The following is a 144,179-nucleotide window of genomic DNA, read 5'->3' as shown; positions in this document are numbered from 1 at the left end:
TTTCTCCTTTAAGAAAGACTAGAAATTAGAGATTCTCAGATCCAGAAGGTAACAATGGAGAGCCAAGCAGATATTTATCGAAGGCGTGCTAAATGCCCAAACCTGCAATGCACTTTGGGTATAACCATGTTTGAAAAACACAGATATTCGTTCTAGAACCAAAACAATATTTACCATTCAACCTATCTTTCCTGAATAACCAATGAGATGGGACAGGGGAAAAAGTACAAAATACAGTACTTGCCTTTCAAGAGCTTATAATCTGGTGGAAGAAATCAAAGTAGTTCGCTAGAGAAAAATTAAGTGCTAAACTGTGTAGTACAAACTCTAAGAGCAAGAGGAGCATAGAAAAGACTACAACCAGCATGGGCTTGACTAATTTGAAAATTGCGGAGGTGAGAGAACCTAAACTGAACCTTGAGAGATGGTAGGTACAACCTGGTTAGGTGCAGGTAAGGGAGAGGGGCAAGGAAGAGACAGAACGAACAGAAACACAAATGTGAGAACAAGCACAGCATGTAGAAGCAGGCATCAGTATGGTTTGTGCTAAGAAGAAAGGAACCTAACTGGAACAGAGAATTCCCTTGTTGACTGAAACAGTATCAGACAAGAAGTGTGATAAGGAGCATGTTATGTTGAAAGGCTTGAAACCAAGGGGTGGGGGTGGGGGGCGTAAGAGGGGGCTGCATGTTTTGCTTGTGTGTGTGCGTTTAACAGAGAAGTGACTTGAGGAAATCCACATTTTAGCCTATTAGGGCTGCAGCAAACACAGTGGATTACATTACAAACGGGAGAGGCAGGTAGACTAGCTTAGGATGGTGCAAAGTACAGCAGACAAAGATGCTTGTTGGCACTGAGGTTAGAGATAGACTTCCCCAATGAAGACACAAAGAACTCGATGATGTAGGGAATGAAGACGAGGGAAGAGTTCATGATAACATTAAGCATCTCTAGCCTGGGGGGGAAACAACAACAACAAGGAATCACTGACAGGAAACTATAAATGTCCCTGCTGTTATCTTGTCTGAGAAACTAATTCATGTTGATAACAGCTGTCATGCCAATCAAGTAACTGAACTGCATTTTAATAGATGCCTTCAATGCCTTGACCTCAGGAGTGACAGGGGGTAGAAACCGAAGGGGAGCATCTTTCAACAGCATCCCTCACACTAATACAATGGAGGTGTTTGCTTACTCCGCTTACAATCACGGCCGCCGTTGCAAACTTCACCCTTAGAAAAATTAGGATTATTCCGGGAAAGATACCCATTCACCCTCTGGGTAGCAGGATCTTGCCAGTTCCTCAGCTGTCAGAGCGAGCTCGTGGAGAGAAGGGAGGCGCCTGAAGGAGGCGGCCTCCCAGGGGGGTCGAGGAAGCAGGGTTCAATCGAAGAAGTAAAACCACCGATGCCAGAAGAGTGAAAGACAGGGAAGGGACTCAGCTGAGGGGAGAGAGAGACCAGAGGACCGTTAAGCCCTTCCCAGGCCGGGAACCAGGCCAGCCCGGCCCCACGCGGCCTGGCGCGGCCCAGCCCCGCTCCCCAGCCTGGAAGTCCAGGAGCTCCCCCTCACCTGCTCGGGCTCATCGGACGACTGGGAAGCTGAGGCTTCCACAGTCGGAAACGCCACTGCAGCGCCAACCCGGAAGCATTGAAATCAACGGAAGTAACCAAGGCGTTGCTTCGGCAACGGCGGCGCAACCATTTCAACTCCGCCCCTTCCCAACCTGAAAACAAAGGCGCGAAATAAAAGGCGGAAGCGGCAGGCGTCTAAAGGCGAGGGTCAGAACCATTGTGGGCGCAGAGGCCTAGATGGGCAACTGGACTTGCGGGAGGTGGAGGCAGGGCACCTAAGGCGTGAGAATTTGGCAGCTTCCCCAGTTAACGTGCTCGCCGGAGAGGAAAGAGGTGTCGCCTCGTCACCGCCAAACCCACCCACCTAGCGCGTGGAAGGACTAGAAAAGGAAGGGGCCTCTCCCCGGTATCAGGGCTTGCGGAGTTGGGCAAGGGGAGTGGTGGGCGTGGTGCCCTGCGAGCGCAGTAGGAAAAAGGCGGCAACGTGGAGCGGCTGGGGCAAAGGCTTCAAAACAAAAGCAGGAAAATGAGACATATGGGTGAGCCGAATTTAGTGAGGTGCCTGGGCTCAATAAGAAAATAAAGGTCAAGGCCAGGCGCGGTGGCTCACGCCTGTAATCCCAACACTTTGAGGGTCCGGGCGCATCACTTGATGCCAGGAGTTTGAGACCAGCCTCACCAACATGATGAAATCCCGTCTCTACTAAAAATGCAAAAAAAAAATAGCTGGGTGTGGTGGCACGCACCTGTGGTCCCAGCTACTCGGGAGGCTGAGGCAGGAGAATCACTTGAACCCCGGAGGTGGAGGTTGCAGTGAGCTGAGATCATGCCACTGCACTCTAGCCTGGGTGACAGAGCAAGACTCCATCAAAGAAAGGAGAGAAAGAGAGAGAGAGAAAGGAAGGGGGAGAGAGAGAGAGAGAAAGGGAGGGAGAGGAAGGAGGGAGGGAGAGGAAGGAGGGAGAGAGAGGAAGGGAGGGAGAATGAACGCGAAAGCACCTACTGGACGTCAGACATTAACGAGTGAAAAGTTACGGTCAGGCCCCTTACTTGAAGCTCTTGCTTTAATCAGAAACTTCACTTAAGAAAGAGCAAGTTGGATACCAAAAAGGGGACCATAAAAAGCTAAACGGATAAGGCAGAAAAACACCAACAGGGGAAATCCCAGTTAATCCAAACCTCATAATCTGCCAGCAGATGACAAGAGTCCAACCCCCAGCTTCCGACTCTGGCCCCTATGGCTGCTGGAAGGGGACACCGCAAAGCCCCCTGGGTGATTCAGTTAGCCAACGGGCTATGACGTCCGATTTTTGAGCCCCTTAACAACGTTCCCTAATCACGTGAGAGTACGCAATAGTAGGGTTTATTGCTTCTGTGCTATAAGGAAAAGTCAGTGCAAGGCATTTGGCCCTATATAGTTATTTGTTGAATGAATAAATATTTGGAACTGTGTTCTTCCAAAAGGATATTTCTCATTTTAGTTCACCTTGTTTTATTTTGCTGCGTTTTTTTGTTTGTTTCTTTTTGGACAGAGTGGCACTCTGTGGTCCAGGCTGGAGTGCAGTGGTGCGATCTCGGCTCACTGCAACCTCCGCCTCCCAGGTTCAAGCGATTCTCCTGCCTCAACCTCCTGAGTAGCTGAGATGACAGGTGCCTGCTACCACACCCAGCTAAATTTTGTATTTTTAGTAGAGATGGGGTTTCGCCATGTTGGCCATGCTGATCGCAAACTCCTGGCCTCAGGTGATCCACCCGCCTTGGTCCCTCAAAGTGCTGGGATTACAGGCGTGAGCCACCGAGCCCGGCCTATGTTTTTGTTTGTTTTGTTTTCCATTTAAAAATTTCTTCAGGCAGCACACATGATCATAATATTAGCTGACATTGTGGAGTACCTACCATGTACCAAGGGTGGTGCCAAGAGCTTTTTGTGTTCCTAACTACCAGGTAAGACAGGTACTATTATTTTCCCCCTTTGACGGTTGAGAACACTGAGGCCATAAAAGGTTAGGAGAGTAATTTAGTAAATGACAGAGCTGGAATTGCTCTTAAGCACTATGCTATATTGCTCTCATCTATACTATAGTTGGGAAGCCGAGGCAGGAACATCGCTTGAGCCCAGGAGGTCGAGACCAGCCTGGGCAATATAAGGAAACACCCGCCTCTACCAAAAATTTAAAAATTAGCCATGACTGTAATCCCAGTTACTCCGGAGGATGAAGAGAATCACTTGAGACCGAGAGGTCGAGGCTGCAGTGAGCCGTGATTGCGCCACTGTGCTCCAGCCTCAAATTTTTTTTGGTGGGGTGCGGTAGCTCACACCTGTAATTCCAGCACTTTGGGAGGCTGAGACGGGTGGATCACCTGAGGTCATGAGTTTGAGACCAGCCTGGCCAACATGGTAAAACCCCGTCTCTACTAAATATACAAAAATTAGCCAGGCGTGGTGGCACATGCCTGTGATCCCAGCTACTCGGGAAGCTGAGGCAGGAGAATCACTTGAACCTGGGAGGCCGAGGTTGCAGTGAGCGAGACTGAGCCGTTGCACTCCAGCCTAGGCAACAAGTGCGAAACTCCGTCTCAAAAAAAAAAAAAGTATATATATGTATAATTTTTTATTTTTTAATAAAAAAATTTAAAAACATACACATACCACACTTTGGTTAACATGTTAGCAATTTAACTGCTTACTTATGGTTTTTCCAACATTCTCCAAAACTATAACATAAAAAATATAATCCTTATTATCAAAGTTGGTCATATTCCTTATAAATTGCCTCCTATTTGTAGTCTCTACCATAAAGACCAGTATTTGACTATACTGTCTCTTATGTTATGCTTGAATTCTGATCTCTCCAAGAGATAAGCTATTCAAGAGTATAGAATCATGTAATCTGATGGTTGGAGGGAAACTTAGAGGTCCCTTCTATAGTAGTCATTATAGACAGCTGTCCAGTCTCTGCTGGAATACTTCTAGGGTAAGCATACAACATAAGTCAGCCCATTACATTATTGGATAACTCTTAGAAAGTTCCCATATATATTAACCACAGTGCACTTTCCATTTTCTACTCTCCCCAGAGAAACAGCTGGTCTTAAAGAATGAAAAGAGCACTGTAGTTGAAGCTAGAAAACCGTTTTTTATTAATTGAGGCGAAGTTCACATGATGTTAAATTAGCCATTTAAAGTGAACAATTTAGTGGTGTTTAATACATTGACACTATTGTGCAACCATTTTCATCACCTAACATTTTCAAACCCCACATCCATTAAGCACTTGCTCGCCATTCCTCCCTCCCCAGATCCCCTGGCAACCACCAATCTGCTTTCTTTCTCTATGAACTTACCTATTCAGAAAATTTCATATTAATGGAATCATACAATATGTGACCTTTTGCATCTGGCTTTTTCACTTAACATAAGTTTTTGAGGTTCATTCAAGTTGTAGTGTCAGTACTTCATTCCTTTTTATAGCTAAGTAATATTCCACTCTAGGTATACACTACAATTTTGTATCCATTCACTCACTGGTAAATATTTGAGATGTTTCCAACTTTTGGATATTGTGAATAATGCTGCTATAAATATGTGTGTAAAAGTATTTGAGTATCAGTGTTCAATTCTTTGGGGTATATGCCTAGGAGTGAAATTGCCAGAAGATCTTCTTGAGGTCAGACTCTGTCATTTTCTATCTCTGGTGACTCTGGGTAAATTACTTAATTTTTCTGAGCTTCAGTTTCCTTATCCAAAGATTAAATATTCTAATACTCCTAGCACAGAGTCAGGCACTTAGTACATGCTTAACAAGTGTTAATTGCCTTTCTTTCTTTGTTCTCCCCTTAATAGTCCTCTGATGTATCAGCAACCCCAGCAGTGTTTTCTTCCACAAGCTTAACATCCCCTCAATCAGTTTTCCTAAGGCATGCTTTCCAGACCTCCCACCATATTAATTATCCTACTCCTGGAAGATGTCAGGAGAGAAAAACTTTTCCTCTAACCTCTTAGGGTCAGTGCCTGCAGGCTGTAAATTAAACTAAAAACAGATGAACAGGAGAAAAGGCACGCACTTTTTATGAATATTTATGTGCACAGTTCACAGAAAAGAAGTGAAACTCAAAGTGGATAGACTCAGAGGCTTATATACCTTTTTAACAAAGCAAAGGGGGTTTTGGCTTCCAGAGATGATAAATTTTGGAGAAGTAACTAGGAAATATATGAGAGAAGAATAGAAGATAAGGCCTAATGGAAGATAAGGGCTATTTTAGTAAGGTCTGTTTATGCCAGTTCATTTTGGCTTCATCTTCCCATCTCCAATGACAAGTAAGAGTTGCTCTTTTCTCCCTAGTATAGGGGGACACCTTCCTCAAAGGGAAATTTATGTCCTGCTTTTAGACTGATAAGGAGAGGACAGAGAACTCTTCCTGCCCCTGCAGATGCACAATTATGTTTAGCTCAAAATAATCCTTATGCCAAAGTGACATATATTAGGGTGGCATATTCTGATCCCCTTCAAAGACAAATAAAGGTAAATTCATAAATAGTTAGCATTGCCTATTTGGTGGGGAAGGAGAGCATCTGTTAGATGTTAGGGATTGGAAACTACACCTAAGATGTGTTTTTTGAATTTAAAATTGGGAAAATTTTTGTTTTCATTAGAAGTCACCATTAAGGGCCGGGTGCAGTGGCTCATGCCTGTAATCCCAGCACTTTGGGAGGCCGAGGCAGGTAGATCATGAGGTCAGGAGTTCGAGACCATCCTGGCTAACACGGTGAAACTCCATCTCTACTAAAAATACAAAAAATTAGCCGGGCATGGTGGCACGCGCCTGTAGTCCCAGCTACTCAGGAGGCTGCGTCAGGAAGGAGAATCGCTTGAACCCAGGAGACAGAGGTTGCATTGAGCTGATATTGTGCCACTGCACTCCAGCCTGGGCGACAAGAGTGAGACTCCGTTCCCCGTCCCCCAAAAAAGAAGTCACCATTAAGAAGAGTGAAAAGGCAAGCCCCACAATGGTAGATTTTTAATCCATGTATCCTACAAAATTAAAATCACAATACACACCCACCAGCGTGGCCAAAGTTAAAAGGACTGAGGGTTGGCAAGGATGTAAAGTATTTCAAATTCTCACATACTGCTAGTAGGAGTGTGTGTTAATTTTCTATTGCTGCATTAAAAATTTGCCACAAATTCAGCAGCTTAGAACAACACACATGTACTGTCTCACAGTTTCTGTAGCTCAAGAGTCCAGGCATGACTTCACTGGGTCCTGTGCTCTGGGATCTCACAAGGCTGCAATCAAGGCGTCGGCCAGACTTATATATTTAAGACTTGACTGAGTGAAAATCCACTTCCACACTCACCCAGATTGTTGCAGAATTTATTTCCTTGTACCTGTAGCACTGAGGGCTTCAGTTTCTTTCTGGCTATTGACCAGAGGCCACTCTCAGCTGCTGAGGCTGCCCCCATTTTCCTGAAACGTGACTCTTTCCACAGACAGTTCACAATATGGCCACTGCTTCTTCCAGGCCAGTAGGAGAATGAGAGCCTAAGATGTGATTTTATCAGTGCAGTGTACAGTGGGACTATTACTTTCTTTGGTGAAGACTATACATAGTTTTCAAAATTACAATAGCTTTATTATTTTTTCTGATTATAAAAAATGCATAGTTATTATAAAACACTAAAATATACACAAAAGTGGAAGGAAGGTAGCAATCACCTGAAATCCAAACATCCACTGCTACTCTTGATAGTCAAGAGCCTCCTCCTAGTCCTCACCATGCATACACACATGCTTATCCTATAATTCTTGAGATAGATGTGTTCATGTCATGTGCTTCTGGAGAGTGGCCTTATGTCCTTGTGTACTGGAGTCAGTGGCCTGGCTATTCCTAACTTATGGTCCTCCTACATCAGGAAGCAGATTTTCTGCTTTTGTTTTCATAACAAGTAATACTCCCTCGCCTGGCCCCAATTTTAAAGTGATGCATCTTCATGGAGGGGAAAGGAAAACACAAAAGAAAATTTTCAAACACACACAAAAAAGATAAAAACACAAAAGAGGTTGGGCGCAGTAGCTCACACCTGTAATCCTAGCACTTTGGGAGGCTGAGGCGGGTCTGAGGTCAGGAGTTTGAGACCAGCCTGACTAACATGGTGAAACCCCGTCTCTACTTTAAAATACAAAAAACAGTCAGGCGTGGTGGTGCACGCCTGTGAGCCCAATGACTCAGGAGGCTAAGGCAGGAAAATTGCTTGAACCCCGGAGGCGGCAGTTGCAGTGAGCCAAGATCAAGCCACTGCACTCCAGTCTGGGCAACAGAGTGAGACTCCATCTCAAAAAAACTAGCAATACACACACACACACACACACACACACACACACACACATAAAAGTAAAATGTAAGCGTCATCCCCACTACCCAGATACCAGCATTAACATTTTTCCATCTTTCATATATTCATATAAATGCTGCATAAACCTAGTCTTACCTGTGCCTTCTTGCAGACCTCACTCACTCCTCCTTGCTGTCCTGGAGAGCCACCTTCCCTCTCCATTTATCTTTCCTATCAGCTTCACATTCTTCCTAGGTTACCACAAAAAGAAAATCTTCTAACCCTGTGTCACCCTCTAGATTCTGCTTGATCTCCTTCCATTAATAGCCCTTTAAACTTTTTTTTTTTTTTTTTTTTTTTTGAGATAGGGTCTATCTCTGTCACCCAGGCTGGAGAGCAATGGCACTATCATAGCTCACTGCAGCATCAACCTCCTGGGTCCAAGTAATTCTCTACCTCAGCCTCCTGAGTGGCTGAGACCATAGCCATGCACTACCACACTTGACTGGGTTTTTATTTTTTATTTTGTAGAAAGGGTTCCTCCCTATGTTGCCCAGGCTGGTCTCAAACTTCTGGGCTCAAGGGGTCCCAATATTAATATTCTTTGGCTCACGCCTATAATCCCAAAACTTTGGGAGGCCAAGATGGGCAGATCACTTGAAGTTAGTAGTTCGAGACCAGCCTGGCCAACATTGTGAAAACCCATCTCTACTAAAATTTTTTAAAAATTAGCTGGGTGTGGTAGTGGGCACCTGTAATCCCAGCTACTTGGAAGGCTGAGGCAGGAGAATCGCTTGAACCCGGGAGGCAAAGTTTGCAGTGAGCCAAGATCATGCCACTGAGCTGCAGCCCAGGTGACAGAGCAAGACTCCCCCTCAAAAATAAAATAGATACATATATATATGAAATATCTATATTCTGTATATTGTATTTAGCTCAATACATCTAAAAATATCATTTCAGCATGTTATCAATATAAAAATTACTAATTAAATATTTTAGTTTGTTTCCATACTAAGTTTTTGTGTATTTTACACTCACAGCACATCTCAATTTGGACTAGCCACATTTCAAATGCTCAATAACCACATGTGGTGAGTGGTTCCCGCAGTAGGCCGCAGAGATCTATCTCATTGCTCCATCTGATGAATTATCACGTAGCTTCTCCAGCATCCCACTAAGGAATTATCTAGCCTCCTGCTACTCAAGTGTGCTCCACTGGCAACATCAATATAACCTGGAGCTTGCTAAAAATGTAGACTCTCAGGCCTCAGCCAGAATCTATTTAAATAAGAATCTGCATTTTAACACTATGTCCAGATGATTTGTTTGCATATGAAACTTTAAGAAGTCTGTTCTGCCCCTGTTAAACGCTTCCAGTAGCAGGGAGCTCACTATTCCACCCCCAAAGAAGCTCATTCTATAGTTAAATGGTTCTAAATTATTAGAAAAACATTTATCTTTCCTTTACTGAGTATTCCCTATGATCCTGGCACTGTGCTAAGCACCTCACGCAAATTATCTCATTCAAGCCTGGCAGTCTATGAGATAGAGGCTAATTTTGGCTCCTTTTGTTATCGTTATGGTTTTTTTTTTTAATTTTTCATTTTTTTGAGACAGAGTCTCACTCTATTGCCCAGGCTGGAGCCCAGTGGCGTGATCTCAGCTCACTGTAACTTCTGCCTCCCAGGTTCAAGTGATTCTCCTGCCTCAGCCTCCTGAGTAGCTGGGATTACAAGCGTGTGCCATCACGCCCGGCTAATTTTTGTATTTTCAGTAGAGACAGGATTTCACAATGTTGGCCAGGCTGGCCTCAAACTCCTGACCTCAGGTGATCCGTCTTCCTCAGCCTCCTAAAGTGCTGGGATTACAGGCATGAGCCACCGCGCCTGGCCCGTTGTTGTTTTACTGTAGAAAAATGTACATTACAGCCAGGAGCAGTGGCTCATATCTGTAATCCCAGCACTTTGAGAGGCCAAGGCGGGTGGATCACTTGAGGTCAGGAGTTCAAGACCAGCCTGACCAACATGGTGAAACCCCGTCTTTACTAAAAATACAAAATTAGCCAGGCATGGTGGTGCACGTCTGTAGTTCCAGCTACTCGGAAGGCTGAGGCAGGAGAATCACTTGAACCTGGGAGGCGGAGGTTGCAGTGAGCCAAGATCATGCCACTGTACTTCAGTCTGGACAACAGAGTGAGACCCCGACTCAAAAAAAAAAAAAAAAGGACATTACATTAAACTTACCATTTTAACCATTTTTAAGCAGACAATTTTATGGTATTAAGTACATTCCCAATATTGTGTAACCATCACCACTGTCTATTTCCAGAAATGTTTCATCTTCCCAAACAGAAGCCTATTAATCACTTCCCCTCTCCCCTCTCCCAGCCCCTGGTCACTACTATTCTACTTTCTCCATGAATTTGCCTATTCTTGGTACCTGATATAAGGGAAATCATACAACATTTGTCCTTTTGTGTCTGGCCTATTTCGATTAACATAATGTTTTCAAGGTTCATCTACATTAGGCCCTGTATCAGAATTTCCTTATTAAGGCCGATTCATATTCCATTGTATGTACAGAGCACGTTTTGTTTATCCATTCTTCTATAGATGAATATTAGGGTAGTTTCCACATTTTGGCTATTATACATGTTATGAACACTGGTGTACAAGAATCTGTTTGAGTCCTTGCTTTCACTTTTTGGGGTATATACCTAGGAGAGGAATTGCTGGATCATATGGTAATTCTATGTTCAACTTTTTAAAGAACTGCCAAACTGTTTTCCACAGTGACAGCATTGTTTCATCACAGCCCTTAAAAATACAGCAGTTATTGTGGCTACTTTTATGATCAGAAAAATGTTTAAACATGCTGTTTTATGAAAACTGAAATATAGACAATTTTTTTTCCTTTATTAGAAATATTTATTTAACAACAACAACAAAAAAAAAAAACAGAATACAAAGAGTGGTCCTAACAAACTAGTGGTCTTTAATTTTTAGTGGCAATCCATATTTCTAGTGATGCTTTTAGAAAACAATGTAACAAACATTTAAAAGTCATGCTAATATTACTAATATTTACACCTTTCATCGCAGTTGGGTAAGTATCCAATTGGATACATATCCTAGTAAATTTTTAGCTACCAAACAAAAATTGAACTGATATTCATAACATAATGGTTTATTTTCCTATTTTTCCTGGCTATCACGTGCCTTATATTTTTATAATGAAAAAGGGTACCAATTGTTTAAATGTCTTTAAAAACTACCCATCTACCTATATAGCAAGTTTTAACATGATTCTTCGAGTCATCCCTTACCCAAGAAATTCATCTGATTCTCTACCTTGTAATGTATACTTCATATAAACTTCTATAATCCTTTATTCATCACCTTCTATAATGTTATCAGTAACCTCACTGGCCTCACTTTGGTGTTTTCTTCTTTAAATCTGCTACTCTAAAACAAAGGTCAGCCATTTTTTTTCTTTTAAATGGCAAGATATTAAATATTTTAGGCTGTACCTGTCACTTGATCTGCGCAACTACTCAAAGTTGCCACTGTAGCACCAATGCAACCACAGATCACATGTAATAAGTGAACATGGTTGTGTTCCAATAAAATTTCGGGCCAGATATGTTACCAACCCGTGCTCTAAAGAAATCCTAAACTAGTATTGTTTAGGCAGAACTAGCAGTTGAGACTAGAATAAAATAGGATATAATTAAATATCAGAAAATTAAATGGTCCTACTTGCAGACCATAATGTATGATTTAAATATTATACTTCAAAATTTACAAGAATGTGTGAACTGAACTGATAAGCTAAAAAATTCCTAGGTTAAAAAAAAATCAAATGTGCACGCCTATTCAATGAAAAATTGTCTTACTCTGCGGAAGAGCTTGGGACAACGATCAGATTCCACCACCTGCTTGCAACCAAGCCCATGCAATTACTAGAAAATGTTGGATACTGGCCAGGCGCAGTGGCTCACACCTGTAATCCCAGCACTTTGGGAGTCCAAGGCGGGCAGATCACCTGAGGTCGGGAGTTCAATACCAGCCTGGACAACATGACAAAATCCTATATCTACTAAAAGTACAAAAATTAGCTAGGCAGTGGCATGCACCTGTAATCCCAGCTACTCGAGAGGCTGAGGCAGGAGAATGGCTTGAACACTGGAAGCAGAGGCTGTGGTGAGTTGAGATCAAGCCACTGTACTCCAGCCTGGGTGACTGAGACAGACTCTCTAGAAAAAAAAAAAAACTGAAAATGTTGGGTATAAATGATTCAACAAAGGAGAATTTCTCAGAAATTTTCTGTTTGTCTCCTTGGATTTAAACTCAAAATGGTGGCATAAGTAGGCCTAATTAATTCAAGTTGAGGGGTAATACTGCAAAAAGACATAAAGAAAAGCTAGAAGAGAATTTATCAGTAAATCCCCTTCCTCTCTGCTCTTATTTTATAAAAAGTAAATAGTAAACCCTCAGAAATGAGAGCATTCTAATCTTAAAGTCGAAAAAAAGATCCCAAAGGAAAAAAAAAAGGTAATAAATCAAAATCAACCTCGCATAGCCTTTTCCTAAAAAATGAAAGCAACAAACATAGAAAGACAGGCTAAATAAATCTATATTACATTGAAAAATTACAGATTATATCTTTATTACATTTTCCTTGGCATCAGATTCCTTGCTGTTCCAATACGGTTTTATCTCAGTTAAGAATGCCTGTCTCAGTTCAGCCTGGAAATTCACCACAGGCGCTTGCTGCTGCTGAGAAGGCCTCGGGTATAACTGACATTCTTGGTTCTCAGTGAGGTGGTCCTTTTGCGTTTAACTTGGACTTCCATCTCTTGCGCATGCTGGTCTGTAGTCCATCTCAGGTGTTAGTGATCCCTCGCTCGCTCCAGCGCGTCACTGACAGCTCCTCGGGCATCAGAGACCTCTAGTGGCCAGCCGCTCTGCTCTGCCAACAAAGATTTAAACACACACACACACACACACACACTCCCATTGCCCAGTGAAACACACGTTAATGCGTTAATGCAATCTTTCTGGGATTTCTTTTTATGACAATTGTTTCTTCAAATAAACGTTTTGTTCGTTCCCATGGAATTCTAAACATGCTTTTAAAGGAATAATATTTTAGAAATGTACTTACCTTGAAATATACAATTTTCCAAATAATATGCAGCCATCAGAAATTATGTTTATGGGAACCATGTAATAATAATTAATAAACCCTACCATCTATAGACTGCCTACTATATTCCAGAAACTTTACGTACACCAACTCTAATCCTTACAACAACACTGTGTAGCCTTTAGCCTCTGACAGACCAGGTTTCGCTAGCTGTGTGGTCTTGCATAAGTACCCAACCACCCTGTCTTCAAGTTTCCTCACCTGTGAAAACAAGGATCTACCAGACTTATCTCTGGACTTACTGAACATTCAAATGAGCTGATTCATATAAGGCACCTGGAACAGAGCCTGACACATCGTAAGCACTCAATATATGTCTATTATCACCAACAAGGGGCGTGCCTTAAAATTTAAACATGACAGAATAAAATCAAACCATGACAGTACCAGAAGAAGATGTAGGTGAACAGTATTATAACTCTGGGGTGAGGAAGACCTTTCTAAGCACACTACAAAAGGTAGAGACAATAAAAGCAAAGGATTAATAAAACTGACCACTCAATGAAAATAACTTCTGAACAGCAGAAAACACTACCAAGTTAGAAGAAAAGCAATAAATTGGAGGAAAAAAAGGCAGGGCACGGTGGCTCACGTCTGTAATCCTAGCACTTTGGGAGGCTGAGGCAGGCAGATCACCTGAGGTCAGGAGTTTGAGACCAGTCTGGCCAACATGGCAAAACCCTGTCTCTACTAAAAATACAAAATTTAGCTGGGCGTGATGGTGCACACCTGTAATCCCAGCTACTCGGGCAGAAGGGAAGGAGAATCACTTGATCCCAGGAAGCGGAGGTTCTGTGAGCTGAGATCACATCACTGTACTCCAGCCTGGGTGACAGAGCAAGATTCTGTCTCCAAAAAAAAAAAAAAAAAAAAATGATGACATATTTGATGGACGAAAGGTTATTGTCTTTAATATACAGTGAGCTTTACAAGTTAAAAGAAACCTGTAAATATTTTTAAAAAGAAACTTGTAAAGCTCACAGTACATTAAAGGGGAGGAGAAGGTAGTGAGAGATGAGGTCAGGGAGGTACCAGGGGTGGGGAGATCAAATGGGGCTCTGTGTATCATGCCAAGGACTTTGGATTCTATTCTAAGTGTACAAACACTCAAAAGTATTTTCCTTTAAAAAAAGGCAAAGAACATAAACAGCAGAGCAGGACCGTTTGATGTGGCCATTTTATCCACAGAGACATTTTGATAAGCCCTGCTGACACTGCTATCCCTAACCTCCAGTCCAGTAGACTTTTCACTTTTTACTTTACTCCTTTCTGCATCATTTAAATTTTCTTCTATAAATGTGTGACTTGTCATCAGGGAAAAGGAAAGAAAGAAAAAACTTATTAGACAAGGGTAGCCTCTAAGAGGAAACCAAAACATCTTTATAAAATAAATTTTATGATATTAAATATAACATTTGAAACTTAAGTCCTGAGAGAAAAGTTAAGAATTTAGTTTAGTATTTCCTCTACAGCCTAGAGCTGAAAATAAAATATCTTACTGAGTTCCAAATACCCTCCTTCTTCCCCTCCACCTACTGTCTATCTATATCCAATTCATTCATTCATTAGGCTCTTATTGAGCCCCAGTTTTGTGCCAGGCATGGTGCTAGGCCTCAGGACCTCCCAGAGAAGCAGAAACAGTCCCTGCCCCCATGGTGCAGACAGTCTCATTGGGAGTTGGAGGAGGAGCAGGTAAAAAATAATTACATATTCAGGTTAATGATATATTGTCAGGTGTGAAGAAAGGGCGCAGAGAATTGCAGGGGCAGCTGTTTTAGCTACAGTGGCCAGGAGGCCTCCAATGGAGTGATCTTTGAGGAGAGGCATGCAGGAGATGAGGGGACATTGATGAGGATTTCTAAGAACACTCCAGGCAAAGACCTGAAGCAGGCAGGGGCCTGGTGTGTGTGAGAAACCTCAAGGTCACCAGCACGGCTGGAGCAGAGCCATGAAGGGGGAGGGCAGTGGGAGATGAAGGCGGGGAGGTACCGAGGGTGGTGAGATCAGGTGGGGCTCTGTGTATCATGCTAAGGACTTTGGATTCTGTTCCAAGAGCTGGAAAGGTTGATGTGATCGGGGGAAAGCAAGCCCACACAAAGCAGAGGTGTCTAGTCTTTATATTTTTAAATGAAAAAAAGAGTAACTTCCATTAAAACAAGTGACTCCTGGTTTTGTGTAATTGCAGACCATATGGTGCCCAATCCCTAACCATCCCGTACTCCCACATCTAACCTGTACCTCAAAGTGGCAGTGGTTAGCAGTAGAGAAATCTTCTGTTTGGCTGTTGTGAAGAAGGCATTAACACAGCATGTTTGGTGGCTTACTCCTTGCATGTCTCCAAGTCACTCCTTGGGAATGTAGCCTTCAGCATGTTCTTTAGGTCACTGATGGATTGACTATTTTGCTCTGTACACCTGGAGTAATACACCATGCCATAGCACCTTGTTAGAGTTGCTTTGCCCAAACATCAAGATTGATGTATGTGAACCTGGTTTCGTTGCTGGGGTCCTGACCACGATCAATGGCACAATCTTGGCTCACTGCAACCTCTGCGTCCTGGGCTCAAGTGATTCTCTGCCTCAGCCTCCTGAGCAGCTGGGATTACAGGCGCACGCCAACATGCCTGGCTAATTTTTGTATTTTTAGCACAGACAGGGTTTCACTATGTTGACCAGGCTGGTCTCAAACCCCTGACCTCAAGTGATCTGCCAGCCTCAGCCTCCGAAAGTGCTGGGATTACAGGCAAGAGCCAGCACACCCTGCCTCCTGAGCTTCGATTGCCATGGCCAGTTGCTAGCAGGATGTGCATATAAGACTAAGTCTTCCATCACAGCCTCAGACCTTGAGACTTGAAACAGTCTTCACTGGGCACAGATATTCCACACATGTCCCTGAAGTTCACTGCTATAAGAAATTGAAAGGGGAACTATAAAGTATTGTAAACTAAAAGAAAAATGAAAACGCAACATAATTAAAGCTGGGGGATGCAGCTCAAGCAGTACTCAGAAGGGTATTCAAATCACTAAATCCCTATACTAGGAAAGCTGAAAGCCCTCAAATCAGTGACCTCAAGTTGGATCTTAAGAAACAAACAAAAAACAAAAAAACAAAAAACAATAACAAATTTAACTCAAAGTAAGCAGAAGAAAGGAAATAATAATGGTAAGGGGAAAACATCAGTAAAATAGGAAATAGGAAAAAACAGAGATAAATCAATTACATCAAAAGTTGGTTATTTGAAAAGACCAATAAAATGTACAAATCTGTATCCAGACGGATCAGGAGAAAGAAAGAAGATGCAAATTACCAATATCAGAAATAAGAGAGGAGATATCACCATGGATCCTCCAGACATAAAAAGGATAATAAGGGAATATTATAAACAATAAACAAAAAAGAAAAAATACATAAGTTAAACTTTATCAATTTTTTAAAATGGACCTCAAAGAACACCACCAAGAAAGTGAAAAAACAACTCACAGAATGGGAGGGAATATTTGCAAATTATATATCTGATAATGGTTTAGTATCTTGAATACATAAAGAACTCTTAAAGGACCCACCTCTCAATACTGCCAAGTTGGGGATTAAATTTTAACATCAGTTTTGGGGGAGGACAAATATTCAAATCATAGAAACAACTTTATGCCAATAAATTTGACGATGTTGGTGAAATTGACAAATGTACACATTTCTTAAAATACAAAAAGTGCCAAAGTTCATTCAAGAAGAAATCAATAACAATAGTCAAATATTAATTTGTAGTTTAAAAACCTTCTCACAAAGAAAACTTTGGTCCCAGACTTCACTGGCAAATTTTCCCAAACATTTAATGAAGACATAATTACAATTCTATATGAAATCTTCCAGAAAATAGAATAAAATAGAATATTTCCCAAATCATTCTATGAGGTCAGAATACCCTGACACCAAAATCAGATAAAGACATTACAAGAAAGAAAACTAAAGACTAATACTGTTCAAAAAGACTCAAAAATTCTTAAAATTTTAGCAAATTGAATCTAACACTATATAAAAAAGACAATTTATCATAACTACATGGGGTTTATCTGAGGAATGTAAAGTAGATTTAACAATCAAAAATAAATCACTGTAATTCACTATATGAATAAAAGAATAAATAAAAAACATATAATCATTTTTATAAACACAGAGAAGACATTTCACAAAAATGCATCATTCATTCCTGATTAAATCACTAAGCAAACTAAGAATAGAATACCCTAAAGAAGGGTAACTACAAAAGACCTGTAGCTAGTATCACACTTACTGATGAGAGACTGAATGCTTTTCTCCTAACATCAGTAATAAGGCAAAGCTGTCCATTCATCCTGCTTCTATTCAGTATGATACTGAATAGAAGAAATTCTAGTCAATGAAATAAGGCAAGAAAAAAAAGGCATTCAGATTGGAAAGGGAAAACAATGAACTCTCATTATTCATGGATAACATGTTGTCCAAATAGAAAATCTTCTAGAATGTTGTACAAATAATCTACAACTAATAAGTGGGCTTAGTAAGGTCACAGAATATAAAGTCCATACACAAGAATCAATTGTACTTTTATATATTAGCTGTGAATAACTGGACATTTTAAATTTTAAAAATATTTAAAACAGCATCAGACATATAGAATATTTAGGGATAAATGTGATGCTAAATGTGCAAGATCTGCACATTGAAAACTATAAAAAATTACTAAGAGAAATTAAAGAAAACTTAAATAGGAAGATATACTATACTCACGGTTTGGAAGACTCAATAGTATGAAAATGTCAGTTCTCCTCAAACTGATCAATAGATTCAACACAATACCAACCAAAATCCCAGGAGGCTTCCTTATAAAATTGATAAGTGGATTCTAAAATTCTTAGTTGATATGCAAAGGATCTGAAATACACAAAAAATTTTGAAAAAGAATGACAAAGTTAAAAGAATTACACTACTTGATTCAAGATTTATTACAAAGGTAATCAAGACAGAGTATCATTGACAGAAGGACAAATACATAGATCAATGGAGTAGAATAAATGGTCCAGAAATTGACTCACAAATATGGTCAACTTATTTTTAACTGAGATGACAAGGCAATTCAATGAGAGAAATAATATTTTCAACAAATAATGTTGTCAAAATTCAATAACCTTGTCAGGCACATTGACATACACCTGTAGTCCCAGCTACTTGGGAGGCTGAGGTGGGAGGATTGCTCAGGAATTTGAGGCAAGCCTGGGCAACAGAGAGAGACCCTTATCTCTAAAAAATAAATACACACAAAAAATTTTGAATAATCTCATGCAAAAAACCACAAAAGTTAGACCTGTATTTTATGCCATATAAAAAATAAAATCTCAATGAATCATAGACCTAAAGGTTAAGAGTTTAAAAACTATTTCTTGAGACTGTTATGTAGCAAACTAAATTCCTAACTGATATAGAAGAATTCCATGGTGTAAAAAATATATGAAGAAGTATATTCCTTTTGTAAATGTTTATAATTTGCAATAACCTATTAAAACTCAGAAATCCAACAAATAAATTTAATTTTGTTTAACCCAGTAATACACAAGTATATTTGGCCATGAAGCTCTTTATTTGCATATTAGTAAGTCTGTGAAACACAATTTGAAAACCATGATCTTGTTCAAGACTTTTGCTCTAAATATGAGAACTCTAATGCCTAGAAAGAGTAATTCACTTGAGAGAAATAGGAGATGTCGCCAACCATAAATCCTCTGCTTTTTGCATTACACAACAGATTATCATTTTCAGTGGCATGGAATATGCGTTGAAGGTTTCATAAGTAAGTGTTGCTTCTACTTCTGTGCTTCTACTACCTCCTAGGCCATCCCTATTATAGCGCTAATCATCCTACAGTACAATAATCTGTCTTTTTCATGAGACTGAGCACTCCTTCTGCCCAGGGAATGATAATGGATCATTTTTCTTTTGCCCAATTAGTGCCAGTGACTAGAATATAGTGGAATTTCAGTAAATGTTTCATGAATAAAATATAAAGGTGGGGAGGATTTCCATGCGAACAGCTGATATGGTTTGGCTGTGTCTCCACCCAAATTTCATCTTGAATTGTAGTTCCCGTAATCCCCATGTGTCATGGGAGGGACCTGGTGGGAGGTAATTGAATCATGGGGGCAGTTACCCCCATGCTGCTGTTCTCATGATAGTGAGTGAGTTCTCACAAGATCTTACGGTTTTATAAGGGGCTTTCCCCGGTTTTGCTCAGCACTTCTCTTTGCTGCCGCCATGTAAAGAACGTGTTTCCTTCCCCTTCTGTCATGATTGTAAGTTTCCTGAGGCTTCCCCAGCCATGCTGAACTGTGAGTAAATTAAACCTCTTTCCTTTATAATTTACCCAGTCCCAGGTATGTCTTTATTAGCAGCCTGAGACTGTTATTAGCAGCATGAGAGCGGACTGATACAACAGCCCAAGAACAAGAGTACAGACATCCAACAGTCAGAGTACAAGACTCCAAGTTAGGAAGAGAGGAAACATTATCTAAGGGAAGAAGTCATGGTTGGTGGGAAATTAAAAATAATATATGCATGACAAGGAAACAGGAAAGTAAGCACAATGAGATGCAGCATTAAAATCAGTACAGAAAGATTTTTGGTTCAAGACAACTGGTATATAATTGCATAATCACTAAATAATTGCCTGCACTACACACCAAGAATATGCTGTGTTTCGTGCAAAAAAATCAGCACATTATTGCATACTAACCACTTTAAAATCATTATTGCAATTAGACAGCACTGGATATATACAGGTTTAAATATCAGTTCAATATGTTGAAAGAAATAATTTCAAGCTTGCTATTCTCAAAATAAAAATGTTAGAATATATGACAACAAAAGTACGTTACAAAAGAAGCTAACTTTTTAAAATTTATTTTTTTTTCTATAATAGGTTCAAATTCAAGAAGAAGCTAACCATTATATATCACACTAAACTCTTGACTTATTTAGGTCTCATAACTACCCTGTCAGGTAGATTTCTCCTAAACCTCCCATCTTTTAAACAGATTTCAGGAAATTAAGCATCCTCTCTCTAACAATCTGCATTCAGTCACAAGAATCTAGGTTGCCCCAATTTTCCCCTAATAATTTCCAAATCTCAAGATTTTTTAATGCAGTGAACTTTTCCAATGACTCCAATTTTACAAATAGAATTTAATTTTCCTGATGTACAGAACCTCTTGTTGAACACTTAAAAATGATAACACGGAAGCTGAGGCAATAACAGGAACTGCATGAGCTCAGGAGTTCAAGGCTACAATGAGCCACGATTGTGACACTGCACTCCAGCTTGGGCAACAGAGCAAGACCTCTCTTTAAAAAATGACAACAGGTTCATCATCTTGTTCAGGAAAGACACACTCTAGAAATTCAAAACAGGTGCCTCTCCAAGGGAAAACCTAAGACTTGTAAGAGTTCCCAGCATGGTTTTGACTTGAAATTGATTTGTAATTTTTCACAGAACTGTAACCAAGTCCAGACTCATTTTGTTCACCACACGACAGCTCAATATGCCAAGAGACAAGAAGTTAGAGCAAGAACAGTGACTTTATTTTGAAGACCCAGTAAACAGAGAAGATGGCAGACCAATGTTCTTATTCTTGTTCTCTTTCTTTCTTTCTTTCTTTCTTTCTTTCTTTCTTTCTTTCTTTCTTTCTTTTTGAGACAGAGTCTCACTCTGTCGCCCAGGTTGGAGTGCAGTGGCATGGCCTCAGCTCACTGCAACCTCCGCCTCCTGGGTTCAAGCGATTCTCCTGCCTCAGCTTCCCAAGTAGCTGGGATTACAGGGGTGCACCATCACGCCCGACTAAGTTTTGTATTTTTAGTAGAGATGGGGTTTCACCATGTTGGCCAGGCTGCTCTTGAACTCCTGACCTCAAGTGATCCACCAGACCCAGCCTCCCACAGTGCTAGGTTTATAGGTGTGAGCCACCGCACCCGGCCTGGACTACTATTCTTAATAACTTAAGAACCATCTTAACTCAGTAAAAATTTCAGCTCCTTTTATGTTAAGGGCAGGGGAAAGAGCAAGGGGTTGGAATCAAGAAGTGAGCAATGGCTGCAGATATCTGGGCACCAGTGAGGGTCCAAGGAGGTTGGGAGCTGTTTTTTCCTTGGCCAGGTCACAATACTCCTATAAATCTTTAACAAAACATAGTTTGTTGTTTATATACTTCCCCTTTAATGCCAGAGTTAGTTTCAAAAACTATATGATTGCCATTTTTGCATTTTATCTCAGTGCTCTAAAATTATCCTAACTACATGCAGGAATGGGTAAAGGCCCCTTAAACAAAAATGGAGTTAGTTATGTTAGTTCTTCTGCTATTTTACTGTTACATAACCAGAAGTAAAAAGAAAACAAACATGTATACAGTACGTAATAAATTATACAGATATTATGCTAAACACTTTTTAAAGTGTCCTCCATTTAATTCTCACATCTTCCTTATGAGATAAAATGGACCTTGCTTCTGGAATGTTTACTAAACATTGTGAGTTTTTACATTTTCAACAAAGGTGCCAAGAACATACATTGGAGAAAGAACAATCTTTTCAATAAGTGATACTGGGGAAAACTGGATATTTATCTGCAAAACAATGAAACTAGACCCTCACCACATACAAAAATAACTCAAAAATAACTCAAAATTGAAGACTTAACTGTTAGACCTGAAACTGAAACTGCTTTAAGAGAACATTGGGAAAATGCTTCAGCACACTGGTCTGAGCAAAGATTTGGGGTAAGACCACAAAAGCACAAGCAATAAAAACAAAAATAAACAAATGGAATTATATCAAGCTAAACAATTTCTGCACAGCAAAGGAAACAATCAACAGAGTGAAGAGACAACCTACAGAATGGAAGAAAATATTTGCAAACTATCCATCTGAAAAGGGATTAATAACAACAATACATAAATAACTCAACTCAATAGCAATAAATAAATAAATAAACACCCAAATAATCCCATTTATAAATGATTTGAATAGGTATTTTCAAAAGAAGACATACAAATGGCCAACAGGTATATAAAAACATGCTCAACATCATTAATCAGCAGAAAAATGCAAATCAAAGCCACAATGAGGTCATCTCACCCAGGTTAAAATGGCTGTTATCAGAAAAATAAGAAATAACAGATGGTGGTGAGGGCACAGAGGAGGAGGAACTCTCATACACTGTCAGTAGGAGTGTAAATTAGCACAACCATTATGGAAAACAGAATGGAGGTTCCTCAAAAACTAAAAATAGAACAACCATACGATCCAGCAATTCCACTAGTGGGTATATATCCAAAAGAAAGAAAATCAGTATATTGAAAAGATATCTGCACTCCCATGTTGATTGCAGCATTATTCTCAATAGCCAAGATGTGTAACCAACCTAAGTGCCCATCAACGGATGAATAGATAATGAAAATGTGGTATATGTTATATACACAATTGAATGTCATTCAGTCATAAAAAAGAAAAAAATGAAATTCTGTCATTTGAAGCAACATGAATGAATCTGGACCTTCACTCTAAGACTTGTAAGAGTTCCCAGCATGGTTTTGAATCAAAATTGATTTGTAACTTTTCACAGAACTGTAACCAAGTCCAAATCCATTTTGTTCACTGCACGACAGCTCATATGCCAAGAGACAAGAAGTTAGAGCAAGAACAGTGACGACCCAGTAAACAGAGAAGATGGCAGACTAGTGTGAAATAAGCCAGGCACAGAAAGACAAATATTGCATGTTCTCATGCATATGTGGGAGTTAAATAAATTAATCTCACGGTGGTAGAAGGTAGAATAGTGATTATCAGAGTCTGAGAATGGGAGAGGGGAAGGGGGATGAAGAGAGATTGGTTAATGGATACAAAAATGCAGTTAGAAGGCACAAGTCCAAATGTTTGATAGCACAGTAGAGTGACTACAGTTATCAATAATGTATTGTATATTTCAAAATGTTTAAAAAAGATTTGAAATAAATGTTCTCAACATAAGGAAATGATAAATATTTGAGGTGATGGATACCCCAACTACCCTGATTGACATATTGCATGCATGTGTCAAAATATCACATGCATCCCATAAATATGTACAATTATTATGTATCAGTTTAAAAATTCTGGCAACTACTCTAGGAAATAAAAGAAAAAATTGTGAGTTTTTAAAAGGTAGAAAAACAAAGTACATAAATAGGATAAATGTTTAACAATGGAGTAGGTTATAAATAAACAGAAAGTGTATTAGTCCATTTTCACGCTGCTGATAAAGACATAACCCAAGACTGGGAAGAAAAAGAGGTTTAATGGACTTACAGTTCCACGTGGTTGAGGAGGCCTCATAATCATGGTGGAAAGGAGGAGCAAAATCACATCTTACATGGATGGCAGTAGGCAAAAAGAGAGCTTGTGCAGGGAAATTCCCCCTTATATAAACATCAGATCTCATAAGACTTATTCACTTTCACAAGAAGAGCATGGGAAAGACATGCTCCCATGATTCAATTACCTCCCACCAGGTCCCTCCTACAACTCGTGGGAGTTCAAGATGAGATTTGGGTGGGGACACAGCCAAACCATATCATTCCGCCCCTGGCCCCTCCAAATCTCAAATGTCCTCACATTTCAAAACCAATCATGCCTTCCTAACAGTTTCCCAAAGTCTTAAGTCATTTCAGTATTAACTCAAAAGTCCACAGTCCAAAGTCTCACCTGAGAAAAGGCAAGTCCCTTCTACCTATGAGCCTTAAAAATAAAAAGCAAGTTAGTTACTTCCTAGATACAATGGGGGTATAGGCATTGGGTAGATATAGCTATTCCAAATGGGAGAAGTTGGCCAAAACAAAGGGGTTACAGGGCCCATGCAGGTCCAAAATTCAGTAGGGCAGTCAAATCTTAAAGCTCCAAAATGATCTCCTTTGATTCCATGTCTCACATCCAGGTCACGCTGATGCAAGAGGTGGGTTCCCATGGTCTTGGGCAGTTCTGCCCCTGTAGCTTTGCAGGGTACAGACTCCCTCCCAGCTGCTTTCATGGGCTGACATTGAGTGTCTGCAGCTTTTCCAGGCACACGGTGCAAGCTGTCAGTGGATCTACCATTCTGGGGTCTGGAGGACGGTGGCCCTCTTCTCACAGCTCCACTAGGCAGTGCCACAGTAGCAACTCAGTATGGGACTTCCAACCCCATATTTCCCTTCTGCACTGCCCTAGCAGAGGTTCTCCATGAGGATCCTACCCCTGCAGCAAACTTCTGCCTGGGCATCCAGGTGTTTCCATACATCCTCTGAAATCTAGGCAGAGGTTCCCAAACCCCAATTCTTGACTTCTGTGCACTTGCAGGCTCAACACCACTTGGAAGCTGCCAAAGCTTGCAGCTTGCACCCTCTGAAGCCTCTCAAGTGCAATAGAGAAGACGAGACAATTAAATTTCAGTTCTGTTCAATTCGGGGATGAAAGTAAGGATTTCTCCAATGATAGCCAGTCAGTTTTGGGGTCACTGGATGTGGTAAATATCTATAAGACTCAGGCAGAAGAGACACTGCTAAGAAAGAAGGCAAGGCACATCCAAAGTAATAAATCGAAGGAAGTAGCCACCATCTGAGGGCAATAGCATGTCAAGAAGAGCTATTGGAACTTAGAGTTGGATTCCATGGAAAATATGGAAATATTTCTTTACCAAAAGAGTTGTCCAGCAGGGGAAAGCAATTGTATCTTGAGGGTGGGGGTTTCCATGATGTTGCCAATGGCTAAGCCAAGACCCTGAGGTAGCCACCCCAGTATTCACCTCTCTTTTCTTGTTGGCCGCATCCATGTCCTTTACTGTCACATCCCCGCTCTAGCTTGTCCCTGAAACTATAATTCTAAAATAAGCAAATTAGCATAATTCATATTTAAATCAATCAGCATAGTCCCATTCCCTGCCATTGGTTGATTTTGTCAGGGCTTTGGGAATAGTTTTCCTTTCATATTCGGGAGGAATTTCAAAGGCAACCCCCTCTTCATGCACTCAAAGAAACAAGGAGACTTGGAGCTGTGGGCAGCCATATCTCAGCCACAAGGAGAACCAAGTTGAAATAAAGCAGACATCAAGAAAACATAGGCAGAAAGAAATCTAACTTTGGTGCCATTTTTGAGTCTCTGAATCAAATAGGTTCTAAACCCAGGTCTACTTTTATTGATTAGGCCAGAGGAATTTGACTTTTCTCTTACTTGTGATTTAGTATTTCTAACTGATACAAGCCCATTGGTCATTTTTGGTAACAAAGACCCAAGTAGGAAATGAACAGAAGGATTAGATAACTTTTTTTTTTTTTTTTCTGAGATGGAGTTTCAGAAAACTGGAGTTCGCCCAGGCTGGAGTGGAGTGGTGCTATCTCAGCTAACTGCAACCTCTGGCCCCCCGGGTTCAAGTGATTCTCCTGCCTCAGCCTCCTGAGTAGCTGGGACTGCAGGTACATGCCACCATGCTCGGCTAAATTCATTTTATTTTATTTTATTTTATTTTATTTTATTTTTGTATTTTTAGTAGTAACGGGGTTTCGCCATGTTGGCCAGGCTGGTCTCAAACGCCAGATCTCAGGTGGTCCGCCCGCCTCGGCCTCCCAAAGTGCTAGGATTACAGGCATGAGCCACTGTGCCTGGCCAGGATTAGATCACGTTTAAGGCCTCATCCCAGTGGTAAGATTCCACAGCTCAGTGGCAGAGCTATAGGGAAATCCTGAGAAAACGAGGAGAAATGTAATCTAACCTGATTCATGCCTATTTTTAAGAATAATGGAAAGCCAGCTTCTTACCCTTCCCATACATACTGACTCAGAGGAAGAAGTAGCCATCTGCCCAAATCCTCAGTCATGACAGCTCCTGTAGTGGGACTGACTGGTGAAAAAAATTATTTTTTTTGAGGCAGGGATTCACTGTGTTCCCCAAGCTGGAGTGTAGTGGCACAATCACAGCTCACTGCAGCCTCAACCTCATGGACTAAAGAGGTCCTCCCTCCTCAGCTTCCTGAGTAGCTGGGACTGAAATGCATGCCACTATGCTCAGCTAAATTTTTATACTTTTTGTGGAGACAGGGTTTCACTACATTTCCAAGGCTGGTCTTGAATTCCTGGCCTCAAGCGATTCTCTTCCCTCAGCCTCCCAAAGTGCTGGGATTACATGCATGAGCTACTGTGCCTAGCTGTGAAATTTTTCATGTCTATTATTGCCCAGAATATTTTATACTTCCTTTTTTCTTATTAGACTGTGAATTCCTTGAAGATTGGGGCTGCCAGGCATCTTTCTACATAATTCAGCTAATAAGTTAGACACTCAAAAAATGGGAGCTGGAATGAAATTTATCAATCATTTGACATTATAACAAGGCATTTTTTTTTCATGCTCTAATGGGGCCTTTGCACGTGCTCCTCCTCCTCCTCCTCCTCCTCTTCCTCTTCCTCTTCCTCTTCTTCTTCTTCTTCTTCTTCTTATTCTTTTACTTTTTTAACAGAGTTTCGCTCTCGTCACCCAGGCTAGAGTGCAATGGTGTGATCTCGGCTCACTGCAACCTCCATCTCCCGGGTTCAAGCGATTCTCCTGCCTCAGCCTCCCAAGTAGCTGGGATTACATGCGCCTGCCACCACGCCCAGCAAATTTTTGTATTTTTAGTAGAGAGAGGGTTTCACCATGTTAGCCAGCCTGGTCTCGAACTCCTGACCTCAGGTGATCCACCCGCCTTAGCCTCCCAAAGTTCTGAAATAACAGGCATGAGCCACCACACCCGGCCACATATGCCCTTTTCAATGAGAAAATATTATTCCCACCAGTGTATTTCCTATAATATCTCTGTCCACTTGGGACTAGAAGGAACAATATGAATGAAAAATTAGTTTAATAACAATCAAACCCTTCAGGTAATCACATACCAATCACAGCTGAACTCTCATTATTCTCCTCTAACAGCTGGCAAGAATTTCCCACTTCTGGGGGTTCCTGGCAGAAAATTTGTTTACATTTACTCTTTTAACATTGGTAGATACAAAGATTTCCCTAAACCTTGCTGGTATTCTTGTTTATTTTTATTAAGGTGAAATTCACCTAACATGCAATTCACCATTTACAAGGGTTCAATTCAGCGACATCTACTACTTTCACAGCGCTGTGCAACCACCACCTCAAATCCTTTCATCATCAAAGAATAACACTATGTACCCAGTAAGGAATAAGAAAATGAGGAGACAGCTCACAGAATGGGAGAAAATATTTGAAAATGATATATTTCATGTGGTTCTAGTATTCAGAATATAGAAATAACATCCCCAACTCAACAACAAAAAGATAAACAGCCTAGTTTAAAAATGGACAAAAGACTTGAACAGATACTACTGCAAAAAGGATATCAAATGTCCTATAAACACATGAAAAGATGCTAAACATCATTCTAATGCAAATCAAAACCACATGAAATACCACTTCACACCTACTATTATGGCTATTCAAAAAAAAGGAGAAAATAACATGTGTTGGGGAGAACGTAAAGAAATTGGAACCCTTGTGCCTTACTGGTGGGGGAGTAAAATAGTGTAGCTGCTGTGGAAAACAGCTTGGCAGTTTCTCAAGTCAAATGTATAATTACCACATGATCTACCAATTTCATTTCTGGATATTTACCCAAAAGTATTGATAGCAGGGACTCAAACAGGTATTTTTATACCCATAGTTATAACAGTGGTTATTCGCAATAACCAAAAGGTGGAAGCAACCTAAGTACCCATTGATAGATTAATGGATCAACAAAATGTGGCACAATGAAATATTACTTGGCTTTAAAAAGGAATGGAATAGGCCGGGTGCGGTGGCTCACGCCTGTAATCCCAGCACTTTGGGAGGCCGAGGTGGGCGGATCACCTGAGGTCAGGAATTCGAGACCAGCCTGGCCAACATGGTGAAACCCCGTCTCCACTAAAAGTAAACAAATCAGCCAGGCACGGTGCAGGCGCCTGTAATCCCAGCTACTCGGGAAGTTGAGGCAGGAGAATCGCTTAAACCCAGGAGAAGGAGGTTGCAGTGAGCCAAGATCGTGCCATTGCACTCCAGCCTGGGCAACAAGAGTGAAACTCCATAAAAAAAAAAAAATGAAATACTGATACATACTATAGCATAGATGACCCTTGAAAACATTATGCTAAGTGAAATAAGCCAGACACAAAAAGGCAAATATTGTATGATTCCATTTATATGAGGTATCCATTATAAACAAATTTATATATAGGGAAAGTATAATAGAGGTTACTAGGTGCCAGACGACAAGGGTAATGGGGAGCTCAATAGTTACACTTTCTGTTTGGGGAGATGAAAAAGTTACGAAATCAATAGTGGTGATGGTTATACTACAATGGGAATGCATTTAATATCACTCAGTTGTAACTCTTAAAATTGTTATGATGTAAAATTTGCAATTTTTATATTACACATATTTTGTCACAAGTTGTTTTTTAAAAATAATATAATATAAAAAAACCATTGCACTGTGCTCTTTAAATGGATTATTTGTATTGTTTGTGAATTATATTTCAATAAGGCTGTTTAAAAATCCATTACCAGCCCAAAAAAGTAGCATCAAAAAGGATAAAAATATTAGAGAACCTATTTAACCAAGAAAATGAAAGACTCATACACCGTAAAATACAAGCTATTCTTGAACAAAATTTTAGAAGACCTAAATAAGTGGGAAACCAATCTAGTTTCATGAACTAGAAAGCTAATATTTTTGAGATGGCGATTCTCCCCAAATTGATCTGCAATTTGAATGCATGACCTACCAAAACACCACCTGCCTTTTTTGCAGAAATAGATAAGTCTGTCCTAAAATTCACATGTAATTCCAAAAATCGTCAAATAGCCAAAACAATTTTGGAAAAGAACAATGGGGAAGAACCCACACTACTGAATTAAACAACTTACTACAAAGCTGCAGAAATCAAAACAGTGTAGGTCTGTCATAAAAAAGAAATATACAGCAATGGGATAGAACAAGAGCCTAGAGATAAACCTATAAATCTATGGTCAATTGATTTTCAGCAAAGGTACTATTCTGATTCAATGGGAAACAACAGTGTTTTCAACAAATAGTTCTGTTGCAACTGGATATTCATGTGAAAAATAATGTATTTGGTCTCTATCCCATACCATAGACCAAAAAAAAAAAAAAATCATTCAAAATGGATCAAAGACCTAAATATAGCCTAAAGCTATGAAACTGTAAAAGAAAACACACACTAAATCTTTATGACCTTGAAATAGGCAATGGTTTCTTAATTATGATACCGAAAGTACAGGTATGAAAATAAAAAGTAGATGAATTGGGCTTCATTCAAATTAACAATGTTTGTACCTCGAAGGACACTATCAAGAAAGTTGACCAGACAGTCCACAGAAAGGGAGAAAATATTTGCAAATAATATAACTCATAAGAAGGTGGTATCCAGAATATATAAAGGATTCTCTCATAAAGCCCACTTTAAAAATAGACAAAGAATTTGAACAGACATTCTCCCAAAGATACACAAAATAAATATGCAAATGAAAAGATAGCCAACTCATAAGTCATTATAGAAATGCTCATCAAAATCATGAGATATTACTTCACATCCACTGGATAGCTACATTTTTTTTTAAGTTAAAAAAAAAAAGTATTAGGAAAAATGCAGACAAATTGAAACCATCATACATTGTGGATGGGAATCTAAAATGGATCAGTCCCTGGGGAAAACAGTTCTGCAGTTCCTCACAAAGCTAAACATGGAGTTACCATATGACCAAACAATCCACTTCTAGGTGTCTACCCAAAAGAATTGAAAACATGCTTACACAATACTTGCACAAATTTTCATGAATGTTCAGCATTATTAATAACAGACAAAAGTAGAAAAACCCAAATGTCTATCAACTGATGAATTCTAAACAAAATGAGATATATCCACACAATGGAATACTATATAGCCTAAAAAAGGAGACATATGTTATCACATAGACAAACACTGAAAACATTATGCTAAGTAAAGAAATCACACACGGCCGGGCGCGGTGGCTCACGCCCGAAATCCCAGCACTGTGGGAGGCTGAGACAGGCAGATCATTTGAGGTCGGGAGTTTGAGACCAGCCTGACAAACATGGAGAAACCCCGTCTCTACTAAAAATACAAAATTAGCCGGGCATGGTGGCCAGGCGTGGTGGCGCATGCCTGTAATCCCAGCTACTCGGGAGGCTGAGGCAGGAGAATCGCTTGAACCCAGGAGGCAGAGGTTGTGGTGAGCCGAGACCGCGCCATTGCACTCTAGCCTGGGCAACAAGAGTGAAACTCCGTCTCAAAAAAAAATAAAATAAAATAAAAAGTCACAAAGACAACTTATAGAATTCTATGAGTCCATTTATATGCAGAAAACGCAAATTTAACAGAGAGCAAGTAGACTAGTGGGTGTTCATGATTAAAGGTTATGTAGGATAGAAAAATGATGACTAAAGACTACAGAATTTCTGACTGAGGCAATGAAAATATGTCATAATCAACTGTGGTGATGGTGCACATATCTGTGAATATACTAAAAACCATTGAATTGCACGGTTTAAACGGGTGAATTTTCAAACAAAGCTATTTGAAAAACAGTTGTATTCCTATATACTAGCATAAACAACCAAAAGTAAAACTAAGAAAAGAATTGTATTTCAAACATAATCAAAGCTAATAAAACACTTAGGAATAAATTTCACCAAGGAATTGTGAAACTTATACACTAAAAACTACAAAATGTTGAAATAAATTTAAAAAGATATAAATAAATGGAGCACCATCCCAGTTTCATGGTCTAGAGAATGTAATATTATTAAGATGGCAAACTCCCCAAATTCATTTACAGATAGAATACAAGGCCTATCAAATCTGCCTTTTCTCCCCAACATAGATGAACTCATCCTAAAATTCATATGAAACTGAAGAGTACCCTAAAGAGCAAAAACAGTGTTGAGAAAGAACAGTGTAAAAGAACACAGTCTTCTTAATTTCAAAATTCATTACAGGCTGGGTGTGGTAGCTCACGCCTGTAATCCCAGCGCTTTGGGAGGCCAAGGTGGGCGGATCATTTGAGGCCAGGAGTTCAAGACCAGCCTGGTCAACATGGCAAAACCACATCACTACTTAAAAAAAAAAAAGAAAGAAAGAAAGAAAGAAAGAAAGACAAAAAACTAACAACAAATAAAAATTAGCCAGACGTGGTGGTGCACGCCTGTGATCACAGCTACTCGGGAAGCTGAGGCATGAGAATCGCTTGAACCCGGGAGGCGGAGATTGCGGTGAGCTGAGACTGTGCCACGGCACTCCAGCCTGGGCGACAGAGCAAGACTTCATCTCAAAAAAAAAAAAAAAAAATAGACTGGGCGCGGTGGCTCACGCCTGTAATCCCAGCACTTTGGGAGGCCAAGGCGGGTGGATCACGAGGACAGGAGTTCAAGACCAACCTGGCCAAGATGGTGAAACCCCGTCTCTTCTAAAAATACAAAAAATTAGCCAGGTACGGTGGCAGGTGCCTGTAATCCCAGCTACTCGGGAGGCTGAGGAAGGAGAATCGCTTGAACTTGGAGGGTGGAGGGTGCAGTGAGCCGAGATTGCGCCACTGCACTCCAGCCTCGGCAAAAGAGAAGAAAACCCTCACCAAAAAAAAAAAAAAAAAAAAAAAAAAAAAGCTTATTACAAAGCATAGGATAGGAACACAGAGAAATGGAATACAATGAGAATCCAGATATAAACCCACACATCGATGGTCAAATGATTTTTTTTTTTTTTTTTTTTTTTTGAGATGCAGTCTCACTCTCTTGCCCAGGCTAGAGTGCAATGGTACAATCTCAGCTCACTGCAACCTCCACCTCCCTGGTTCACGCAATTCTCCTGCCTCAGCCTCCTGGATAGCTGGGATTACAGGCATGTGCCACCATGCCCAGTTAATTTCTGTATTTTCAGTAGAGATGGGTTTCACTAAGTTGCCCAGGCTGGTCTTGAACTCCTGACCTCAAGTGATCTGCCTGCTTCAGCCTCCCAAAGTGCTGGGATTACAGGTGTGAGCCACTGCACCCGGCCTATGGTCAACTGATTTTTGATGAGGGTGTCATAACCACTCAATGAGGGAAAAAAATCTTTTCAACAAATGGCTCTGGGAGAAATGGATATTCAAAGCAAAAGGAGAATTTTGTCCCTTACCTCATACCATAATCAAAAATTAACATAAAGAGGATTCAATATCTAACAATAAGACTTAAAACTCTAGAAATTTTAAAAGGAAATATAGATGTAAATCGTTGTGACCTTGGATAAGGCAATGGTTTCTTTTTTTCTCCTTTGAGACAGAGTCTTGCTCTGTTGCCCAGTCTGGAGTACAGTGGCGCAATTTCGGCTCACTGGAACCTCTGCCTCCCACCTCAGCCTCCCAAGTAGCTGGGATTACAGGCATCTGCCATCATGCCCAGCTAATTTTTGTATTTTTAGTAGAGACGGGGTTTCACCATGTTGACCAGGCTGGTTTTGAACTCCTGGCCTCAAGTGATCCACCTGCCACCTTGGCGTCCCAAAGTGCTGGGATTACAGGCATGTGCTACCTTGCCCGGCCCCAAAATTTAACCGGGTGTGATGGCAAGTGCCTGTAGTCTCAGATACTCAAGAAGCTTAGGTGGAAGGATGGCTTGAGCCCAGGAGGTGGAGGTTGCATTGAGCTAAGATTACTCCACTGCACTCCAGCCTGGACAGCAGAGCCAGACCCTGTCCCAAAAAATAATAATAATAATTTAAAAATGGATAAAATACTTTGGAATAAATTTAACCACGAAAGTGCAAGACTAGTACTTTGAAAACTAACAAATACTGTCTAAAGCAATTAAAGGAGACCTATATAAATGGAAAACCATACCAGTTTCATGAACAACAATACTTAACATTGTTAGGATAGCAATAGTCCTCATTGATCTACAGTTGAAATGGAAGGCGTGTAAAAATACTAGATGCTGTTTTTGGCAGAATGAACAAATTGATCCTAAAATTCATATGGAATTGCAATGGACCCTGAATGTCCAAAAAAAATAAAAGTCTGGGAAAAGAACAAAGTAGAAGAACTCAGTTTCTGATTTCAAAACTTACAACACAACACCTCTATGAAACTACAGTAATCACAACCTTATGGTCCTGCCATAAGCATAGAAATATACAGTGTTAGAACAGAACAAGGGTCCAGAAATCAGCCCATACATCGATGGAAATCTGATTTTTATGAGGATGCCACAATCATTCAATAGGGAAAAAGTCTTTTCAACCAGTAGTTCTGGAACAACTGAATATCCACACGTGAAGAATGCATTTGGTCCCTACCTCATACTATACAGAAAAATTAACTCAAAATGGATCAAAGACCTAAATGTAGGATCTAAAACCAGAAAATTCTTTAAAGGAGTGCTCACTTCGGCAGCACATATATTAAAATTGGAACAATACAGAGAAGATTAGCATGGCCCTTAAGCAAGGATGACACAATAATTTGTGATGCATTCCGTATTTTGGGGATTTTGGGTGCAGGGACAGGGAATAAGAGCTTGCTCTGTTTTTACTACTGTTATTATTTTTTAAATAATAAAAGTTTTACAAAGAAAATTCTTAAAAAGGAGCATAAATGTAAATAATTATGATTGTGGATTAGGCAACAATTTCTCAAGTGTGATACCCAATGCTGAAGAAACAAAAGAAAAAACATGAATTGGACTTAATTAAAAGTAAAAATATTTGTGCCTCAAAAAATATTATCAACAAAGTGAAAACACAGCCCATATAGTGGGAGAAAATGTTTGCAAATTGTAAGTCTCATAAGACTCTACTATGAGAATATATAAAGAAATCTCTCAACTCAAACACAAAAAGAAAAACAGCCCTGTATAAAATGGGTGGAGGGACCAGGCGCAGTGTCTCATGCCTGTAATCCCAGCACTTTGGGAGGACAAAGTGGGCTGATCACCTGAGTTCAGGAGTTCGAGACCAGCCTGACCAACATGGAGAAACCCTGTCTCTACTAAAAATACAAAATGAGCTGGATGTGGTGACGCACACCTGTAATCCCAGCTTCTTAAGAGGCTGAGGCAGAAGAATTGCTTGAACCCTGGAGGCACAGGTTGCAGTGAGCCAAGATCACACCATTGCACTCTGGCCTGGGCAACAAGAGTGAAACTCCGTCTCAAAAAAAAGGGTGAAGGACCCAATTAGACAGTATTCCAAAGAAGATATACAAATGGTAAATAGATACATGAAAATATAATCAACATCATTAGTCAACAGGGAAATGTGAATAGAAACTGCAGTGAAATACCACTTCACACCCAACTAGGATAGCTATAATTTAAAAAGAAATAAAACAACAAGTGTTAGCCAAGATGTGGAAAGTTTTGAGCTATCCTACAATCCTGTGAGAAATATAAAATGGTACAAGTGATGTGGAAAACACGTGGCAGTTCCTCACAAAGTTAAACATAGATTTACCATGTGACCCAGAAATTCCACTCTTAAGAACATACCCAAGAGAATTAAAAACATTTTTTTACACAATAACTTATATACTGATGTTCATAGAAGCATTATTTATTTATTTATTTATTTTGAGACAGAGTTTTGCTCTGTTGCCTAGGCTGAAGTGCAGGGTATTATGCAATCACAGCTCTCTGCAGCCTCAAACTCCTGGGCTCAAGTGATCCCCCCACCTCGGCCTCCAGAGTAGCTGGGACTACAGACAAATGCCATTACAGCTGGCTAGCTTTTTCTCTTTCTTTCTTTCTTTCTTTTTTTCTGTTGTAGAGACAAGGTCTCACTATGTTGCCCAGGCTGGTCTCAAACTCCTAGACTCAAATGATCCTCCCACCTCGGCCTCTCAAAGTGCTGGGATTAGAGGCGTGAGCCACCAGCATTGTTCTCAATACAGAAAAAGTGGCAACAACCCAAATGTTTATCAATTGATGAATGAATGAACAAAATGAGACATACACATGTCATGGAATATTATACAGCTATAGAAAGCAATGAAGGTGAAGGACTGCTAATGCTACCAACAAGGGTAAACCGTGAAAACAATATGTTAAGTGAAGGAAGCCAGGTACAAAAACCTATGCATTGTATGATGTCATTTATAAGGAATGTCTGGAATAAACAAATCTATAGAGACAAGAAATAGATTTGTGATTCATTAGAGCTGTGGAATGGAAGAAAAGAGCAATGATACCTAAAATATATGGGGTTTCTTTTGAAGCAATGGAATGGTGCCATAAAAAAACTGTGGTTATGGTAGTATATTTGGAACTAAACAAAAGCAATTAAATTTTACAGCTTAAATGTGTCAAATGTGTGTATTTGATTTATATGCCAATAAAGCTGTCTTTAAGCCAGTAGTATTTCTATATACTGGCATTGAATAACCTGAAACAAAAATTAAGAAAATAATTTCATTTAACTAAAAATGGAATAGGGCCTGGGCACGGTGGCTCATGCCTATAATCCCAGCACTTCAGGAGGCTGAGGCAGGCAGATCACCTGAGGTCAGGAGTTCGAGATCATCCTGGTCAACATGGTGAAACCCTGTCTCTACCAAATATACAAAATTGGGCAGGTGTGGTGGCGGGTGCCTGTAATTCCAGCTACTCAGGAGGCTGAGGCAGGGAGAACTGCTTGAACTTGGGAGGTGGAGGTTGCAGTGAGCTGAGATTGCATCACTGCACTCCAGCCTAGGCGACAGAGCAACACTCCATCTAAAAAAAAAAAAAAAAAAAGTACCTAAATGGATACCATTAACCAAGGAAGTACAAAGCTTGTACATGGAGAGGTGCAAATATTTTTTTAAAGTAAAGAAGATGCACATAAGGAGAAACGCATTGTGGTTTCTCCTTGGGACTAGAAGAATTAATATTAAGATGGCAATATACCAAAATCTGTCTACATATTGAATGCAAGATCTATAAAAATATCACCAGCCTTTTTGCAGAAATGGGTGAGCTGATCCTAAAATTTACATGGAATTGTAAAGATCACTGAACAGCCAAAAATCTTGAAAAAGAGAAACAATGTAGGAGGATACACTTTCTAATTTTAAAGTGTACCTGAAAGCTGCAATAATCAAAACACTGTGGTCCTGACATAAGGATAAAAAAATAAACAGATTGGTGGGATACAATGATTGTCCAAGAATAAACCCATACATATGTAGTCAAATACTTTTTGATGGATAAGGTTTCCATGTAAATTTAATCTGGGCCGGGCACAGGAGCTCACGCCTGTAATCCCAGCACTTTGTGGGGCTGAGGCAGGTGGATCACCCGGGGTCAGGAATTCGAGACCAGCCTGAACAACATGGTGAAATCCCATCTCTACTAAGTACAAAAAATTAGCCGGGTGTGATGGCGCATGCCTGTAATCCCAGCTACTCAGGAGGCTGAGGCAGGAGAATCACTTGAACTTGGGAGGTGGAGGTTGCAGTGAGCCAAAATTGCACCATTGTACTCTAGCCTAGGCAAAGAGTGAAACTCCATCTCAAAAAAAGATAAAAGAAAATTTAATCTGGAAAATATAGTCTCCTCAACAAACGGTGCTAAGACAACTGGATAAATACATGCAAAAGAATGACATGGTCCCCTACCTCAGAATGCATACAGAAATTAACTCAAAATAGATCAAAGAGTTAAATGTAAGGCCTGAAAACATGGAAATCTTCGAAGGAAACATGGTGTAAATCTTGATGATCTTGGATTAGGCGACAGTTTCTTCAATATAACAAAATCACAAGGAACAAAAGAAAAACTAGATGATTAGCATTCTTCAAAAGAAAAAAACTCTAGGCCTCAAGGGCAATATCAAGAAAGGGAAATACCAAAAGTGGGAAAGGAGAAGGAGGAGAGGCAGCCTCCCTGGCCAGAATTGGCTGGGAGCCAGGAGTGACTTCCCAGTGCAGGGAAGGGGTGAGTAAGAGTCTACCAGTGACCCACATCCCCAACATGGAACCATGCAATCCTGGCCACAGAACTCCTTGTCCCTCCCAACCTCTGAAACTAACATAGGAAGCTGCTGGGAGACTGTGGGTCAGAATTGTTCCAGGGAGGGAGATCATACTGGGTCCCATACCCTCGCTGAGACCTAAGCAGCTACAGTCAGGCACCGTTTTGAAAACTAGCCTCTGGCAAATGCATGTGGTTATGGTAGTATATCTGCAAGTAGGCAAAAACAATTAAATTTTACAGTTTAAATGTGTCAAATGTGTGTGTATTTGATTTAGATGCCAATACAACTGGGGGTTTTGGGGTTTTTTTTTCCTTTTTTTATTATACTTTAAGTTCTAGGGTACATATGCACAATGTGCAGGTTTGTTACATATGTATACATGTGCCATGTTGGTTTGCTGCACCCATTAACTCGTCGTTTACATTAGGTATTTCTCCTAATGCTATCCCTCCCCCTGCCTTTGACAAACCTGACAAAAACAAAAAATGGGGAAAGGATTCCCTATTTAATAAATGGTGCTGGGAAAACTGGCTAGCCATATGTAGGAAGCTGAAACTGGATCCCTTCCTTACACCTTATACAAAAATTAATTCAAGGTGGATTAAACACTTAAATGTTAGACCTAAGACCGTAAAAAAAGAAAAAAACAAACAAACAAAACAAACAAACAAACAAAAACCCTGGAAGAAAACCTAGGCAATACTTTTTTTTTTTTTTTTTTTTTTTTTGAGGCAGAGTTTCGTTCTTGTTGCCCAGGCTGGAATGCAATGGTGCGACCTCAGCTCACTGCAACCTCCACTTCCCAGGTTCAAGTGATTCTCCTGCCTCAGCCTCCTGAGGAGCTGGGATTACAGGCACCCGCCACCACGCCTGGCTATTTTCTTGTATTTTTAGTAGAGACCATGTTGGCCAGGCTGGTCTCGAACTCCTGACCTCAGGTGATCCACCCACCTCAGCCCCACAAAGTTTCTGGGATTATAGGCATGAGCCAACGCACCCAGCTCAAAGCTGTTTTTTCTTTTTTAAGCCACTAATATTTCTAGATACTGGCATTGAACAACTTGAAACAAAAATTAAGAAAATAATAAGTCTTGGAAGTGCTGGGACTGAGGTATTATGGAAACTTGGGCTATCACTGCTGAGATGTGGGAGTGAGCTGGAAGTTCTACTGCAACCAGGGTTAGGAAGTGACTAATACCTGGGCAGCAGCGGCTGGTGCTGGAATCTAGGACAGGGACATAGGCAGGACATGAATTGCTGCTGGGACTTGGTCACAAGCTGACAGTGGTCTCCTACAGCCAGGGGTAGGGGAATGGGGGAGTTGAGCCCCACAGGGACTTGGGTGTGAAGGAAATACACATTCTCTATTCCTCAGCCCAGGCTATGACCGCTAAGGGAGGCCCCACCCTCTCCAGTAGCAGAGCCTCTGCATAGCTGCTACCACCCCTCACTCAAGCACTACAGATGGGGCCTGAGGAACTTCCTGCCCCTGCCCTCCATAGCTGATACCTACTGTCACCACTGGGGGACCTCAGCACAACATTCTTAGCCCAGGTTTTCCCTCAATCCCCACGAGACAGAGGACATAGCCTGAGGTCCCAGGAATTGCCAAACTCAATCCAACACCTTGGACACCTGAGCACTCCTCCTGGGTGCCTGACGTTGGGTTTAAACTCCCAGCTGCTACCACCTCAGCTGGCACCTACCTGCAGGCCTGGAGACTGTCCTACCAAGCCAATTGCAGCCACCACCAATATCAATGCACACACTTTGTGACCCAGAGAATCATTTCACCATTGCTATTCTTATTGCTCAAGCCACACCAGCTGCCCAGAAACCTGAGAACTCTCCAACCTGCCCAGTCCACTGCTTCCAGTACTGGAATCTGATCAAGCCGCCCTAAGGCAAAAGAATAGACCTGCCGGTAACTCCCAACAAAGGCTCCAGTGCACTCTGCCCTGCAGCACAAAGATAGGTTCACTCAGCCCGCCACCGCCACTACTGTGCCCTGAAGCCTGGCCCGCCTGCCATTTCAGTCCCCAGCACAACTTCACCACAGCCTCCACTAATAATCACACCCTCACCCACCGAGGAAATCACAGGTACTACTAACACTGTTTACAGCCAAAGAAATCATACAGAGACTACACTACTGCATGCACCCAGAATCAAAGCTGAAGTACCCTACTGAAACAACATCATACATATATCTTCAGGAAAAAGTCCTCCCCCATGAAAGTAAATTTGAAAATAGAAGAAGTGAGAATAGTTTGGAGGGTCCTCAGAAAAACTAAAAATAGAGCTATGATACAATCCCACAATCCTACTGCTGGGTACATACCAAAAGAAAGTAAATCAGTATATTAAAGAGATATCTGCACTCCCATGTTTACTGCAGCACTGTTCACAATAGCTAAGATTTGGAAGCAACCTAAGTGTCCATCAACAGATGAATAGATAAAGAAAGTGTAGTAAATATACACAATGGAGTATTATTCAGCCATAAAGAGGATTGAGATCCAGTCATTTGCAACAACATGGATGGAACTGAAGGTCATTATTTTAAGTGAAATAAGCCAGGCACAGAAAGACAAACATCACACGTTCTCACTTATTTGTGGGCTCTAAAAATCAAAACCATTGAACTCATGGAGATAGAGAAGGATGGTTACCAGAGGCTGGGAAGGGTAGTGGGAGTGGGTGGGAGGTAAGAATAGTTAATGGGTACAAAAAAATAGTTAGAAAGAATGAGTAAGACCTAGTATTTGATAGCACAACAAAGGAACTATAGTCAATAATAATTTAATTGTACATTTTAAAGTAAGTAGTAGAGTATAATTGGATTATTTGTAACACAAAGGATAAATGCTAGAGGTGATGGATACCCAATTTTCCATGATATTATCACTATGTGTTGCATGCCTGTACCAAAATATCTCATGTACCCCATAAATATATACACCTACTATGTATCCACAAAATTAAAAATAAATTTTAAAAATATATATTTAAAAAGCATTAAAAATAAATTGGTTTCTAAAAAGGTACACTGCTTACAAATCATTTTAACCAAGGGAGTACAAGACTTGTACACTGAAAGCTACAAAATGCTGTTGAAAGAAATTGAAGAAGGCCTAATTAACTGAAAAGACATCTATTTTTATGGACTAGAAGGCTTACTATTGTTAAAATGCCAATATTTCCCAAATTTATTTACAGTTTGAATTCAAGGTTTATCAAAATATGATCTGGCTTTTATGCAGAAATAGACGACCTGATCTTAAAATGTATATGTAATCGAAAAGCATCCTGAAGAATAAAAACCGTCTTGACAAAGAATAACAAAGTAGAACTTATTGTTTTCAATTCCAAAATATTATCAACCTGCAGTAATCGAAACACTGTGGTCATGCCATAGGATTAAAAAGAAAAACAAAGCAATGACATACAGTGAGAGTCCAGGAAAAAGCCCATGCATTTATGGTACATTGATTTTAAATTTTGTTACCATGACAATTCAATAGAGAAAATATAACCTTTTCAAAAAATGTTTCTGGGAAAACTGGATACCCATGTGCAAAATAATGTATTTGGCCTCTGCCTCATACTGTGTTCAAAACTTAATTCAAAATGCATCAAAGATCTGAAATGCAAGACCTCAACACTCTAAAATTCTTAGAAAGTAACGTAGGTGTGAATCCTCATGAACTTGTATTAGGCAATGATTTCTTTAATATAATATTGAAATCACAAACGACAAAAGAAAAAATAGATAAATTGGATTTCATCAAATTGTAAAAGTTTTGTGCCTCTAGGAAACCATCAAGAAGGTAACAAGACAACTTAGGGGATGGAGAAAATATATGCAAGACACATATCTCATAAAGTTGTAGTATCCAGAATATATAAAAACACTTGTAACTTAAAAAGATGGGCAACTTCAGAAAAAAAAAAAAAAAAAAAAGGCAAAGGACTTGAATAGACATTTTTTTCTTTTTTTCAAGTTCAGATTCCTTTATTTATTTACTTATTATTTTTTATTTTACTTTAAGTTCTGGGATACATGTGCAGAACGTGCAGGTTTGTTATATAGGTGTATATGTGCCATGGTGGTTTGCTGCACCTATCAACCTGTCATCTAGGTTTAAAGCCCCATATGCATTAGGTATTTGTCCTAATGCTCTTCCCTCCCCTTTCCTCCCACCCCGACAGGCCCCGGTGTGTGATGTTCCCCTCCCTGTGTCCACGTGTTCTCATTGTTCAAAAAAGATAAACCAATGATCAGTAAGCACATGAAGGGGAGCTCAACATCATTAGTCATTAGGGATATACACATCAAAACCATAATGAGATACTATTTCACATCCACTACGGTAGTTATTATTAAAAATTTTTAACAACGCAAGTATTTGCAAGGATGTGAAGTATTGGAGCCCTGATACAAGGGTGGTGAGAACATTCTGTAGTACAGCTGATGTGGAAAACAATTTTTTACAGTTTTTTACAAAGTTTAGCATAGAGTTACCATGTGACTCATCAGTTCACCTCCTAGGTATAGACCCAAGAGAATTTAAAACATATTTTCAGACAATAATGTGCCCACAAGTGTTCATAGCAGCATTATTCTTTTTTTAATTTTTATTTTAAGTTCATGGGTACATGTGCAGGATGTGCAGGTTTGTTGCATAGGTAAACATGTGTCATGGGAGTTTGTTGTACAGATTATTTCATCACCCAGATATTAAGCCTAGTATCCATTAATTATTTTTCTTGATCCTCTCCCTCCTCTCACCTTCTATCCTCCAAAAGGCCCTGGTGTGTGTTGTTCCCCTTTATATGTCCATGTGTTCTCATCATTTAGCTCCCACTTATAAATGAGAACATGTGGTATTTGGTTTTCTGTTCCTGCATTAGCTTGCTAAGGATAATAGCCTCCAGTTCCATATATGTCCCTGCAAAGGACATGATCTCATTCTTTTTTATGGCTGCATAGTATTCCATGGTGAATATGTATCACATTTTTTTATCCAGTTTGTCATTGGTGGGCATTTGAGTTGATTCCATGTCTTTGCTAAGAAGTATTATTCTTAATACACAAAAAGTAAAAACAACCTAAATGATCATCTGATAAATGGATGAACAAAATTAGGTATAGCCATAAAATGGAATATTATACAGCCATAAAAAGTAGTGAAGTATGGCTACATGCTACCACATGAAAAAAAAAAAAAAAAAAAACCTTGAAAACATTATGCTTGGTGAAAAAAGCCAGACACAAAACTTACATATTTTTTAATTCCACTTATATGAAATGTACAGAATAAACACACCTAGGGAGACAGCAAGTTGATTATATTTTGGGATAATGGAGAGACACTGAATCACACATAAAGTGCCCAGCTTCTATTTGAGGTGATGAAAATGTGCTATAATCGGCTGTGGTGATGTTTCCATGTATCTGTGATATACAAAAAACATAGAATTATAGACTTTGTGTGGGTTAATTCTATGGTACGTGAATTATATCTTAATAAAATGCATACATATCTAAAAATGGTTGCTCTTTTATATATTGCCATTGAATAACCCAAAGGCAAAGTTAAGGAAACAATTGCACTGAAACTTGTCTCATAAAGGATAAGATACTTAGGAATAAATATAACCAAGGAAATACAAGATGAATACGCTGAAAACTACAAAATATTACAGAGAAGCATTAAAGAAGATTTAAGTACAAAGATACCTGGTTCCATGAATTAGAAGACTTAATATTGTTAAGATGGCAATACTCACAAGATTTATCAAAATGCCAATGCCCCCTCTTTTTTGCAGAAATGGGCAAATTGATTCTAAAATCGATATGGAATTGCAATGGAATAGCCAAATATCCAAAATAGCCTTGTAAAAGAGCAACAATGTAGCAACACTCATATTCCCAATTTCAAAACTTGCCAAAAATCTGCAGTAATCAACACTGTGGTTACGCCAAAAGAATACATATTAAAATATTAGCTGAGAAATACGAGAGTCTAGAAATAAAGCCCATACGATAAGAAAAAAATAGTGTCTTCAACGAATGGTTCTGGGACAACTGGATATAAACATGCAAAAGAGTGAATCTGGGGCTGGGCGCAGTGGCTCACACCTGTAATTCCAGCACTTTGGGAGACCAAGGCAGGCGGATCGCTTGAGGTCAGGAGTTCAATACCAACCTGGCCAAAGTGGTGAAACCCTGTCTCTACTAAAATTTAAAAAAAAAAAAAAAAAAAAAAAACCAGGCTTGGTGATGCATGCTTGTAATCCCAGCTACTCAGGAGGCTAAGGCAGGAGGATCACTTGAACCCGGGAGATGGAGGTTGCAGGGAGCCGAGATCATGCCACTGCACTCCAGCCTGGGTGACAGGGTGAGTGAGACTCCGTCTCAAAAAAAAAAAAAAAAAAAAAAAAAAAAAGTGAATTTGGCCCTTGCCTCATACCATACAAAAAAATTAACTCAAAATGGATAAAATACCAAATTGTAAGAGCTAAAACTATAGAACTCTTACAAGAAAACATAGGTGTAAATCATTGTGACCTCAGATTAGGCAATGCATGCTTAATTATGATACCAAAAGGACATTTAGAAAAGAAAAGTAGATGCATTGGATTTCAACAAAATTAAAGATTTTTGTGCCTCAAAAGATACTATCAAGTAAGTGATGAGACAAACCACAGATTGGGAGAAAATATTTGTAAATCACAAATTTCATAAGGAATTAGTGTCCAGAATATATAAAGAACTCTCCGAACCCAAGAGTAAAAAGATAAACAGCCCTGTTTAAAATTGGGTAAAGGAGTTGAAGGATTTCCCCATAAAAGTTATATAAAAGGCCAATAAGCATGTGAATAGAGGCTCAACATCATTAATCATTAGGGAAATGCACAACCCAACAACCACAGTGGGCTACCACTTCATCCCTACCAGGATTGTGATAATTTTTTTTTAGTAAAAAGTGTTGGCTAGGATGTGGAGTAACTGGAACCTTCACGCATTGATAATAGGAATTTAATATGGTACAGTCACTGTTGGAAACACTGTAATAACCCAGTCATTCCACTCTAAGATATATACCCTAGAGAATGGAAACATATTCACACAGTAACTTGTACGCAAGTGTTTGTAGTAGCAGCCCCAAAGTGGAAACAACCCAAATGTTCATAAACCAAAGAATGGATGAGCAAAAGGAGGTACGCTAATACAATGAGATATTTTTCAGCCATCAAAGGGATGAAGTACTGCGACATGCTACCACATAGATGAACCTTCAAAATATGATGCTGTGTAAGATAAGCCAATGACAAGAGACTGCATATTGTACCATTCCATTTATATAAAAGGTGCAGAATAGGCAAATCTATAGAAATATCAAGAATGGAGGTTGCTTATAGCTGGGGAAGAAAAGGAGTTTAGTAATTTACTACTTAATGGTATAGGTGTCCTTTTCAGGGTGGTTAAAATGTTCTGGCATTAGATTGATGACAGTTGCACAATATTTTGAATATACTAAAAACGACTGAACTGTATACTTTAAAATGATTACTTTTATGGTATGTGAATTTTACATCCCAATTAAAAATGTTTTCCATAATGAAAAATATAGAAACCAATAAAAACTTATGTTTATTTCTAATCCCACCAAACAAATAGCCAGTAAGGACTTTTTGGTATATATTCTTTTCCTTCTAATCTGTGTGTGTGTGTGTGTGTGTGTACATATATAGCACATATTTGAAAACTGAAAGTGAGATCTTATTTTAAGTACAAGTTTACAATCTAATTATATTCTATGAAAAAATTTATACCCTTATCATGTGGATACAGCAGTATAATTAACCTCCATGTACCTACCATTTAGATCAACAAATATTCAACTCACAGCCAATTTTGCCTTCTCCTTACTTCTTGATTAATTTGAAGCAAATCCCAGATATCAATTCATGTTGATGGTATCCGCTGCAGCAGGGAGGCGTGGCTGGGGCTGCCCACTCCGTGGAGCAGGCAGGAGCCCCACCCTCCTGGGTGGGGCTGCAGCTGCCCAAACTGTAGCTGTAGATGTGAACCTCCCTGTGCTCCTGGTGGGTGCCAGGAGCAGGCAAGATCTCTGCCTTCTCAAATACAGCTGCAGCCGCCTGACCTGTGGTTGCAGACCCGGGTCTCTCGCTCCACTCCACAGACAGTAGCTGGGGACAAGCGGAAGCCCCGCTCCTTCTGAATCAGCTGGACTGGAGCTCCCCGGATGCAACCGCAGCCACGCTCCCAGGTGCAGGACCCTGGCGGCTCTGCAACCTGCAGCCTCGGGGGTCTGGAAGGCCCTAGCCCCCTGTGTCCCCGCAGGCTCGTGCGTGTTTTCTGCTGCTGCCTGGCTTCTCTCTGCTCCCAGTACTCCCTCTGATCTTGGAGCAAGGTTGGCGCTCAGCTCCTGTGCTGTCCCACCCTGACCGGGTGTGCACAGGTTCGGTGCAGTGTTGACACGCAGGCCCCCTGCCGTCTGGGACCCTCAAGACTTTAGGCACCAATGAGCACAGGAGGGAGGCCAAGATGGGGCTGGGGACAGCTCAGCAATGGCCTGCAGGTGCCCCTCGTCTCTAGTGGTCTGGGCGCCATAGGCAGTGGCAGGAAGCAGACAGGCTCCTGGGCAGGAAGGGATAAGTCGCCCGGGCAAGGCCCCACCTTCAGGCCAGGGAGAACCTGAAGGCTGGAGGCCAGGCTGCTGACCAGAGTGGAGTCTTGTGGTGCCTCTTCCAGGCTGCCCATGGCAGCCCATGGACCAATCAGTATGAACTTCCTCCCCTCTGAGTTCCATAAAAGCCCCAGGCTCAGCCAGAGCAGGGCAGAGGACAGAGAGATGATGGGATGACCAGTGGCAGAGAGGAGCTACCCTCTCTGCTGAGAGCTTCAGAGATCTGCAGAGACTTCTGAACGACCTGCCAGCAGAGAGGAGCCAGCCTCTCCAGGGCCTCTTCTCTGTTGAGAGCTGAACAGTCCACAGGATGACCTGCCTACAGAGAGGAGCTACCCACTGTGGGTCTCCTCTGAGTTGTTCTAACATTAAATAAAGCTACTCTTCATCTCATTCACCCTTCACTTGTCTGCATGCATCATTCTTCCTGGACACAGGTCAAGAATTCAGGCAAAGGTGCCACCAGTCACAGAGGTTTCTGGGAAGAAAATTAATACCCTAAAGATCTGGTAACAATTTTATCCATAAATATTTCACATACATATCTAAAAGATAAGGACACCTCTAAAAATATATAACAATAATACCATTAATATACCTATACTTCTCATAATTTTTAATAACATCAACAGTCAGTGTTCAGATTCCCCCCAACTATATCATGAATGGTTTGTTACAGTTGATGTGTTCAAACTGAGATCCAAATAAGTACCACACACTATGTTCGTTTGATATGTCTTAAGCATCTTTGAATCTAGAATGCCTCCCTTCTTCTCTTTCAATTTATGTGTTGAGACAATACTAGAATATCTGTCCTATAGAGTTTTCCATAGTCTAGGTTTAAAAAAATTATCATTTAATGTGTTATTTATCCTCTGTATTTTCTGTAAATTATTATATACATTTAAAGGCTTGATCCGAGTTTAGTTTGATTTTTTGCAAGAATACTTCATATGTGGTGTTGTATATATGCCATCAGGGCAATAATGTCTGCTTGTCTGTTGTGAAGTTAATCACCATTGCAGATTCTTTCCATCCACACTGTTTCATTGGGGGTAATAATTTCTATCATTTCTTCTTCACGTGTTAGTTGGAATACTTCTGTGAAGAGAAATGTCCTTTTATTAACTATGATTAATCTGAGGTACATCATGCATATGAAAGGTAGAATAAGTACTTGTTTCATTCTATTTTATTTTATGGTCTTCAAAATAGTAAGTTGATTCCCTAGCATTGTTTTGGAATATCAATCTGAACAAATGCATTGAAATAGATTTGATATGTTCAAATTCATTATAGTTATTATACTAATTGATGCTCAAGTTGTCCTCTCTTTGAATCTTCAAGTTGGCCCTTGAGTCCTTTTTGACATGATTCAGTGGTCTTTGGTACTTAATTTCTGGTATGACAAGATGTTCCAGGACTATCTTGTAATATCTTACTTCAATTCTATTTAATGTTTAACGAAAGCCTGGTCCATTGGCTCATTTATGGCCTGGCACATAAAATAAACTAGGGTATATCATTTGCCTATTAGAGACATAGGCCTCTAGAATGGGGCTTGCAAACAATGAATTAAAAGGTGTTAACAGACATGAATAAAACCTCTTTGTGGTGAGGGAGGATATGTATATATTTAATCCCTGATACTCATTAGCCCCTAAGGATATTCTGCTTCTTGAAATGATAATCCCTCTGACAATTCCTGGACATTTCACCATCAGTCAAGAGGATAAGACTTTATGGGAGTATGATTACTGAAAGATTTTTGTTGGTAGGCTTCATTGAAGGTGGCTTACTTCTTGTTCACCTGTGCAAGAAGTTGTTACCAAAAAATGACTCCCTTACTCTTAAGAATTATAAACAGAAAGTCAGTCTCTCCCAACCACCCAAAACTACCTATTTGGTTGCTTTGGTTAGCAATTTTTGTGTTAGCTAAAATATTAGGGTGAATTGAGCCACCTTATGAATAAAGGCAATTGGTAGATATTTTGGAGTACTGAAAGTTTTCTTTAATTTTTGCATGTGATACTTCTAATTCTAATTGATACATCATGCAATCTGCCTCTTTCCTATATAGAATATTTGAAAGCTATTTTTCTAAGAGTCCTGGACATGGACAACAACTCTTTTCTTTAGGAAAAACTGAAGCATTCTCCAGAGGGAAGCCAGCACATGTTTTTTCATATTTTATTTCCACATACTCTCTCTAATTATTTTAAGATTCAGTTTATCCCTATTTTGAAGGAACCAAAGTAAAGTCTGTGGGATAAAAGTACTTTTGGTCAAAATTCATTAAGTAAAAGTAATTGCAACTAATAGGTATATTTTTAGAAAACAGAAACGACCTTAACCTGTGGAAGAGTTCGTAGAGGAAGTGACTCATCCTTCAAATTATAGGGACCTCAGGCATGGAATGCTTACGCAGAACTCAGTGTGCTTGAAACTGTGTAATGTGTACATTCTCTGCTGACATGCTGTTTACAATCCCCTATGCCAAAATAGAAAACTGGTGTGCATGCATTCCTGTAGGTTATTTTGTCCATTTCTGTTTCTTTTTGTTCGTTTTGTTAATCTTGGGGGGAGGGGTATGTGGATAAGTAGGGCTGCCAGATAAAATACAGAACATACTTATATCAAAAAAAATGATTCACTGTTTATTTGGAAAATCAAATTTAACTTGGAGTCTTGTATTTTTATTTGGTAACTCTAGCAACCCTATGGATGAGTAGAGAGTAGTGGTGACTGATCTTTGAAAATTAAAAAGGACTACATATTGTATAAAGTAGAGCAGCACTTCTAAACTTTTATGTACATGCAAATTATCTGAGGTACATGTTAAAAAGCATATTCTGATTCTGAAAATCTAGAGCGGGACCAGAGTTTCTGCATTTCTGACAAGCTTCCTGTTGATGCCAAACCTGCTGGTCTGTGAACTACTACAGTCTGAGCAAGGTTGCAGTGGAAAGGGGTGTGTGTGTGTGTGTGTGTGTGTGTGTGTGTGTGTGTATTTACGGTCCAACATCTGAACTCACTTTCTGCATCAAGGGAATTAACCAATATATGAGTCTTGAGGAAAAGTTCAGCCTGGTACCCACTATGGAAGCTGATAGAAGGTATCAAATACTCACTTTACCAGCCTCCCACACAGCCTGGATTTAGTTGTGTGGCCTACACTCTACCAATCAAAAAACCTGCACAGGAATTTGAGTTAGGAGCTAGTCACATAACAGCTAGGATAGCAGTGAGTTCTCTCTCTTGCAACAGCTACAGTCGTGAGCAAACTGATCTCCCAGAGCAATAGTGGTGGTAGAGGAAGGGGCAGAGTCCAGGACACTCAGTAGCGTGAGTTAAAGCAGTCTTCTCCCTGGACTGAGTCTACAGCATGGTTTCAGGCATCGTTCCTGGCTACAGAGCCTTGAGTTTGGTTCTCAACCTTCACAAGATTCTGTGAGCTGTCCAATTTCTTTCCCACCTCAATCACTCAGAATTGGTATTTGTTGCTTGAAACTAAGAACGCTGATCAAGCCAAAGTGTCTGCCAGAGGCTAACTGGCTTGTATAGCTGGCAGTATGTGTGTGGGATCACCACTCGGGGTAATCTCTGCGTCACTGGGTGAGGACCATTCTGAAAGAGGAGTAACCTTCACTTGTAGGAAGGATACCTATTTCCTGGTATATGCCTCTATGTCTCTTATTATTGCCTCAACTGATGACTAATCTTGGCACAATAGGACTAGATACATATACTAACCCTAAAATAACTAGTCCTCTGTTTCCTTGGCAGTTAGAGGGGGCTAAGACAACTACATTGTTTTACTGTTACATTTATTCATGTTATATCCTTATTATTTGTTTTTCCAGCTTCATTGACGTACAAACTACACATCATAAAATTCACCCATTTCAAGTGTACAGTTCAATCACTCTTAGTAAATTTACCAAAATGTGCAATCATCACCATAATCAAGTTTTAGAACATTTTCTTCTCTTTAATAAAATCCTTCAGGCTCCATTTACAGTCAATGCCCATATCCACTTCCAACCCCAGGTAATCAGTAATCTACTTTCTGTGTCTATAGATTTTCTTTTTCTGGCCATTTCAAGTAAATAAGATCATAAAATTATAATTATTTGTTACACAAGTTTTTGCTGTTAGATGGTGAGTTCCCAAAAGACCTGTGTCTAAGAGCAGAAATCAATGAAATTTAAAACAGAAAAACAATAAAGAAAATCAATAAAACAAAGAGCTAGATCTTTGAAAGGATCAATAAAATTGACAAACCTCTGGCAAGTGTGACACAGAAAAAAAGGTACAAATTACCAATATCAAAAATGAAACAGGGAATATCACTGCAGATGCTGAAGACATCAAAAGGTTTGTAAGATAACAATACAAACAATTCTACACAAATATATTTTAGAATTTCGATGAAGTTGACCAATTGGTTGAAAATCACAAACTAGGCCGGGCGCAGTGGCTCACGCCTGTAATCCCAGCACTTTGGGAGGCCAAGGTGGGCAGATCACAAGGTCAGGAGATCAAGACCATCCTGGCTAACACGGTGAAACTCCATTTCTACTAGAAGTACAAAAAATTAGCCAGACGTGGTGGCACACGCCTATAGTCCCAGCTACTCAGGAGGCTGAGGCAGGAGAATTGCTTGAACCTGGGAGACAGAGGTTGCAGTGAGCTGAGATCGCACCACTGCACTCCAGCCTGGGCGAGAGAGCAAGACTCTGTCTGGAAAAAAAAAAAAAAATAGAAAGAAAGAAAAAGAAAATCACAAACTAACAAAATGCACCAAAGACAAAATAGATCATCTGAATACTCCTATAACTATTAAAGAATGTGAATTCATAATTTAAAACCTCAAAAGACATCTGCAAGCTCAGATGGTTTTATTTGTTTCTACCAAACACCTAAACAGAAATAACGCCAATTCTCACAATTTCCTCCAGAACACCGAATAGGAGATAAACTTCCCAACTTATTTTATGAGATCATTATTACCCTGATGCCAAAACCAGACAGACAGTACAAAAAAATAAAGAAAGAAAGAAAACTACAGATTCTAGACTAGGATCTAACAGGAAGTTAGATGCAAAATTCTCAACAAAATACTAACAAACTAAATCTAACAATGTATGAAAAGAATTATATAGTATGACTAAGTGGGATTTATGTCCCATATGAAAGGCTGGGTCAGCATTTAAAGATCATTCAACATTTCTAACGATATCAACAGACTAAAAAAGAAAAATGCTATGATTATATAAATTTACACTGAAAAAGCATTTGGCAAAATTTAACCGTCCATTCATGATAAAAGCGCTCAGTAAACTAGGAATAGAGGGGAATGTCCCCAACTTGATAAAGCATATATACAAAAACCTACAACTAACATTGTTCTTCACAATAAAAGAGTATCATACATAATGGTAGAAGACCATTTTCCTAGGGGAGTGAAATACACCTGTCTGGCCCCAAGAGAGGAGCTAGGGTCCAGTCCACCCGCCTCTCTCTGCCCCCAGGCTCTAGGTGGCACCCACAGCCCCAGAGAAGGGACAGTGGTCCAGCACAGCATGAAGTCCAGGGCATCAGCACCTTTGTCTGCAAGGATGAGTGGCAGGGCATTAGCCTAGGGCTAGTTCACAATCGCCTCACCCAAATAGCCTCAACTCCCACACATGTTCCCTTTTCATACTGCATTCTCTCTTCCCCCGCATTCTCCTTTGGACCTTCTCCAGGTTTGGATCTTGTCTTCTGAACACCTTGCTATTGCTTTCTAAAGTGAAAATAACTGAGGAAAAATGCCGATGTTGGTTAGAATTAGCAATTAGCTAATTCTTTAGCTAGTTAGCATTTTTTGCAAATAGCAATTAGCATTTTTGTCAAAGTTTTTACTAAATCTTAGCATTTTTGTCAAAGTTTACACTAAATCTTCCACCATTTTCAGGCTTTCTTAAAAGACTGGGAGTAGAGTGATACCCTAGAGGTGCCTTGATAAGGAGGAAGAAAATGAGTATCCATCTTGACTTTTTTAGAGACTGGTGGAGAGCTCTTTCCATATTCTTGAGTGTTCTTATTAAGAGGATATCAAGCTGGTGGGTTTCTCACTTGATTTTCAGCTGTGGTACATTCGGAGAACTTATATATTTTTCTTTTTATATCTGGAAGGGGAATAAAACCAGCACCACTCTCCTGCACAAGTTTTCAGACTTATGAGGCCACAATTAATATGCACATCAGAAGGAGGGAAATACTGCATTGTACCTTATTTTCTCACTTGAATTAAATCCTCCTGAGACCATGGCTGACCCTTAGGCCCATGGTATTCCTGAATATAATTGGCATGCATAATTAGCAGCCTAGTAAGAGAGAAAGAAGAAAGTACTGTCAAAACCACTACACATGGACATCAAAACAATGGCTTGAGAGATTTAATGGGCCATCCCAGCTCTGCCACAGACACCCTCTGGTACTTATGCAAAGTCAGATTATCTCTTTGTCTTTCTTTCTTCCTAGTAAATTAAATAAAACTATTCTCACCACTCCCTACTCACAAGTATGTTGTAAAAAGAAACGTAAACAACTGAGGTAAAAATACTAAAGGTTTTGTTTTGGGAGTTAAACAGACAGAAGATAAAATGCACTCTCTGAATGGAAGATTCAGTAAAAGGAAGCCATTTGACCTTCATTCCAGAAACCAATCATTTCAACTAAACTCAGTACATGTCTGTTGAGTACTAACTCTGTATATGCTGTGTTCTGTGCTGTATGCTACGTGGCTTTTATGGGACTTATAGTCTACTGGAGTCACACACACTCCAACATACTCTGACCTTCTCCCATGCCTTATTTCAGGAAGTCAGGGACCCTGAACGGAGGGACTGGCTGAAGCCGCAGCAGAAGAACATAAATTGTGAAGATTTCATGGACATTTATTAGTTCCCAAAATTAATACTTCTATAATTTCTTATGCCTGTCTTTACTGCAATCTCTGAGCATAAATTGTGAAGATTTCATGGACATTTATCACTTCCTCAATCAATACTCTTATACTTTCCTGTGCCTGTCTTTACTTTAATCTCTTAATCCCATCATATTCGTAAGCTGAGGATGTATGTTGCCTCAGGATCCTGTGATAATTGCGTTAACTGTACAGATTGTTTGTAAAACATGTGTGTTTGAACAATACAAAATCAGGGAACCCTGAAAAAGAACAGAATAACAGCAATTTTCAGGGAATAAGGAAAGATAACCATAAGATCTGACTGTCTGCAGCATCAGGCAGAATAGAGCCTTATTTTTCTTCTTGCAGGGAGAGTATAAACAGACATGTGAGTGGGATAAATATTGCTGAATTCTTTTCCCAGCAAGGAATATTAATAATTGATAACCCTGGGGAAGAAATGCATTCCCAGGGGGAGGTCTATGAACGACCACTCTGGGAGTGTCTGTCTTATGCGGTTGAGATAAGGGATGAAATACGTGCTGGTCTCCTGCAGTGCCCTTAGGCTTACCCAGATTGGGAAATTCCAGCCTGGAGAATTTTAGTGAGACCAGTTGTCTGCTCTCGAACACTGTTTCCTGTTAAGATGTTTATTAAGACAATGCGTGCCCAGCAGGACATGGACCCTCATCAGTAATTCTAATTTCGCCCTTGCCTTGTGATCTCGCTCTGACCTTTTGCCTTGTGATCTTTTATTGCCCTTTGAAGCATGTGATCTCCGTGACCCACTCCCTATTCGTACACCCCTCCCCTTTTGAAATCCCTAATAAAAACTTACTGGTTTTGTAACTTGGGGTTGCCATCACAGTCCTACCAATATGTGATGGCACCACTGGAGGCCCAGCTGTAAAATTTCTCTCTTTGTACTCATTCTCTTTATTCTCAGACTGGCCGACACTCAGGGAAAATAGAAAAGAACCTACGTTGAAATATTGAGGGCTGGTTCCCCTGATATCTGGTGCCCAATGAAATCAGGGCCTGATAATGCCTGAAGCAGTTTCCAATGCTGAGCCTGAGCCATTTTTATTATTTCTCTATTCATGCTCAAAGGCAGCAGAGTATTGCTAGATACAGGCACAAAATAGCACTGTAGTTGGGGTTTCCCACTTGATCCTAAGCTATGGCTTAGAGTTTAAACATGTCTGAGAGGCAATATCCCAGAAGTCTGTTACTTCAGTGATTGAAGAGCCTCCTGGGAGAGAATGTCTTCAGGGAAGAAGGAGCTAAATACAATGAGCTTGAACCAAAAACAAAGATTAGGTTGTCAGGAGAGAGATTCTCTAAGTCCAGTCCTGTGTCTCCTGGCCCTCGTCTGAGTCTGGTGGGAGATGGGATAGGGATGGGGTCAGGGAAGAAAGAGGGAGATGGGGCTATAGCTGAAAACTGATGAAAACTGAAATATCTGTTTCAAATATCTTTTCAAATCCCACACTCCATATTTATAACACATGCTCTTCCTTTCTACCTTACTAGAAAAGATCAAGGCATCAACACAATTGCAAGAAGCACCAGAAGACCTAACCAGATATGACTTATTTTAAAAATAAGTATTTATTTTAAAAATAATTATTTATTATCTTATAAAATGAGTTTGGGGAAAGATGGTTCCAAGGTAGGTCAATCGAGTAAACCAGAGATGTCATCAAGGACTCAAGTGAATTTTCTTTCTGCTCTGCCACCTACAGTGTGTGAGTAATATTCCTCTTACCTCCTGTCATTGCTGTAACATGGCTTCAGCATTGCTTGGTGTCAGATACAAATGGGAGCACCTAGCAAAGGAAAGGGATACTACCTTCTACACCTATGATTCATTCTCTCTCTCTCTCTCTCTCTCTCTCTCTCTCATATCTATGTCTCTGTTTCTATCTCTATCAACAAAGGAAGGAAAGTCCTTTCCAGAGACCTCTAGCAGAATTTTCCTTGGGTCCCATTAGGCAAAATTGTGTCACACGTCTATCCTAAACTAATTCCTTGTAAGGAGAAGGAAACTAATCAAATCCACACCTCATCACTTTCCCAGAGCAGGTGGGAGGGTAGGCTCAAAACAACACCAAATTTTGCCAGAAAGAAATAAGGAAAAATGGCTGTGGCTTAGAACCTAACAAATGTTTTCACCCTCTCTCTCCTCCTGTTAAACCATAATTGTACATACTCCCCCAGCTGCAAAATGTTTCTGTACCTACCCTTCTTCATCACCTTTAAATTGGTCTATCTTCACCCAGATTCTTTAGTATCTCAAGAGGAGTGGTAGTCCCCCTTCCATTTCAAGATCTAGTGCTCTATCTCTCTACCTCATAGATCCTTGACCCTGTTCTTGTCCTAGACCCTCACACTGGTCCCTGAACCATACCTGCATCCTGTTCTACTTGTCACTCCATTAGTGATAATCAGAGGAGATCTAACGTTCTTTCCTTTTTTCCAGGAGAATCCAGATTTAAAGATGCAAGAACATTTTCAAATCCTATTAGGTGAGGCAGGAGTAGGGGTGGGAAAGCAAGGACCAGAAGCACGCTTTATTGTTTACTTCCAGGATTCTGTACACGAGGATTCTCTGTCCCACTCTGGGATGTAAAAGTACCATGTGGTATCGTCAGCCACTTGTCTGTTGTCTGCTTCTGTCCCCTCTCCCCTACTCCCTGATGGTCCCAATCCCCTGGAGATTGGATTCCACTCTAATTTTCTGTGTCCCATCCTGGAGGAACTCTAAAAATGACTTGGCTTGAATCTGAAACTTGTTCCATTTCTTTTGTATACTTTCATTCATTTATTTATTCATTCAACAAATATTAAACTTTATTCCAATCACTATGTCTTTGGTAGATGTTGGTAAATGAGCCATGGTTCCCTGACTTCATGGAACTTGCATTCTGTTGGGGTAACTTTGTCTCTCCCACAATATGTAGCTTGAAATTTATGGCTCTCTCACAAGGATCAGAATGGAAACAAACTTAACAACAATGCTGGCGAGGCACAGTGGCTCACACCTGTAATCCCGGCACTTTGGGAGGCCAAGGTGGGTGGATCACCTGAGGTCAGGAATTCAAGATGAGACTGGCCAACATGGTGAAACCCCAACTCTACTACAAATACTAAAAATAGCTGGGCATGGTGGCAGACACTTGTAATCCCAGCTACTCGGGAGGCTAAAGCAGGAGAATCATTTGAACCCAGGAGGCAGAGATTGCAGTGAGCCAAAATGGCACCACTGCACTCCAGCCTGGGCAACAGAGTGAGACTCCATATCAAAATAAACAAACAAACAAAAAAAACCCAGTGCTGAGTTATTAACTCTATACAGCGTCCCTCATGTCGTAATCCTTCACGAACAACTACTATTATAAGTTTAAATTATTTTAACCTCTACACAACTAATAACATATCACCTTTTTCACTGAGGCCATTGTTTTAGACAACTACAGTTTCTACAAAGATAAGCAGATCACAGAGCAATGTACTCGTAGTACAGTATGCTTTATTAATAACAGGGCTTGTCATCTGAGCAGGTTATGGATGGATGATTACAACAAAAATTGAGCCTATATCTGATCTGAGTTTATGTATTATCAGAGTTGTTAGCCTTTCTTTTCTCACAGTAATCTGTCAGATTCTTCAGCAGAATGGTTTATACATACATTGTTAGGAGATAAAATATTTACTGTTACCTACCCCTCCTCCTTTGGCTATACTTGCTTGAGGATATATAGTAAAATAGAATTATAATTTCTTTTTTACATTTCAAAATTCACCTGTTTAATATTCCCATTTTTGCTCTTAGAAAAAAAAAATTTAAAAAAGGAAGAACTCTCAAAAAAAAGTGCTACACTATACAGAAATACAAAACTGCTTTTGTGGCCAGGCACAGTGGCTCACGCCTGTAATCCCAGCTCTTTGGGAGGCTGAGGCAGGCAGATCACCTGAGGTCAGGAGTTCGAGACCAGCCTGGCCAACATGGTAAAACCCCATCTCTACTAAAATACAAAAATTAGCTGGGTGTGGCAGCACACACCTGTAGTCCCAGCTATTTGGGAAGCTGAGGCAGGAGAATCGTTTGAACCCAGGAGGCGGAGGTTGCAATGAGCTAAGATCATGCCATTGCACTCCAGCCTGGGCGACAGAGCATGACTCCATCTCAAAAAAACAAAACAAAAAACTGCTTTTGTATGTTCTACCAATTAAGGTTCTTCAGATGGTATCATGGACCTTTGGTGTCTAATTTATCCTGAAAGAAGCCAATTCATAATGCAGTCCTGAAATATGAGTCCAAGAAGGTAGATGTAGCAGAAGTGAAATCAGAGCATTTAAATGAAATATGACTCAGTCCAGGCTGAGGCAGGAGGCCACTTGTAGCTTACTTTTATCATAGTACTTATATGTTTGTAAACCCGTTTTCACCACTGGAATGTAAGCAATTTGAAGACAGAGACTGTGTCTCATTTATCTCAGTATTCCCAACACGTGACATGGCGCTCAATAAACATTTGCTGCATGGATGATTATGTACATGAATAAATGAATAAGTATTTAAACTCATTTCCCACAACACTTGTGTTACCAGTAGAGGGTCTTGACTGCAAGTTGTCCAGGTTCTTATCGTTTTGAACAAAGAATTGGACAAAACACACAGCAAAGGAAGGAAAGAATGAAGCAACCACAAAATGATAGCAGTGATTTATTGAAAATGAAAGTACACTCCCCAGTGTGGGTGCAGGCCTGAGCAGTGGCTCAAGGGCCCCAGATATAGAATCTTCTCAGGTCCAAATCCCCCTAGAGGTTTCCCATTGGCCACTTGGTGCTCACCTCTTAAATGAAGTGGTGGCCCACAATCAGAGGCTGAAGTGAAGTTAACAAAGGTCACACCCCTGTGCAAATGTCTGATTGGTTAGAGAAAGTGCTTTCAATTTTCCATCTGCTGAGCAGAAAAGATAGGGGTTTGCAAAGGGAGTAGCCTCTGGTCCTTTTGTTACTTAGGCATGGAAAGTTAGAGTTTTCCTTTCAAATTATTACTAGGAAGTCAATGGGAAACGACCTTAGGTTCCCTGCCTCCAGAACCTATTCTGCCTCACCTCCCCCTGAAAGATGTGATCCCCATAAATCTTTATAGGATGCAAAGGGCCTGACAGTCTTTCTTCTGTAACTGCTTCTTGCTGACTTGGGGCATAGTTCCTACCTGTTGGAGATCACAGAACTTTTGCCGTACTCTGTCTAGCGGAGACCGGGTGGCTTCTTGATGGCTGGGGGTGGTTTCTTCACCTGGAACTAGCTGGAAACCTTGTTGCATGAGCATCTGAAGCTTGATGGTCTCTATGTGAGGGGAAATGAATTCAGTTAAAAGATTTAATGGGAACTTTGGGGGTGGATACCTATGCTGTCAGCAATGTTTGTTACAGAATTGTATTGAAAACATTCTGCTTAATTACTACAAAGGTAGTGATTCCATCCATTTGGAAGAAGGCAATTAAACTGCAATAATTAAAAAAAAATGGCTACTATTATCCAGCCTACAGTAACTCTGAAACAAAGACACCAAGGAAGGTTGGTAGGCATTTTGGCTGTCTTCTAAACAGGTACTTCAGAGCTGCCACAGTTTCACAGGTGTAGTGGCTAATGGGAACTTCAGGTTCCTGGTCTGGAGCTTCTGGTTTTGCTGGTTTGATCCTTGAAAGATATATCTAACTATCTAATCCTAGTACTTTGACCACAGAAGGCATGGCCAGTGTTACTGAAAATGGTCCCTTCCATTTGGGTTATAAGTATTGAGCAGGTGATCCTTCCTTCCATGTTTTAACAAGTACCTTATCTCCTGGCCTGATTTGGGGTTACTGATTAGTTCCCAGTGTGGAAAGTCCTTGAATTACAGGCTTTTGTAAAGCCTGCTGAAATTGTCCTAGGTTGACTAGGTATTTTACTAAACTAGCTGTTTCTGGATCAGTAATTAAATTATTAGTTAAGAATGGCCTTCTGTATAACATTTCATATGGGCTTATATTAATTTTTGCTCTAGGAGTATTATGGAGCCTTAAGAGGGCTGTGGACAGCAAGCCAACCCAAGTTTCTGATGCTTCCTGACATAGCTTAGCTAACACTCGTTTTAGAGTTTGGTTAGCCCTTTCTACTTTCCCAGAGGATTGAGGCCTCCATGCTGAATGTAAATAGTATTTGATTCCAAGAGTCTTAGCAACTCCTTGAGTTATTTGGGAGATAAAGGATGAGCCATTATCACTTTGGAGGCTCTGAGGTAACCCAAACCAGGGGATTATTTCTTCTAAGAGAAACTTTATAGCCTCATTAGCCTTCTCTGTTCTGGTAGGAGAAGCTTCGACCCAACCAGTAAAGGTATCCATTAGCACTAACAAAAACTTGTATCCTCTTCAAGCTGGCATATGGGTGAAGTCTAATTGCCAGTCTTCCCCTGGATAAGTTCCTCTCCTCTGGATTGGTTCTATTGGAGGAGGCATTTTGTTTCCTGGGTTGTTAAGTGCACTCAGTGAGCAGGCTTGGCAGACCTGCTTAGCCACGGAAGCCAAGTTAGACCCAGTAAAGAGTTTATTTACTATGGCCAGAGTTGCATCTCCCCCTACATGGAAAGAGACATGCAGGGCTTTTATAACTTTCCACTGGGCTGTCTGAGGGAGATATATTTTTGACGCCAATACCACCGGGATCCTTGTTTTTGTCCCCCTTGTTCCTTTATTAACTGTTCTTCCTGTAGTGTGTACTCCGGTTATATTGGGGAATCACAGAAAGGAAGTAGTGCTAGGATCTGTTGGGATTGCACCCTGAGGGCTGTGACTTTGGCTTCTCTATCATCCTTTCTGTTCCTTTGTGTTATAGGTGTTAAGTCCCTTTGATGTCCCCTATAATGGATTATAGCTATGGCCTTTGACAGGTGTATTGCTTCCAATAGCTGAAGAATTTCAGGCTCATGCTTTATGGGAGAGTGTTTGCTAGTTAGTAATCCCCTTTCTTTCCAGATTGTAGCATAAACTACCACAGGGAATGCATATTTAAATTCTGTATAGACGTTAAGCTTTTTCCATTGTCCCAACATTAATGCTCGAGTAAGAGTAATGATTTCAGCCTTTTGTGCTGATGTGCCAGGGGGCAATGGCTGGGCTTCAGTAATTGTGTTATGATTCACTACTGCATATCCAACTCAGCACTCCCCATTTGACACAAAACTACTGACATCTATGAATTGGTCATCCTCAGAATCTGGGAGACACTGATCTTTTAAAGCAGGTCAGCTAACATATGTGCAATGACCTGCTCATAGGAATGATCAGTTATTGGGCCTGTGGGCAGCAATGAAGCTAGATTCCGAGTGTTAAAGGTTTTAAGGATTACAACTGGATCATCTAGGAGAATAGCTTGGTATTTGGTTATCCTTTCCCCTGTCATCCAGATGTGTCCCTTTATCTCTAAAACTAACTTTACCTGATGAAGGACTAGAACTTGCAGTGGTTGGCCCAGGGGAATTTTAGTGGCTTCCTCCACTAACATAGCAGTAGCTGTTATTGCCGGCAGGCAACTTGGCCACCCCAAGGCCACTCCATCCAACTTCTTTGAAAAGTAGGTGGTTGGTCTGGGTTCTAATCCAAATTTCCAGGCTAGCACTCCCACAGTTATGCCCCTCTTCTCTGCTACATACAAAAAGAAGGGCTTAGTTAGGTCTGGGATTCCAAGAGCAGGAGCCTGGGTGAGAGTCTGTTTTAACTTGGCAAAGGCTCCTCTCATTTCCAGGGTCCATTCCATTAGCTGATTTTCAGGCCCACTTATTGCCTCATACAGGGGCTTTGCTCTGAGTCCTAAATTTGGTACCCATGTTCTGCAAAACCTGGCAATTCTCCAAAAATAACAAAGCTGTTGCCTGGTGTGGGGGGTCCTCAAACCACATATGGCTTGCACTGATTCTGGAAATATTTGTCAGGTTTCAAGTGTTAAGACATACCCTAAATATTGGACCCATTAAAGGGTAATCTGTGCCTTCTTTTTGGACACTTTATATCTCCTGTCTGCCAGGAAAATCAAAGTTTTTATAGTATTTTGGTCAGAAACTCCTGAGTTGGGCTACACACAAGAAGGTCATTCACATACTAAAGTATACTCCCATTCTCTAACTGCAGATCCCTCAGACCCCTCTCTAAAGCCCAGGCATAGAAATGGGGGCTATTCCGAAAGCCCTGAGGGAGTACTATCCAAGTGTATTGTTGCTTTTCCCTGGTATTAGGATTTTCTCATTAGAAGGCCAAAAGGTATTGGGACTTTGGGGCCAGGGGAATGGAGAAGAAATCATCTTTTACGTCTAGGACTGAGAACCATTTTGCATCCCCTGGCACCTAAGCCAGGAGGGTATACAGAAATAACAGCTTCATTAATTATTCTGAGATCCTGTACTAACCAGTATTCCCCTGAAGGTTTTAGAACGGGGAGAATTACAGGGTTTTTTTAAATTTATTTTTAGACGTATTTTCGCCCTTGTTGCCCAGGCTGGAGTGCAATGGCATGATCTCGGCTCACTACAACCTCCACCTCCCAGGTTCAAGCAATTTTCCTGCCTCAGCCTCCCGAGTAGCTGGGATTAGAGGCATGCACCACCACGCCCAGCTAATTGTGTATTTTTAGTAGAGTCGGGGTTTCTCCATGTTGGTCAGACTGGTCTCAAACTCCTGACCTCAGGTGATCTGCCCACCTCGGCCTCCCAAAATGCTGGGATTACAGGCATGAGCCACCATGCCTGAAGAATTACAGGGTCTTAAGAGCCCATGGGTAAGTAATACCTTAACTATTGGTGTTAGGCTTTTTCTTATTTCCTGCTTAATTGGGTATTGTTTACAACTGGGAAAATAGCTGGGGTTTTTAAGCTGTATTTTGACTGGCACTGCCATTTTAACCTTCCTCGGTTTTCCAGTATACCATGCCAGTGGGTTAACTTGTTTATTAATGTAATCTGGGACACACTGTATTTTTGACTATTAGCAATTTCACTGGGTGAAGCTTAAATTGTTGTAGTGCCCTTGTTTTAACCACAATATCTCTTCCCAACAGGGGGATTGGGCAGCTTGGTACTACTAGGAATTCCTGCTGAAAGATTTGTCTCTCAAATTGAAAAATCAAAGGAGGAATAAAAAACCTTGTCTGTGGCTTCCCTTTCATTCCCATAACACTCATGGACTGAGAGGAAAGTTTTCCTGCATAAGCAGTAAGAACAGAATAATTTGCCCCTGTATCGAAAAGAAACTGAATTTGGGTGCCTGTGATGTCCAGAGTTACCTAAGGCTCCTCAGTAGTAATTAAAATGTTCCTGGACAGGGGCAGTGAGGAAGAATCCAGGCCCCTTCAGTCTTCATCTAATTCCTCCTTTCGCACTGCTAGAGTTTTGCCTGACTGAGCCCCTTGGTGGGAGAAGGGACAGTCAATTCTCCAGTGCCAGGGGCCCCAGCTGGTGCCTTCACATTGACAACAGGGGCCTGGCTGGGGCTTAGAACATTCCTTTGCCCAAAGCCCATTTTTCTTGCATTTGAAGCAAGAGCCTTTGCTGGCATTATCCTTATGGGCCTTTGGATATGCCTTCGACACTCTTTGACCATTCAGGGCATTGCCAATGATGGCTGCCACAATTTTGGCTTGTAATTTTTCTTTATTCTGTTCCCTTTCTTCCTTCCTCCAGGTCACAATTGTAATACACCATAAAGGTAGTATCAGGAAGCCGATTTTTATTAGTTTGTGGCCCCATTTGTAGCTTTCAGAGCTTACATCTAATGTCTGGGGCAGATTGGCTAACGAAATGCTGTGCCATTAATGTTTTGCCTTTGGGAAAGGAAGGGTCCAGATTGGTATTTTTTAAAGGCTTCCTCCAGCCTGCCATAAAACATGGCTGGGTTTTCCTCCCTGCCTTGCACAATCTCCCTTACTTTATCATAATTTACTGTCTTAGTTATTCCCTTTCTCATTCCTCAAAGGAAAGCCTCAAGAAATTTAGCCCAGCTGTTCATTCCCACAAGGGTGTTATATTCCCAGTTAGGATCAGCAGTGGAAACTGTGTCTGGGCCTGAGCGATTACCCTGAGAGTTTTGGGCAAATAATTTGTCTGCTTCCTGGTGGGTGGTCTCAAAGACTCGTTCCTTTTCTGAAGGAGTGCAACAGGTTTCTAGAATGAATTGAACATCTCTCCATGAGAAATCAAAGGCTAAGGTCAAAGTTTGGAACCCATCTGCAAATTTCCTAGGATTCTCAGAATAGCTTCCTAGCTTTTCCTTATATTATTGTATATCAGTTATAGAGAAGGGGGCCTGTACTAGGACTGACCCCTTGGCTCCTGCTAATTCCCTAAAAGGTAGCAGGGTTAAGAGTTAAATACGGTGTTCTCCTCTGAGTGTGAGGGGGACTTAGTAGGGTCTCCAGTGTTTGCTCCTGGGTTTTAGCCTCAGGAGCACTTGGCAAGGGGCTATATGGGGTGGTCGTTGTTCACCCTGAGAAACAGGTGGCCCTTGTAAAAGGGGGTCACCTATAATATCTAGTTCTGCCTTAGAACTTTGTGGAGGTGAGTTCTGGGAGTCTCACAGATGGTTAGGTTTGGTATAGGGTCATGAAAGCCTTTACATATAGGATTTCTGACCATTTGCCCTGTCTCTTGCAAAATAGGTCTAATTGCAGGATAATGTCATAATTAAGCTACCATTGACTGCCCATTGTTCCAGGCTGGGCAGCTCATAATAGGGCTAGACAGTATTGTAGAAAAAATTATGCATTTTCTCTTTAGATTGTCAGAGTCAAATTGATTCCAATGGTGGATGATGTAACTAAGCAGGGAATCAGGTGGAATCGGTAGAGAGTGGCCCACAGTGGAATCAGGTGGAATAGATTGAGAGTTGCCCCTAGTGGTCTGGTGGAAGGCTCACTAGGTGACCCAAATTTTATCCAGGTGTCCCTGTGGAAAAATCCTGGGCCCAGGCTGGGTTCCTTGAGGGCATCACTCCTTAAGGGCCCTAATTTAGTCTGTCAGATATCTAACCTTAGATGTATGGTGGCACCACTTTGAAATGGTTCCCTCCACCACTGAGGACCTACTATGAACTTTCCTTAAGGTTTTTCTATCCCACTGAAAGCAACCCTTTAACTCTCAATTGAGGCAATAATAAATTCCCTTTCATGAATTCCCCTCCCCACACTCCACAGACCACCTAGCACATACCCAGACCCTCTGACTAGTATAACGCCCCCTTTTTTTTTTTGGCATAGCTAGGTGGGTTTTCTGTCCTTAGCCAGTCAAGTGGGGGAAGCGAAGAATTTAGCATAAGAAAAGAAGGTTTAAGTCGCCCGAACATGTGTGAGTTCATCCTGGATGAACTGCCGCTGCCAACTGCTTCACACATAGGGATCAGGGACTATCACTGAAAAGGATAGAAAAGAGTCTTTCCCCCTTCTGGGAAGGGCAGCCATCCCTGCTCTCTCCTTGGCCTTCAGACAACAACAGAGAGTGGCCCTAGCCAGTTCCCCTCAATTACCAAGGAGCTACTAGGAAACGGCCACTGAAAGACTGCAAAATGAAAAAGGAAAACTCAGAAAAAGGAAAAAAGGAATAGGACTCAGAAAAAGGAAAAAAGGAATAGGACTTAGAAAAAGGAAAACAAGGAAAAGGACTCAGGTCCCTTACCCAAACCGGGCGGTGGTGGTCAGGCGCTTCCACATGGAAGCCTTTCAGTTTCACCAGAGAGTGGACCTGGCCAGAAAGTTGCAGTTGTCTGCATGCTTAGGTGCTGCCCACTGAGGGTCCTGAGTTAGAAAGGAAAAGAGAGAGACAGAAAGATTTCCCTGCATGTAAAAGGGGAAAGGAGAAAAATAAATCTCAAACTTTGGACATGCTTTCTCCTGGCTGGCTTGCCAAAATACGTTACTGGTAGAGGGTCTTGACTGCAAGTTGTCCAGGGTTCTTGGCGTTTTGAACAAAGAATTAGACAAAATGTACAGCAAAGGAAGGAAAGAATGAAGCAACCACAAAATGAAAGCAGAGATTTATTGAAAATGAAAGTACACTCCACAGTGTGGGTGCAGGCCAGAGAAGTGGCTCAAGGGCCCCAGATACAGAATCTTCTCAGGTCCAAATACCCCCTAGAGGTTTCCCATTGGCCACTTGGTGCTCACCTCGTAAATGAGTGGTGGCCCACAATCAGAGGCTGAAGTGAAATTACAAAGGTCACACTCCTGTGCAAACATCTGATTGGTTGCAGAAAGTGTCACGCACATCCATTTGAAGAGTCCACCAACAGGCTTTGTGTGAGCAATAAAGCTTTTTAATCACCTGGTGCAGGCAGGCTGAGTCCGAAAAGAAAGTCAGCAAAGGGAGTTAGGGGTGGGGCAGTTTTATAGGATTTGGGTAGGTAGTGGAAAATTACAGTCAAAGGGGGTTGTTCTCTGGCAGGCAGGGGCAGGGGTCACAAGGTGCTCAGCCGGGGAACTTCTGAGCCAGGAGAAGGAATTTCACAAGGTAATGTCATCAGTTAAGGCAGAAACCAGCCATTTTCACTTCTTTTGTGGTTCTTCAGTTACTTCAGGCCATCTGGATGTACACGTGTAGGCTTGGGCTCAGAGGCCTGACATTCCTGTCTTCTTATATTAATAAGAAAAATAAAATGAAATAGTGGTAAATTGTTGGGGCAGTGAAAATTTTGGGGGGTGGTATGGAGAGATAATGGGTGATGTTTCTTAGGGTTTCTTCGAGCGAGATTAGGGGTGGCATGGGAAGTTAGGGTGGGAGAGATTATGCCGAAGGAAGATTTTGTGGTAAGGGATGATATTGTGGGGTTGTTAGAAGAAATATTTGTCATATAGAATGATTGGTGATGGCCTGGATACAGTTTTGTATGAATTAAGCAAGTAAACAGAAGACACAAGGTCTGAATAAGGGAAGGAGAAAAACAGGTATTAAAGCACTAAGAATTGGGAAGACCCAGGACATCCAATTAGAGAGTGCCCACGGGGGTTCAGCATAATTACTTGCTTGGTTGGCAAGTTGGACAGCCGATTTCCATTGGGGTCCTGCACAGATGGGACATGGCTTAGGAGGAATCCCAGGCTGCGGGCATTCCTTGGCCCAGTGGCCAGATTTCTGGCACTTGAAGCAAGATCCTGATGGAGGAGGTCCTGGAGGAACACCTGGTCACTGTGGCTTAGGCGTTTTGAAGTTCTTATGTGCTAGAGATGTGGCTGGGTTTTGTCTCACAGCAGAGGCAAGTAATTGTAACTCTTTTCTATCATTGTACACCTTGAAGGCGACATTAATTAAGTCCTGTTTGTGGGGTTTGAGGGCCGGAATCTAATTTTTGGAGCTTTTTCTAATGTCAGGAGCAGATTGGGTAATAAAATGCATATTGAGAATAAGACAGCCTTCTGACCTTTCAGGGTCTAGGGCTGTAAAGCGTCTCAGGGTTGCTGCCAAATGAGCCATGAACTGGGCTGGGTTTTTATATTTGATGAAAAAGAGCCTAAATGCTAACTGATTTGGGAGAGGTCAGATGAAGAAATAGGAGCATTAACTTTGACTATGCCTTTAGCTCCAGCCACCTCTTTAAGAGGAAATTGTTGGGCAGGTGGTGGAGGGCTAGTTGCCAAACGAAACTGTAAGCCAGACCGGGTGTGAGGAGGGGAGGTGATAGAAGATTATAAGGTGGAGGAGCAGAGGCTGAGGAAGAATTGGGACCTGGCTCGGCCCAGCGAGGAGCAGCCTGGGAAGGAGAGAAGAGGTCAGATGGGTCGGTAGAAAAGGAAGATTGAAAAGATTCAGTGATGCTTGGGGTTGGGACTGAGGGGACAGGCAGGAGGGAAAGAAGAAAGATTTGGGACAAGTTGCATTGGGGACAGAGACGAGGGAGGGGCCGATGTGTAAAAGAATGCCTGGATGTCAGGCACCTTAGACCATTTGCCCATTTTATGACAAGAATTATCTAGATCTTGTAGGATGGAGAAATCGAAAGTGCGATTTTCTGGCTATTTGGAACCATTGTCAAGTTTGTATTGGGGTCAACGGGCATTGCAGAAGAAAATAAGGTGTTTAAGTTTTAGGTCAGGTGTGAGTTGAAGAGGTTTTAAGTTCTTGAGAACATAGGCTAAGGGAGAAGAAGGAGGAATGGAGGGTGGAAAGTTGCCTATAGTGAAGGAGACAAGCCCAGAGAAAAGAGAGGGTAGAGACACGGAGAGAAGGGGTGGGGGGTACTTGCCCCCTTGGAAAGTGGTACTTGCCCCTAAGGTGAAGGATCAAGGCAGGTGTCCCTGTGGTGATCAGACACCTCTGAAACGTGGGTGAATAATCCCACAGTGATTAAACACCAAGGGAAGACTGTCTTCCCGAGTCTGTGACTGGTGCCAGAGTTTTGGGTTCACAGATAAAATGCATCTCCCCTGTCTCTTCCAGAAAAGGAAAGGAACTGAAATTATGAGAAGGGAGAGATTGAAGGGTGGTGCCAAGATTGAAAGGAGAAAGAGATTGAGGGATAGTGAGAGAGGTTGGAGAAGAGAGTAAAAAGAGGCCACTTACCCGATTTAAAATTGGTGAGATGTTCCTTGGGCTGGTTGGTCTGAGGACCCGAGGTCATAGGTGGATCTTTGTCATGGAGCAAAGAGCAGGAGGACAAGGGATTGATCTCCCAAGGGAGGTCCCCTGATCCAAGTCATGGCACCAAATGTCATGCACATCTGTGTAGAGACCACCAACAGGCTTTGTGTGAGCAATAAAGCTTTTTAATCACCTGGGTGCAGGCGGGCTGAGTCCGAAAAGAGACTCAGCAAAGGGAGTTAGGGGTAGGGCAGTTTTATAGGATTTGGGTAAGTAGTGGAAAATCACAGTCAAAGGGGGTTGTTCTCTGGCGGGCAGTGGCGGGGGTCACAAGGTGGGGGAGCTTCTGAGCCAGGAGAAGGAATTTCACAAGGTAATATCATCAGTTAAGGCAGGAACCGGCCATTTTCACTTCTTTTGTGATTCTTTAGTTACTTCAGGCCATCTGGATGTATATATGCAGGCTTGGGCTCAGAGGCCTGACAGAAAGCAACCAATCAGAGGTGCTTTCAGTGTTCCATCTGCAGTGCAGAAAGGTGACGGTTTGCAAAGAGAGTATCCTCTGGTCCTCTTGTTACTTAGGCGTGGAAAGTTAGGGTTTTCCTTTCAATTTAGTTCTAGGAAGTCAGCAGGAAATGGCCTTAGGTTCCCTGCCTCCAGACCCTATTCTCCTGCCTTGCTCATACACAACATTTCCTCTAATCAGACTTGTCCCATTATTGTCTCAGAGAGCATTCTTTTCAATTCTGTCTCCTTACATTTTCCCTGTCACTGTTCTTATCTGAAATGCCTCTTCTTTGTCTTATTAAATTGTATTCAACCTTTGAGATCCTGCTTAGTCTAAACTCAAGCTTAAGAGCAAGCCTTCCATGTCTACTTCCATCTGCTGTAATTTTCCATTTCTCTGAATTTTTTTCTGTACTGGACAGTCTGAACCACACAGAGTTAATAGTTGATTATACATGTTCTTGCATTGCTCACTCATCATTTCTGGGGTGTTGGGCCTAACTTGCCAATAGATGTTAATGCCATAAGAGAAGCGTCTATGTTGCATACTTACTTGTGCCTTTCCTCTGACATATAGCATAATGCAAAGTACTGATTACATACATTTAAACCTTTCACTTTGAAAGGCTAAGTCAATCTACGTATACAGTTACCAGAGGAGTGTGAAAACTCTTTTCCTAGAAATTATATAAGTGGCCTGATCATCCTTGGGACTAGCTCAAGAGTTCTCTACCACTAAGTGGCTTAATCAGAAATGTGAGAGGCATGGAAAGGCATTAATTGAAATCTTAGAGACCCAGGTGATTAAGCATATCCCTTCCACCAAATCTTTGATAGGAATAACTTTTTCTTCCTGGGAGATACATTCTACTGGCTACTTACTCTATTTCACTTATATTTGGTTCTACATGAAGACAGCAGGGTGTGATATTCCCTCTGTTATTTAAAACATACCCCAAAACCTCCGATCTTGGTGTCTCATGCTATTTATATGCTTATTCATTTATTCACTATATTTATTTATTGATCACCTAAAGAGACAGGATAGTATAAATATATATATATATATATTTTTGATCACCTAAAGAGACAGGATAGTATAATGGCTAAGATGCCAGATGCTAGAACCAGAATGCCTGGGTTCAAATCCTAGTTTTACCACTTTCCAGTTTTGTGACAACAATTTATTTGATATCTCTGTGCCATCTGTAAAGTGGGATGGTAATAAGAGTTCTTTACTGATAGAGTTGTTGTATGAAATAATTCATATTTATAAAGTACTGGGAACAGTGCTTTGCACACAGTAAGTGCTGTACAATTTTTATCCACAATTTTTGTCATTTGTATATATCCGGTATCTCTACTCCTGCCTATTTTCTTTCCTTCCATTCACTAAAGTGAATACCTTCCATTCACTAAAGTGTTCTGAAGGGGCATTTTCTCTAGAAGGCCCCACTCATAATAAACATATGTTCCTGGGAACATTTATTATGTTATTAGACAGACTACTTGACATACTCATTTTTGATGGGATGAGAAACAGAACAGGAAACATTTTAATTCAGTATTATAAGTACAAATGGGAAGAGCATTGGACTGGGATTAAGGAAACCTATGTTCTAGTATTGCCCTGCCTTTTTTCTCTTGTCCCATGTGTGATGTTGAATAACTATTTTAACCTTTCTAGGTTTCCATGAACACATCTTCAAAGTTGGTGACTTGGCCTAGAACAACAGCTTTCAAATGTTTGTCATTTATTTCGTATCGATGGAAACTTTTCTTTAAAAAAAATATTAGGAAGAAGCTCAAAATGTAAACATGGAGTTGCTGCTTTGGTTTAAAAGAATAGGAGGAGCTTTCTGAGGCACCTTTACTTAAGCATTAGGCCATAGAGACTGAAGCCATAGAATTCAACCAGCGGTTTGTGCTGGTAATCCAGCTCTCAGTAGTAGTGTTTGTTGATTTCCTGTGGTGTTAATACTTTCACCATGGCAAGTTTCAACCTACCAGCATGACATAACTGAACAAATCAAGAAGAGATATCTATAGTCAGCTCTTCTAACGTGAGTAGGGGGCAACTCCAGCATTTTTAGACATTTAGATTCCGGCCAAGGAGAGTTTAGGGGACCTGGAGTTTACGTGGATAGGCAGAATGTGGGGAAGTGATATGTGCTCTTGGATGCCAGATGGGAAGGGATATTTATTTATTTATTTATTTGAGATGGAGTCTCGCTCTGTCACCCAGGCTGGAATGCAGTGGTGCCATCTCAGCTCACTGCAACCTCTGCCTCCCAGTTTGAGCGATTCTCCTGCCTTAGCCTCCCAAGTAGCTGGGATTACAGGCACCCACCACCATGCCCAGCTAATTTTTGTATTTTTAATAGAGACGGGGTTTCACCATGTTGGCCAGGCTGGTCTCAAAATTCCTTACCTCAGGGTCCTCTCACCTCGGCCTCCCAAAGTGCTGGGATTACAGGCATGAGCCACCACGCCTGGCCAAGATATTTAAAAGAAAGATAACAAGAGTTAGTTTTAACATTTTGCCAATGTTACTTTTGAGAGCATATGACTAGGGGTTCAGCACTTTGTGTATTTGCTTCCAACCTGTCTCCATATTCAGAAGGAGAATGAGCTGACCAAAAGCCACTGAGGATCCATACTCATATTGAGAAAAAAGAAAACAAAACAACAATCTTACAGATGTTTTTTATAATAATAAGTAGAGTAAACTGAAAACACAAATAATCTGTCAGCCCACTTCATGATGTTGCCTGGGAAGCCCAATAAATATTCCTATGTGACCTGCTTCAAACTTCTCTGTGCTTGGTAACATTATTGCTGCTAGATGTACATAAAACACCTGCCTTGGGCATCAGGCTCGGCCCAAATTCAGGCCAGGAAAGAAACTGGAAATGAAACTAGAGGAAGGGGTTCAACTTTTTCAGGTCATGGATAATTCTCCCTTCCTCTCCATCCTTTCTTATCTCTTCTCCTTCCTTCTATCCCTTCTGATCCTCATCCCCTGTCCTCTCCTCTGTCCTCTCCCTCCATCCCTCTCTTCCTTTACCTCCTCCAACCCCTCACCCATGCCATCTTGCTCTAGAAAGAGGCTGTTTATTGGGCTTCTGTGTACCATCCTAAAGCACAATGATATCAAAATAAAAATGAGAATGCCTCAGACTCAGGCAGATGGCAGATCTGAGGCTTAGTTTCCCTGACCTGTTCCCAGTTCCTGTGTAACATGGATGTTGAATGGAGAACAAGTGGGCCCACCACAGCAGATCGAAGGGTGAAACCCGGGACCAATGGACTAACTATAGGAAGTGGCAGAAATTCTGAGATTAGAAGCCATCAGAAACCATGGCACTACTTTACACCCACTAGGATGGCTATAACCAAAACAAACAAACAAAAAAAATGGAAAATAGCAAGTGTTGGTCAGGTGGTGGAGAAATTGGAATCCTAATAAATCCTAGTGGGAATGAAAAATGGTTCAGCCACAGTGGAAAAGTTTAACAGTCCATCAAAAAGTTAATTATAGTTATATGACCCAGCATTTACACTCCTAGTTATATAACAAAGAGAATCAAAAATATATTTTCACCCAAATATTTGCACAGGAATATTCATAATAGCCCAAAAGTGGAAACAACACAAATGTTTATCAACTGACAAATGAATAAACAAAATATGCTATAGTCATGCAATGGAATATTATTCAGTCATAAAAAGGAAATAAGCACATGCTACAACTTGAGTGAACCTTGAAAACATTATGCTAAGGGAAAGAAGCCAGTCACAAAAGACAGCATATTATATAATTCCATTTATATGAAATGTAAAAAAGAGGGAAATCTGCACAGACAAAAAGTAGACTAGTAGTTGTATAGGGCAGGAGGGTAGCTGAAAGGAGGGGTGAGGTGAGTAAGGATATGGTGACAAATGTGCACAGAATTTCTTTTTAGGGCGATGACAGTGTTCTAAAATTGACTGTGGTGATGGTTGTATATACCTGTGAATATACTAAAAACCACTGAATTGCATACTTTAAGTGCACAAATTGTATCTTATATGAACTTTATCTTCATAAAGCTTTTTTAAAAACCTTGTACACCAGCTGGGCGTGGTGGCTTACGCCTGTAATCCCTGCACTTTGGGAGGCCGAGGCAGGTGGATCGCCTGAGGTCAGGAGTTCGAGACCAGCCTGGCCAACATGTTGAAACCCTGTCTCTACTAAAAATACAAAAAATTAGCCGGGCATGGTGGCGGGTACCTGTAATCCCAGCTACTCAGGAGGCTGAGGCAGGAGAATCGCTTGAACCCAGGAGGCAGAGGTTGCAGTGAGCCAAGATCATGCCACTGCACTCCAGCCTGGGCAACAAGACTGAAATTCCGTCTCAAAAAAAAAAATCTTGTACACCAATTGATATGGTTAGACTTTGTGTCCCCACACAAATCTCATCTTGAATTGTAATCCCCAGGGTTTGAGGAAGAGACCTGGTGGGAGGTGATTAGATCATAGGGGCAGTTTCTCCCATGCTGTTCTCATGATAATGAGTGAGTTCTCACAAGATCTGATGGTTTTATAAGTGTTTGACATTTCCTCCTACACACACTCTTTCTCTCTCCTAGCACCTTGTAAAGAGGGTGCCTGCTTCTTCTTCCTCCATGGTATAAGTTACATGAGGCTTTCCCAGCCATGCAGAACTGTGAGTCAACTAAACCTCCTTTGTTTATAAATCATCCAATCTCAGGTAATATCTTAATAGCAGTATGAGAACAGACTAATACACCGATATTCATGGCTACATTATTTATAACAACCCAAAAGCAGAAACCACCCAAACGTCCATCAACTGAAGAATGGATAAACAGAAAGTGATGTTTGTACAATGAAATACCATGCAATAATAGAAAGAAATGAAGTGGCCTGGGCACAGTGGCTCACGCCTGTAATCCCAACATTTAGGAAGGCCGAGGCAGGTGGATCACTTGAGGTCAAGAGTTCAAGACCAGCCTGGCCAACATGGTGAAGCCCCATCTCTACTACAAATACAAAAATTAGCTAGGCATGGTTGCAGGACCCTGTAATCTCAGCGACTCAGGAGGCTGAGGCAGGAGAATTGCTTGAACCTGGGAGGCAGAGGTTGCAGTGAGTGGAAATCGCCCCACTGCACTCCAGCCTGAGAGCCAGAGCTAGAGTCAATCTGGAAAGGAAGAAAGGAAGAAAGGGAGGAAGGAAAGAAGGAAGGAAGGAAGGAAAAAGAAAGAGGAAGAAAGAAAGAAAAGAACGAATTGATATGTGCTACAACATGGATGAACCTACTTCAGAAACATAATAGTGAATGAAAGAAGCTAGACACGAAAAAACTACATATTGTATGTTTGCATTTATATGTGATATCCAGAACAGGCAAATCCAGAGATACAAAAAGTTAATTAATGATTGGTGGGAGGATACAAATAGGAAGAAATTAGGAGTGGCTACTAATAGGTTTGCAGGTTTTTTGGTGGGAGGTAATGAAAATACTCTGGAATTAGATAGTGGTGATGGTTGCACAATACTGTAAGTATATATAAGAAATCACTCTATTGTACACTTCAAAATGGCAGATTTTTTTCATGTAAATTTGTCTCAATTTTTAAAATTGTCAGAAAAACCTGTACAGGAGTAAGCCCTCATTTACTGGAAATGCTGAAAAATAAAAAAGAACATACAGCCAGCTAGTCAAGAGAACCAATATAGAGTGGTTTTCTAGAAGCCTGGGTAAGAGTTTTAAGAATAGTTAAAAATCACCCAAACAACGTCCCATGTGTTAATTCCATTCTCACCAGACATCCTTTTAATTATTGTTATTATTTAGCTTCTCAAATTTTCATCTTGATAGAAAATTTCCTGACCAGAATCTGCAGAGTCAACTGACCAGAGCCTGCTGGCCTTCTTGGCAGTATTTTTCATGAAAAAAAATGTTAGATTTAAATTTGGGTGTATAAGTGTTTTCTGGTCATCCTGCTGAGGCATTTTGACCATTCCTCCTCCTAATTTTAGGTCGGATGTGGACACTCATGACACTAGATATACCAAGAGAATTTGAGAGAAATTTTATTACTCTGGGGACTAGTGGGGGTAAGTGAGGAGGGGTGGGTGCTGCAAACAGGTCTGGGCTGGTTTGAGAGAGGCAGAGGAAGTTGGATGGGCCTTTATAACATATTGGAAGTGGGACTGGTGAAAATGCCGCACAGGCTGCAGATTTGCAAGTTTTAAATTTCTCAGCTGCGCCAATTTTTGCTGCCAGTTTTAAATTTCCCGCCAATACCAAAGAAGGAGGCAGGCTGGAGAATTACAGGTTTTAAATTTCCTGCTAGAGCCAGAGGCAGAGTCATGCGGGCTGTAGACTTCCTAATGTTAAATCTGCTGGCATCAAGGAAAAGGTGGCCGGACTTACTTATCACCCTGACTGGAAGCAGGGACCAACTATGCATGCCCCAAGATTTTGGGACTTTTCACTTTTTTGTTTATTTTGATTATTCTCTGTCTTCTCCTGTAACGCTTACTTTCAGGGTCAGAAGCAAATAGCTGTATCGATAAGAAAGAAGAAACTAGCTCAAAAAAAAAAAAAAAAAAAAAAGATAGGATTCAGTGACTGGATTTATGCGTGTGTTATGTGAGTCACACGATATTTTCAGTCTGGGCAACTCTTTTTTTTTTTTGTCTTTTTTTTTTTTTTTCCTTTTTGTGGAGAACGGGGTCTCGCTATATTACCCAGGCAGGTCTCGAACTCCTGGGCTCAAGCTATCCTCCCGCCTCTGCCTCCCTCGGGCCAGGCATTACGCCTGTAATCCCAGCACTTTGGGAGGCCGAAGCAAGGGGATCACCTGAGGTGGGGAGTTTCAGACTAGCCTGACCAACATGGAGAAACCCCGTCTCTACTGAAAATACAAAATTAGCCGGGCATGGTGGTGCATGCCTATAATCCCAGCTACTCAGGAGGCTGAGGCAGGAGAATCGTTTGAACCCGGGAGGCAGAGGTTGCGGTGAGCCGAGATCGCGCCATTGGACTCCGGCCCGGGCAACAAGAGAGAAACTCCGTCTCAAAAAAAAAAAAAAGAGAGAGAGAGAGATGAACCAGTACTGCTATAAACCTTGAAGAGAAAGTTGGGAGAAGAAACTTTTAACAGTTCAAAGCAGTGTCTAGAAAATGTTTCTGTAAACAGTATTTTGGCAAGTGCTTTTCCTGTAAACATATTTACAAGTTCCAGTGATTCTCCCGCCTCAGCCTCCCAAGTAGCTGGGATTACAGGCATGCACCACCACGCCCAGCTAATTTTGCATTTTTAGTAGAGATGGGGTTTCACTATGTTGGTCAGGCTGACTGGGCCTGACTGGGGTTCAGAGAAGGAGGAGGAAAAAGAAGAGGAGGAAAGGGAGGTGGTCTCGAACTCTTCACCCCAGGTGATCCACCCACCTCAGCCTCCAAAAGTTCTGGGATTACAGGCGTGAGCCACCGCACCCAGCCGTAAATGTATTTTTCCCTAGCATTTTTGTAACTGCTATAGGCATCCATACGGCAATTAGAAGTAACAGACAAGCAAAACCATATGTTTAAAACAAAACGTGGTGAAAATAACTTATATTTTCAGACGTGTTTCAAGTACAGTATTTCTAAAAAACTATATATATATATTTTTTTTTTGTTTTTTAACTCGTGTCTTTAGCCCTCACACACAAGGAAGACCCGGAATTCATGTTTCTCTGTAGTCAGGTACAACGTGTTTTTTGGGATGACAACTCCAGGTTAAATAGAGCGTTTGCTTAGAAGAGCTGCATCCACGCTGGTCAATTGCACTTGCTCGGCTGCCGTCGACGGTAAGTAAAGTAGCTGCACATGTAAGTACCAGCCGTCCGTGGTCCGTTAGAAAAGGCCCCGGATGTTCAGGGGGTGGAGTCGGCGTCTACCCATGAAGCAGCGCGCGCAGTTATATACTCCTGCCCCCGGCTGAGGCGCCGGTTCCGCGCTGGAAGTCTCTGCGGGAGTCGCTGTTGCTGAGGCTGTCGCCCGAGGTTTTCGCGCTCCTCCCTTTCCTCCTCCTCTTTCTCCTCCTCCTTATCCGAACCCCAGTCAGGCCGATCTGCTCTGCTCTCGGTAAGCGGCCCCCGCCCCCGCCTGTGCCGCGCGGAAGCAGGCTGCAGCTCTCCCGCGCGGCCGAGGCAGCCTTCCCCAGAGGGCGGTTCTGAGGGCGGCGGGCTGAGGGTCTCTATGCCGGTGCGGATCGACGGGGGTGCGGGGGAGGGGACAGGCTTGGCGGCGTGGTAGCTGGTGGGCCACCATCTTGCGCCGGGCCCTGAAGGGGGAGGGTTTTCTGGAGGTAGAGCCTGGCGGCCCGCGGCGGGCAGTGGTTTCGCGGGCCGCGGCAGCTGCGGCAGCCTTCTCACCTCCTGAGTCCTACCGGTCTGTTTCCAACCCGGTTTGGGCTTTTCTTTCTGGAGGCAACTCCCTTTCGTCTTTTGTACGTTTGATACTGATGTTTGACGGAGACCCGCCCACCCTCAAGTCTCTTCAATCAAACGAAGAGAGACTTGAAGGGATTCCGAACTTTCAGGCGTCAGAGATCCTGTGACCCTTTCTTTCTGCCCAGGTTCCCCCCACACAGGACCGGTCATTCCATGCCCACAACCTTGTTCTGGCCAAAGGGACTTCCCTTCTCTGTCACAGAAATCGTGCCCCATTCCGTTATTGTCTAAGGATAAGAGCCCTGAGGAGAAACGTGGAGTTAAATACACTATATTCTAACTAGGAGGTTTGCAGGTTTCCCTTAAAGAGATGGAAAAAATTATGCTGAGGTATACTCCTGCTCTAGAGATGGAAGGAGTTCCTCTCAACTTCTGTCAGGTTTTAATGCTTTTTAAGGAGAAATTCGAGAGGAAAATGTCAAGTGAACCAGCTTCTGCAAGCATGGGAGACCTTCATCCAAGGGATTCTCTTTGTTTGGAAAGATTTGTTAGTTTTGTGGAGTTTTTTAAATCTGCGACCTTACATTTTTTTTTTTTTACTATTGTTTTCAGGTTGCACTATGAGTTGTAATGTCTTTTACTGCCCCTAACATAAAATTGAAACCTAGAAGTAGAGTTTTAAACTGCAAAAGTCTCCTCTTAGTATTTGTGAGGTATCCTGGTTTGGGGATTACCGTGCAAACTTATCTCCTTAAGCAGAAAGTTTACTGAGCCTACAAAGGCACTGGTTTGCTTATACAATTAGGGCTGTGTACCTTTGATGTTTCTACAGCAGCACAAATTCCATTATAATCGTATCTTGCATTTGTATATTTCATTGGTAGCACCCCTTTTGAGATGGGCTGTAGGGTGTTGATAGAACTGTTTGAAGATGAGGAAACAGCCTCGAGGACAGAACTTTACCGAGGTCATGTCCCTAGGAAGTGATGGAACCAATTCTTAAACCTAGGCTTTCTGACCTTCATCTAATGTTCAATTTGCTATATTACGTCTCACTTTTTGTGAGAGTGAGGTGGTCACGGAGAATAAGCAAGGAGGCTCACTTAAAAATTTGAAGAAGTATTATTCAATTCCCTTTTCCTTTATATTTTTAAGGCTTCATTTTTTTCTCAACTTTTTAATACTTTAATATTATTTCTAAGCATGTTGAAGAGTTGAAGAATATCCTATTGAAAAAGTTCTTAGGTTGAATAACTCCAAGTCTCAGCTACTTGGTTTTCAGTGAGTTTGTCTTAGGTAATAATTCAAAAAGATCTGATTTCCTCAGTAATTTTTTTTTTTTTTTTTTTTTTGGAGACGGAGTCTCGCGCTGTCCCCCGGGCTGGAGTGCAGTGGCGCGATCTCAGCTCACTGCAACCTCTGCCTTCCGGGTTCAACCGATTCTCCTACCTCAGCCTCCGGAGTAGCTGGAGTTACAGGCGCCTGCCACCACGCCCGGCTAATTTTTGTAATTTTAGTAGAGATGGGGTTTCACTATATTGACCAGGCTGGTCTGGAACGCCTGACCTCGTGATCCACCCACCTCGGCCTCCCAAAGTGCTGGGATTACAGGAGTGAGCCACCGAGCCCAGCCTTCCTCAGTAATTTGAATCAAATATGTTTGTCTAGATTTTTCTTCCCAGTGCTCTGCACAATCAGAGAAACATCACTAGGAATGAACTGTAGAAATGACCCCTAAAAGTATAGTGTTCGTCTAGACTTTATTCTTTCGCTGCAAAGTAGTTTTCTTTTAAGGAGTGTATTTTTTTCATTTTTTTGTTTCCTTTTTAATTTTTTATTGGCAAATGATAATTGCGTGTATTTATGGGGTACAATGTGATGTTTTGATATGTATACATTATTGAAAGAGGCTAACATAGCCATCACCTTACCAACTTACCATTTTGTTATGAGAATGTTAAAAATCTATTTTAGCAATTTTGAAATATACCATACATTATTAGTATTAGCTGTGGTCACTTTGTAGTGCAATAGATAGCTAAAACTTATTCCTCCAGTCTAATTGAACTTTGTACTCTTGGATCAACATCTTTTCCCCATCTGTCCCACCCCCGAACTCCCAAGCCTCTGGTAACCATCTTTCTACTCAATGTTTCTATGAGATAAAGTTGTTTAGATTCCACATGTAAGTGAGATCATACAGTATTTTTCCCCAGAGACTGATAAGAGAATCCAGCTGCTTTTTATTAAGATAAATATTAAAGAGATTTGCAAAAATGTAAATCCATGTTACTCTTCTCATTAGATTTCTTTTTTAAAAGTTATTCTCATTAAAAGTATTTTTATTAACTTGTAATGGGCTTATAAATATTTTAAATAAAAACATTTGAAATCTGTCTCAGTTTTAATTTCTAATATGGGAAATATCAACACATACTGTCCATATAAACATAAAGCTCATTGGGGTTCTCATTAAGTTTTAAGTGAAAAGAAATCCTGGGACAAAAGGTTTTGAGAACTACTGATGTGATGCAATTTATTTATGATATGATTTTAATTGAGCTCTTTATGTGAACTAGATTTGTTTTAAGTGCTTGTACTCATCAACTTACGGTATGACTTCAGGTAAAGAAGGAGAAGTTGAGAAAAATAGTGCAAAGTACTGTTCAATAATATTTCCTGTGCTTTATTTAATGTTCACACTAGCGCTGCAAGGAAGATATTACTGTTTTCGTTTTACAGATAGAAAAACTAAGGCTTACAGAGGTTGATTATACTTCTTATAGATCTGGCAGCCAGGAAGTGGTAGACCAGAAATTCCCACTCAGGTTTTCAGCTCCTGTGTCCAGTGTTCCCATCAGTGCACTTACTTGACATTTTCCCTGGTGGATAAGTTTTGCTCCTATAAAAAGCAAATTAATTAATAATACATACTTCTTGAGGTTACTTTAGGAATTAGTGACTATAGAATATCTTATGAAACTTACATAAAGTATTTACTATGCATAGTGGCTTCCAAAGGCCAGTAATTGTACATTCGTCTTTTCTCCATGTTATATCTTTTACATAGGAATTATAATAAAAGACTATGCCTATAAAGTCTTTACCCTGAATATAATACAAAACTTATTTGTAGAAGTATATTTTATTATAGTGCTCTATCCCAAAGCTGACATAAAATGTTTTAAAATATAGGCAAACTTTGCAAAGTATTATGCTAGTGAGTTTTAAATCTTAGTGTAAACCAGCTATTTTCTACAAATAGATGAAGTATGAAAATTAACAGACAAAAGTTGAAAACAAATAAATTAGGATAAAAATAATAAAGTTATTAAATGTCTTCTCAAAATATACCTGGACTTATGTGTTCAGCCTTTCAGAAAAAAAGATAATTTGCATAGTATAAAAACTTGGACAAAGAAAAGGTGAAGAGCCTCTATTTTCTTTCTGAATTGTATGTAATTTGTTCCCAAAACCTACTTTGAAAGTTTCCATCGTTTAAATGCCGGCGAAATTGTCTAAGGAACCAAGATATAATCCAGTTTTCTTGGATTTCAGTACTATACCAATTCTTGTTATAAAAAAAAAAATTTCACAGACACCCCTGAACTTAAAATGTTTGAAACATTCTCAGAGTTCTTACACAACCATAAAACAAAGCAGTCAGGTGAAACTACAAAATCATTGCCATTTGAATCAGTTTTCATATATTGAATATGTATTTTGCTGAGTCACTGCCTACTTCTATTGAGTTTTTCATACCTACTTATATTTACTATATATATACATTCCCTACTTATTATATATAATAGCAAGGTTTTTTATTTGAACCCTTTCAGTACCTTCATTTCTGTAGCTAACCGTATTGTCATTGCCCTTCATTTAGTGCAAATGCGTCATTTAGTTATATAAGGTGGTCACCCAGGGAATCCCCAGAGCAGGCTTGTTAATTTTTTTAGATAGCAAAACAAAAAGAGAATTATATTGTTATAGAGCTCTCTTGCACAACCTGGAATATATCTATTTTCCTGAGAGGTCTGTTGACCCTGGTTTGAAAAAGAGGTAATCCATTGATGAGTTTATTAATAGTTTTAAACACAGTTGCCGGAAACTTAGCTCAAAGTAGATTAAACCAAAAATGAATAATAATTTTCTCTCTTAACTGAAAAGCTGTTGTGGATAATTTGCTGCAGGCATGGCTAGCTTCAGGTGTTTAAATGGTATCATCAGGACTTGAATGTTTACCTACTCTCCCTTTCTCTACTCAGAATCTTACAGCTTTGCTATCTTTGTTAGGTTCTTTCTTTGGTACTTTTTCTCCACATCACTCCCAAGCTTATATCCTACCAGCTGATTATTTTCTTTCTTTTTATCTTTTTTTTTTTTTTTTTTAAAGATGGTGTCTCACTCTTGTCTCCCAGATTGGAGTGCAGTGGTATGATCTCGGCTCACTGCAACCTCCACCTCCTGGGTTCAAGCGATTCTCCTGCCTCAGCCTCCTGAGTAACTGAGATTACAGGCACATGCCACCACGCCCGGCTAATTTTTATAGTTTTAGTAGAGACAGGGTTTCACCATGTTGGTCAGGCTGGTCTCGAACTCCTGACCTTGCGATCTGCCCTTCTCTGCCTCCTAAAGTGCTGGGATTACAGGCGTGAGCCACTGCGCCTGGCCTTACTATTTTCTTAATAGCATTATTAAGATACAATTCATACACCATACAATTTACTTATTTGAAGTGTGCGATTCAATGGTTTTAGTATATTTACAGTTGTGCAGCTAGCACCATAGTTAATTTTAGAACATTTTCATCACCCCAGTAAGAAACCTTGTACCCATTAACAGTCACTCCCCATTTCCCACCAACCCTCCCAACCATATGCAGCCACTACTCTACTTCCTGTCTATGGATTTGCCATTTCTAGACATTTCACACGAATGAAATCATAGAATATATGGTCTTTTTGACTGTCTTCCTTCACTTAGTATAATGTTCTCAAGGCCCATTCATATTGTAACATTTATCAGTGCTTCATTTCTTTTTATTACCAAATAGTATTCAGTTGTATGGATATATCACATTTTGTTTATCCATTCCTGAGTTGATGGGTATTTGAGTTGTTTCCACTTTTTGGCTCTTGTGAATAATGCCACTGTGAACATTTGTGTGCGAATTTTTGTGTGGACATATGTTTTCAATTGTCTCCAGGAGTGTAATTGTTGGGTCATATGATAACTCGGTTTAACTTTGTGAGGAACTGCCAAAATGTTTTCCACAGTGGCTGCACCATTTCACATTCCCATCAGCAGTGTATGAGGGTTCCAATTTCTCTACATCCTTGCCAACACTTGTGATTATCTGTCTTTTAATTCTAGCCATCCTAGTGGGTGTAAAGTGACATCCATTAACTATTCAAATATTTTTTATTGTGGCAAAATACATATACTATTTACCATTTTAACTATGTTAATCTATTATTTTTAACTTTTTGTAGAATAAACTCTTTGTAAAACACAGTTGAGTTTTAGATACATAAAAGCTGAAACCAAAAAATAACTAAATAGGAATTATTTATACAGGCAGTCTTCAAAAAAATGAATAGGTTGTGTTCAGTAGGTGTTTCCCGAGTCAGTTATTCAGAATTCATTTTTTTCCCCCAGAAGAACAGTGTATTAAACATGGGTATAGTGTCTCCACCTGAATCAGTAGCTGAAATATGGAGTGTTCTTTCCTCTTGTGCCTATTTTGATGCCAACTCTGAGTTGCAGAACCTAGAGACCCTCCGGAGTTGCTATTATAGGAGCTCTAAGATGCCCACTACATATCTTTGCTGGATATTCCATTTCTCTGACAGCTTACTTAATCCCCCATACAATTCCTTCCCTTGCCACCAAAATTCTGATGTGGTGACTTTAGGGGTTTTTGTGATAGTTTTAGAAGGCTGCAGTCCTTCCCCAAAGGAATCCATGCAATTGTGTGTATTTGTTTATTTTAAAAACTGGAACTAAGTATGGTAGTATTCTATTGACGTGTTGTCCCATAGAAATTCCATAGCTGCGTCGTCCACTGCAGTAGCCGCTAACCACTTGTGGCTTTTGAGCACTTGAAATATGGCTAGAGTGACTGAGGAGCTGGATTTTTATTTTTTAATTAAGTTGAAGTAGCCGCATGTGGCTAGTGGCTAGTGGCTACTTTATTGGATAGCACAGCTTTGGACTGAAGTTATGGCTCTAATGGCATCCAGAGATTTCTGACTTTAATTTAGAGCGTTTATGAGCATACCAGTTAAGACTCTTTGGTGGCTGCATTGGGCCTCAAAAGCTATTTCTATAGCCATAGGCAGTAAATATGACTTGTTTATATAGTCTACTTGTACGTTTAGTAATCATTTTAGGATGGTTATGCTAATAAATATTTTATATGATCATTTAATTAAAGTGTTAAGCCAGGCACAGTGATGTTCACCTGTAGTCCTAGTTACTTGGGAGGATCACTTGAGCCCAAGAGTTCAAGGCTGTGGTATGCGACGATCAGTCGTGCTTGTGAATGGCCGCGTCACTCCAGCCTGGGCAACATAGTGAGACCTTGTCTCTAAAAAATAAAAATTAAAAAAAAAAATGTGTTACATGAGTCTCATAGGCTGTGCAATTGTGACTTTAAAAAATTCCGTGCTCTTGGTAGCAATAGATCCTTAATGTTGAGGAAGAATTCTCATGTATTTACGTGACGTATGTATTACCTTAATTCTAATTTAGGAACAAACACTAACTATCCAAGTAGTTGAGTTTGAAGAGATTTGAATAGTCAGAACTCAGAACTAGGGACATGTACCTAATTACAGAATTCACTAGAAACTCTTGTATTAGAAATCCAAACGTTTATACAAGTAACTTCTTCTGGAGTTAAAGTAATGTTTTCCCCTTTGGTCTAATTCAGTCCAAATAATTTGGAATTAGGGAAAGTTTGCTTTTGCCAGTTGGAAGATAAAGACAAATGTGGAGACTGAATTAGCTTTGTATATCCTACTTTAGATTTCTGATGTTTGATTTTTACCTTTTTTGTTTTATAACTGAAATAGTATTTTAAAAGTTTATTCTGTATGTAGAATATATGGTATGTACAGTGCACGGGAACTCAGGATACAAATTCCCGTTTTAGAAAGCAATTCAGTTTTTTTTTGGATAATGTTTAATGTAACAGCTTTTTGAAAATCCCGAAGAATCGTAGACAGATTGTAAACTTCTGAAGGCAAGGACTATGACTTATTCATCTTTGTATTTTCCCTAGAACCTAGCACAGTACCCTGAGCACAAAAGGCAATGAGCAGTTACTTTATAATGAATTGTTCCGTTATGCAATTTATCCAATTTTCTGTTACTTTTCGGTTCAGAGTTGATTCAAAAAACTAAAAATATCTAAATGTATGTGTTTTCTTATAGTAGTAATATTTCTGAAATGTGAATAGGAATCAGTTAAAGATTAATGTCACTTAGCATTTCAGAATTCAGATTTACTAAAACATATATTACAGGATAATTACTCATTTTTGCAAAAAGATGCCTTTTGAAGTTTATTTGTAATCTGATAACTCCGATTTCTTCAAGTAGTAAATTACAGAATTCTATACGTTAAATGTATTCATTTGGGAATGAACCAGTTACAGAAAATGAATTACCTGTGTGTATCAAACATATCAAACTCAAAAGGTGGGCTTTTGTAGGAGAAAGAGACTAAATTAGTGTGCATTTAATTTAACAAAATCCACACTAGTAGTAGACATCTTTATTTTAGAGGGTAGAAAACTGAGACCTAGCTTACTATCTTGTGTGGAGTCATATGGTGAGTGTGCTAGAGATCAAAATTAGACCCAAAGATTTTGGATCTCAGGTTTCATGTTTTAGTACTTGGTATTACTTAAAGTGACTCATAACATTGATGTCATGTGTTGGTACTTAGGTGACCTTGCAACTTCATGGATGACAACAAACCTTTTCAACCAAAAAGTAAGTATTTCCGCTGTAGTTGATACTAATAGGCATGGTTTTTGTACTGTAAACCTTTCAAAAGAAAAGATTAGAGACAGAAATGGGCACATTTTCTTAAAAACAAGTATTTATTCATTTATTTATTTATTTATTTATTTTTTGAGACAGAGTTTTGCTCTGTCGGCCAGGCTGGAGTGCAGTGGCGCGATCTCGGCTCACTGCAAGCTCCACCTCCCGGGTTCACGCCGTTCTTCCACCTCAGCCTCCTGAGTAGCTGGGACTACAGATGCCCACCATAACACCTGGCTAATTTTTGTATTTTTAGTATTAGACAGGGTTTCACTGTGTTAGCCAGGATGGTCTCAATCTCCTGACCTCGTGATCCGCCTGCCTCGGCCTCCCAAAGTGCTGGGATTACAGGCATGAGCCACTGCACCTGGCCTATTTGTTTATTTTTAAGACAGATTCTCACTCTTTCACCCAGGCTGGAGTGCAGTGGCATGATCTCAGCTCACAGCAATCTCCACTGCACAGGTTCAATCTATTCTCATGCCTCAGCCTCCCAAACAGCTTGGATTACAGGCACCCGCCACCACACCTGGCTAATTTTTGTATTTTTAGTAGAGATGGGGTTTCACCATGTTGGCCAGGGTGGTCTCGAACTGACTGACTGATACACCCACATCGTTTTCCCAAAGTGCTGGGATAACAGGCGTGAGCCACTGTGCCTGGCCAAAACAAATATTTGTTAAAGTAATACATATTCCTAGTTTGAAAAAAAATACAGTAAACATGTTGTAATAGATATGAAATGTTTCCTTCTCATCCCCAGAGATAACTACTGTTGTAGGTTGAGTATACATAATCACAAACTTTTTTCTGTGCATAGACAAAAAATAATTTCTAAATAAGATCATACTATATATGCTATTATGTGCCTTTTAAAAATTTTTGTTCAGTAGTATATCTTGAAATTAACAATGGCAGAACTCAGTAAAAAAGCATGGGGAAGACCTATTATTTGTTCCCATAATATCATCACAGTGGTATCAACATGAATGTAAATTATTTTTTTAATTATCAGTATATATGAGTCTCCCTTATTTCTTTAAATCTGGCATTGCCTGGGTTTACCTAGTTCCTTACCCCATAGATAATCATGTGTTAAGTACCTACTACGTATCCAATACACTACTGTGTGTAGGAGGAAATACAAAGAAAGAAAATATGTTCTTCACTCTCCAGGAGCTTACTTTGGAGTTGAACATATATAATTAAGACACACTAAGAAATAGTAGGCAGTTTGAGATCATATATATTAAATCTTGAATTTCTTAGCACAGACTGTCAGTGCAGTAAGAGGTTAAAGAAAAACAAGTCTGATGGTTTGCTGAGGAAGTTATAATTGAACTAAGAGTTGGGAAGGGGCAAGGAATAAATTTGAAGTTAGATACTTATTAATATGGCATTTTCCTGAATCTCTGTTACCACTTCTATTAGGTAGATATTGTGCTCATGTTAGAGGTGAGAAAATAGGTTCAAGTAATTTCTCCAGAGTCACATAATTAGTAATGGTGCAATGAGGATTTGAACTATTCAATTTGATGTCAAGTCCATGCTCTTTCCACTATACTCGAATGATGTGGACAGTATAAGGTAAGGAGAAAGGATATTCCAGGTGGAAGAAGCAGTACGAATGAGGACTTCAGGGGACACAATGAGTGTGGTATTTTCAAGTATTCAGAATATACAAATACTGAAATATGAATTAATACTTTTAATTGTCTGACTTAGAACATTCTATATGTTTTTTTGAGGTGGTATTTGGAAAAAAAGGATCAGTTCATAATATTGGTTACTTTTGGGAGAATGTGAAGATTTTTTGTTTTGGGGGTTTCTTTGTTTGGTAGGCAGACTACTGAACATGAAACAGTGTTATGCCAAGCCATGGTATCTGGCATATCTGTATAGAAGAGGAAATCAAAATGTTTTAAAAGAATGGAACCAATTTGTTAAGAGGTTTTGTTTGTGTCCTATCCTCAAATCATTGTTTTCAAGTTTTACATGTTAAGGCCATGCTAAAGGATGGTCTTAATTTTTGAGTCAAAAGTAGAAATGGCATTATTTTAGTATAGTAAAATTACTGTTAGGAATGACTGCACTTGAAAAACAAAGATATCATTGTTTAAACCAGAACCCTGAAGTTGTTTTATATTGTTTCTATTTATTCTTATAGTTGTCCCCCACAATCCACATGTCTCTCCATCACTTATATACATTCCCATTTTTATTATTTATTTATTTTTTATTTTTTGGAGGCAGAGTCTAGCATTGTGGCCCAGACTGGAGAGCAGTGGTGCCATCTCTGCTTACTGCAACCTCTGCCACTCAGGATCAAGTGATTCTCCTGCCTCAGCCTCCCAAGTAGCTGGGATTGCAGGTGTGCCCCACCGCTCCCAGCTAATTTTTGTAATTTTAGTAGAGACGAGGTTTCGTCATGTTAGCAAGGCTGGTCTCAAACTCCTGGCCTCATCTCAGTCTACCAAAGTGCTGGGATTAAAGGTGTGAGCCACCGTGCCCAGACTCTATTGCTGTTATGTTAGTTTACATCTCCTTCACTGCTTTTTAACCTAAACAATACACGGATCTTTTTTTAAAGTCAAACTAACTTGAAAAGACTTTTAAGTTACATAAACACAGTCTCTTGAAGGGAGGGAGTGAAGGGGAGAGAGAGAGAGGTAGAGATAGGTGTGTATGTGTGAGCGCATGCACATACCTATATCCTCCCTGTTTTTCAAGCTGAAAAATTGAAAAGCATGTACTTTCAGTTGTATAGCTGTTTTTCTAATAATTACTTCTACGTTTCTCAATTTTTAAAAACTCATGTACATACAGTTGTCTCTTGAATCATCATGTTTTGCCATTACCTAGTGATTTTCTATCAAGGAAGATGAGGATTTTAGTTTTCTTAAAACTTTTTCTTCCTTTTAAGCATCTCTCAATATAGTTATATCTCAATTTTTGAGTAAATCGTATTCGATGATCTTATGATGACCATAATACTGTTCACAGGTGAGCGTGGTACTGTATTAATGTACTATGATGGATACATTTCCTTTTCTGTTTTTATATATTGCTCAATTAAAATTTTCATTTTATAAGTTAGCAAAGTTTATTAAAACCTGTAGCCACTCACACCCTTCCAGAGCCTCTTTTCTTTTTTTATTTTCTGAGACAGAGTCTCACGCTGTCGCCCAGGCTGGAGTGCAGTGGCGTGATCTCAGCTTACTGCACTCCCGGGTTCCAGCAATTCTCCTGCCTCAGCCTCCCTTCTAGCTGGGATTAAAGGTGTGCGCCACCATGCACTGCAAATTTTTGTATTTTTGTTTTCAATAGAGACAGGATTTTGCCATGTGGACCACGCTGGTCTCACACTCCTGACCTCAAGTGATCTGCCCGCCTCAGCCTCCCAAAATGCTGGGATTAAGGTCGTGAGCTGCCACGCCCTGCCACTTCCTCGTCCCCTTTTTTTCTTGAGATGAAGTCTCCCAGTCACCCAGACTGGAGTGCAGTGGTGTGATCTTGGCTCACTGCACCTCCCACTCCCAGGTTCCAGCGATTCTCATGCCTCTGCCTCCCGTGTAGCTGGGAATACAGGCATGCGCCACCACCGCACCCGACCCCATGGCCTCTTAATTCACTTTTCCTACACTGTGAGACTTGTCAGGTAATCTAACAATTTAATGTTTAATATTTTAATAATATTTGGGGGGATTGGCAGGTTCCTGGGAGTGAGTGATATTCTCCTGCACTACTCTGGCTTGTTGCTCTGTAGGCCTACTGCACAGCTGTTGTCCTGGGACTTTCTTTTGTTTTTGTATTGTGCTGAATGTCAGATTTTCTGCATCCTGTGTCATTCTCCTTAAGTCTTGTTTTGGTGGATTCTTACTGAGAAAGGGTGAATGAGAGGGAAATGTTGTATAATATTGCTGGTCTTTATTCTTTTTTTTTCTTTCTTTCTTTTTTTTTTTTTTTTTTTAGAGATACGCCCTTACTCTGTTGCCTAGATTGGAGTGCAATGGTACCTTCATGGCTCACTGCAGCCCCCACCTCCTGGGGCTTAGGTGATTTTCCCACCTCAGCTTTCTGAGTAACTGGGGCTAGAGGTGCATGCCACCATGCCTGGCTAAGCTGTTCTTTATTCTTGTTTGTTTGTGTGTTTGTTTGTTTGTTTGAGTCTCACTCCATCACCCAGGCTAGAGTGCAGTGGCAGGGCCCAGTCTCAGCTTACTGCAACCACCGGCTCCCGGGTTGAGGCGATTCTTGTGCCTCTGCCTCCCAAGCAGCTAGAATTACAGGTGCGCACCACTGTGCCTAGTTAATTTTTGTATTTTTGGTAGGTACGGGGTCTCACCATGTTATCCAGGCTGGTCTCGAACTCCTGGCCTCGAGTGATCTACCTGCCTCGGCCTCCCAAAGTGCTGGGATTACAGGCCTGGGCCGCCGCACCCAGCCACTTGGCAATTTCCAGTATTCTGAAATTTCATATGTCTTTCTAGTGTAGTTTTTATTCTTGATCAACATGCTGACTGCTAGTGGGCCCTTTTGATTCTGTAGATTTATATCCATGAGAACTGGGAATTTTTCTTGTATTTTCCTTTGATTACTTCTCCTCTCCTTTTTCTCTTACTTTTGTTTTTCCTGGAACTTTTGTTAGGTGCATTTTATACCTTTGAAATTGATTTTTCTACCAATCTTGTTTTCTGTGTTTAATATATGTGTTTTTTGTCTTTTGGCTTCACATTTATTCAACTTTGACATTTGACTTTTTTTTTTTTTTTTTTTTTTACTGAATTTTGGCTGTCTTTATATAATATCGTTGTCTTATCTCTCTAAAGATGCTAATTATATCCTGTTGTCTCTTGCTCTCTGTATTATCTCTGTCTACTTTTTTTAACTTTTAAGTTCAGGGATACATGTGCAGGTTTGTTATGGGTGCACTCATGTCTTGGGGGTTTATTGTATAGGTTATTTCATCACTCAGGTATTAAGCCTAGTACGCATGAGTTATTTTTCCTAATCTTCTCCGTCCTTCCACCCTCAAGTAGGCCCCCAGCATCTGTTGTTCCCCTCTATATGTCCGTGTGTTCTCATCATTTAGCACCCACTTATAAGTGAGAACAAGTGGTATTAGGTTTTCTGTTCCTGCATTAGTTTGCTAAGGATAATGGCCTCCAGCTCCATCCATGTTCCTGCAAAGGACATGACCTTGTTCTTTTTTATGGCTACAAAGTACTCCATGGTGTATATGTACCGCATTTTCTTCATCCAGTCTACCATTGATGGGCACTTGGGTCGATTACATGTGTTTGCTCCTGTGAATAGTGCTGCAGTGAACGTATGTATACATGTGTCTTTTTGATAGAGCAGTTTACATTCTTTTGGGTATATACCTAGTAATAGAATTGCTGGGTCTGATGGTAGTTATGTTTTTAGCTCTTTGAGGAATCACCACACTGTCCTCCACAGTGGTTGAACTAATTTACACTCCCACCAACACTGTATAAATGTTCCTTTTTCTGTGCACCCTCCCCAGCGTCTGTTATTTTTTTGACTTTTGTATAATAGCCATTCTGACAGGTGAGAGATTATATCTCAGTGTGGTTTTGATTTGCATTTCTTTAATGATCAGTGATGTTTTGCTTTTTTTTATATGCTTGTTGGCTACATGTATGTCTTCTTCTGATAAGCGTCTGTTCATATCCACTGCCAACTTTTTAATGGGGTTGTTTGCTTTTTTTCTTATAAATTTGTTTAAGTTCCTTATATATGCTGGATATTAGCCCTTTGTCAGATGCATAGTTTGCAAAATTTTTCTCCCATTTATAGGTTGTTTACTCTGTCTATAGTTTTGCTGTGCAGAAGCTCTTTCGTTTAATTAGAGCCCATTTGTCAATTTTGGCTTTTGTCGTAATTACCTTTGATGTCTTTGTCATGAAGTCTTTGCCCATTCCTACGTCCAGAATGGTATTGCCTGGGTTGTCTTCCAGGGTTTTTATAGTTTTGGGTTTTACATTGAAGTCTTTGATCCATCTTGAGTTGATTTTTGTGTATGGTGTAAAGAAGGGGTCCAGTTTCAGTCTCTTGCATATGGCTAGCCAGTTATCCCGGCACCATTTATTGAATAGGGAGTCCTTTCCCCATTGTGTGTTTTTGTCAGTTTTGTCAAACGTCAGATGGTTGTAGGTGTGTGGCCTTATTTCTGGGCTCTCTATTCTGTTGCATTGGTTTATATATGTGTTTCTGTACCAGGACCATGCTGTTTTGGTTATTGTAGCCCTGTACCGTTTGAAGGCAGGTAGCATGATGCCTTCATCTTTGTTCTTTGTGCTTAGGTTTGCCTTGGCTGTCCAGGCCTTTTTTTTGGTTCCTTATGAATTTTAAAATAACTTTTTCTTGTTCTGTGAAGAATGTCATTGGTAGTTTGATAGGCATATCATTGAATCTATAAATTGCTTTGAGCAGTATGCCATTTTAACAATATTGATTCTTCTTATTCATGAGCATAGAATGTTTTTTCATGTGTTTGTGTCATCTCTGATTTCTTTCGGCAGTGTTTTGTAATTCTCATTGAAGAGATTCTTTAACCTCCCTGGTTGGCTCTATTCCTAGGTATTTTATTCTTTTTGTGGCTATTGTGAATGGGATTGTGTTCCTGATTTGGCACTTGGCTTGACTGTTGTTGGTGTATAGGAATGCCGGTGATTTTTGTACATTGATTTTGTATCCTGAGACTTTGCTGAAGTTGTTTATCAGTTTAAGGCACTTTTGGGCTGAGACTACGGGGTTTTCTAGATAGTGGCTCATGCTGTCTGCAAACAGGGGTAGTTTGACTTCCTGTCTTCCTATTTGGATGCCGTCTATTTCTTTCTCTTGCCTGATTGCGGGACTTCCAATATTGTGTTGAATAGGAATGGTGAGAGAGAGCATCCTTGCCTTGTGCTGGTTTTCCAGGGGAATGCTTCCAGCTTGTGCCCATTCCATATGATGTTGCCTGTGGGGTTGTCATAGATGGCCGTTATTATTTTGAGATGTTCCTTCAATACCTAGTTTATTGAGATTTTTTTTCTTTTTGTTTTTGAGGCAGAGTCTCACTCTGTCGCCAGGCTGGAGTGCAGTGGCACAATCTTGGCTCACTGCAACCTCCGCCTCCCGGGTTCAAGCCATTCTCCTGCCTCAGCCTCCCAAGTAGCTGGGACTGCAGGCACGCGCCACCACGCCCAGTTAATTTTTGTATTTTTAGTAGAGACAGGGTTTCACCATATTGGCCAGGATGGTCTCGATCTTTTGACCTCGTGATCCGCCCGCCTCGGCCTCCCAAATTGTGGGATTACAGGCCTGAGCCACCACACCTGGCTGTTTATTGAGAATTGTTAACACGAAGAAGTGTTGAATTCTATTGATAGCCTTTACTGTGTCTGTTGAGATAATCAGATAGTTTTTGTCGTTAGTTCTGTTTATGTGATGAATCACATTTATTGATTTGCATGTGTTGAACGAACCCTGCATCACAGGGATAAAGCCTACAGGATAGTGGTAGATAAGCTTTTTGATGAGCTGCTGTATTCGGTTTGCCAGTATTTTGTTGAGGATTTTTGCATCCATATTCATCAAAGATGTTGGCATGAAAGCTTTTTGGTTTTTTGATTATTGGTTTTTTTCGTTTTTCGTTTTTCATTTTTTTCTGAGACAGCGTCTCACTCTGCTGCCCAGGCTGTAGTGCAGTGGCACAATCTCATCTCACTGCAACCTCCGCCTCCTGGGTTCAAGCGATTCCGCTGCCCCAGCCTCCTAAATAGTTGGGCTTACAGCTGTGCACCATCATACCTGGCTAGTTTTGTTTTTTTAGTAGAGACAGGGTTTCGCCATGTTGGCCAGGCTGGTCTTGAACTCCTGGCATCAAGTGATCCGCTCACCCCGGCCTCCCAGAGTGCTGGAATTAAGGTTGTGAGCCCCTGCGCCTGGCTCCTTCTGTCACGTGTGTGTGTGTGTGTGTTTTTCAGACGAAGTCTAACGCTACCTCCCAGGCTGGAGTGCAGTGTTTGCACCTCCCCTTCCTGGGTTCCAGAGATTCTTGTTCTCTTCCTGGGTTCCAGAGATTCTCATTCCTTAGCCTCCTGGGCAGCTGGGACTACAGACATGCACCACTACCATGCCCGGTCCTATGGCCTATTAATTCACTTGTCCTACACTGTGAAACTTGTCAGGTTATCTAACAATTTAATGCTTAATATTTTGGAAGATTGGCAAGTCTCCTGGAAGTGATATTCTCCTGCACTGCTCTGGCTGTTCGCACTGTAGGCCTACTGCACAGCTGTTGTCCTGGGACTTTCTTTTGTTTTTGTGTTGTGCCAAATGTCAGATTTTCTGCATCCTGCATTGTCCTCCTTCTTAAGTCTTGTTTTGGTGGATTCTTCCTGAGAAAGAAAGGGTGAATGAGAGGGAAATGTTGTATAATATTGCTGGTCTTTATTCTTCCTTTTATTTTTTTCTGACAGGTCCTTAATCTTGCCTAGACTGGAGTGCAGTGGTGCCATCATGGCTCACTGCATCCCCAACCTCCTGGGGCTCAGGTGATTCTCCCACCTCAGCGTTCTGAGTAGCTGGGACAGAAGTACTTGCCATCATGCCTGGCTAAGCTGTTGGGTTTTTTTGTTGTTGTTGTTTTTTTTTTTTTTTTTTTTTTTTTGAGACTCAGTCTTACTCTGTTGCATAGGCTGGAGTACAGTGGGGTGATTTCATCTCACTGCAACCTCTGCCTCTTGGGTTCAAGTGATTCTTCTGCCTCTGACTCCCAAGTAGCTGGGATTACAGGCATTCACCATCACCCTGGCTAATTTTGTATTTTAGTAGAGATGGGGTTTCACCATGTTACCCAGGCTGGTCTCGAACTCTTGACCTCAAGTTAACCACCCACCTCGACCTTCCAGAGTGTTGAGATTACAGGTGTGAGCCACCGCGTGCAGCCAAGTTTTATTTTTTTGTTGTTTCTCTTCCAGGTTTTGTTATCAGGACAATGCTGGCCTCATAGAATGAGTTAGGAAGGACTTTCAGTAGAAATAGTACCAGCTCTTCTTTGTACATCTTGTAGAATTCAAGTGTGAATTCATCTGGTCCTCACCTTTTTTTTATTGGTAGGCTCTTTTTACTGGTTCAGTTTCAGAGCTCGTTATTATTCTGTTCAGGGATTCAGTTTATTTCTGGTTCAGTCTGGGGAAAGTGAATGTGTCCAGAAATTTGTTCGTTTTTTCTGGATTTTCTAGTTGGTGTCCATAGAGGTGTTCATAATATTGTCTGATGTTTATTTGTATTTTTCTGGGTTCAGTTGTAACATCTCCTTTGTTGTTTCTTATTGTGTTTATTTGGATCTTCTCTCTTCTGTATTAGTCTAGCTAGTGGCCTATTTTATTAATTTTTTCAAAAAAACAGCTACCGGATTCATTGATCTTTTGAAGGGTTTTTCTTTTCTCAGTCTCCTTCAGTTCAACTCTGATTTTGGATATTTCTTGTCTTCTCTGTCAGCTTTGGGATTGGTTTGCTCTTCTTGGTTCTCTAGTTCTTTTTGTTGTCATGGTAGGATGTTAAATTGAGATGTCTTTTTGATGTGGGTGTTTAGTGGTCTCTTTACATAATCCCATACTTCTCAGAAGTCTTGTTTGTTCTTTTTCATTCTTTTTTCCCTATATTTTTTTGGCTATCTTAGAAAGCCAGTCTTCAAGCTCTGAGATTCTTTCCTCTGCTTGTTCTGTTCTACTATTAATACTTGTGATTGCATTTTGAAATTCTTGTATGTTTTTTAGCTCTATCAGGTCAGTTGTGTTCTTTTCTATACTGGCTATTTTGTCTGTCAGCTCCTGTATTGTTTTATTATGATTCTTAGCTTTCTTGGATTAGATTTCAGTGTACTCCTGCATCTCAATGACCTTTATACCTGTTCATATTCTGAATTCTTTTTTCTGTCCTTTCAGCCATCTCAGCCCCCTTCAGAACCCTTGGTGGAGAGCTAGCGTGGTTATTTGGAGGAAAGAAGGCACTCTGGCTTTTTGAGTTGTCAGAGTTCTTTTGCTGGTTCTTTCTCTTCTTTGTGGGCTTATGTTCCTTCAGTCTTTGAAGTTGCTGTCTTTTGGGTTTTGTTTTTTTTTTTCTTCTATCTGATGACCTTAAGAGTTTGATTGTGGTATAAGATAGATTCAGTCAACTGGCTTCATTTCTAGATTTTAGGGGGCCAAGGCTCAGCTTACAACTCCCGGAGTGCATGCTCTAATTTTGCAGGACTGATATTGGGCCTCCGCTTTTTTCTCTGGCTTCTCAAGTTTAGGAACCCACTGTGCTAGGGGGACTGAGGTGCTCATGTACCTCTTGTCCCAGCATGCCAATGGGTGGTGCCAGCCAAACTGTTTTGTAGGGCAGTGACAGCAGGGTCCGTTCCTGTTCACACATGCCAGTGGCAGCAGCAGCACAGCAGAGTGCACATTCATCAGCTGCTGCAGGATGCTAGCAGCTTCTGCATGGACTTTCGCAGAAGCGGCAGAGGCAGCATGGCTCAGGGGTGCAGGGGCTCCAGCCGGCAACTTTGCATATGGTCATGCTGGTGGTGACATCAGCGTGGGGATGGGTCACTGGCCAGTGCAGGACTGTATGCGCTCTTTGTACATGTTGATACAGGCAGAGATGGCTGCTCAGGGTCGGGGAGGGTCCACTGTTCTCTGTGCCTAGTTACATTCTAGTGGCAGTGGTGGCTCAGGGTCAGGGTGCTGGTGGGTACAGGGCTTGCGGGCTCTGTGCTCACCAAGGCTCCGACTACAACGGCATTATGGCAGAGGAGGGTGGGCGGAGTGCACTCCCACTGGCAGCAGGCAGGGCAAAGTGCACATACACATGTGTGCTTACAGGGCAGGGAAGGCACGATCCACCTGCGCACATACACACTGACTGGCAAAGTGATGTGGAGGGAGGCCATGGACCCCGGGTAAGCAGGAGTGGAGAGAATGAGCAGGTGGGCCAGTGCATGGCCACAGGAGCAACCCTGCTGGAGCTCTCTGCTGGTCAAACCTGGACGGCCAGCTCAGGAGCTATGATGAGGGCCATCAGGGCACCCTAGGCTGTACTGCAAAAGGGAATGGGCAGGCTGGGGCCCCAGGACAGGACAGCAGACCAAAGAGTGCTCAGGTCAGACTGGTCCTGTCTGATGGGCAAGGCCACCCTGCAGAGTTCAGGTCTGACAGTTCCTCTAGTGCTACAGTCTCTTATAGAAACAAGCAGAGCCTAGGGGGATGAGCATCCCAGGCTGTGCTCCAATACAGATGCTCCTGCAGCAAACCCTCTGGGCTCCACACTGGCTCACGTGCTGCCTCTATCGCTTCTCTAAGCAGCTCTCCCTGCCAACCAAAGTGTCCGTGATGATCGAGGGATTTTCTGCTGCCGGGATCCCAAGAGGTCTGTGGCAAGAGTGAGCTGCTGTTTGCCAGTTCAACTCACCCATTCCCCTGGAGTCATTAGGGGCCAGGAACCAGTCCCTGTGCACAGTAGCCCCATGTGGGCTTCCCAGTTTCCTCCGGCTTCATTCCAGCTTCTGTGTCTTCCCTCAGCCCACTCAGTGCCTCCCCTTTGAAGATCTGTTAGGAGTACACCAGTCGTCCCAGTTTCTTGGTGGCAGCTGTTCCACCTAGCTGTATCTAGTCCGCCATCCTGCGTAGCTCTCGGTTTTCTTTAAAATCCTTTAATCTGTTTTATTGCTTTGGTGTTTCACATTGAAGGTTTTCCTCAATTTTCTGGTACTCATTGGTTGTCCACCCATATTTAAGAGTGAGGCACTAAAATGCTTCCCAGGAGATCTGAGTTTGGTCAGAACTTGTAGGCTGGTGATATTCACAGTATGTTTTTTACTCAGTTTCTTCAAATGAGAAATGTCTAATCTGTCCTGGAATGGAATTAAATTTCACTTAATTTCCGTATTTTCAGTCTAGGACATTATCCCTGCTTTGCTCTGTGCCTGATATACCTCAATCTGGTTCCATTCTTCTAGTATATCTCCTACCTATTTTCTCTTAGTTTATCTCCCTTGTTTATACAAGTGGAGTTTTTTTTTTTTCAGATAATAGCTAACAAATCTTTGTTGTAGATATAATCATTCTAGTCATATAACTAAAACTCACTTTGGATTTGATCCTAAAATGTATTGGCCACTGTAAATGACTACTATCCTTCATTATCTATCTGTCTAGCCAAGTTTAACTAGTTTAGATCTTAGAGATTTAGTTCTGAGTTTATTTCTTTTGCTACCATGTACTGATTACAAGGCAGAGATGGCCACTCAGGGTTGGGAAGGGTCCACTGTAGACCATGTCTGTAGTCCCAGCTGCTCAGGAGGCTGAGGCACGAGAATCAAGTCAGAAGGCTGGGCGTGGTGGCTCACGCCTTTAATCCCAGCACTTTGGGAGGCCGAAGCAGGCAGATCACTTGAGGTCAGGAGTTTGAGACCAGCCTGGTCAACATGGTGAAACCCCGTCCCTACTAAAAATATAAAACTTAACTGGGCGTAGCAGTGGGCACGTGTAATCCCAGCTACTTGGGAGGCTGAGGAAGGAGAATCGTTGGAACCCGGGAGGCGGAGGTTGCAGTGAGCTGAGATCACACCTGGGCAATAAGAGCAAAACTCCGTCTCAAAAACAAAGAAATATCAAGTCACTAATTGCTATTAGGATTATTAAAGTGCATCTTAAATATCATACTGTGTATTGCACAAAAAATATTTTTCTCTTTGAAAACAAAGTTTGCTTCTCTCCTTTTGAAAATTAGACATTTCAAAAATGGCAGAACTCTTTATGGAATGTGAAGAAGAAGAGCTAGAGCCATGGCAGAAGAAAGTAGAAGAAACTCAGGATGAGGATGACGATGAACTGATCTTTGTTGGAGAGATATCAAGTTCAAAACCAGCCATATCAAGTAAGCATTTACTTTCAGTGAAGTAACGTTTCATAAGATGGTTGTTTCTGATGGAAGATATATGGGATATCTTATCTGTCCTTGATACTGTTGTTCTTCTGTAAGGAGTTAGAGGTAAGAGGGAGAGTAAAGGTCTGTAAGAACTTGTGAGAATCAAAGCGAGAATGTAGTTGAGGACTGGAGTAAGGAGGTGAGAGGTTAAAATATCAGATGTGAGCAAAAGGAAATAACTAAGTTAATTGAGGGTTAAGATGACCTGAACAACATTGTAAGCCTTCTGAGATTGAAAATCATAATTTTTAATGGAGCCAAGTAGCCTGTTTGTTAATTTTTTTTTCTCCCTTAAACTCAGATGTACAGAAAATGAAGTGTTTGGAATACTTTTCTTAAAATATCATAATATGCTAAATAAGTTTGTGTGTCTCATGGGGGTTCTAATGTCTAAGTAACTGCCTCATCAAAGTATCATCTTGATATATGACTATAAAATGCATAGGTGCTGCATCATTATAGAATCTCTGGTCTGTCTACCAGCATGTGCTGTAGCCTCTGGCTACACCCATCTTCTGCGACTACTGTTTATATTCATGAAGGAGGGAGGGCCTGGTTTTCCAGCACTATGCTTGGACAATGCAGGCAGTCAGCACACGTAAGTCTTCATGGCTTTCTGGCAAAACATGTCCAGTACCTTTGTGGATTGTTAGATTTCTGTTAGAGTAAGTAGACTTGGCATTATTATAATGTTAAAGTGAAGATATTGGTGATGCTTGTTAGAGTATCTTCTCCCTGTAATCCTAGCAGTTCAGGAGGCCGAAGTGGGTGCATCACTTGAGGCCAGGAGTTTGAGACCAGCCTGGCCAACATGGTGAAAGCCCCTCTGTACTATAAAGATACAAAAATTAGCCAGGCGTGGTGGCGCGTGCCTATGTTCCCAGCTATGCAGTAGGCTGAGGCATGAGAGTCGCCTGAACCTGGAGGCAGAGGTTGCAGTGAGCCAAGATCACGTCACTGCACTCCAGCCTAGGCAAGAGAGTAAGACTATGTCTCAAAAAAAAAAAAAAAAAAAAAAAAAGTCCTCAGAAGTGTGTAAAGTTCAAGGGACAACATAACTGAATTTCAGGAGAGAAAGAGGAAACAGATCTTTTTTCATTTTATTTACTTTTTTTAGGCCTGGAGAAGTCAAGGAATGTAGCCAGCAAACCAGTCTTCTTTCTTACCATGGCAATGAGTAATAGTGTGGTTAAGAGATGAGTTTTAAATTTTCTGAAAGCCTAGTTCTTTCTTCTCTTGGCTCTAAACTTGGGATAGCATTTCTACTCAGTTTTATCAGAGGGAGAATAATTTAGCTATTGAATTCTCAATGTCATTTCCTGTGGCAAATTGGGAGGTTCTAAGTGGAGAGCCACTTAAATTATTAAATGAGCTAGACATATTTGACATATTTATTGTTGATAGTAGAATAGAATATTCTCTTATTTCAAGTCACTGTTTTAATTTTTATGCTGAAATATTACCATATTTCAAAATTATCACTCAAATCATCTTATTGAAGCATGACAATTAAGATTCAAGTTGGATTTATATTGATTGTAGATGACTTAGTAGTACTCAACCAAAACAATGTGTATTAGTTTTCAGAGATTCTACCAAAAAGGGTATTGGACCCAATATTGATAACTCAGAATTTAAGTGATTTTATTGATGTTTTATTTGTGAGCTATAAAATATTTTAGCATATGGAATATCATCTAAATGTTCCTATGGAACTACAATGAAGGCAGGCGAAGGAGAGGAAAAAACTTGTGATTGGTAGACTATAACCACCAAAAAGTAAAAATAGCTCTTAGTGGATTAATACTTATCCTGAATTTCTGAATGAAAACATTATCAAGTTGTTTGAGGAGATTTTTCTTCTAGAAGACTTCTGTAATGTTTACTCATAAAATACTAAATTTCTATGATCAGAAAGCAACCCTACTTTTGTGTGACCCTTCACTTTTATCCTGACCTCAAGTGATGCACCCACTTTGGCCTCCCGAACTGCTAGGATTACAGGGAGAAGATACTCTAATAAGCATCACCAATATCTTCACTTTAACATTATAATAATGCCAAGCCTAATTACTCTAACAGAAGTCTAGCAATCCACAAAGGTACTAGACATTGATAGAATTGTTTCATGGGATCTGGTTCTTTTCTTTTTGTTTTTTTTGAGACGGAGTCTTGCTCTGTCGCCCAGGCTGGAGTGCAGTGCGCTATCTCAGCTCATTGCAAGCTCTGCCTCCCAGGTTCACACCATTCTCCTGCCTCAGCCTCCCGAGTAGCTGGGACTACAGGTGCCCGCCACCACGCCCGGCTAAATTTTTTGTATTTTTAGTAGAGACAGGGTTTCACCGTGTTAGCCAGGATGGTCTCAATCTCCTGACTTCGTGATCTGCCTGTTTCAGCCTCCCAAAGTACTGGGATTGCAGATGTGAGCCACAGCGCCCAGCCGGGATCTGGTTCTTTTCTACTAGGAGAGAAAAAAGGAAAATTGTTGAAGTTTTATGGGATTTGTTAATGCTTTGTACCTTTTCCTGATAAGCAATTTTAAGCAAATCACTATTCTTCCAAATTTCAATTTGACCCCTCAGTAACCTAGAAGTTATGGAGTTCATATGGGCACAAGGGTGTGCAATCTTAAACTGATCCAGAGGGTTTTGTGAGGCTCAAATTGATTTCTAGTGTGGTAATAGATTTGAAACCCCTTACACTAATCAGATACTCTGGAACTACAGGTTTAATTTAGTCTGTAGTCTCTGATAATTTCCTATTCAGAACTCAAGAGTAATGGTACAGAAAGTTAATCCAGTCAGCCCTCCCATCATGAAACTTCCAGATTTTTAGAGGTGTGAATGTGGCACAGAGTTGGGGAAGGGTTTGATTTCAAGTCACGGGAATCTGAATCTGTACACAATCCTGTCACCATTAAAGGAAAGAAATATGCTTCAATTATTGGTTATGTAAAGATATATTTTTGGAGGAATTTTTCTATTAGTGTAAATTTCTTTCACATAACAAATTTTAAAATAAATATAATTTTATAGATATTTTGAACAGAGGCCACTCCAGCTCATCTTCAAAAGGAATAAAGAGTGAGCCACACAGTCCAGGTACAGTATTACTGTAGTATTTCCATTTTAAAGTGAAATATTTTGATATAATTGGTTGTATAGAAATATATTCAATATGTTGTGTAATTTTAAAATACAGGTATTCCTGAAATATTCAGGACTGCAAGTCAACGCTACAGAGACCCACCATCAAATCCAGTGGCTGCCTTGCCTAGATTTCATCCTGTATCTAAACCTTCACAAAGCTCTGTTACTGTTGAGAATGTGTCTAAACCTGTAAGTGTTTATAAAATTACACAATTGGCCAGGCGCGGTGGCTCACGCCTGTAATGCCAGCACTCTGGGAGGCCGAGGTGGGAGGATCACGAGGTCAGGAGATCAACACCATCCTGGCTAACACAGTGAAACCCCGTCTCTACTAAAAAATACAAAAAATTAGCTGGGTGTGGTGGTGGGCACCTGTAGTCCCAGCTACTCGGGAGGCTGAGGCAGGAGAATGGCGTGAACCCGGGAGGCGGAGCTTGCAGTGAGCCAAGATCACACCATTACACTCCAGCACTCCAGCCTGGGCGACAGAGTGAGACTCCATCTCAAAAAAAAAAAAAAAAAAAAATTGGCTGTTACAATACTGTGTTAAAAATGTGATCTATCAGCCGGGTGCAGTGGCTCATACCTGTAATCTTTGACACTTTGGGAGGCCAAGGCAGGCAGATCGCTTGAGCCCAGGAGTTCGAGACCAGCCTGGCCAACATGGCAAGACCACATCTCTACAAAAATACAAAAAATTAGCTGGGCATAGTGGTGCCCCACTTGTAGTCCCAGCTACTCAGGAGGCTGAGGTGGGAGGATCGCTTGAGCCCTGGAGGTCAAGGCTGCAGTGAGCCAAGATCATACCGCTGCATTCCAGCCTGGGTGACAGGGTGAGATCCTGATTCAAGAAAAAAACAAAAGCCAACACAAACCCCCAAAATTGTGAACTATCATAGCTAGTTACCTTTTCAGTAGAAAAATTATCCCCATCTTTATGATATAACTCAACCAAAACCCAAAATAATAACTGCAGGAATTATCCACCACACCCAGTTAATTTTTGTATTTTTAGTAGAGACGGGGTTTCGCCATGGTGGCCAGGCTAGTCTCGAACTCCTGACCTCAAGTGATCTGCCCCCCTTGGCCTCCCAAAGTGTGGAGTTACAGGCGTGAGCCACCGTGCCAAGCTGAGGTAGGCACTATTATTATTCCCATTTTATAGTTGAGGAAACTCAGGCTCAGAGAGGATAAATGATTCACTCAGGGACACACAGCTGGTAAGTGATGGATCTGGTATTTCAATCCAGGATAACCCAGAATTTTTAAAATATTCATATACACACATCCATTTATACATTTAAGCATATACTTTATTTAGGGACAGGGTCTTGCTCTGTCACCCAGTCTGAAATGCAGTAGCATGATCATAGCTCACTGCAGCCTCCAACTCCTGGGCTCAAGTGATCCGTCCACTTCAGCCTCCTAAGTAGCTGGGACTACAGGCATGTACCACGATGCGCAACTAATTTGGCTTTTAATTATTTTTTAGAGATGGCAGGTCGGGGGGGTCTCACTATGTTGCCCAGGCTGGTTTTGAACTCCTGGCCTCAAGCTATCCTCTGCCTCAGCCACCCAAAGTGTTAGGATTACAGGCGTGAGCCACTGCTCAGCCCTGTTAAGTATGTACTTTTTAAATGGAAGCACTACCTTAGAGCATTGGTGTACCCTTAAAATTCCCTAAGTCTCTTTCAGGGGTCTGTGAGGTTAAAACTATTGTCACAGACATTTGTGCTCTTCACTGTGTTGACATTGTAAAACTCTTCAAGTGATTGTAATGTGCAGCCAGAATTGAGAATGACAAATATTCTTGAATGAATTGAGAATCCTGCATAAGGAAATTTTGTTTAAAAATTTTATATCTGTTTCATTATCTGTGTCTCAACTCTTTCAGGCAGGGAAGGAGAGTATTATCTCTTTTAAAGCGAGTGTGATATAGCTTAAGGACACAGACTTTGTACAATCAGGCAGACCTTAGTTCTGATTCCAGCTCCTTCATCTGTAACAGGCTGGGTTGTACTGGGAACCTTAACTACAAGATATTTTAGTTTACCTATTTATAAAATGTGAGATAATATTACGTCTTTATTAGTACTGTTATGATGGCTATTAATACAATACATGTACTGTGAAAGAGGCAAGTACATTTTAAATACATAATTTTTAGTGGCTATTGTTTCAGTTGGAAAGGTAAATAACTTGAAGCTCAGAAGTGGCTTGCCCAGGGTAACATAGTTAAATAAATGGACAGGTCTTCTGAATCTCAGCCTATTGCCTAGTCTGCCTTACAGTTACATTTGTTACCTTTCTGAAATATTTTATGAGACATAAGAAATTCCCAGTTGGAGAATTATTTAACAGGTTATTTGTTGAATAACGTGTCTGCTTTCTGAAATTGTGGTACTTAATTTATCAGAGATGTCACCTCGGAAAAGGTTGAAAGTGCTACCTTTATTCAGAGGAACTTCTATTAACTATTTTTGGAAATTGCAAATGGATATTTTCCACTTTTAAACTTTTAAATAAAAAATATTTAGAGAAAATAATATTTTGTGGTAAGATTGCAGTTAGTCACAATTAAGTCATAGTCTAAAACCTAATCATCTCTCAAATTGTAAGCACAAAATAAGCAAGCAAAATCTTTATATCTTCATTATAAAAGTAATGTGTAAGGAGGGGTAGGTTAGAAAAGAAACAGGGAAGAGTACATACTGTATTTTGATTTTTGTTTTCTGTAGATGGTTAGGGTGACATTAGAGTATATCAGTCAGGGGACCATATTAATATATATTTGATATCTATTCCTCATTGTACTGGGAACATTGTTCTTTGTCATTGGATATTTCCAAAAAATATGTTATGTGATAGTATCATTTAATTTATTTAGTCATTTCTTTATTGTTAGGCATATAGGTTTTCAATTTTTGCTATTATAAATCATTCTTCATTAAACATTTTCATTTCTTTAGCATAGATTCTTAGAAATGGAGTAGTTGGAATAATTGGACCAGAGAATATGAACTTTTTTTTAAAGACCTTGTTATAGACACTGCCTAAATTTCCCCGCAGAAAAGTTGTTCCAAAATATAACCTCTACTTTGCCAGTAATATTATTTTTACATTTTAACGTTTTATTTCAAACTGATTTTAGATTTACAGAAAAATTACAAAAATAATACAAAGTTTCCATATACCTCTCACTTAGTAGATGCTAATTTTGGCAGAGACTAATAATTACCTTTGTGTTTTATACCATATTAGTAATTGGATTATTAAGATTCTTTATAGTATTGACGTACAGCTAAATTTACCTCTATAAAAGTTCATGAAACAAAATAATCATAACTTTTTACAGGATTTTACAAAGAATTCACAAGTTGGATCAGATAATTCTTCAGTTTTACTGTTTGACTCGACCCAGGAATCACTACCACCATCCCAAGACATACCAGCAATTTTTAGAGAAGGTTTGGTTTATCACTCTTTCATAAAAATTATAAATAGAGACTTGTTGAATATACATATGGAATTGAATTTGTTTTGAAGCCCATACCTTCATGTTAAGATTTTCATATATTATAACATGGAATAGAGCTAATCATTCCTGAATGCCTTTCTTGGGTGATATATAAAATTGTGTTTAGTAATACAATATTTTATTTATTTCTATTAAGTTGGCTAGCACATATTCTTTGCACTCTTTTTCACTTGGAACCAGCCATGGACTGAACAATCTTAATATAATTTCTGTGAGTCAAGGAAGTCCCCTGATACCTTAAATACTCTGTGAAAACAAGTAGTAATTATTTGGAAGACACTTAGTATGAGAAAAGGTGCATGGTTATAGTTGATTTCTCAATATGCTAATGTTTTTCTATTCAAATAAATGATGTAGATGTGATAGTTAAACATGATTATAGATTAGTATTGTAAAATGAAAGAACTAAAGAAACAGTGATTTCCACATGGTAAGTACTCAGTAAATATACTTTGAAGTAATAATGGAAGTTTTCCAGTTGAAGTGTTAGAGTTCTTTGATGTCCACCATAACAAAGTTCTTCATTAACCTAAAATAGGCCGGGCGCGGTGGCTCAAGCCTATAATCCCAGCACTTTGGGAGGCCGAGACGGGCGGATCACGAGGTCAGGAGATCGAGACCATCCTGGCTAACACGGTGAAACCCCGTCTCTACTAAAAAATACAAAAAACTAGCCGGGCGAGGTGGCGGGCGCCTGTAGTCCCAGCTACTCGGGAGGCTGAGGCAGGAGAATGGCGTAAACCCGGGAGGCGGAGCTTGCAGTGAGCTGAGATCCGGCCACTGCACCCCAGCCTGGGCGGCAGAGCGAGACGCCGTCTCAAAAAAAAAAAAAAAAAAAAAAAAAAACCTAAAATAAATTAGTATGCCAATAAAGGAATTTTGTCTCATTGAAAAATTCTCTATAATCAAAGCAATTATTGTTCTCTATAATAGCTAGTTTAATATGTTTCACTAAATGGAAAGAGGAACACAATTTTTTTGAATATGTAATTATTTACTCATAAATTAGTATATAACCTTTACCAAACCAAAACAAAAAAATTGTAGTCATATGAATGCCAAAAATATTTTCCCATTTTGATATTACTTGGTTTGATATTCACCTATCTAGGTGTCACTTACCTAGTTAGTAAAATAGCCAAGAACCAAAATAAACAGGGAGATAAAATAGTTGTTTTAACTCAGGTTTTGCAAAGCACATGATCTTTATTCATAGAAAAATCTGAATTATTGAAGCTTCCAAAGGGTAAAGACAGTGACTCCTACTGTCTCTCTAAGATTAATACAGCAGAGAGTGGAACTTTGTCCTGAATGGTAAATAGGGTTATAGTTAATTGGGAAGATACAGGTTTAAGCCTTTATTCTAAAGATTTCTGTGGCCTTTATCAAGTCATCTAACCTCTGTATACCTCAGTTTTCTCACATTATTAAAATACTTTCGTTTTTCTCACATAAAGCATTTATTCTCCAGACCTGAAATGAGCCATTTGGGTATTAAATTTTAATTCTTGGCAATCTCGGGGCTTTTTAAAGGCCCCCAAAAAATAAGTGGAAAGTGAAAAATGCATTATCAGTTATAAAGGATTTGACAATAAAGTTGTTAGAATAATAATCATGAATGATAATATGTGCTATATGTTCAGAAACATGATTAATGGACTCCTAAGATGATCATGGAAAGTTCTTAGAGAAAGTTGGATTTGAACTTCATTTTGAAGAATGAGGATAGGATTTTTATTAACACAGATAAGAAGAGTTGAGGTAGGGAACACCACAAGCCAAACACAACAGAAATAAATAAGCTGGCCGGGCACGGTGGCTCAAGCCTGTAATCCCAGCACTTTGGGAGGCCGAGACGGGCGGATCACGAGGTCAGGAGATCGAGACCATCCTGGCTAACACGGTGAAACCCCGTCTCTACTAAAAAATACAAAAAACTAGCCGGGCGAGGTGGCGGGCGCCTGTAGTCCCAGCTACTCGGGAGGCTGAGGCAGGAGAATGGCGGGAACCCGGGAGGCGGAGCTTGCAGTGAGCTGAGATCCGGCCACAGCACTCCAGCCTGGGCGACAGAGCGAGACTCCGTCTCAAAAAATAAATAAATAAATTAATTAATTAAATAAATAAATAAATAAATAAGCTAAAGAGTCAGAATTTAAAACTATTGAACTCAGGTTGATTTTATTTAACTTAGATTTATCATGCTTAAAATAAGCATATTTAACAGTCTGTTTTTATTATCCAGCTGGTTGTATAATCAGTTGCCTAGTCCAAAGTACTAGCACTCGTTGGTTGTTCAGGTAACCTAAGCATCTCAGAAAAATGTTAGTGGTTACACAAAAATTAGTCTTAGGTGCCTTCAGTATAGCTGGCAGTAATTATGTGCTTTGAGGATGGAAAAAATCATTTTTATCTCAAAGAATGAAACATAGATTTAACAGAGGAACCCACTAATGTAATACTTATTTTCCTTGCATGTATCTACTCTACTGCTTCTCCTATTAATGTAGTTGTGAGCTTTTAAAACATGACGTGCAGTTTTAGAAACCTTATCACAAAGTACAATTGTATATTATTTTCAAAAATCACTTGTGTTGGGTCTGGTTATAGCCTAAATAGCCCCACTTGTCTTGGGAATGCCCTGAATTATATAATCCTTTGGTCTTTAAGGTGATGGCTCTCAAACTCAGAACTGTCTTTAGCAATGAAATTCTTACTCAAAATTTATGCAGAAATTAATAAAACGTAAAAGGGTTTCTTTATCTGACATACCCATTATATTTTCTAAGATAGACCCATTGGATTAAGGGGAACATACTTTGAAAGTCATCACATTAACTCTAAACCTTTTCATATGAATGAGTGAGGTATTATCATTCAAGATTAGTTGTTTCTACTTTGTATATAGGGAGTAAATAAGATAATTTAAACCACCTGTTAGGTTGTTAGGTGGAAAAAGAACCAATTTGAATTTTCCATTACACATCTTAAGTTTTTTAAAAAACATTTAAGGCCGGGCGCGGTGGCTCAAGCCTGTAATCCCAGCACTTTGGGAGGCCGAGACGGGTGGATCACGAGGTCAGGAGATCGAGACCATCCTGGCTAACACGGTGAAACCCCGTCTCTACTAAGAAATACAAAAAACTAGCCGGGCGAGGTGGCGGGCGCCTGTAGTCCCAGCTACTCGGGAGGCTGAGGCAGGAGAATGGCGTGAACCCGGGAGGCGGAGCTTGCAGTGAGCTGAGATCTGGCCACTGCACTCCAGCCTGGGCGACAGAGCGAGACTCCGTCTCAAAAAAAAAAAAAAAAAAAAAAAAAAAAAAAACATTTAAAAGTGTTTCTCTAAGCGTTTAGAATAAATTTTTTAAATATTTTACAAACTCAAATGCATTTAAGCATCTAAATATAAGTTGATGTGTAGAATTTCAGCTCAGAGTATTCTCTGTGCTGTAACTTTTATTTATTTAGCTTGGAATTTTTTGTTATAACTTTTTTCATGATACTTGTTTGCTTTATTTGAAAGCATTTTTAGAAGTTTTGTGTATAAAGTTTATTTTGTGAAGTAAAGATACGTAGTTCATAGTAGTAGCTGTGCAATTTCTACTTGCTTATATAAATTTTAATCATTATTGTCATTTGTATGATATGCTTATTAAATTATATTACCTTTAATTTTGTTCCAAACTGTTTTTGCTCAATTTTAAATGTAAAGCCATTTTGGTAGCAGTTTTACATAAGCAATATTCCATACTGAAATATTTACAAATATCTTTCTCACTATTTAAATCTTTGTAGGTATGAAAAATACTTCATATGTATTAAAACGTCCTTCTACTTCTAAAGTAAACAGTGTTACTCCAAAAAAACCAAAGACCAGTGAAAACGTTCCTCAAATAAATCCCTCCACTTCATTGCCTTTAATTGGTTCTCCTCCAGTGACATCCTCCCAAGTTATGCTATCAAAAGGTAAACATGAAATCTGGCATGTAAAAAAAAATATTATTTATACATACATTTTAGAAATGGTGATGAATTTTAAAACCATTATTAGTGGTCATTTAAGGTTTTAAAAAGATGAATCTGAGTCTTAAAAGTCCTTAATTTATTATAGGTACAAATACCTCATCTCCATATGATGCTGGAGCACATTACCTAAGAGCTTGTCCTAAGTGCAATGTTCAGTTCAATCTTTTGGATCCTTTGAAATACCACATGAAGGTAAAACTTTTTTCAAAATTCAGTTGTTAAAAATGTTTATAGATCCTTGAAAATATTAAAAATTAATATATAGTAAATGCTGGTTTATCCAGATATTTAGATAAGAAACCTTCTCATTGGCATTTCCATATAACTTAAGTTAAAATTGATATTCACAATGATTATATAAGATTTTAAAGTCCTTTCCAATAATGAAATTTTTTAAATTAAGTTATGGATAGAACTGGAGGCCATTATGTTAAGTGAAATAAGCCAAGCATAGAAAGACAAATGGATGTTGTCACTCATATGTGAGAGCTAAAAAAGTTGATCTTCCAGAGGTATAGAGAGTAGAACAATAGTTGCCAGAGGCTGGGAAGGGTATGTGTGGAGGAGTAGGGGAAGAGGAAGAGAGGTTGGTTATTATGCACAAAGATACAGTTACATAGGAGGAATAAGTTCTAATATTTGGTGCAAAGTAGAGTGAAAAATTGCTAGGAGAGAGTACTTAAGATGCTGCCAACGCAGAGACATGGTAAATACTCGAGGTGATGGATACCTCAGACATCCTGATTTGATCATTACGTATTCTGTGCACTTAACAAAATATCACATGTACCCCATGATAATTTACAAACATTATGTATCAATTTAAATTTTTAAATTAAATTCATATGCACTACAGTGTATGCATATTGTATTTTTTTGTTTGTTTGTTTGTTTATTTATTTGAGACAGAGTCTTGCTCTGTCGCCCAGGCTGGAGTGCAGTGGCATAATCTTGGCTTCCTGCAACCTTTGCCCCTCCGGTTCAAGTGATTCTCCTGCCTCAGCCTCCCGAGTAGCTGGGATTATACGTGGTGCCACCGTGCCTGGCTAATTTTTGTATTTTTAGTAGAGACGGGGTTTTGCCATGTTGGCCAGACTGGTCTCGAACTCCTGGCATCAAGTGGATCCACTGGCCTCAGCCTTCCAAAGTGCTCGGATTACAGGTGTGAGCCACCGCACCTGGCCTGCATTTTAATTTTAGATAAAAATAATGTACAAATTGGAATATTTTATTGACTAAATTATGCCATTCTTCAAACTTCCTGTAAAGCAGGTGTTTTATTAGGTGCTTAATCTTTTGTGTAAAGTAAAAACTCCTTTTGTTTAGCTTATTTTTTGCCCATGGTGACATATGCATGTCACATTACCCTAAGAAAAGCTTGTTTTTGCCCATGGTGACATATGCATGTCACATTACTCTGTGAAAACCTTAGTCTTACATTTTAATTTTCAACACTCAAATAAATTTCTAATGATGGTGCATTTCATATGAAATGATAGTTTTGGCCGGGCGCGGTGGCTCAAGCCTGTAATCCCAGCACTTTGGGAGGCCGAGACAGGCGGATCACGAGGTCAGGAGATCGAGACCATCCTGGTTAATACGGTGAAACCCCGTCTCCACTAAAAAAAAGTACAAAAAACTAGCCGGGCGAGGTGGCAGGCGCCTGTAGTCCCAGCTACTTGGGAGGCTGAGGCAGGAGAATGACGTGAACCCGGGAGGCAGAGCTTGCAGTCAGCTGAGATCTGGCCACTGCACTCCAGCCTGGGCGACAGAGCAAGACTCCGTCTCAAAAAAAAAAAAAAGAAATGATAGTTTTAACTCAATCCATAATGTGGTTTATATAGTTATAAATGAATTCTAGCTTTCTATTAATATAGGAAGCTCTTGAAATTAGGTTTTAGGTAATTTTCACAGTACTAATGGAGTATGGGATTAAGGTAACACTCCACTTAAAATATTTTAGCAGATATTACAGTATTCTGTTATGTGTTTATAAAGATGGTCTGTATTCTCTTTGCATGCCCGATGTAAATGACAGGAAGGGGCAAAGGAGGCAAGAAAAAAAGTCAGTGTTGATTATATATGGGAAAGAAGTAATGAGAAGAGTGCAAAACGAAGAAGCAACTTAGAAAAAAGGAATTGTTCACTATTTCAAAGATTGGCAAATTTTTATTAAAATTTGGCATTTTACAAAAAAAGAATTCTAAAATTCCAAATACAAACGTCTTTACTCTGACGCAAGACTGTATTGAGTCTTTTGCTGTTTCCACCTCCCTGAGTGTTTGGAAAAGGGGAATCCAAGTCTCACATTACCACTATTTTCCCATGGTGTCTTCCAGTTCTGTTTCATGGTGTTGTTCTTTAGGACATAGATGTATCCATCTTTTATGATTCGTTGTGAGTGCACCCTTTAGCATTTTTATAGTGTCCTTTTTGTCTGTTTAATGCTTTTTGTTTGATATCAGGCTCACAACCCTTGTTTTCTTATTGTTTCCACCTGCCTGTTTTATTCTTTGCTTATCCTTTTACTTTCAACCCTCCCAAATCACTTTGTTTTTCTTCTTTCTTGCTTTCACCAGAGTTGTTTTTTCTTTTGTGATCCTATATGAAAACTTTTCTTTTAGAAGTGGAGCTAAACCCATGTATATTCATTGGTAGGAGAAATTTAACTGGTCTGATAGGTTTAATTGGTCTTAGTTTTGTCACAATGTTTTGTTATGCTTCTTTGTCTTTTTTTTTTTTTTTTTTTGGTCTTTCACTTTGTGATTTTAGGGAAGTTTTTTCTTTTGTTTTCCACTCTACCTTGTTTTAGTATGTAGTCTTGTCTTTATTTAACACTTTATTTAGTATTTAGTTAGTATGTAGTCTTGTATTTTTGTAACACTTTATTGAGGTATGATTGACCTATAAAAATCTGTATTTAATGTATACAACTCAATGAGTTTGGAGCTAAGTATACATCCATGAAAACATTACAATTTGTGTCATAAACATAACCATCACCTTCAAAAGTTTCCTCCTACCCTCTATTACCTTTTTGTGATATGAACACAATAGAAAATCTACGCTTTTAGCAGATTTTTTTTTTTTTTTTTTTTTTTTTGAGACGGAGTTTTGCTCTTGTTGCCCAGGTTAGAGTGCAATGGCGCAATCTCAGCTCACCGCAACCTCCACCTCCTCCTGGGTTCAAGCAATTCTCCCTTCTCAGCTTCCTGAGTAACTGGGATTACAGGCATGTACCACCACACCCAGCTAATTTTGTATTTTTAGTAGAGATGGGCTTTCTCCATGTTGGTCGGGCTGGTCTCGAACTCCCAATCTCAGGTGATCTGCCTGCCTTGGCCTCCCAAAGTGCTGGGATTACAGGCGTGAGCCACTGCACCCAGCCAGATTTTTTAAGTATGTAATACAGTATTGTTAACTATATGCACTATTCTGTATAGTAGATCTCTAGGACTTACTCATCTTGAATAACTGAACCTGTGTACCGTTTGACTAATACCTTCCCATTTTCCCCTCCCTCTAGCCCCTGGCAATCACAATTCCACTCTCTGCATCTATGAGTTTGACTATTTAGATTCCTCATGTAACAGAAATCATGTAATATTTGTCTGTCTGTGACTGGCTTATTTTCCTTAGCATGTTTTCCAGATCCATACATGTTGGTGCAAATAAGGTTTCCTTCTGTTTTTACGGGTGAATAATATTCCATTTCTGTGTGTGTGTATATATACCACATCTTCTTTATCCATTTGTATATTAATAGACGTTTAGATTACTTTCATGTCTTGGCTATTATGAATAACCCTGCAATGAACATGGGAGTACAGATGTCTCATTGGGATTCCGATTTCAGTTCCTTTGGGCGTATACACAGAAGTAGGATTACTGGATCATATGGTAGTTCTATTTTTAACTTTTTGAGAAACCTCCCATGTCTTCCATAGTGACTGCACCAATAAAATTCCCATCAACAGTGTAAAATGGTTCCCGTTTTTCCACATTCTTACCAACACTTATCTTTTATCTTTTTGATATAGCTGTTCTAATAGGTGTGAGGGGATAGCTCATTGTAGTTTTGGTTTGCATTTCCCTAATGATTAGTGATGTTGAGCACTTTTGCACATATGTGCGTGTTGGCTACTCATGTGTCGTCTTTTGTCTATTCAATTCCTGTGTCCATTTTTAAAAATTGAGTTGTAGGAGTTTCTCGTATATTTTGGATTTTAACGCTTTCTCAGATACAGTTTCTCCTATTTATTTCTCCAGTTATTCTTAGAGAATTCTTCTAGAGAAATTCTACAACTGTAAAATATACCCAATAAATAAATTAGTTTTATCTCATTGGATAAAAAAGGCTTTTGTATGAAAGTATTCCACATTAGGATCAGTTTATATGATGTCTTGATTTTATTCATGAGGTAGATTTCCCCTTCAGATATTTAGGTATTCTAGATAGAATATGTTGAGATATTCAAAATGTAACTGATGCTTCTTTCATTGTGTTCCACACATTTTCTAGCATGTTAAGTCTGGAGAATAGCAGGTTAGCTGTGCTCAAAGTCTGGTTCCAACCAGGCTTCACTTAAATATTACTGTGTTATTTTATAATCAAGTTTATACATAATGGCATATAAAACTACCTTTTAAGCTTTTTTTTTTTTTGAGACAGACTCTCGCTCTGTCACCCAGACTGGAGTGCAGTGGCACGACCTCAGCTCACTGCAACCTCTGCCTTCCGGGTTCAAGCAATTCTTCTGCCTCAGCCTCCTGAGTAGCTGGGACTACAGGCACACGCCACCATGCCCGGCTAATTTTTTTGTGTTTTTAATAGAGACGGAGTTTCACCATGGCCAGGCTGGTCTCGAACTCCTGACCTCGTGATCTGCCTGTCTCAGCCTCCCAAAGTGCTGGGATTATAGGCATGAGCCACCATGCCCGACCTGAGCTATTTTTTTTTTTAATTATTGTAGATTCGGGGATACATGCGCAAGTTTGTTAACAAGGGTATATTGCATGATGCTGAGGTTTGGACTTCTGATCCTGTCACCCAAATAGTGAACATAGTGTGCAATAGGAAGTTTCTCTTCCCCTGCCCTCTTCCCTCCCTCCCAATTTTTGGAGACCTCAGTGTAGTTTCCATCTTTATGTCTATGTGTACCCAGTGTTTAGCTCCCACTTGTAAGTGAGAACGTAAGATATTTAGTTTTCTGTTTCTGTGTTAATTCATTTAGGATAATGGCCTCCAGCTGCATCCATGTTGCTGCAAAGGACATTATTTCATTCTTTTTTATGGCTGTCTGGTATTCCATAGTGTATGTGTAGCACATTTTCTTTATCCAATCCCCTGTTGATGGGCACCTAGGTTGATTCCATGTCTTTGCTATTGTGAATAGTGCTGCAATGAACATACAAGTGTAGGTGTCTTTTTGGTAGAACGATTTATTTCCCAGTGGGTATATACCCAGTATTGAGATTTCTGGGTCAAATGGTAGTTTGATTTTTAGTTATTTGAGAAATCTCCAAACTGTTTCCACAGGGGCTGAACTAATTTACATTCCTACCAACAGTGTATAAGCACGTAAGCTGTATCTTGACACAGATGTGAAATGGGTGATTTTGGGCCAAGAAAAAATTTATTATTAAATATTTACATCTAAAAAGAAAAATTGTAAAGAAAAAATATTAGATATATAAACATCCCTGATCTTAAGGTTTTCAATTTGTTTTTGAAGTTATTCCTTTATTAAGATAGTAGGTGTTTATTGTTTGAATTTTTTTAGAATATACAAAAATGGAAGCCACAATTTTGGTGAATAGCTTTCTAGATACATTGCCAAGCATAGTTTTATATCATCTGGCCTTAGATGTAAACTCAATCGTTTTTTGATATCTAATCTTTAAAAGAGCTATAGACAAGGCTCATATTTTTTTCCTCTTTCAGCATTGTTGTCCAGACATGATAACTAAATTTTTGGGAGTAATTGTTAAATCAGAACATCCATGTGCTGAAGACAAAAATAAGACTGATTCAGAGACGGGAAAGTTGATCATGTTAGTCAATGAGTTTTATTATGGAAGGCATGAAGGAGTCACTGAGAAAGAGCCAAAGACTTACACAACCTTTAAATGCTTCAGTTGCTCGAAAGTTCTTAAAAATAATATTAGGTATGTAAATATTTATTTTTATTTCTGTTTGAAAGTTGGAATATGACAGATAAGAATATAGTATCTTTACTTTGCTGTGCCATCCTCAGTAAGTAATTATAATACTTTCTACTAAGAACAGAGGCAGATTATCATGTTGGAAAATTTTTGTTCCTTCTTGTATTTTAAGAGTTTGACTCCAGGATCCACCTAATTGTATTATTTTCAGATAGCTTAAGAAAAGATAAAATGTATTTTAATTTAGGGGGAAATTATTTCTTTTCCCTGCATTTATTATTGAACTAGGAGGTTTCATGAGAAACTTATATTTTCTAGCTGTCTTTGAATCTTACTTTTCTTCATGTCACCAGAAGAACCACTATGCAGCATGACCTCCTTCATACTAACCTTATTTAAAGCTCAAATTTTTCAATTTTAAAATAAATTTCAGACATTTACCAAAACTAAAGAGAAGTGTTTTGGAGGTGTAAAAAAAGATAAAAACCCAAACCTTCACAATAATTGCTATCTAGGTTGATGACATTATCACTTTGTTTCAAGATTATTTTCTTCAGTGATTCATAATTGTAAATAGTTGACCCAGTCTTAAAATTGTTTACATTGAATATGCTTACTTTGAAATTCAGCAAAAAGTTTTAGTAAGCCCTTTGAAAACGGTATGTCCATTTATATTGTACTCTCTGCTATTGAACATCATAGTTCCTTCTCTTCAGAAGCCTTTTAGAGAAGCTAAAATAGCAGACGGTAAAACTGAAAAACAGACGGTGCTACAAAGGGCACAGCCTGCTAAGAAAAATGAATAGTTTGTGCTAACAGTAAGCCAGTATAATTAGATAAAACAAAAGGTTCTTGTAATTATAGGCATTAAAATTGCTATTGCATGCATTTCGAAACCAAGACACAAATAAAAATATACCAGCAGTTTGTCTTTTGAAGCGCTGAAACCTTCAAAGCTTTCAAAGATTTGTCTGTTCCCTGTAGCTGCTTTTGGTGGTAGGGTTTCCGTCCTTTCAGTGTTTTATTTTAAAATGTAAATAGTATTTTACGTATGGAAAAGAAGCCTGCTATTTTTCTTTGCAAAAAAAAAAGTTTTAAATCTAAAATAATGATAAAGTGTTACAGCAAATTAGTGATGTTTCATATGACTACATTAATGGATTATTTTAAAAACAAAGATAAAAAAACCTTACTGAGCCACTTAATGAAAATTATTTAAAGTACACACTTTTCTAGAGGGCTTTCAGGCCTCGGAGATGTTATTTTGAGTAATAGAATTACATTTTTAAAATTTAGGTTCAGAGACTTTTCTTTGGTTATAAGTCTGAATTTTTGCTCTTATTGGCAAATTGTTTATAGGTTTATGAACCACATGAAACATCACTTGGAACTTGAGAAGCAGAACAACGAAAGCTGGGAAAACCACACCACCTGCCAGCACTGTTACCGGCAGTATCCCACACCCTTCCAACTGCAGTGCCACATTGAGAGTACACACACTCCCCATGAGTTTTCTAGTAAGTGAAAGTTTCTTTGGAATCCTGAATATTACTGACTTTGATCATCCGAACTGTGAGGAACCCTTAAAAATTCTGACAGAAAAATAAAAATAAGAAGTAGACTTTGTAATTTGAGGGCAAAATTGAAAAGAAAAATCATAACTTTTATAAACTTAGATTAAATGTGTTACTAAAGCCAGGTGTGATGGTGCATGCCTGTACTCCCAGCTACTAAGGAGGCTGAGGCAGGAGGATCACTTGAGCCCTTGAGTTCAGTACTCTAGATTGCTGTGATCAATTGCACCTGTGAATAGCCACTGCACTCCAGCCTGAGCAGCATAGTAAGACCCTGCCTCTACAAAAAAAAAGTAGAAGAAAAAAAATTGTTAAAATTGAAGTCCCTCGGTCGGGCACAATGGCTCATGCCTGTAATCCCAGCACTCTGGGAGGCCGAGGTGGGTGGATCACCTGAGGTCAGGCGTTAGAGACCAGCCTGACCAACATGGAGAAACCCCATCTGTACTAAAAATACAAAATTAGCCTCGCGAGGTGGCGCATGCCTGTAATCCCAGCTACTCGGGAGACTGAGGCAGGAAAATCACTTGAACCCAGGAGGCGGAGGTTGCAGTGAGGCAAAATGGCACCATTACACTCCAGCCTGGGCAACAAGAGTGAGACTCCATCTCAAAAAAAAAAAAAAAAAATTGAAATCTTTCTTATAAACAATTCATTAGTGGAAACTTCCTTGGCATAACATGCATTGTGTGTAGGGGACTAAATTAGAACACCCAGATTCCATGGTTTTCAAATTTGAAATCGATTGTCTTGATTTACACTTTAGACAAAAAGTAACTGCAAAGTTAGTTAAGATTTAGAGTCTGAGAAGCGAACAGATTTGGTTCAGATTCCAACTTTGCCTTTTACTACAACTGTGAGATCTCAAGCAAGTTACTTAATTTTTCTGTGCTTCTGGTTCCTCATCTGAAAAATAGGAATAAAAAATAACAGTACCTTCCTCGGTGATGTTACAAGAATTAAATAAGCTAATACATCCTTGGAACAGCATTACAGAGTTAACAGCTATAAAATTGTTAGAACCACATCACTATTACTTCTACTATTATTATTACTGGTTGTTGTTATGGATGTACAAAATGAATCTTTTTTTATACACATCCTTAAATGGTATAATGTGTTTTTTTCCACTTTCAGCTATTTGCAAAATCTGTGAATTATCATTTGAAACAGAGCATATTCTTTTACAACATATGAAGGACACCCATAAACCTGGTGAAATGCCATATGTTTGCCAGGTACACATTTTATTGTGTAGTTAAGTGTTTGTTTAATTTTCATGTGCCATGAAATAGTATTGTTCTTTTGATTTTTTTTAAAGCCATTTAAGTAAAATTAGTTACTATGCTAAAATTGAAGACCCTCTTCATTAGTGGAAACCCCCTTGGGATTAACTCATGCATTATAAATAAGGGGGTGGAGTAGCTTTTGCCTGTGGGTTGTACTTTGCTGACCTCTGCACTAGATGAGGAAATGCCCTACTAGAGAAAGACAAATATGTGGGTTATCATATAGGGAAGATTGTAGATATGCTAGAGAAATAGGAAAATCTCTTAGTTATAGAAAACCGATTTAAATGCTTTGGGATCAGTGTTGCAGAATTTGAAGTGGCTTCCAGTAACAAGGAAGTGAGATAAAGATAAATTGACACTGGCATAGCATGGATGCTATTTAAAATCTGAAGAAGAGAGTACTCTGTTTTATATAGCAGGAAACTTTTTAGAACAAGATTTGGCAGAGCTTGAAAATTCGCATCAAGATAGGGGTGGTAGATTTGAAAAGAAGAGAGTCTTACTGTGTTTTGAAATATATGCCTAAACTTTGAAAGATATCTTTCAAATGTTATCTTTATTACTTGCAGTAATATAATTCTTAGTTGTATAGGTGGCAGAGCTGTACTAGTAGTACATGTTCTTCCAAACAGATGACCCGTTATTGCTACTTTGATGTAATTGCAAGAAGTTATAAAATTTCAAGTTAAACTAAGCCTTCTTTATATTTCTAGGTTTGCCAGTTTAGATCATCAACATTTTCTGATGTAGAAGCTCATTTTAGAGCAGCCCATGAAAACACTAAGAACTTGCTATGTCCATTTTGCCTCAAAGTTAGTAAAATGGCAACCCCCTACATGAATCATTACATGAAGCATCAGGTGAGATTAAGCAGTTCTTATTTGTTCATGTTGTCTTAGTGAAAAGATACAGATCTATATGTATAGATCTATAGCTACATCTATATCTATCTATAACTTAGAACATTGGTTAGATTTGTTCTGAACAGAAAGCAAAGTTGTTCCGAATGACACAATTAATTTATAATTTATGCTGAATAACTTGTGAAACTTTCACTTATTTTCCTTGCTTGCTTTCTGATGACGCTGAGACTCATAAATAGTCAAAGTTCTGAAAGATAGCTAGAAATAGGAACCCCAAAGTGGAGGAAAAAAACAGAAAATTCATGAAATTCTTAAGTTAGATATTTCAGGACCTAAGGGTGGTGGGACTGGGAATGATTTTGGAGGTGCTTATCAAGAGCAGGAAAAAATAAGTTTGAATGGAGGAACATAAGATTAAGGACTCATAGCCTTGTGTTTTCCTCTTTGTCTTGAAATCTTATTTCTACTTTCTAGCCCACTTTTTATTATGAGACATGTGGTTGTCATCAGTGACCCAGAATTAACTTTTGTAGCAGCCATTAACAAAGGAAACAGCAAGAACACTTATGACCAGATATGTGAACTACACCAGAGAACTATATTTAGGTTGTAACTTACTTCCTTTGTGACTTTTGCCAGTTCTGCTGTATAATTTCTGGGATACCAGTATTGATGCTTGCATCTTTCCCTTGAATTCTGATTTTATGCTTACTGATTCTTTTCCCCAATTAGAGCATCCTGTGGGCTGAAAACTTTGATGAAACAGTGGGCCTATTCTTGAGTGTTTGAAACAGCAATAGTGCCTTTGCCAAAAATCAGAAGTCAATGGATTTACTAAATCTGGTCATGTAATCGAGTTTTACCTCCTCACTGATCAGCTCATTACATTTTCTTAGTATTAATTGCATTGTCTCGGCAAGTTCATTCAGCACTGGCGCTAACGTGGCGCTTGATTGTAGTCGTTGGATGATCATGAAATCAACTTGTAGTTAATTGGAAAAAAAGTCATAAAAATAGAATTTCCAAATACATTCAGATTACCTGTGTTATGACTTAGATGGTATCAGTGTCTTTTTTTTTTATCCTGGTAGGCCATCTCACCCTTAAAAACCTTTGGCAAAATCTTTCTAGGGTTTCCCCCAACAGTGTTCACTCAAATCTTAATAAGTGTTTCCCTCTTAACTTGTTCCTAGTGAAAGAAATTTAGTGAATGGCTGGATTTACAAAATTCATAGGGGTGTTTTTTCTTTATTTTTAAAAACAAGACTTTTCAGAGCTTTCAATATGCTAATATTGTAAATCTCTAAGCAAGGGACATAGTATGTAATGGTCCTCAAACATTTTTAACCTTTGAGTCCTTTATTTGCACAATACCTATTAACATTTCTTGAGGTGTAGAGTTTGGGAAACACTATTCTTGGTGGTCTGTATTTCGTTTTTTGGCCTTCAATTTTGAAAAGAAGAATGGAACATAAAGCAGTATCTCTGACTGTCTAATTATAGGTCTTCTAACATAATTCTTTCGCCTATGCTTTACTAAGCTCTAGAGTGATATACATGTAGATTCGAAAGGAGTGATAACATGCTTAGAAAGGTAAGAAAGACACAGTGAACCCACTTTGTGAGCTGTGTCTCATAAGTGGTTTATCTGATCTGTAGTCATTCTTCATACCCTAAATTGTATGCCTTAACTTACTGTATGTATTGGAAAGAGTTACCCAACAGGTCTGATTTGCTCAAATATTGTACAATTTCAGAAGTGCCTGCTTGTATAAGTGCCCCTTGGCTAAATCTTAGAAATTGAGCTCCTAAAATGTTCTTAATTGATAAGAGTGTTTTACATGCCTGGAACCTTGAGCCATGTTGTAACAGTTTGTCAAGAAAATTTACACCAAAAAAATACGGTTATGGTGACCACTTGCTTTTCTTGCAGTGGAGGGAGTCGTCTGAAAATTTGGTGGCTTACCCCCATGAAAAACCTAAGCTCTTAGACTCAAGAGAGCTTTCCCATCAAGCAACACTTTATAGGTGTTGCTGCAGTTCAGTGCTGAGGGATTATATGCGTATTGCTGCAGTTCATTGCTGAGGGATTAAGTGTGTCCTGTGTGACTCCACTGGAATGGAACTCTTAGAAGTTGGCACCTGGTAATCCTCTAGAAGCTATCCAGTGCATCATTTTCCTTTATTAATCCTGCTCTGTACCCTTACACTGTACTAAAACATAGCCGTGAGTATAACAGTGTCTTAAGTCCTATCGATCCTTCTGCTGAATCATCACATCTGGGAGTAGTCTTAGGGACCACTGAGGTGCCACAGGTGCTATCTTAGTCTGTTTGAGCTGCTATAACATGCTATTATACCACTGACTGGGAAGCTTAAACAACAAGAACTTATTTCTCTCTGTTCTAGAGGCTGTAAAGTCCAAGATCAGGGCACCAGCTGTTCAGTGTCTGGTGAGGACCTGCTTCCTTGTTCATAGATGGCCATATTCTCACTGTCTCTTCACATGGGGGAAGGGGTGGAGAGAGCTCTCTGGGGTCCCTTTTATAAGGATCCCATTATGACAGCTCCACCATCATAATCTAAATACTTTCCAAAGGCTCCACCTCCCAATACCATTACATTGGAAATTAGGATTTTACCATATGAATTGGGGGGCGGGGAGGGGGGGCACAAGCATTCAGTCCATTTCAGGTGCTCAATTTTTTTTGTTAAGTTTGGAGTACCTAAAGAGTAGGCAGTCAGCAGTGAAGAGGTAAGATTCTATTGATGAGGATCATCAGGCTTCTCTGAAGGTATTTGCAGTTTGCATAATTATTCACAAAAGACTCAAAAACCTGAGCTGACCAGTATTATAAGCTTGTAATTGAGATGGCATTATTAGTGCAATTTTATATAATAAGAATTATTGAATTTATTTTATTCTTTTTGAAGACTTGGATTGCAACTTTTTCCTAAAAATAATATATTATTATGTCTTGAGTGATTTTGGAGTTAGCAATGCAGTTTATACATTTTTTAACAAAGGCTGAAAGACTCCAGATGTGTTACATATCCTCATTAGCTCTTTAATAATAACAATAAGCAGTTAACATGTACTAATCACTTACCATTTGACAGCCACTGGTGCTTTTACATGCATTATCTTGTTTAATCTTCACAGCCACCCTATGAGGCAGGTATATGATTGTTTCCATTTTATAGTTGAGGAAACAAAGCTTTATAGAAAGTAATTTGCCCAGTGTCACATTCCCTAATAAATGGTGGAGCCAAAAATTGATTTCTAGCCCAAGCTTCCACTGCAGACTCATATTCCACATTGACATTAGGTCTAAAGGCAGAAATTACAGATAGTTACCCTTGAAAATCCCTCAAATTGGCCAGGCGCAGTGGCTCATGCCTGTAATCCCAGCATTTTGAGAGGCCGAGGCAGGTGGATCACCTGAGGCCAGGAGTTTGAGACTAGCCTGGCCAACATGGTGAAACCCTGTCTCTACCAAAAATTAGCTGGGTGTGGTGGTGCATGCCTGTAATCCCAGCTACTTGGGAGGCTGAAGGGGGGACAATCGCTTGAACCCCGGAGGCAGAGGTTGCATTGAGCCAAGATGATGCCACTGCACTCCAGCCTGGGAGACAGAACGAGACTCCGTCTCAAAAAAAAAAAAAAAAAAACCTCTCGTATCACCCAAAACCATATAGTATGCATGTAAAGAAGTTCAACACTTAACTTTTTCTCTACCCTTGGAACAAGTTACTGTTTCTTTTGTTAAACATTTTATTTTAAAAATGTATTAGTTGGGCATGGTGACTCACACCTGTAATCCCAGCACTTTGGGAGGCCGAGGGGAGTGGATCACTTGAGGTCAAGAGTTCGAGACCAGCCTGGCCCCATCTCTGCTAAAAATACAAAATTAGCGGGGTGTGGTGGCAGGCGCCTGTAATCCCAGCTACTTGGGAGGCTGAGGCAGGAGAACTGCTTGAACCCAGGAGGCGGAGGTTGCAGTGAGTCAAGGTCACGCCATTTCTCTCCAGCCTGGGCAACAAAAGCAAAACTGTATCTCAAAAAACAAAAAAAAAGTATAATCATCCGCGATCATTCGCACAATGCAAGCATACATACATAAGAGAGATATGCAGGACTTGAGTCCAACTAAGGGAATAGTAGATTAATGTCTCCCATCTTGGGGCTCTGGACAAATAAATACTCATTGAATGAAATGGCAGACACTTTGAACTAGTTAAATTGTGACTGCTGCTCATTTGTACTCTGTCGGTCTCTTGCCTCACTTTATTTCTTTATTTAACAAATATTTGAGTGCCTAATAAATGTCAAGGACTGTTTTAGGTACTGGGGATACAGAAGTAAGCAAAGCAAGCTTTGTGCTTGCTAAAATTTGCATCATGGTAGAGAAGGATTTGTGTGTGTATGTGATGTCTGAATGTATATGTGTGCCAGCTGATGGTAAGTAGCATGGGAAGAAAATATAGATAGAGGGAATGCCAGGGTTCAGATGAAGGAGTGGTTTCTGTTTTTTAAATGGTGTGGTTAAAGAGGGCTTCTCCAAAGGGAATAAGAGAGTAAATCATGTGGCTTACTCATCTGGGAGAGAATGTTCCAGGTAGAGGGAACAGTAGTAGGTAGACAGTGAGGTGAACATACACCTAGGATATTCAAGGAAGAGCAAGAGGCCAGTGTGGCTGGAGCACGGTAAACAAGTGAGAGGAAACGTAGTAGTAGATGAGGTTGTAGCAATAGAATGTAAACCAGATCATTTAAGGACTTGTAAGCCAGAGTCAGGATTCTGGAGTGTTATGGAAAGCCATTGGAGGGTTTAACCATGTGAAAGATCTGTAACATTTTAAGATCACTCTGACAGCTATGGGAAGAATAGACTGTAGAAGGAGAAAGGATAGAAATAGGGAGAAGATAGGAGGCTATTGCAAGAGTCCTCGTAAGTGGCTCAGAGAAGTATGGTAACAGTGATTGGAGGTGATGAGAAATTGAAAAATTATAAATTTTTTTAAGGTATCACTGACAGGTTTTATTAATTTGTTGAATGTGGGATGTAAGAGAAAGAGAAGAGTTCAGAGTGACCAAGTATTTTTGTCCTGAGCAGCTGCAAGAATTTAGTTCCCATATACTGAGATATTGGGAAGAGTAGGGAAGGTACAGATTTTGTGCCCTTCCCCACTCAGGATGAATGAGAGGGAATCTAGAGTTCAAGTTTTTTGTCCATGTTGATTTGAAATACCTATTAGACATCAAGAGATGTCAAGTAGGCAGTGAGTGGATGCTATTTAAAGCCATGAAACTGGATGAGGTATAGGTAGAGAAAAAATCTGTGGGAACTATACTCTAGAGAAACATTCTATCCATCATCTTAATTTACTGTCTGTTACTTGGCTGAGTTTTTCTTCTTTCCCCTTCTCTCTTGAGCACCTACAGGTAAATCTGTTTGTGTTTACTGTACCTATGGTATGATCCAGTACACCACACTTCTAAAATAGTCTGAAGATCAAACTAAAATAGTAATGCAAACACCTTATCTTTATATATTGCTTTGAACTTTGTAAAGAGCTTTTATTTAGCAAATGCCTTTTGTGCACCGGTAACTCTACTAGGTACTTTCATACATGTTACCTCATTTGGTTTTCCTAAAAGATTGTTTGTGTTTTATATGCAAATAATGATGAGCTGGTGGAGATACATCTTTAAAGAAAGCATTCTTTTGTATTTGTATGTTGTTCTAAATTTATAATAATATAAAATATATTTTAATTAATGAGAACAGATACATAAAGATTGCAATTGATAATGTATAGTAGAAAGAACACTAACCAGCTATGGGCAAGTGACAAATTTCTCTTGGGTCCTATTTCCCATTGGTAAAATAATAATGGGACTAGGGTTTGAGGAGGAATTTAGTCAAAGGTTTCTCAAACAATAGATTGGAATCCATTGTTATTTATGCCACTACAATCAGTATAGAAGTTTTCCAATTAAAATCTAATTATATACTTTTTATGTTTGATCCTTATATGGTAACTAATGCTTTTGAAACTCAAATACTAACACAAGGAGAACTTTTAAATAATAGATCATTTCGAATTGTCTGTGGTGGGAGATGATAAAATTCTGGTTGTAAATTTATTTAGATTTTAGAATTAAGAGCAATTTCAGGTCCTAGGATTTGTGGTGGTGGAAGTTATTATATCTAATCTTTTCTGTAAACAGAAAAAAGGGGTTCATCGTTGCCCAAAATGCAGACTACAATTTTTGACCAGCAAGGAGAAAGCTGAACATAAGGCACAGCATCGTACATTTATAAAGCCTAAAGAACTAGAAGGATTGCCTCCTGGAACAAAAGTGAGTTTGTGAGGGGGTTTTTGGTGGTTTTTTGCACATTCTATTAATTTTTTTTTTATTTTTGATTATTATGGATAGAAGGAATAAGATCTAGTGTTAGGAAGCTCACTGGGCAACAGTAGTCAACAATAATTTATTGTATATTTCAAAATAACTAGAAGAGTGGAATTGGAATGTTCCTAATACAAATAAATGGTAAATGCTTGAGGTGATGGATACCCCAGTTACCCTGATATGATCATTACGTATTGTATGCTTGTATCAAAATATCACATGCACCCCAAAAGTGAGTTTTAAATATGCTGTATTTTTAACATTTTGTATGATAATAGAAACAAACTACTGCCTGGTTTTATCTATTGAATATAGTATTAAAATTGACGTCTGATTGTTATTAAGACTTTAATTTTAGGTTTTATCCTTCTTATGCTTGTAAAGAAAAACTTCTAACCATTGTTTTATTAGTTGATTGACGTGGTTTGTTGGAGGGGTATTTCTAGTGCAACTAGATTGTAGACTAAGTCGACAGGTTGTTTCAATGTTCTGTAGGCTGTTTTTGAGCTATTCCAGTTGTCAATGTGTATGTCTTTCAGTTGCTAGACTATAAGATACTTAAGATGAGGAATTATATTTATCTTTGTGTCCCCAGCATCTGTCGTAGTGCCTTGAATGCCATAGGTTTGTTGAAGTTGGTATTACTAATCTCTCAGAGAAGCAAGTGTTGCTCCTGAATAGCATAGCATTGCTGTTTTTCATGAGCAGGCACACATCAGACTACAAATTTCTTTCTCCTTGTTTGCCTTATATACATAAGTTTTCTTTTTTTTTTTTTTTTTGAGACAGTCACTCTATGCCTCAGGCTGGAGTGCAGTGGCGCGATCTCAGCTCACTGCAGCCTCTGCCTCCTGGGTTCAAGTGATTCTCGTGCCTCAGCCTCCCAGGTAGTTGGGATTACAGGCGTGCAGCGTATGTCCAGCTAATTGTTTGTATTTTTAATAGAGACTGGGTTTCACCAACATGGCCAGGCTGGTCTCAAACTCCTGGCCTCAAGTGATCTGCCCGCCTCGGTCTCCCAAAGTGCGGGGTTACAGGCATGAGCCACCACACCTGGCCCTCTGACTTCTTTACGTAAAGTTAGCTCTTGAATATTTTCTCCAGTGAAGAGCTATATAATCCCCACATATTTGTATTTCATTTAGAGTACATACTTTTGAATGCGAGTATGTCTGCCATTTAAATTAACAAAAATAATATAAAACAATTATCTGAATATCTAGTGTAAGATATACCATCTGGCATCTTCTGTGCAATCCATTTGTTCCATGTTGATGTTAGACATGCAGAATGTTAATGTAGGCAGAACAGTCCTCTCTCACATCTTCCCTTATTAATAAGATACCAGTAGTAATGGTAATATTGGTAATAATGATACTATATGTCTTATAACACTTTAGAATTAAGTGTTCAGTGTGCCTTTCCATACATTTTATTATTTAACCTTTGTGGTGATCCAATGAGATAGACAAGGCAAGTATTATCCCCGTATTAGAGATGAAGAGGTTCAGAGAGGCTAAATTCCTTACTCAGGGTCATGTAGCTAGGACGAGGTAGTACTAAGATTGTTAAACTTGGATTTTTTGACTTCTCCAGTGCTTTCAAAAAATTTATTTTCAGTTTGCAAGCTAACAAGTTCTGCTTCAGTGCTTTTCTGATACTTCATATATTTCATAGGACTTCACAGAAGCTGTTCTTCAAGTACATGGGGGGAATGTAGTCAAATGATTAAAGAGAATGTTAGTGGGTGACTGTTTTCTATTATTAACCAGTAGATACAAACATTTTCTTTTCCCAAATAGTAAATGATAAATTTTATATGTTACCATTAAGGAAATTCTGAGCATTATTATAACTACCATGCTGTATGATGAATTGATGTAAGCTCCACCATAACCTTGGAAGCAGAAATCGTGCCCCCTGATCCACCAGGAAGAGGTCACATTTACTGAAAATCTGTTTTATAGTTACCAGAGGGTAATTCAGGCCTCTGTATTACATTTTGACCTCTCTATTTGTGAAAGCCTTTTAGTTAGTGTTTGTTTTTTTTTTTTGAGACGGGGTCTCTCTGTCACCCAGGTTGGAGTGTAGTGGTGCCATCTCAGCTCACTGCAACCTCTGCCTCCTAGGTGCAAGCTGGGATCACAGGCCACAGGTGGATGTCACCATGCCCAACTAATTTTGTTGCATTTTTGGTAGAGATGAATTGCCCAGGCTGGTCTCAAACTCCTGAGCTCAGGCAGTCCACCCACCTTGGCCTCCCAAAGTGCTGGGATTGCAGGTGTGACTCACCACACCCGGCCCCTTTTAATTCTGTCAAAGCGTAAAATAGCTATGGAATGTGCTCTTTCGATATTCATCTAATTTGTACTAACTCCTAATTATTCGTTAATATCTGTTAACATACAATTGTTATCAATATAAAACTAATATTACAACAGTAAGTAAATATCAAGATAAATTTAGAATAAGTGGAAGGCTTCCACCATTTAGAATAAGTGGAAGGCTTATCTGATTGCAGTTTTATACTTGCCACTTTCAAAATAATGATTTTAACTTTTTGTATTGTAGTGATTTTTTGGTAACAGTGTTATTGAGATATAATTCATATATCACACAATTTACCCATTTACAGTGTACACAGTTCAGTGGTTTTTAGCATATTCAGATTTGGGCAAACATCACTACAATAAATTTTTAAACATTTTTATCACCCTCAAAAGAAACCCCATACCCTTTAGCATTCACTATTTCCCCTCCACTAGCCCTGTGCAAACTTTAGTCAGCTTTTAGTCTCTATGGATTTTCCCATTCTGGATGTTTGGTGTTGAATCATACAATATGTCATCTTTAGGGACTGGTTTATTTCGCTTAGCATAGTGTTTTGCAGCTTCATTGATACTGTACCATGTTCCAGTACTTCATTCTTTTTTGTGGCTGAGTAATACTGCACTGCATAGAAATTCTACCTTTTATTTATGCTTTCATCTATTGGTGGGCATATCCATTTGTCTTTCTGATCACCCATCTTTGCATTCTTTCAATATGCAGTAGTAATACTGCACTGCATAGATATTCTACCTTTTATTTATCCTTTCATCTATTGGTGGGCATAATTCTCTTTTCTATATACATCCACTGCAGTTTTTGCAAGTACAATACTAACTGTAACAAAGCCTTTGTAAATCATATGATGAGGTAAGAAACATGTAAACTGCCAATCAAAATTGCCATTTGGGTCATTTGTTTTTTGAAAACACAGTTATCCTATTGGAATTTTTACATCCACTGCAAGTAAAGCTAATACAAGTAAGCCAAGGGGACGTATAGCTAAGTCCAAAGCAAAATCCTCTTACAAGCAAAAACGAGAGTGCAACAGAAAAAGTTTCCTCTTTTCGGCTGTAATGCTGCTGTAAAAATTCATGTACAAGTTTTTGTGTGAACATATGTTTTCATTTCTCTTGGGTATATACCTCTGAATACAATGGTGGAGTCAAATGGTAACTCTTACCTTTAATATTTTGAGAAACTGCCAAACTGTTTCTCTTTTTTTGTTATTTTGTTTTTTGTTTTGTTTTGTTTGAGATGGGGTCTCGCTCTGTTGCCCAGGCTGGAGTGCAGTGGTGCGATCTTGGCACACTGCAGCCTCCGCCTCCTGGGTTCAAGTGATTTTCCTGCCTCAGCCTCCTGAGTAGCTGGGATTACAGGTACCTGCCACCGTGCCTGGCTAATTTTTTGTATTTTTAAAAGAAATGGAGTTTCACCATGTTGGCCAGGCTGGTCTCAAACTCCTGACCTCAAGTGATCCGCCCACCTTGGCCTCCCAAAGTTCAGGGATTACAGGCCTAAGCCACCACACCTGGTCTGCCAAACTGTTTTTCGTTATAACTACACTGTTGTGCATTCCCACCAGCAGTGTATGAGGGTTCTCATTTTTCTATGTCATAGCCAATACTTGTTATTTTGTTATTATCTGTTTATTACAGCCATTCTGGTTGGTGTGAAGGAACATCTCATTTGGGAATTGATTTGCATTTCCCTGATGACTAATGATGTGCACCATCTATCTCTTCGTGTGGTTGTTGGCTGTTTGTATATCTTCTTTGAAGAAATGCCTATTCATCTATTTTCTCTTTGGTTGCTTGTGCTTTTGGTGTCATTATATAAGAAACCATTGCCTAACTCATGCTCACAAGGATTTACTACTGTATTTTCTTCTAAGAGTTTTGTAGTTTTACCTTTTAAAATTTGGTCTTTAATACATTTTGAGATAATTTTTGTATATAATATGAGGTAGGGATTCAAATTCTTTCTTTTGCACATGGATATCAGTTTTTCTAGCAGCATTCATCAAGACTATTTTTTGCCCCATTGGAAATGTTTTGGGACCCTTGTCAAAAACCAATTTACTGTAAATGTGAGGGCTTACAATGATATTTTTAATACTAATGTGATGGTTACTTTCTAAAAGTACATATTGGCTTTGTTTTTATAGGTTACTATTCGAGCTTCACTTGGACCTCTCCAATCAAAATTACCAACTGCACCTTCCGGTTGTACTCCAGGCACTTCTTTTCTTCAGGTCACACCTCCGACATCTCAAAATACAACTGCTAAAAATCCTAGAAAATCTAATGCCGGTAGATCTAAGACAAGAAAGCCTCATGCACCTACATCCACTGCAAGTAAAGCTCATACAAGTAAGCCAAGAGGACGTATAGCTAAGTCCAAAGCAAAACCCTCTTACAAGCAAAAGCGACCACGCAACAGAAAAAATAAAATGAGCCTTGCTTTGAAGAACTTAAGGTAATATCTTTTATTTCTGATATACAATACAAATTTAATCTTAAGTATGAAATTTACCATATCACAGAACCCTCTTACACATTTACATGATAATCACTTATCTGGCATAAAGACCAAGCAAATGAGAAAAAGTTACTTTTTACAACTACTGAGCAGAACTTGAGTCATTGTGTTTATTCTCTAATTTTCATCTTTTACACTAATCTTTTATTTTATGCTTTTATCTTATGATAGATTAATTGGTTTATTTGATCCCTTTTATTCCAGGGAAATGTTAACTGGTGTTAAATTTTTTGCACTTATTCTAGCTTGTTTCAAAGCAAATTTTCAAATTATGAGTCTACTTAAAGATCAATTTAGGGCCGGGCGCAGTGGCTCAAGCCTGTAATCCTAGCACTTTGGGAGGCCGAGACGGGCGGATCACAAGGTCAGGAGATCAAGACCATCCTGGCTAACACAGTGAAACCCCGTCTCTACTAAAAAATACAAAAAACTAGCCAAGCGAGGTGGCGGGCACCTGTAGTCCCAGCTACTCGGGAGGCTGAGGCAGGAGAATGGCATAAACCTGGGAGGCGGAGCTTGCAGTGAGCTGAGATCTGGCCACTGCACTCCAGCCTGGGAGACAGAGCCAGACTCTGTCTCAAAAAAAAAAAAAAAAAAAAGATCAATTGAAACATTTTGGGTTCAGTTAGTAAAATGTTAATAAGATTTTCCCCTATTATTTTTGTTTTATAATCTATTTTTATCATTTTTTTTCCATCTCCATAAGGTGTCGTCGGGGAATTCACAAGTGCATTGAATGTCATTCCAAAATAAAAGATTTTGCAAGCCACTTTTCTATATACATCCACTGCAGTTTTTGCAAGTACAATACTAACTGTAACAAAGCCTTTGTAAATCATATGATGAGGTAAGAAACATGTAAACTGCCAATCAAAATTGCCATTTGGGTCATTTGTTTTTTGAAAACAGAGTTATCCTATTGGAAGCAAGTTTGTCTCATCAAGGAACTAAAAGGATCTAGCAATAGGAACTTCTAAGATGTTCCTTGTACTATTTTCCAGCATAGTAACTCATAAAATTACTGTGACAAAAACTCTTAAGAACAATTAGACTAATGAAACTAAAATGAGTTTGTTAGGGAAATTTGTTTTTCTATGGGACTTTTTTTTTCTTTTATGTCTTTCAGAAAGTGGTTTTTTCAATATATTTATCAAATAAATATGATCAGCTCTTGCATTCCACATCTGTGGATTCAACCAACTGTAAATCAAAAGAGTTTTAAAAAATTACGTCTCTACTGAACATGAACAAACCTTTTTCCCATCGTCATTCTCTAAACAATACAGTATAAAACTATGTAATAGCAGTTACATTGTATTAGGTATCATAGGTTTACAAATAATCTAGAGATGATTTAAAGTGTACAGCAGGATATGTATAGTTTATATACAAGTACTATGCCATTTTATATCAGAGACTTGAGTCTCTGCAGATTTGGATGCCTGCAGAGGAGGTCCTAGAAGCAATCCACCATGGATACAGGGACCCCTGTATATGTAATCTCTTGAGTCTTATCCTCTTCAAAGCGATCACTTTGAGAGACTCCAGGCTTTTTAATGATGCTAAGAACATTATCCTGTCTCTGTCTCCCACATCTGTCTGTCCATTTGTCTTTCTGATCATCCATCTTTGCATTCATTCAATGAAACATAAGCGACTGTAGGAATATTCCAGTCATGATGCTACCATTGGAGTTCCTTTTCATGCATTGATTCAACTTAATTTGAGCACCTATGATGTACTCTACACAAGGGAAAAAACTTCAGAGCCCCCCTTACTTTCATTTGAACCTCATTCGTAGGGGCTTGCCTTATTCTTTCAGAATGGATTTTATTTTAAATTACCAAAAAGTGTCCACATATAAGTTGATTATTCCAATTAAGATAGTTCCATTTATTTTCAGTTAGAAATAAGATATAACTAGCCAGGCACAATGGCTCATGCCTATAATCCCAGCACTTTCAGAGGCCAAGGAGAGGGGATTGCTTGAGCCTAGGAGTTCAAGACCAGCCTGGGCAACATAGCAAGACCTCATCTCTATTTTTAAAAAAGAAAAAAGAAATAGGTATAACCAATGAAAGTGGTTTTCTTGCAGATTATCAAAAGACCTCTATATTATTTTCTGCTCATAATCAGCTACCACTCTGAAGGATTCACCCACATTTTGATGGCTTCAGCACCTGGCTTGCAGGGGTTTTTTTCCCTTTGGTGATCAACCTGACCTTATGATACCTTTACTTCTTTAGTGCTAGCACTTTACATCCCTTTCTGCTTTGTTGTATCCCCTTTCTTAACACCATCCCATTTTACCTCATTGTAGACAATACTTACTTTGAATTCTCATTACCCCATGACTTTCAGGGTCTTGACTCCTTTTTTCTAGTCCAGTAGTATCAATTCAATTTTGTAGCCAACCACACCCTTAAGGTCTTCTGTTTTGAATGCTGCTTTGTTTCTGTCCTAAATTCATTTGTATCTTCAGTCATGCTTAGTCTTGCTCTCTTTGCATCTTTTATCCTTTTTGATGTATCCCTATCTCGGTTCTAGACTACCATACCATGCTCAATTCAGTCAGCTCTGAATTCGTGATCTTTAATTTGGTCCTACCTTTTTAAAAATACCACTTTGTGTTTTGTTTGTTTGCTTGTTTGTGTTTTTGAGACGGAGTCTTTCTCTGTCACCCAGGCTGGAGTGCAACGGCATGATCTCGGCTCACTGCAAGCTCCGCCTCCCGGGTTCACGCCATTCTGCTGTCTCAGCCTCCCCAGCAGCTGGGACTACAGGTGCCCGCCACCATGCCCAGCTAATTTTTTTTTTTTTTTTTGGTATCTTTAGTAGAGACGGGGTTTCACCCTGTTAGCCAGGATAGTCTCGATCTGCTGACCTCGTGATCCGCCCGCCTCGGCCTTCCAAAGTGCTGGGATTACAGGCGTGAGCCACCAAGCCCAGCCAAAAATACCGCTTTGTTTTTATCTACAACATCTGTCAGATTTTATTCTAGTCCCTCAGTTGTTAACTTTGCCTAATAATTACTCAGAGGTCATACTTTTTGTTTTTCTCAAGATTAACTTTTTCGTGTCTCAAGGTTTTTTTTCTTTCAGCCATTAATCTCAAAAAACAGACATGTCCCACTGTTTTTAAGTTAACCCTGTTCGTCATCTCTTGCATTTCCTCCACATCCTTATTTCATTACTTTGGACCTTCAGTTCATCTCTTTCTCTCTACCACATTCATTGTGTCTGCAGATATTTTCAGGCATATTTTTAGGATGAGGAAAATCTGCCTTTACTTTGCATGTTTTCTTGTCCTCGTTTTACCATCAACATTTGTAAAGAGTATTCTTTACTAGCCTGTTTGTCATTTTTTGACCCTTTGTGATTTGAGTGTCGCCCACCACCCCCACCTACATGCAGCTAAAGCTGCTCCTTTAAAGGTTATCAGTCATATCCCAACCACTGGATATACTCATTTTTCATTCTTCCTCCTCTGTGACTTCTTCAGAGTATTTGACATTTTTGATCACTTACTTTTGGAACTCTTCTCAACTTCTGTTAAACTGTTACCACCGTTTTTCTTCTTTCCTTTTGGCTGCTCCTGCTCTATATCTTTTCTCCCTTCAACTGTTCTTGTCCCCTTATAATCCCTTTCTTGGTACCTTAACCATTCTTAAAGTTCTCTCTTTTACCTTTCAACTGTAAATCCTCTGATTTCAATGCTGAGTTTCCCTGAGACCCCACTCTGTTTCTAACTAGGATTCAAACCACTTTTACTTCAGTACCCTTTAAGCTCAGTCTTGACTGTTTCAGGGCATCATTTGCATAAACATGGAGCACCAGCTAGAAATAATTTACTATCCCAAGTTTTTGAAACCCATTGAGTTCTGTTGATCTGCCACCATACATTCTAGCTTCCTGAGAGTCCACCTTCTGCAATATTCCAGTCTGCCTCTTCCACTACTATAGTGGTTCTGCACCTATACCCCAGTTTCTCTAAAGCAGACCCTAGCCAACCCTTCCCCTAGTACACTGCTATGAGTAATGTTATTCTCTTATTCTGTGCCAAACACTTGGCTGCCCTAATGAGGCTTTAATTCTGCCCCTAATTTATAGAGGATTAAATTGGAAAACATTTTTGGCATTACTTAAACCCATGTGTCATTCCATCCTCCTCTCTCCCATTTTCCGTAGGCTCACCAACTGTCTTGCAGAACCTTCAGCCCCATTCTATCCCCAAACATTCCCAACTGACCTAAAGTTACATTCATAACCTTTTCCTAATTTCTGGTGAGCCCCTGCACTGTCATCACACACATTGAGCTCTTACTCATCATTAACCTCGTCTAGAACTGAAAGCTTCCACTTCTACTCTTCTAAGGGCCTCATAGGTCCCTTTGCTTTTCCCCTACTTCAGGGGCACATTGTTTCCCTCATTACTTCAGGTACCTCGCTCTGAATGGTGCACCCTCACTCCTACTCGGTGTGGACTTTTGTCATAGGTTTGAGTTCTGTATGTTCAGAGGCTTCATTTTCTCAGAGGTTGAGTACCTTTATTCCCAGGCTATGCCAACTCCATTGCGAGAAGACAGGCCCCCAAAATTGATCTATCTTCCCCAATGTATAGATTCTTCATATTCAGTATCTAAAGTAGTTTTTTCTTATTCTTGATTATTCTCTGGAAGGCTCCTCTCCTTCCCTCTCATTTCACCCTCTGCGAAGTATCTGATCAGCACAGCCAGTCATAGGAATCATTCCTTTCTTTGAGTTCTGTAACATTCGCTCTTCTGCCTCACATGTGTCTCTATTATCTATTTGAGAGAGAAGCTCTTTCTTTGTATTCACCATAGTGCCTATTCTGAGGATATTTTCTTGAAATTAACAGCTAGCCAGAATCTTTATTTTCCCATGCATATATAGTATGCTGGTGATGGTTACCTTGTGTCTGAGGGTAACTGTTGACCTGCTGTGTGGGGTCTGTCAGTGCAAGACAGGGCTAGTGCTTCTCAAACTAGCTTGCATAAGAATCAGCTGGAAAACTTGGGAAAACAGATTTCTGGGCCCCACTGCCAGAGATTGGTTCACTATGTTTGCAGTAAGGCCTTAAACTTTGTGTTTCTAACAAGCTTCTAGGTAGGCTGATGATGCTGGTCCATGGACCACACTTTGAGTAATACTGTGCTAGGCTAATCCTGGCTAATCTTGCCTGGTTTTCTAACACAGGAAAGCTTTCCTTATCAATTTAAAGGGAGGCATAAAAGCTATTACCATTGGCTCTGAAGTTTGATTAGTGGTTTTCTGATCTGTGTATAGGAGAAGCATTGTTTTAATTCTTGAGCTCTGCTTCCCTTAATTTGCTCTCTTTGAAAGTTCTCCTGGTAATTGCAAAGGATTCTTTAAATGTTTCATGTTTATTGAATTAAGCAATGGCATTTATCTCAAGTAGTGTTTACTTCAGGATCATTCAGATTATCCCCCTTCCCAAACATACTAAGATTAAAATGTAATGAATAATTATTATTCTCCAGCCTGGGTGACAGAGCAAGACTCTGAAACAAAAAATAATTATTTTAACAATTTCTATCATAGCAAAATACATTATCAAATATCTTTTAAATTGTTCTTACTCTTAATAGTTAAAAAATTTTTAATTTGACACTGCATTTTTAACTCAAGCATTTTTTTTTTACTAATGGTGAGATACTGATCATCTAAGAAAATTCTCAGGGAAATATGTAATTAGAAAATATACAGGTAAAGTGGAATGTAAGTTAAAATTCTTGAATTAAACAGAGATGACTATCTTTGTCCATTCAGGCTGCTATAACAAAATACCATAGACTGGGTAGCTTATAAACAACAGAAATTTATTTCTCACAGTTCTGGAGGCTGGAAAGTCCACGATCAAGGTGCCGGCAGATTCGGTGTCTGGGTGAGGGCCCATTCCTCATAGTCAGCACCTTCTCACTGCGTCCTCACATGGTGGAAGGGGCACACTGGCTCTCTAGGATCTCTTTTATAAGTGCACTAATCTCATAAGGGCTCTGCCCTTATGACCTAATCACCTCCCAAAGGCCCCACCTCTTATTACCATCACTTTGGGGGTTAAGATTTTAACATGAATTTTGGGGTGACACAGAAATTCAGATTATAGCAATAACCAACAGCATTTTATTATTTAGATCGTGATCTTTTATTCAAAACTAAGAAATTAGGCATTGGCTTGAAATGTGGTCATAAAATTAATATGGCGTTGTATAATAAAATTAATAAAATCTTGTTTGTCTCGTGTTTCTCAAGCTCTCATAGCAACCATCCAGGCAAACGGTTTTGTATTTTCAAGAAGCATTCAGGAACTCTCAGGTAATCATTGATCTTTTTTTTTGTTTTTCTTTCCATTGAAATATTGCAGTAACTTTTTAAAACTGATGTTGGAGTGCCTACTTTGGAAATGATAGAGTTCTGTTTATTATATCCTTAGACCAAAGTTGGAGAGATAGCCTATCATTTCTGACTAAACTCTCTGTAGTGTCAAGCATTAAGATGAAACCTTCTTGCATATGCATTTGTAAAATAACAAAAATAAGGTTCTCCAACCATATCTGAATAGAAGGAAGTTTTTGAAAATACCATAATACTTGAAATCAATATATAGCCTTCATAATTCTTAATGTTTTTAGAATTAAAGTATATAACTTGTTTACTGTACAGAAAAAAGTACTGATAAATATTTCTAAAGGCATTGATAATTACCATTGGTTACACCACACACACTTAGCTCAGAATCCACTAAAACATCTATTTTTTTACATTATTTTGATATCTTTTTGACTCCATCTTCCTTTGTTAATTATTTTGCTCATGTTGACGGATGTTTGCCAGGCACATAGTACCTGGAACATAGTAGGCACTTGGTAAATATTTGTTGAATAAGTTAATGTTTATGTTGAAAATGAATTATGTGGATAATGTTGGACCAAGAGCTCATAGAGGAAATTTTTATTGTATTTTTAAAACATACTCGTGTTAGGCTGGGTACGGTGGCTCACACCTGTAAACCTAGCACTTTGGGAGGCCGAGGCGGGTGGATCACCTGAGGTCAGGAGTTCGAGACTAGCCTGGCCAACATGGCGAAACCCTGTCTCTACTAAAAATACCAAAATTAGCCGGGCATGGTGGCTATAATCCCAGCTACTTGGGAGACTGAGGCAGGAGAATCACTTGAACCCGGAGGGCAGAGGTTGCAGTGAGCCGAGATCGCGCCACTTCGCTCCAGCCTGTGCAAAAGAGCAAACAAAACTCCCGTCTAAAAAAAAAAAAAAATTTATGCTATTTTTAAAACATTGAATTCGAGGAATTAGAAAAGAGTAAAATATATTAGGTGTTACCTTTACTGAAAAATGCTTTGTAAGAATGAAAAGAGATTTAATTCTAAAAATGAGATTTCACTTTGATTTTTACCACGTGATGGTCAAGCTCAATTGTATGCTTAGTTTTTAAATGAACTGTATGATTTGAAAGATCTGAGGTGCTTTTTTTTTCAACTCGAGTGGATCTCACATCTAAATAGAAAATTGGTCAAATTCTGTGTATGGGCCAGGTGCAGCGGCTCCCACCTGTAATCCCAGCACTTTGGGAGGCCAAGGCGGGTGGATCACTTGAGGCCAGGAGTTCAGGATCAGCCTGGCCAACATGGCGAAACTCCATCTCTACTAAAAATACAAAAATTCGCCTGGCATGGTGGTGCATGCCTGTCATCCCAGCTACTCGGGAGGCTGAGGCACGAGAATTGCTTGAACCTGGAAGGCAGAGGTTGCAGTGAGCCAAGATTGCGCCACTATACCCCAGCATGGGTGACAGAGTGAGACTCAGTCTCAGAAAATTTTTTTAAAAATCTGTGTATGGACATAGCATTTTATATTTCTATAAACAATTTTTTCATAATTACTATTTTGTTAAAATGAAATATTCATTCTTTAGCTATTTATTGTGCACCTATCATGTATAACACAATGTAGCAAGTCCTATACAGATGACCATGATGAAGAAGAAGGCTTGTACCAACCGTCAAGGAATGTACAATTTATTAAAGGGATAAAAGGTGTGAACAGTAATACAAAGAGGTTCCTAGTAAGTGCAATAAGAGATCCTGATTTCAAAGGGGAGAGAGGTTTCTACTTAAAAGAAGAGGCACAGGGGCGTTCTAGTTGGAAGAAATAACATTAATAAAAGTTCAGAAAGGAAAAAACAGAAACTACACATTCTTCTGAATCACAATGGAGTAATTTTGGAGTAACTAGGAGTAAAATTTGGATGAAGCACGAAGTTCATATAGCATAGTATTATACTAAGATCAAAGTTGGCCGGGCGCAGTGACTCAAGCCTGTAATCCCAGCACTTTGGGAGGCTGAGGTGGGTGGATCACCTGAGGTCAGGAGTTCAAGACCAACCTAGCCAACATGGCAAAACCCTATCTCTACTAAAAATAGAAAAAAATTAGCCGGGCGTGGTGGTGTGCACCTGTAATCGCAGCTACTCGGAGGCTGAGGCAAGAGAATCGCTTGAACCCAGGAGGTGGAAGTTGCAGTGAGCCGAGATCGCGCCCCTGCACTCCAGGCTGGGCGACAGAGTGGGGCTCCATTCCAAAAATAAAAAAAGATCAGTCTGGGGAGATAGTTTTGAACTTAGATCCAGATTGTTGAATCCTTGAAAACAAGGCCTAGGGAGTTTGGGCTTAATTTTCATTTGGAAGACATTGGGGGGGAAGCCATTGATGTTTTGAGTAGAATCAAGGGTGCTGAAGGAAGATCACTTTGGAGGAGTATACAAGATGAGTTGTAGCTGCATGAGACACATAGACTGGTTAAGGCTATTGTAGTGGTTAAGACTTACTTAATAAAGCCCTGGGCTAAGGTGGTGGAGTGGTATCACATCATGTTTAAGAGCATGGGCTTCAGAATCAAAGGGCTCCATTTCCAACCTGATCCTGGCCTCAGTAGATTACTGAAACTAATTCTGTCCTCTGTAAAAGGGTAATAATTATAGCACCTATCTCTTCGGGTTGCCATGAGATTTAGATCAGACAATATGTCTAAAACCCTCAGACTGGCATAGAGTAAGTACTCAATAAATTGTTAATATCATAAAATGTTTGAAATATTGAATGTTTTATGTAAGAAGAGAGTCAGAGATAACTAGAAATTTGAGCCCCAGTATTAGGGAAAGGGCATCATAAGAGAGACTTTTCCGCCTAAATTTCATGGGGAAAGCACATGATTCCAGTTTTATGAAGATAGTTTTTGATGTGCAGGAGTTCTGGCTAGGTGTAAATCCACAACAGGTTGTTAAAACTAGAGAAGTCAATGCAAGGTATGCCACTGGTTTCCTATACAGGTGAAATATTTAAGTTTAAAGTATCTGATGAACTTCAAAAGTATATGTATGCTTTGTTAATAAACTGATGATGATAATTACATGATTTTAAAACCTTCACATTTCTTTTCTAATTTTATCCTCATTTGACTAAGATATTAGATTGCAGAATCCACAGACTGTACCTTTTTTGGTTACTGTTGTATCCACAATACCTAGTAGTACAGTGTGGGTGAAGAAGGTTCTCAGCAAATGTATATTTATATATTTCAGTGAATGAATATTACATCCTTGCTTTGCAAGTAATAACTTGCACACATTACTTAAGTTGTTAAGGGAGACTGGGCTTTCAGTCAGTCTCTTGATGTCTAGCTTTCAGCTAGGCACAAGTTGAGAGGTGACAATTTATAAAGCACTAAATGTTAGCATAATTTGAATATGGCCATGCCATTTTCTTTTCCTTTTTTTTTTTTTTTTTTTTTTTTTTTGAGACGGAGTCTGACTGTCACCCAGGCTGGAGTGCAGTGGCACAATCTTGGCTCACTGTAACCTCTGCCTCTTGGGTTCAAGCAATTCTCCTGTCTCAGCCTCCAGAGTAGCTGGGGCTACAGACGCACGCCATGATGCCTAGCTAATTTTTCTATTTTTAGTAGAGATGAGGTTTCACCATACTGGTCAGGCTGGTCTCAAACTCCTGACCTCAGGTGATCCATGCCCCTCGGCCTCCCAAAGCGCTGGGATTATAGGCGTGAGCCACTGTGCCCGGCCAGCAATGCCATTTTCTGGAGAACCATTTTAGATATATCAAGTTCATATAACAAAGTTGGAAAATGACAGTTGTGGAGACTAAAATGCAAATCAAGTTAGTACATGGAAAAATAATTATTGAGCTCATAATATAATTATGGATTTTCATAAATGATAATATTTTTTGCTGTCTTCTTTTTTTTCATAGGGGCATTACTCTAGTGTGCCTTAAATGTGATTTCCTAGCTGATTCTTCTGGCTTAGATCGCATGGCTAAACACTTAAGTCAACGTAAAACTCATACTTGCCAAGTTATAATAGAGAATGGTATGTATATATAATTGTGTTTCTTTGATTTTCTGATACTTATTTCAGTATTTTTGATCAGATACCATATGGACCCATGTATTACATTGATAGTCTCACTCTTCATATACACTATTGTAAATGTAAAACTTTTTTGATTTCAGTTTCCGAAAGTACCTCAACTTCTGAACCCATTTCTGGGTAAGTTTAATTTTCCTTCGGTGCGGTTTGCTTTGATGGACTTTAGCACTGTTGTATTATTTTAATGTATCATTAATATAAATGAAAAATTTTAAAGTTGTTTTTGTTTTTGTTTTTAAAGCTGCTCATTGAAATAGATTCCTGCTCCATGGAGTTCATGCAACCTGGTGCAAGACAAGTTGGAAGTTCCTAAGTTCAAAGTTCTGAAGTGTTTTCTCACACAAAAGGCAGTTAAACAGCCAAGTTCATGACACTAGCTCTCATTCAGCTCTTTTCAGCTTTCAGATGCCACTAGATTCTCACTCCACCTTATCTTTGTGTCAGGTTAACATACCGTAACACATTTTTTTCTCCAATTGGCTCTCTCCAAAAATACCTTTTGTTTTTCTCTGCTATACTTGACTTGCCTTCATAATACTACATTCCAGATAATATGACTGTTCATCTTTTTCTGTCTGTTTTGTCTGCTTTCTTAATTTCTTATAAGTCTTACATGTTTAGGTCAGATAGCCATTTTTTCTTCATTCCTTGTTCATTACTGTTCTGTTTTTCATATTTTTCAAATGAAGAAGCAACGCATAAGTTTCAAAAAATATCCAGAGTACTCCTGGACAGTGTCCCCTTTTGATGGACACGACTGATGCCTGTTCTTTCTTTCCAAGAAATGTGAATTATTTGTGAGACCTCCTCTAGTTTGTGGCCTTAAGAGATCAGATCTTGGGGAGAGTCCCTTCCTACCTGACTGACCTCCCATAAGGTTGATGCTGATTTGGCCAGAGATGACCTCAAGGCCCACCAAATAGAGCACAACTTCCCACTGGGGGCTTTGGCTTTTGATCTTAAGCTTATGGGTCGATTCTAACCAAGAAAAGTCCATGAGATCACTGCTTCAACATCCAGGTTGACGTTTAACCATTTTGACTGCTGCTCTTTAATCTTACTCTAGCAGGCATGCAGTCCAAGGAATATAAAAATTCTTGTTGTGTGGGAACCAAGGTTACTTTCCTGTTCTTGGAAAAAGAAAATTTCTACAATTACAGTTCCCAAAGTCACAGTTCATGTTGTTTAAAGTTTTATCCAGTATTCTAGGAATTTTCAGCAATACTAATATTCACATTTTTAAACATTTTTTACATTTTGTTTTATTTTGGTAGCTTGGTTTTATATTGTTTTTAGATCAGTGCTTCAACATCCAGGTTGACGTTTAACCATTTTGGCTGCTGCTCTTTAATCTTCCTCTAGCAGACATGCAGTCCAAGGAATATCAAAATTCTGGTTGTATTGGGAACCAAGGTTACTTTCTTGTTTTTGGAAAAACAAAATTTCTACAGTTACGGTTCACAAAGTCAGTTATTCATGTTTTCATTTAAAGTTTTATCCAGTGTTATAGGAATTTTCAGCAATACTGATATTCTTTTTTTTTTTTTTTTTTTTTTTTTTTTTTTTTTTTTGTAGAGGGAGTCTTGCTCTGTGTCCCAGGCTGGAGTGTGCAGTGGCGTGATTTTGGCTCACTGCAAGCTGCCTCCTGGGTTCACGCCATTCTGCCTCAGCCTCCCAAGTACCTGGGATGACAGGCACCCGCCACCACGCCCAGCTAATTTTTAATTTTTTGTATTTTTAGTAGAGACGGGGTTTCACTGTGTTCACCAGGATGGTCCCGATCTCCTGACCTTGTGATCTGCCCACCTTGGCCTCCCAAAGTGCTGGGATTATAGGCATGAGCCACCGCACCCGGCCAATATTCACATTTTTAAACATTTTTTTTATTTTACTTTGGTAGCTTGGTTTTATATTGTTCTTAATCAAATTTATTTTACTCTATTTTGTTTTTCTGTCACCACTTTGTCCCAGATTCATGAAATTTGCTGATGTCCATTTTATGTCTACTTTTGAATTATTTGTGTTTGTTTTGTTTTTATTTCAAACTCCCAAGACATTTCTTAGAATTGTCTACAGATTTCGTGTAGCTACTTAACTGGTAGCTTCTTAATTTCATACTTGTCCAGACCATTAGACATTATTACATGCTCTATCTTGGGCCTATCATTAACATTAGCTTAGGGATTCTGATTTCAAAGACATAAAGAATTGGCAAAGCTCTTCTTACAGACCTTAAAACAAGTTTTAAAGGTACATTTCTGTTCATCTAATACATAATATCTTCTTAGCCATTAATGTAATTCCTCTGGATAAAGATAATATATTCAAAAAATATTGGGACCAAAAAATGCACTTGTTTCTTGCTCATATATATATAGATGTATATTTTTTTTAATTTGTTGTTTGTTTATTTTGGTTACATTGAATATAGATTTGCTGAACAGTTTTGATGTTATTTTTTTAATAAAATTTGTATTGTTAAAGTGCCTTGGAAATTTCTAATAAATAACTTCATATAAAAGCTGTCATACAACTATAGGAGCATTGCTTTGCTCCTAGTTCCGTGGAGCCTGATTGCTTGACCCGCAGACTGAAAGCTTTATCTACTGAGCACATCTTGCACTTTTTCCTCCAGCACAGTTAAAAGCAAACTATTTATACTTTACTAATGTCTTGAGCAGCTAGCAAAAGCCCCCTTTGTGATCTTAATAATCGTGAAGGTGGGTAGGCTCTGAAGTCGTTTGACTCAATGTGGGTGTTTTTTAACTCCAAAATTAGAACTGGACTGGATACAGTGGCTCATGCCAGTAATCCCCAACACTTTGAGAGGCTGAGGTGGGAGCCAGGAGTTTAAGACCAGCCAGGGCAACATACCAACACTCTTGTCTCTACCACAAAAAATATATTAGCTGGGTGTGGTGGCATATACCTATAGTCCTAGCTACTCAGGAGGCTGAGGCAGGAGGATCACTTGAGCCCAGGGGTTCAAGGCTGCAGTGAACTATGATCATGCCACTGCATTCCAGCCTAAGCCAGAGAGCAAGACCCTGTCTTTTTTAAAAAAAAAAAATCAAAACTGCTTTGATGATATACTTTGAAACATTGAAAGCCAGTGTCAGTGGCCACTGCCATGTAGTATACTCCTTGTAATTCATAGGAGTTGAATCGATTAATTTTAATTTTCCGAACAGATTTCTGCTGTAAGTGATTTTCCCAAATCTCCAAAAGGGGCTTATGTCATAGTCGTGGACTTGGTGATACTCTGTTCTTTCTTTCCATACCTGTCTCTAGAATGTTTTGTCAAACACCATTTTCCTACCCATTTTTTTTTTTTTTTTTTTTTTTTTTTTTTTTTTTTTTTTTTTTTTTGAGACTGAGTCTGGCTCTGTCGCCCAGGCTGGAGTGCAGTGGCCGGATCTCAGCTCGCTGCAAGCTCCGCCTCCCGGGTTTACACCATTCTCCTGCCTCAGCCTCCCGAGTAGCTGGGACCACAGGCGCCCGCCACTTCGCCCGGCTAGTTTTTTGTATTTTTTAGTAGAGACGGGGTTTCACCGTGTTAGCCAGGATGGTCTCGATCTCCTGACCTCGTGATCCGCCCGTCTCGGCCTCCCAAAGTGCTGGGATTACAGGCTTGAGCCACCGCGCCCGGCCATATCCATATTTTTTAATGTCTGTGTATCTCATTTAAAAAAAGGACTTTTTAGATGAAAAGTTATGCAAAGTGCTATGTTAAATGCTTTCAGAGAAGGCCTTGCNCGGTGGCTCAAGCCTGTAATCCCAGCACTTTGGGAGGCCGAGACGGGGTTTCACCGTGTTAGCCAGGATGGTCTCGATCTCCTGACCTCGTGATCCACCCGTCTCGGCCTCCCAAAGTGCTGGGATTACAGGCTTGAGCCACCGCGCCCGGCCTCCTACCCATTATTTTTTATTGTGGTAAAATACATGTAGTATAAAATTTGCCATTTAAAACCATTTTCCATTCAGCATTAATGACACCTAACTAAGTTTTAAACTTTTTCCCAGAAATGGCAACTTATTTGCATTTTTAGCATTGGTCCTCTTTTAATTTGCAGATATTTTCTGTCTCTGACAGTTCAAAAATACAAAAAACCACATTCTTGCTATAGCAGTATTTTAGGTAGAGGTACAGCTTTGTTCTTCCATAGGATTTTATTATACTATGTATCAGGTTATTTTTCTTAAAATTTAATGCGCTGGAAGTTATGTGTCCCATAGCATCACTTTTTTTTTTTTTTTTACTTTGTTTAAAGAAAACGATTTATGCAGTCAGTG

The 144,179-nt window shown here is 39.7% G+C and overlaps 2 protein-coding genes and 1 non-coding gene across 5 annotated transcripts in view; 2 read left to right on the top strand and 1 right to left on the bottom strand.

The window, feature by feature from the left end:
- The window catches only part of SLC25A14 (solute carrier family 25 member 14), a 34,509-nt gene extending 32,848 nt beyond the window's left edge, over nt 1-1,661 (bottom strand). For 2 of the 3 annotated variants that reach the window (XM_025373450.1, XM_025373452.1), the window contains exons 1-2: nt 1,573-1,661; nt 1,205-1,442 (exon numbers count right to left, since the gene is read on the bottom strand). In XM_025373450.1, coding sequence (XP_025229235.1) covers nt 1,205-1,270 — 66 coding nt within the window. In that variant the 5' untranslated portion in view covers nt 1,271-1,442; nt 1,573-1,661. Of the gene's footprint in view, nt 1-1,195; nt 1,443-1,572 lie in introns of all 3 variants that reach the window. The other variant, XM_025373451.1, reaches the window with a different exon arrangement.
- A 31,975-nt stretch (nt 1,662-33,636) lies between these two features.
- On the top strand, nt 33,637-33,743 carry LOC112616650. Its single transcript, XR_003117691.1, has one exon. It is a non-coding gene; the product is annotated as a U6 spliceosomal RNA (small nuclear RNA).
- A 42,214-nt stretch (nt 33,744-75,957) lies between these two features.
- Nucleotides 75,958-142,416, top strand: ZNF280C (zinc finger protein 280C). Its single transcript, XM_025372499.1, has 19 exons — nt 75,958-76,143; nt 84,409-84,455; nt 97,296-97,442; nt 100,529-100,594; nt 100,695-100,831; nt 103,998-104,109; nt 107,973-108,143; nt 108,289-108,395; nt 114,148-114,371; nt 115,728-115,885; nt 117,080-117,180; nt 117,948-118,094; nt 124,333-124,464; nt 129,014-129,324; nt 130,094-130,234; nt 135,681-135,743; nt 139,708-139,826; nt 139,970-140,006; nt 140,128-142,416. Exons 2-19 carry the CDS (start codon nt 84,425-84,427, stop codon nt 140,141-140,143), a joined length of 2,220 nt encoding a protein of 739 aa, XP_025228284.1. The 5' UTR covers nt 75,958-76,143; nt 84,409-84,424; the 3' UTR covers nt 140,144-142,416.
- The last annotated feature ends 1,763 nt before the right edge of the window (nt 142,417-144,179 follow it).

Source organism: Theropithecus gelada, chromosome X, assembly GCF_003255815.1.
Source record: "Theropithecus gelada isolate Dixy chromosome X, Tgel_1.0, whole genome shotgun sequence".
In the NCBI taxonomy this organism is placed as follows: Eukaryota; Metazoa; Chordata; class Mammalia; order Primates; family Cercopithecidae; genus Theropithecus; species Theropithecus gelada.
This window is presented reverse-complemented; position numbering and strand designations above follow the sequence as displayed.

Bases quoted from the DNA above. Each gene is read 5' to 3' on its own strand.
- ZNF280C (XM_025372499.1), top strand. From the start codon at position 84,425: ATGGATGACAACAAACCTTTTCAACCAAAAA. The intron at 100,832-103,997 runs GTAAGTGTTTAT...AACTTTTTACAG, and splicing joins TTGAGAATGTGTCTAAACCT to GATTTTACAAAGAATTCACA. The intron at 115,886-117,079 runs GTAAGTGAAAGT...TTCCACTTTCAG, and splicing joins CACTCCCCATGAGTTTTCTA to CTATTTGCAAAATCTGTGAA.